At 55.7% G+C, this 140,399-nt stretch overlaps 3 protein-coding genes and 2 long non-coding RNA genes across 6 annotated transcripts in view; 4 read left to right on the top strand and 1 right to left on the bottom strand.

Moving 5' to 3' along the window:
* LOC109260092 (uncharacterized) overlaps positions 1-2,536 on the top strand; it is a 7,156-nt gene extending 4,620 nt beyond the window's left edge. Inside the window, exon 3 of the long non-coding RNA XR_002076859.2 lies at positions 2,407-2,536. This is a non-coding gene — a long non-coding RNA (uncharacterized LOC109260092). The remainder of the gene's footprint in view (positions 1-2,406) is intronic.
* Positions 2,537-19,846: 17,310 nt separating this feature from the next.
* Positions 19,847-27,385, top strand: LOC128776908 (histidine-rich glycoprotein-like). The gene is made up of 3 exons (XM_053901876.1): positions 19,847-20,317; positions 21,667-21,894; positions 23,378-27,385. The coding sequence occupies exon 3, from the start codon at positions 25,158-25,160 to the stop codon at positions 26,118-26,120; it is 963 nt and encodes a 320-aa protein (XP_053757851.1). The 5' UTR covers positions 19,847-20,317; positions 21,667-21,894; positions 23,378-25,157; the 3' UTR covers positions 26,121-27,385.
* Positions 27,386-53,465: 26,080 nt separating this feature from the next.
* Positions 53,466-59,653, bottom strand: LOC109260074 (uncharacterized). Its single transcript, XR_002076830.2, has 3 exons — positions 58,959-59,653; positions 53,971-54,147; positions 53,466-53,875 (listed from the first exon to the last, which is right to left on the bottom strand). It is a non-coding gene; the product is annotated as an uncharacterized LOC109260074 (long non-coding RNA).
* A 3,252-nt stretch (positions 59,654-62,905) lies between these two features.
* On the top strand, positions 62,906-132,407 carry SFSWAP (splicing factor SWAP). 2 transcript variants are annotated; one of them, XM_053901874.1, is made up of 18 exons: positions 62,906-63,271; positions 65,861-66,030; positions 66,610-66,741; positions 71,145-71,230; positions 76,391-76,616; positions 78,050-78,162; positions 78,603-78,735; positions 94,153-94,390; positions 95,556-95,687; positions 96,666-96,759; positions 97,676-97,847; positions 103,989-104,219; positions 105,250-105,440; positions 113,851-114,116; positions 120,635-120,760; positions 130,782-130,946; positions 131,899-131,971; positions 132,115-132,407. In XM_053901874.1, the coding sequence occupies exons 1-18, from the start codon at positions 63,054-63,056 to the stop codon at positions 132,178-132,180; spliced, it is 2,832 nt and encodes a 943-aa protein (XP_053757849.1). In that variant the 5' UTR covers positions 62,906-63,053; the 3' UTR covers positions 132,181-132,407. The 2 variants fall into 2 exon arrangements, with proteins under 2 accessions (XP_053757849.1, XP_053757850.1); XM_053901875.1 differs by lacking the exon at positions 62,906-63,271 and having other exon boundaries at positions 65,536-65,983.
* Positions 132,408-139,956: 7,549 nt separating this feature from the next.
* MMP17 (matrix metallopeptidase 17) overlaps positions 139,957-140,399 on the top strand; it is a 26,102-nt gene continuing 25,659 nt past the window's right edge. The window contains 2 exon segments of the mRNA XM_053901873.1: positions 139,957-140,144; positions 140,146-140,181. Of these exon segments, the coding sequence (XP_053757848.1) occupies positions 140,037-140,144; positions 140,146-140,181 (144 nt within the window). The 5' untranslated portion in view covers positions 139,957-140,036.

Genomic DNA, 140,399 nt, shown 5'->3' with positions numbered 1-140,399 from the left:
CTGACAACGGGCCTGCTTTCAACTCAGCAGTCACCCAACAGGTCTCCAAAGCTTTGGGCATTACTTGGAAACTCCACATACCATACCACCCCCAGTCCTCGGGTAAGGTTGAAAGGGCCAATGGCCTCATAAAAAACCATCTCACTAAACTCCCCATAGAGACTCGGCTTTCTTGGCCTCAACTCCTACCTATAGCACTCACCCGACTCCAAGCCGCTCCCCGAGGACCCACAGGACTCAGCCCATTTGAACTCCTATACAGGTGACCCTTCCTGTTACCCCAACCCCTACCAAAAGATCCTCCTCCTTTGGCTGCCTATCTCCCTTACCTCAGCCTGCTCTGACACCTGATTCGACAGTACGCTGACCTCACTCTACCAGCTCCCATCGATCTCTCCTCTCCCTCACTATCTGTAAACCCAGGAGACTCAGTGCCCCTTCGACTAAGACAAAAACCAACCCTTGCCCCCCGGTGGGAGGGTCCCTACACAGTCATACTCACAACCCCCACGGCTGCTAAATTATTGGGCCACACCCCATGGGTTCACACCTCCGACCTCAAACGGGCCCCCCCTTTACCCCCTATACCAGAAGAGTCGTGGACCTCCCAACCAACCGGCCCCCTCACCCTCAAACTAACCCGACAGGCCCCTTCATGACAGACCCTTCCCCTCGGTTTTCCACCTTCACACTCACAATATTACACGAGCTACAACTCTCCCACTCATCCGACCCCATCACCCTCCCCTTATTTCTCTCCTGGGTCTCTGACTGTTGGCTTCAGGGAACTCTTTCTGATTTCTCCCCCGTCAAAATCTCCTTCTTTACCTTTTTACTAACCATACTTATATATCACGATGATACTTCCCTTGTTACTCCTTGTTAACATCATCCCCCTTATGCCCTCACAACCCTCCTATAGGTGGGTTTTTTTACCTATCCGAAACTTTTAACGGACACACCTCTATCATACCCTCTACCCCTTGCCCCCTTGTTGGGTGCCAAAATCAAGTCACCTTTGAATCCCCCTCTTTCAACACCCTCCAAGCCTCTACGTGGATTACTCCCACCATTTGCTTTTTATATGACCAAACCGACAAAATATGCTCCCAAACCTCCCCCAACCGATATGGAGGATGCCCCTATCACTATTGTAACATACACTGGCTCAACCTATACTGCTTCACAGGACCAAGGACGGGCCGCTTCTGCTTAAATATGGCAACTTTACCCTTACTGTCCCTGATCCATGGGATACCCGCTGGCAAACCAGAATAAAGGGCAAACTGTATCAGAACGGCCATTTCTCTAACCCCATCTCCTCTTTAACCACCTATCGAACCTATGAGTCCTGAATGTCTCCTTCCCTCTCCAACCTTAAAGATGATACCCAAGTAATCACAGACCAAGAAGACCAGCTCAACACACAACTACAGACACCCCCGGCACAACATCCCTTCTCATGGCTTACGTTAATCAGACAAGGAGCGATCCTGCTTAACCACACAGGCTTAACCAACCTGTCACACTGCTTTCTTTGTGCATCCCTCCAGCGGGATCCAGTAATAGCCGTCCCATTACCCACCCCCTTTCCCAACACCACTAACTCCATCAACCACCCCAGAAGTCAAATCTCCCTACAGGTTCCCATCCTCACTGAGACCCCTCAAGGCAACACGTCTCACCCAATATGCTACTCCTCTCAGGCCTCCCCAAATTGCCCCTCCCCCCTGCCTATGCCTAGCCACGACCCTCCCCCAGGGGGATTCTATTGGTGTAATGGCACAGCTTATAAACAAATGCCCAAAAATGCTTTTATCTGTCTCCCAGTCACCATTATCCCCCAACTCACCCTATATGGACAGGAAGAACTCCATCAACTCCTCGAATTCCGTCTCCAAAAACGAGCCGTTTTCCTCCCGCTAATGGTCGGACTATCCCTGGCCACTTCCCTATTGGCCGCCAGGGTTGGGACCGGCTCCCTCGCACACTCCATTACCTCCTCCAGGGACCTGTCAGGCAGGCTCCAAATCACAACAGAAGCCTCAGCAACCTCCCTATCCACCTTACAAAGGCAGATCAACTCCCTAGCACAGGTCACTCTACAAAACCGACGAGCCCTAGATGTCCTGACAGCAGAAAAAGGGGGAACTAGCCTGTTCCTGAGGGAAGAATGTTGCTACTACCTCAATGAGTCAGGCTTAGTTGAAACCAATATAAAACACCTAAAGGAAATCCAAAAAACTCTAACCGCCCGCCCAGGATCCTCACACCCCCTAACCTCCTGGTGGCAATCACCCCTCCTAACTTGGCTCCTCCCCATAGTCACCCCACTAGTTGCTATCTGTGTAATACTTATGCCCTTACCTTGTTTTCTCCGTTTCATACGGAAACGAATTCATGAAGTTTCCCAGGTCGCATTTCATCAGATGGTGGTCCGGCCCTATTCCCGCATTCCAACCTCAGACCCCACATACTATAGCGTCGCCCTTACACCCGCAGGAAGCAGCCAGATCAGATCTGTCGCCCATTATCACCAATAAGAGGCTGGAATGTTAGGATGTCCCTGGAAGGGGACGGCCATCTCGCCAGCGCGCCGGAACGAACTGAAGGTCAACCAATCACCAAGCGACAGCACAACCTGGCACGAAAGGAAGACCCACCCGAACCTAAACCCAGAACTGCTGCAGCTTAAAAACCCTACCCCACCATACCCGGGCGCGACTTCCCTGACTCCTCTCGCTCCCTGAGTCACGGAACCTCACCCAGAACCTTAGTTCTCAATAAAGCCTTAAACTGCAAAAGTTCTTTTTGACTCTAACTCCTATCTTTACCCCGCCCAATGCCTGACACTAACAGAAGGGAGACTGGTTTTATTGTATGTGGGAGGCTTAGTTTATCCGTGTCGTCGTGCTGGAGAGCCGTCACTCAGGGCGTTCTCCCTGGCAGGGCAGCAGCTAGACCTGCTCTCAAAGGCCATTTCTGGCTCAGCCCAGACAGCTCATCAGCCTGAAACCAGGCGCTCTGCACCAGGAGCAGGGGACCCTCTGGGCAGTGGTGGCGGGGAAGATGTAGCTGGAGGGGCACAGGCTGGTGGTCCTCAGGGAGCGCAGTGGGGCTCACCCAGGGGAAGGGGGTGGAAGCAGCTAAGCCAAGTGAGGCTCCCGCTAAGCCGCAGGCCTGGGGTCAGATCCTGTGTCTCCTGTCCTCCTGGGTTAGGGGGCTGGCCGGCAGGCTGTTCTCAGGGCTCACCACAGAGTGCTTTTCTAACTGTGGTGGCATCCCTCTGCAACGGGCCCAAACACATCACGTGGCTGCACCCAATGTCAGGCCCATGCTCGTGGGAGCACGGACAGGGTACTTCTGAACGCTTCCCGAAAGTCCTGTAACGTCCTCCAGAACACAGCGCGTGCGGGCCCGGGGCCTCCAGGCAGCTCTCCCAGCCCAGACCCGCCTGTGTCCTCGGCTGGCTGGGGGGTCCCGGCCCTCACTGCCCCATCACGGGGACTTGATGACGTGGTAGGCTGTGTTGCCGCCCTCCTAGGACGATTGGATAAGCACGAAGATTCTCACCAGGTCCGTACAACCTGCCACAGGCTCTGCGGCCTCGGGGTCCCACATCAGTCCAGCGCTGGCAAGGAGGGTTAGAAGTCTCTTCCCCAGGAACGGGACGACTTCTCACCGTCTGACGCGTTACCAGCTTGATCGTCCACCCACTGGGGAGGGTTTTCGCGGGGGAGGGGGGGGAGTCCTGCGTCTGAACATAAAAGCCCGTTGCGATCCGATCCCCTGCTGTGGATAAACACGCTGCACGTCACCGTCCAGGAGGAGGCTTGGTTGGGGACAGTATTTTTTCCCACTAACTCCTGAGCAAAGATAGATCATTCCCATAATGCAGTCCTAAAACCTTCATAAGCAATAATTACGTGTTTATTACAGGAGGTGTAAATTGCCCGTTAAGCGTCTGGAAAGCAGTGGAGCCCGACAGCGCCTGGTATCCTCACTGATGCGGTAGGGAGGAGGCTCCCCCAACTTTTCCAGAGCTGCTGTCTCGGTGGGGTGAGGGGCCCAGGCACTTGTAGGACCGGGACGCCCACGTACTCCTGGCTGCCCGGACTGGAAGGGGACCCTGTCGGTCAGCTATTGCCACGGGGTACGGCATGACTCTCCCCGAAACAGGCCCTGCAACAGCAGCCGTCTGCCTTCACGGGCCTGCAGACCTGCTGACGTCGGCTAACCCGGGCCTTCCTCGCGGGGGTTTCCAGTGGTCTGGTGGGAGCCACTCACGGGTCAGCAGTGGGGCACCTCTGGCCTGGTCTGAACCCACACCACGTGCCTTGTCTCCCTGGGACCGGCGGGCTAGCCTAGGCCTGTCCTTCTCAGGACAAGAGCAGAGCTGTAAGAGGACCCAGGACACATCCAAGGCGTCTTCAGTCTCAGCGTGGAATCGGCCCCGTCCCATCTGACTCCGTCCATCGGCCAAAGCGAGTCGCGTGTCCAAACCCAAAGTCCGGGACGAGTGAGGACGCGGGAGGGACGAAGACCCGAGAACAGCACACAACTGCCCACGTTCGACCCTAAACCGTCAACCTTCTCCTCAAATGAGCTTGAGTCTCAGTCACAGGGGACGCGGGCAGGACTGAAGGAGAGGAGGCTCAAAGTCCAGACGTGTAAAATCCCGCGCCATTCTGAGCTGTGCCGGCTACCCCACGCTGCTAGCGAGCGTGTGTGCACATGTGCGTGCAAAACGCCCGCAGTCTTCCTGATTTCATCGTACTCTTGAGGAGTGAGTGACTCTCAGGGGTCACTAAGGGAAGGAAAGAGTTTTTGGGTTTTCTGGCCTGCATGTAAGTCATGAGAGCAACATTTTCCCTATAGACGACATCGTCATGTTTACAAAAGTTTATAACATCCCCAGTCTGACACCCAGATTATATTCTAATTTTCCCAAACATTCTCAATAACGGTTTTCTGTGTCCGTGTGTTATAGGCAAGTCCTAGCCAGGACCACCGTTACTTTGTACTGATGATTCCAGAGACGGGACTCAGCCACTCCTGCCTCCCAATGGCTCTGCTTCGCAGGAGGATGGCAGCCACCAGAGGTGGCAAACAGGTATGACCAGATACCACTGTTTCACAGCCCTCAGGGGAGCTGAGTCCCTGACCCCAGAGGGTGTTTCAACTGGGGAGGAACCACCAGGTGAGATGTGGACGGACAGGATACTCACGTGTGCCCATTTTCCCTGACCCTGCGTTTCCTTCTGACAGGGGTTCCCCTCCCCTTCTGCCCAGTCTGTGTCCAAATGGCAGCGGATCCCACGGCAACCTCCAGCCGCCCAGCCTGTCTGGGAAGGTCATTCTGATTCCCTCCTGTGACCGGTGGCCCCAGGCTGCATCTCCAGCCCAGTAGGCTTCCCAGACTCCGTTCGGGTCCCACCTCTTCCCAGCCCTGCCTTCTACTGCACCTGTTTCTCCTCAAAATTGGGTTGGGGATATCGGTATTGTGACCAGGAAGCTCCCACACCTGCTGGATGTGCTGGCCAGAGGCAGGAAGACACTGGGTGCTCAGGTGGGGTTCGGTCAGAGGCCACGCCCGGGCACGACCAAGGCTACTGCACACGCTGGGTCCAAGTGTCCATTCCATTCTAGGCAATAAACACTGACTTTCGTCCTGGACACAAAACGACAGGATATAGGATCAATACCCAAGAGGGGGTGTAGACACCCAAGATGAGGTTTAGAAGGACCCTGCCCAGGTGTTGGCAGGAAATGAGGCGGCCAGAGCTCTGTCACCACCGAGTCAGAGCGGGAAGGAGCAGGTCCATCCTGGGGCTGGCGGAGCGTGGGACACCGAGACTTCACGGTCACACCTGTGAGGGGGCAGGTGGCCTCAGCAGGAACAACGGTAATCGTGGGGCCGTGTCTGTGCCAGACTCCCACCTGAGCCGGCTCCTTCCATCCCAGGAGCCACCGCCGTCTTCTAGCCGAGGAGCCCCGAAAGGGCAAACTCGCCTTCGTAAAATTACAGACCCCCACGCTGGCAGCAGACCGGACTGCAGTCGCTTGTCTGAAGTTGTCTCCCTCGTGAAATTCTGCTTATCAGGCGTCTCCCGAGGCCCAGCAATTTCTAGCACCGAGATCAGCAGCAAATCCACCGAAACCGGCGTGTATGGGATGTGGCAGGTGTGGTTTCCGGGTGCTACTCCCAGGTAAACTGACTCGAGCCCACACAGCAGTCCAGCCTCCTCCAACTGCCGCAGGAAGGCCCCTCTGGCAGAAGCCTCCTTCTCAGCAGGCGCCTCCCCAAGACGCCCCCACTTTCCACCCCACCCCTGCCTGACCTGGAGACACGCACGGCCCCAGAACAGGACCCAAGGACAGACACCGCCCAGGTGTGAATACATTGAGTGCACTGACCTCCAGGAACGAGGGCCCCGCAGGGGAGGGTGGACGGAAACGGGACGGCGCTGGGGCAGAGGGAGCTCCCGCTGGTGACAGAGGCCTCCTTCAGGACCGTGTCCCACGGGAGGAGAAGACGGTTCCTGAGGGACGTGCCTCCTGCCTGACGGGACACCAGGTGTGTCTGCAGCCGAGCGAATGCTACACTGGAGCCCTGGCCCTTTCTGACCTCAGGGAACATTCCAGCAGCCAGTGCCCGATTTCTCCCAGAACTGTAGAGACAGATGAAATCAGAACACTGATGACGGGCATTTGTTTCCTTCCCGTGTCCATGTGAGGCCAGCTCCCCAGCGACGTTCTCCAGGCGGCTCTCCCCACACGCCCGGCTCAGAGGCCCCGAGGGGAGCTGATCGCAGCCAGACTCATTCCCACCGTTAAGCAGGATGAACCTGAGCTCACCGAGCACCCGCTGGGACACGTGGGGACCTTGCAGGTACTTCAGGCTGGAGCCAGGAGGTAAGAGCTGGAGGGACTTTACCGAGAAAGCAACCAGCTCAGAGACCAGGCAAACAGGAGTGACGGGCACAGCCAATGGGCATCCAGCAGTCAACACGTATTTACCGGGGCCCCGTGTGGATGCAGCTCCGCGTGAGAAACAGGACACAAAAATGCCGGATCCACACCCTCATTGGCCCTGCATTATGTCTATAGGGCTAGTTTATGCAACAATAACAAAAACTACCCATATCTCTAGTCTAAAATAACAGAGACTCAGGGCACCTGAGTGGCTCAGTCGGTTAAGTGTCCGACTTCGGCTCAGGCCAGGATCTCACGGTCCATGAGTTTGAGCCCCGTGTCGTTCTCTGTGCTGACAGCTCAGAGCCTATAGCCTGCTTTGGATTCTGTGTCTCTCTCTCTCTAGTCCCATCACTCACCAGTGTGTCCCTTGGAGAAATGAACGAGCACTCTGTGCCTCAGTTTCCTCTTCTGCAAACGGAGAATAAACAATCCCCACCTCTCAGAAGGAGGATCTAGGGGGCTGGTCTTGTACTTAAAGTGCCCACAAGCACGGCCAGCAGTTAGCGTTGTTGACGCTGGTTCCTCCCATCTCCACATTGGCCAGGGGAGACTGAGGGTCCTTCTCCCAGGGCTGGGTCTCAGAGGGGACCACAGCAGGGGTCACCACTTCCCGGGCTGCCCAGGGCAGAGACCCGCTCCCAAGGAGGCTGGCTTTGCTCCTATGGCTGTCAGTGGGAAGCCCAGCTCGGTTTACACGGGCTGTTCTGATTCCATGTCCTAATCTTGCTACAGCAGGAAAACCATGTAAGTTTAGAGAGAGATTAGATTCTCTATAAGATAAAGGTATCTTTAGCAAGGAGATCAGACAGAGAGCTCCCTCTGTTCCCTCAGTTAAGAGGTGTCAGCACAGCCACCTTGTGGGGTAGGACAGGCTCTCTCTGCTTCGATCCCATTCGCTCAAACTCAGAATCTCTCAGCTGGGCACACATCGCATAACTCACATCAGAGCTGTGGGCTCCACAGACTAGCTGGGGCAGTGGACGCATGTCATACCGGAATGACGCCACAGCCACGCACTTTCTGTGGGCGGTGATGTGAGGACGCTTGAGAGACCAGGAATCTCAGGTGGTAAACGCCTCCTCCTTCTCCCCGACCCTGTGCCTTCAGGCCACCATCGGGGCCGCTGCTGGACTAACAACAGGCTGCAGCAGACCTCCTAGAAAGATGCTCAGGGTGCCAGGATGGGTAAGTCTACCCAACTGGAGGACCACCGCCTGGATCCTCAGGACTGTGTTGCAGGTGGCTGTTGTCAGGAGGGGACACAGCAGTGCTGAGAGCTTCTGGGGAGCGACGCTAGGAGGAGCTTCACGGGGAGGTGAACCAGAGGGAGGCGGGAGGACGGGTGCGTTGAGAAAGGCCTGGGGGTATGGGGCGGCATTCTGCAGACAGCCATGGAGGACGACACCCTAGTGATTGGGTGATCGGGACCGGGGCTGTTTGTGCAGATGGGGGGGTGGGGGGAGTGGTGGTGCAGTACGGAGCCGGCAGAGAGCAAGGACTTGGGGCCAGGATGCTGGGTGTGGGTCCAGGTTCTGCAGCTCACCACTTGTGCAACATGAGGGGAGCCTCTTCACCTCTCTGCTCCCCAGTTTCTCCCTTCAAATGGATGATGACAAAGAAATACTAACTACACTGAAAGCCCTTAGAGCCGTGCCCAGGCCGGGGTGAGCACCAGTTCAGTGATGGCTGTGATGGTGCCGGTGACAATACTGACGATGGTGACTGTGATGTTGACAAGGATGGCAATAACGACGACAAAAGCACACTATCCAGGACAAATATCACGTCCTGCCAGAATCACCTTCCAGGACAAACTCTGAGACTCCCAGAGACTCCTAGAAATCCCTGATGGTGCTGCTCACTTCCAAATGCAACATGAGAAAAAAAAAAAAAAAAAAAAAACCACTCTCAATAAATAAGACAAAAGGCCTTTATAAAAACAGCCATCCTCCTAAGAACAGCAGGAAATGTAGTTAAATAGTCAAAATTCAATTTCTTTTGGTCTAGACATAAATAATGAAGTTTTAGAGAATTATAATTCGAAGTACAATATACTATACAATGACTCTCTCTCAAATCTGATTTTCTTCCTTGTAATTGATTTGTGGGATAGACTTAACTGAGAATAATTATTTACCCTTATAAAACAAATAGTATTTCTGATTATGGACACAAGCTAATGTTCCCACTAGCTCTGCGTCAGAACTCCCTGCAGAGGCACAAACAGCACAGCTTTATCACAAACCCAGGGTCAGGACACACGGCAGCCCACCCCGCCCTGAGGACAAGTGTGCCCACTGCGAGCACACTGTGCCCGGGGTTCAGTGCTGGTCGCCACCAGCCCCAGCCAAAAAGCCATTAGCGTTTGATCCTTAGCGACGTGCGGCCAGTGGAGCTGAGCCCAGTGACCCCCCCCCCCTCCCCCCGAGGCAGGAACGAGGACATTCCACCCGGCCTGGGGCGGTGGCCGCTCCTTACGGCACCCTCCCCCCACACCCCGCCCCGTGGCCTTGTGGGTGTCCAACGTCAGTGCGAAGGTCGGACGAGGGGCATGAGGGGCGGAAGTCCGGCAGGCTCGGGTCACTCCTGCAGTTCCAGGGAGGCGGGGGGCCACGTCACCCCAGCCCGTGTCTCTGTAGCTCTGCCCGTGCGTGTAAGTGAATGAATGTTCCTGGACTGGCGCGCGAGTCGTGTACGTGCTCGGGTCTAAGTGTGCAGGGGTGTGGCCCCCGGCGTCCAGCGGCAGGAGGGACACACACAGGGAACACCGGGTCCCCCTCCCCGGCGGGGTCCCGCCTGCGGCTCCTCCGTCATCAGGGTCTTACCTGTAGCGACAGGAGCGCCGACAGCGGGACCAGGCACGGAGCAAGGCAGGTGCTCCCCGAGGTCAAGGCGCACACGCGGCCCCTGCGCCTGGGGGACACGCGGCCTGGGACGCAGGCGGTGCGGGCGGGTCTGAGCCCGCGCATTTCAACTCGCCCCGGGGAGGTGGCCCTGGGCGGCCGCTGGATGTCGGGACGCTCCCGGGCCCGTCGTGGGCAGAGACTCGGGGGCCGCGTGCACGGGCTCCTCCACGGACCCCAGGCTGCCGCTCGGTCCCCGCCCCCCGGGGACACCGTCCCCTCAGGCCACGCGGCCTCACAGACCCCGGCGCCATCTTCCTCCCTGGCTCTCTTCCCGCGCGGAGGCTCACGGGAGGCTTCTGGTTGGTGGGCGCGGGTCACGTGGGGCAGGGCAGCTGCAAGGGCCTTCGGGAGAGCGGCGTGGCTTCCACCCTGGACGTGTCCACGTGGGAAGGGAGTGCCGGGAGGCGCGCGGGCCCGTTCCCGTCCGCGCGGGCTTCTCCTGGAGCCCGAGCTCGGGGACGGGACCTGTGGGCCCCCCTCTGCGCCCACCACGCATGGTCCCCTCCCCGTCCTAGTGCACCAGGCCCGGCCCCACCTGCGTTTCTGGAACTTTCTCCCCACAGCCCCATGCAGGCCTAGCTCCCGTGCCGCCCCCCGCAGAGAGGCTCCCGCACGTCCCCTGCTGGCACCCGCACCCCCGCCATTGCCGGACACCACACCAGGCCCCGAGCGCTGACCACGCTGCACACGGGGTTCACCACGCCCTCCCTCTTCCAACGCAAGATCAAAACGGGACACGTCCTCGCTCTCGCAGGTGTCAGGACCCCAGCAGACGCCCGCCACGGACGCTCCGGGGCAGCTTCCCAACAGACCAAGGCTCCTCCCAGCAGGGGCCTGGGGATACACCGACCCAGTTTGCTCACAGATCTGCGGTGTGGCGGCCCTGAGTGTGCGGCTCCCTCGGCGGGCGTGGCTGAAGTGCCTTTCTCTCAGGGCTGGCCACACTTCTCCTTGACCCCAACCTCACGTGAGCGTCATCGTTAAAGGGCCCGACCTCCGGCCTACACCGACAACGATGATGATGGATGATGGTGGACGCTGAGGAGGTCCAGGGTCAGGCCCTGTCTGTCTGTCGGTCTGTCTCGGGTTAGACACCGAGAATGTGGGCTGGGTTCCGGATGAATGCAGGGAGAGGTCTGCAGGAGGGTGAGGGAAAAGCCATGCTGCATGTCGCCAGCAGGTTGTGTCCCCAGGCTCCTGCCCGGAGCCCAGCTCTGCAGGGAGGCGGGCAGAGCCTGGCCCCTCAGCTGTAGCCTCCCCGTCTACAGAAGGGTACGACGGGCTGAGTCAGCCCAGACCGGTGTGAACCCGTCTTCACCATTGACGCACACTTTCTGAGGCCCACGCTGCCCTCTGCTGAAGCAAACAAGGCAGAAGAGGAAGAAGAGCCATGGGTGGTGATGGCAGCTGGGCTACTGGAGGCCATCACCCTGGCCTCTCAGGACGGTGGAGCCTTCTGGAGTCAGCCAGCAGAGCTAGTGATGCGTCTGCTGGTTTGTCCCCAGGAAGGCCTAGGGCAGGGAGGAGCCCACTCCCTCCCTCCAGTGGGATGAGGGGACAGCAAGGAGAGAGGACGGAAACATGCCTGCACCCCGGGGCACTGGGAACACCTGGGCAGATTGAAACTTTTCACTGAGTTCAGCTACTCGCCTGGAGAGCTCCAGAATGTTCTAATGGTCCCCGTTTCCCTCCTGAGCTCAGGTGCCAACACAGCATCATCCAATTTTTCATCCACTGGAGCCACCTGAGCTGAGCTGCAGTCACCCAAGGAGCTGTAATAAATGCGCTCCTTGTAATAAATGCACCTCTTGGAGGGAGCCGTAGGAAGCCCAAGCACAGTGAGCACTTTGCTATAAATACTAATGCTTTCCACAGACCTTGTTTAGAGGAAGAGATTTACAGCGCGGGGAGGGGGGGGGGGTCTGGGGTCTCCACCAAGAAAATAATAATCTGAATTTACAAAATAAACCTAAGGTGATTATCTACATTGCCATCTGTGAGTGGTTGTGTTTACAGAATGTCTCCTCCACGCAGGTGTATTTAAGTTGTTGGGTTTGGAAACCATGGTGTCACTGTGCACACAGAGGGGTCAGTCAGCAAACTTGGGGGTGCTTGGCCCGGCCCTCAAAACCACTTCACTTGGACTCAACAGGGCCTGAACTTTTTGTAATTTACATGGCTTTCAGGTGGGTCAAGTACTGCCCCCCCCCCCCACCTACTCTCGTACACCTAGCCCTTTCGTAGGTGTACGTGTCCTGTCTGGTCTCAGGGGACGTGCGGGCTCACAACCACTAGTCAAGAGTCCTCAGCCATTCAAACAGGGGAAGCAAAGAGCCCTTGTCTTCAGAACTATGCCCCATCCTGTTAATCACGCAACTGTTAAGACAACTGTTGTAGGGATGCCTGGGTGGCTCAGTTAGTTGAACATCCGCCTCTTGACTCTGGCTCAGGTCATGATCTCATGGTTCATGGGATCAAACCCCACATCAGGCTCTGCACCGACAGCAAGGAGCCTACTTGGGATTCTCTCTCTCAAAAAAAAAATAATAAATAAACTTTAAAAAATGTTGTAGTCCCTTCCTTGTCAGGAGCACATTTATGGCAAAGGGAAAATTCATATTTTTTTTGACTTTGCAATAATTGGGCAGCTTTTTCCTTTGCTCTATTTTTTTTTTATTCAAGTATAATTAACATACAGTGTTACAAGTTTCAGGTGTACATTGATTCAACAATTCTATACATTACTCAGTGTGTACCACAATAAGTGTACTCTTAATCCCCTTCCCCTATTTTCACATTTTAATAAAAGATATTAAGAAGTTCAGTAAGTAATACAGGATGAGACAGAGATGGTTTGTCTACCAGCATCCATCTACCCCTTCCTTCTTGCCATGAGTCGCCCCTCCCAGTAGTGGCACCTCCTTCAGGAGTCCCCCCCCCCCACCCCCCAGCTGCTCCTCGAAGTCCGACATCCCCCTCTTCCACCCTCCAAGGGACTTATGAAGCCATTCGTGCCAAGAAAAGCAGAAATGAGGGGTGGATATTTCCACCTACACTTCATCATCAAAGAAATTCTATTTGCCAACTCAAAGCACAAAACACATGCTATCTTCAGGTACAGTGAGGACTGTGAAAATTAAACCTATCTAGAGAAAGCCAGAAGCAAGTAGCAAGTCTCTAGTGTCTGGTAGATGCCTTATGGTGAACGCAAGGTCTCCGGGTGGCATTACACAGCCCAACCTTCCGGCAGTACACAGAGCCTCACCGGGACTCCTCGGTGTGGACAACAAAGTTAAAGAAACAAATCAAGAGGGGTGCCTGGGTGGCTCAGTCCCTTGAGCATCCGACTTTGGCTCTGGTCATGAGCTCACGGTCTGGTCTTGGGAGTTCGAGCCCCGCATTGGGCTCTGTGCTGACAGCTCATTGGCTGGAGCCTGCTTCAGATTCTGTTTCCCTCTCTCTCTGCCCCTCCCATGCTCACACACACTCTCTCTCTCTCTCATAAACATAAAAAAACAAAACAAAAAACAAGAGGTCTTTGCCATTGTTGTCCAAGGGGACTCTCCTTCCACTCCTACCCTCCCAGGGTGCCAAGAAGGATGAGGATAAAGACGGCCACCTACCCCCTTCTACCCCACCTATCTCTGCCTCCCCCACCTCCCCACTCCTATCCAACCTCCTCCACCTGCTCCTCCTATCTCCACCTCCCCCACCTGCCCCCTATCCCCACCTGCCCCATTCCATCCCCACCTACCCCATCCTATCCCATAATAGTAGAGATGCTTGCTGTCCTCTGAGCCAAAGACCTTGATCACCATGCTGTAGAGATGCAACCCTTCCACCAGCATCCAGGCAAAGGCACTCAGGAAGAAGTAGTGCAGGAGCACGGCCAGCACCTGGCAGGGGACCTGGGAGCGAAGACACACAAGCTGACATCTCCCTGGCGGTTCCTGCGTCCAATTCCGGAACATCTGCTGCTCACGTGCCCTCATTTCCCGGCGAGGCAGAGCGGGGCGGGGTCCTGGCTCCCTTTCTGCCCCCCCCCCCCCCCCCCCCCCCCCGCTTTAGGGTTGGGGCGGGTGACTCCGGCACAGCGATTGGTTCAGGAGAGGGCGGGCGATCAGGCGCGGCCAATCAGCATAAACACGAGAGTGCGCAGCAGGATTGGCTGGAGGCGGACACGTGAGCAGCCCGGCCAATGGGGTGGGCTCTGGGGAATGGGCGGAGCCATCCGGGAGCCGGCGCGCGAGCCTGGGGCTTGTCAGCCACGTGGGCCGCTGGCTGTGAGCAGGTACCCGAGCTGGACCAGCAACCCCGACCGGCTTAGGCCGCAGCGGGGGCGCCCCCATCCCATGCCCGTGTCCACAGAGGCCGGGAAGGGGGCGGAATGATGGGAGGGGGGATATAAATTTATATACTACCTTCAAATAATAAAAATAAGGAGAAAAAAGTAAGAGAATTGAAGACAGAAACGGCATGATTACGTCGGGTGGATTTCAGACACCAGGGGCCCTGGGGTCCCCTCCCGGGGTTATGGGAACCTGGAGCCCCTGCACATCTGCTTCCCCTCCCAGGGGAGGGACAGTTGCACAGGCAGTGCCCGCATCACCCAATGCCTGATCCAAATTTGGAATTCCAGGCCCCTCCCAGAGCTGCTGAACCAAAATCTGTCCTAAGAAAATCCTGTTTGCTGATGCATCCAGAGAATGAGGCTGGCACATACCTGGTCCCTCCACGGTACATGTGGTGCTTTTTAGATGCCCCCCCCCCACACACACACACCCCTAAACCTGCGAGGAAGGACTCTGCAGCACAGGAGGGTAGATCTCTCCCTAGGCAGCAGCCCCAGGACAGGCAGGTGGTGGCCGAGGATCCTGCTGGATCAATGTCACAGGTGTGTGCCCTCACAGATGGAGCCACAGGCAGGCAGAGGAGACACAGCCAGCTGTCCAGAGCTGGGCCAGCTCCCCTGGAGGCCCGTCTCTGTGGGAGATGCTCCCAGACCTCTACCTCCCGGAAATCATGAAGCCTCAGCCCCACCCCCATTAGCCAGGAGCCCAAGCCCTTCCGACCCCCTCTTGCTGGGCACAGCTGGTCTTCCTCTGCTAATTGTGCTCTGAGCAATCCTCCAGAAGGAATGAGGCCATCCCACTGAGTTCCCTACATCTGCAATCCCATTAGTGAGAACATGAGGGCAGATGTGTGGCTGCAGAAATGATCCTTCATTTGTCTTTCAAGTTAACTCCTGAGCCCCTCGCTGAAGGTGATTTCAGGCAGCAGGACATTGCTCTTTTCCGGCTCAATGAATCTACATCAACCAGCAATTCAGCCTTTCTAGAAGCTTCCCTGACTTTCCCATTTAAAGACTTTCAAAACTGGCTCCTATCCTGGCTCTCTGTTCTCTTTGTTTTCCTCCCCCCTCCTTCTGGATTTCCTTTAGGAGAAATGACCATTCTCCCAGGACACCGCCCAGAGGTGCTATCCCTCGTGTCCCTGCCCCAAGCCAAGAGGTGGGCAGTTGACTCAGGCTGTCACTCACTCACATTACTATTCATGAAATGTTCATTTTTAGCATGGATAACTTCAAACCATTTTCAAATCAACCTTTCCTAGCAATGAGTAGTTGTGATTTGCTCCCACAAAGACACCCACAGACTGTCTAAATCTGGTGTCTTCTACATTGAGTGGTGATAGATTTGGGGGAAAAGATATATTTAATCATAAATCCCTCTGTGACTTCGTTTTTTTTTTTTTAAACTGATGTCCTGAGCTGCCTCCCTCCTCCCCTCTCCCACTCACAGACTCAACTACCTGCTGAACATTCACCAGCCTACTCAGGCCCACCACCCAGCCGACCTCCCACGTCAGACAGAGACAGCTTGCACTTAATTATCCACATGAAAGGGACCCCGAGGAGGGAGCCCGGCTCGCAGGCCAGCCAGAGTCCTGGGCACTGTCACACGAGGACATAATGCTACCTGAGTGTTCAGGTGGTAAATGACAGCAGACACGAGGGACCCAGAACATTCTGCAATCACCAGCACTCCAGATGGGTAGCAGGAATGTTCCAGAATAACAGCTGCAGAACCTGAGCTGAAACTCAGTCTCTAGACACTGTGTTGGTGCTGGGTGGTCCCCCACACTCAGACCCGGGGCCAGAACTTCTTGGATGCTTGCACCTCACGAGGGACATGACAGAGAAGCCTCATACCTTTTCTAGAATGAGGCCCCGGAGGCTGGGATCAGGTCACTATCAGAGTGGCCCCCTGTGCAGACTTGCCTGAGCCTTTCCCAGGCCTGGTTCCACCCATCCCCCAACAGCCTGGGAGGACATACCGGTCACAGCGACTCAAGAGCATCTCTCTGATAGGTTCTGGCTGGGGCCTGCGCAGAAGCTCCCCTCAAGTCTGGGAAGGACGTCACTCAGAGGGACGCTCCGCCGCGACTCCTCGTGGGGACGCGGACGCAGAGCATGTGTAGGGGAGGAGAGCTGAGCCCCAGAAAAGCAGAGGACAAGACCCGCTCCCACCATATCCAGGGGCCCACTCTATCCTGTGTCCTGCCCTGCCCTGCCAGTGAGCAAGGAGCCAAGACAGCCCCTCCCTGTGGCCATGGACCACGGCGGGAGCCACGGCCACCCCAGGAACGCTCAGCACAAGTGGGAGATGAGCACCGTTCTGTGTGAGCCTGCGCACGCCTTTCTCCACACAGCCCACGAGGGCCCCGGGACCCCACATTCACCGGGTTACCCTCGTCCAAGGAAAGCCATGGGCAGAGCTCCCCTGCAGGGCCAGACAGGGTGGCACCCCGAGTCTTACTTGGGGTGCACTCATGCCTGTCTTTGCTCACGAATTCCTCCGGCTGCACTCTGGGGGGCCTCCCCCCATGGCCACCGCCGTGCTCAGACAGGGAGACAACTGAAAACAGCAACGACTGGCCTCGGAACCCATGGGCCGTGTGTGTGCATGGGTGCGAGTCGGAGGTGCACTTCAGAGACAGCTGTCCTGCCCCCAGACCGTCAGGAGACCCGCAGTCTCCCCCAGCACAGCCTGGAGGAGTGGAGAGGCAGTGCCATCCTTCCCTGATGGGGTGCCGGGGGACGGCAGCCCCCGGGACAAAGGGGCCCTTGCAGGAGGCACAGTCCGGAGGCTCCCCTCAGCCCTCCAGGGCTGTACGACCCCGGAACACAAGTTTCTCGGTCTTTCCACTGCCCCCTGGGACTCTGGGACCCTCCAGGGGGGTCTGAATTCTCAAGCGCGATCCTCCGTGGCTTCCCACACCCTGTCCCGTTGACCCCCCGACTCCAGAGGAACGGCCTGAGGACCCGGGACCGTGGGGTTCCAGCTCACGGTCCGCCCGTCAGCCGGCTCGGCAGCGGAGGGAAACAGGCACAGGAACTGCTGGGATGTTCGGGGCCAAAACAGGGGAAAAATCTGGGAAGTCACACGGGGTCTGCAATTAGAACAGGCCCCTCAAAACAGCCCGACGTGTTTTCAAGTCACCCCCGCGCCCGGGTGACACCTAGTCCTGAGGTTCTCAGCGGAAAAGGCGCCGACACGGCCAGCCGGCGGAGCAGACCAGAGGGGCCGAGAGGCGGCAGGAGCGAGGAGGGAGGGCGGCTGTGAGTCCATTTTTTGTCTTGGGGCATGAGCTCCCCGGGGACAGCCGCGTCTCTGGATGTGCCCGAAAACCTTTCATGGCAGCCTCGGCCTGCTCCTCCCTCTACCCAAAATAACCCCCTGGACCATCCTGAAGATACGGGACCTGTCCTTTCACGTGCAGTTGGCCACTCTGCCTGCTGCTCCTGGTGGTGCTGGGGTTGCTGGAAGCCAGGGAGAGGGGTGACTCTGAGGTGGCTAGGGGACACGGTGAGGGGACCTGCCAGAAGGAGAGAAACCTTGGGAGTTCTCAGTCGTAATGAGGAATCCTCCCCAAGGACGGACGGGGAGCACTGACCAGGGAGGCCTTACCCACCCTCACCTGGCCCCACCCCATCAAGTGCCCCACCCCCTCTTGTTTGGCCCCGCCTCCTTTCATGGTGGTCTCTCTCCCTGTCAGTGAACCCTGACCCCCCTCCAGTCACATGACTCGACCACTCCAGTCTCTGCTCCTCCTGAAAGCGGTGCCTGTCCCTGCCCTGTCCACAGTCCCCTGTTCATGCTCAGGCCCACTCTGACCTCAGAGCTCCTCTGATGCTCCCACCCCCTCTGGCACCAAAGCCTGACTCCCCAGGAAGTCCCCATCCCAACTCACCATCACCCATGCGGATTTCCATAGGAATTCTAGAATCAGCTCATCTATTTCTGCAAAAAGGCAGTTGGAAGTCTGATTGCCGTTGCATTGAATTTGTAGATTGCTTTGGAGACTGTCGCCGTCTTAACAACAGTAGATTCTGGAATGACACAGCCTTCTCTCTCTGGATGCTAAGAGCAAAAGGAATATTCCAACAGCAGTGAGATGGCCTTCACTTACAATAAAGGATGGGCCTTTGGGGAGGCCCAGGGATTCATTTCCAGGAGAGAGTGCTTCATGCAGATGGCTAGGCATCTGACTCTGAAGAATCTGTGAATTAAGGGAAACTTTGGGATTTAAAATAGACACGGACTCGATCCACCCCACCCCCCATATTCCCCAATCTTTCCTGCACTATTCTCTGCAGAGACAATTGGTCAGGTCTACAGGGTGCTTAAGGGTGCAGAATCCTTGACTAGAAACTAGAAATCAAGGGGGATTGGAGTGCAGAGAGGTGATGGGGGTGGGGAGGATTTCCCAGTTCTCTCTGCGCTAATGAGGTGGCGCCTATGGAGACAGTATCCAGGGGACACTGGACCATGAGCACAGGCCAATCAGGTCACCTCTCAAGAACCCAGCACAGACTGAACAGCGTGTCCAGCTGGGTGTCTGTCCCTGCGCTACAACCTGAGGCCACCCTGTTCATCCCTCCACCCCAGGAAGGTGGGTCAGGAGACAGAGGTATCCGGGGGAGTCCAGATGGAGCTCCCTGCCGCCTGCAGGACTGGATGCCCGCTTTGAGTGAGGCGGGACAGGAGCCCGGGACGTGCTGTGTCTGTGCGGGGGGCTCAGAGGCTGCAGGCCGCCTCAAGCCTTCGAAGCCAGCACCTGTCCTGCTCTGACTGCGGTTTACTCCAGGACTGACTGACAGCACAGCCACAGGAAGCCACGTAGATGTGTCCCGAAGAGCTGACGGTGTAGGTTGGGGGAGTCCCTTTTTAATAGCCATGATTAGTGTTCATTATGTGTCTCCTTGAGGTTTGGGGAAGAACATCATTTTAGTTGCGTATAGTATGGGTTTGCTGGAGACCTGAAGACTGTTTTTAAGGTTAGCCTCTGGGGATAAATGTACAGCCTTGCCTGCTGGCCCCTGGGTATACGGGACTCCTTGTCCGGCTCTGGGTAAAGAAGAGAATGGGGAGAGCCCATGGGGAGCATCCCCCGCGCCCTAAGCTGCACCCAGGCTGCTGAGGGGCTCAGGCCCTGACGCCCGGACAATGCAGCAAGTTGTCAGAGCCCAACCCGACAGGTGGGGTCCCAAGCCTGGCGCTGACACAAGAGCTGTGTGGTCCTGGAAGGGTCCTCGCTGCCAAGGCCGTGGCCTCCTTTTTTGAAAAGCAGGAGAACGGCCCATTCTGGAGGGGTCATATTCAGCCATTCATCCAGCTCCTATAATAGACCCAGGAGGATCCTCCCTCCAGCAGTCTCAGACCACGTGGTCGCGGACTCTCCCCAAGGAGGGGGGGAGGCGGATCACTTGACAAGGTCCCAGCCAATCAGCGCCCTGCCCTCCCCAGGCACGTGACTGGCTCAGACACAGGGGTGTGGCTCCATCAGGGCCAATCAGGTGCCAAGACACTTGGCAGCAGGGTCCTGATCCCTCGGTGCCTCCCGCTCCGTCTGCCTCAGCCTGCTCCCCATCCTTCCCTCCCGCTCCCTTGTCCCTCATCTCAGCGAGGCCACCTCCACAGCATCGGAGCCAGACTGTCCCTGCCCTCCCCTCCTGGCCACCAGCCCTCCCCACAGCCACTCCAGCAATCCCATATCCACTTTGGCACAGTGACCCTCCAATTCGGGGAAGGTCCTGGATCCTTCTCAGCTCCCCTCCGACCCTTCCTGCCCCACTGCCTCCCCCCTTCCGCTGCCACAGCCTGGTTCCTGGTCTTGCACCCCCCCTGCCCATCATGGCCCTTAGGGTTCCCTTTGAATTTCCATCCCAGCGCAGTAAGAACCCGGGGCCCTGACGTTCTGTTCTCTCCTAAGTGGCATTTGGACTCTCCCCATGACCCCGCAAGTGTACGTGCTGACCTGTCTCCACGCACAGGGAGTGTTCCAGACTGTGCTCACCTGGGTCTCCATCAGCTCTTCCCCGCTGCAGCCAGGCTCTGAGCACCTGGGAGATCACCTGAGGGCTGGGAGGGGTAGGCTCTGCTGGGGCCCAGGGGCGGGAGAGGAAAAGGAGCAGACAGAGCTCTGGGAGACCTCACAGATGCCCTGGGATGGATGGGGGAGCCCCTGGGGAGGCCACCTAGGGAGGGGAGTGCCCCCCACTCTAGTCAGGAGATGTGAGTTCCTGCCCCAGGGTCCATAGCACTCTTATTCTGCAGGCAAGGAAACTGAGGCACAGAGAGGCTAAATATCTCTCCTGAGGGCACCCAGCAAATGGGCAGTCAGGATTTGAACCCAGGGTGGTCGCTTCAGGGGTCTCACTCACCGTGTGTGGAGCTCACAGGCTAAGTGGGGGGCTACTCAGAATGGAAGGGGGGCGCCTGGGTGGCTCAGTCGGTTGGGCTTCCACTTTGGCTCAGGTCATGCCCTCAAGGTTTGTGGTTCGAGCCCCGCATCGGGCTCTGTGCTGACAGCTCAGAGCCTGGCACCTGCTTCGGATTCTGTGTCTCCCTCTCTCTGCCCCTCCCCTGCTTCTGCTTTGTCTCTCTCTCAAAAAATAAATAAACATTAAAAAAAAACAATTAAAAAAAAAAAAAAAAAGAATGGGAGAGGGTAGGGTGCGGTCCAGAGGAGCAGGGATGGGGATTCTCTGCAGGAAGGGAGGTGGGAAAGAGGCTGTTACCAGGTAGCTGCACAAGTTCACTTCTGTGTGTAAGGAAGTGTCACTCTTCAGACATTTGCCGCGAGGAAGGGAGCAGTCACATGGAGACACTGAGGCCCGAGAGGTGCAGTGATGTGTTTCATGGACAGGTGGGCAAGTGGCCAAAGGGAGGTGGGGATGGGCAGAAAGATGCCCGGGGCCCCCATCCGTGCTCGGCAACACTGAGCCCTGGTCACTATGGACGATTAAATTGCTTACATCAGGGGCGCCTGGGTGGCTCTGTTGGTTAAGTGTCCGTCTTTGGCTTAAGTCATGATCTCATGGTTCATGAGTTCAAGCCCTGCGTAGGGCTCTCTGCTGTCAGCACGGAGCCTGCTTCAGATCCTTTGTCTCCCTCTCTCTCTACCTGCATTCTCTCTCTCACACAAAAAGAAATAAAAAATAAATATTAAAAAAAAAAATAAATACAGAGGCACCTGACTGGCTGGCCCAGTCGGTTAAGTGTTGGACTTCAGCTGAGGTCATGATCTCACGGTTTGTGAGTTCGGGCCCCACATCAGGCTCTGTGCTGACAGCTCAGAGCCTGGAGCCTGCGTCAGATTCTGTGTCTCCCTCTCTCTGCCCCTCCCCCCTCTCTCTCAAAATTAAACATTAAAAAAAAACTTTTTAATTACCTTGAATGTTCCTCAGTTGCACTGCCACATTTTAATTTCTCAGTAGCACCGTGCCTGTGGCTACATTTGTGGCGGCGTGTGGGACAGCACAGTTACAGAGAGTAGGTGGAGGCCCTGGAGAGTTTGAGCAGGAGGACACTGCATGACATATGCTGGGAAGGGTGCCCCAGGCTGCCACGCGGGGAGCTGCAGGGGTGTGCACAGAAGCGGGAGCTCACCGACCTTGTGCAGGAAGGATCCAAAACAAGGCATCAAGGCATGAGAGAACTCCAAGGTAAGATTATTATCATTTTAATTGGGTGTGATCAAATTTAATTTTTTAAATGTTTATTTACTTTGAGAGAGGGAGAGAGCACGAGCAGGGGAGGGGCAGAGAGAGAGGGAGACAGAGCATCTGAAGCAGGCTCCGCTCTGACAGCACAGGGCCTGTTGTGGGGCTCCAACCCAGACACCGTGAGATCATGACCTGGCCAAAGTCAGAGGCTTAACCGACTGAGCCACCCAGGCGCCCCTAGGGTTTTATTTTAATGATTTGCATTTGAGAATGAAATACTGATCTGTTGAGTCACCCATGACAGTAAACAGACCTCCCTGATGGGAGACCTCCCTGCTGACCTGTGACCACCGGTGACTGATGGGCAGGGCTGGGCGGGATGTCACGACGACAGGCACCCTCTAATGGCAACTCCTTGTAACTAGCTCAGGGCTGAGGCACAGGTAGCTTTGCCCTCTGTGGTGCATACACGCCGTCCCTGTAGGAGGCAGACATGAAGCAGAAAAGCAGGAGCCCGAGAGGCGCAGACACCCATACGGCTGAGCTCTCCAAGCTCCGCCTCCAAGGGCCAAGCCACACCCCTCTGACCAGCCTGGGAGGACTGGGTGATCTTTTTCAATAGTCGGGTCCTCGTAGAGCAGGGATTGTGTCCCCTCAACCTCCCTCTTGTTGAGCTGGGTGGATGCATTCAAGGCTTTTCACTGTTGTTGGAATTATATAAATCTTGGCAGGCTAATGAGCTGGGGCGGGGGGGGGGGTTCTAGGTGGTTTAGTTTTCAAAAGCAGTCAAACAAAATAGGTATATGTTATGCTTGGCCCAAGGCTAACTTTATAATTAAAACAGACTGCAGGTGGAAAAAAAAAAAAAAGCAAATAAATACAGCAACAATTATGCATGTGCACATGTGTTCGGAGAGGAGATGCAGGAGGTAGGATGAGGCCCAGCAGAGTGATTGCCTGCCAGGAAATGAGCTCTGGGCTGAGGGTGCAGGTCCCAGAAGCAATGAGGCTACAGGAAGTGGAGCTGCGTTAATGTTCCTGCCATGGCCCTCAGAAGGGCAGTGAAGAGGGGAGAGATGCCTGGAGTCTTGCAGGAGACAGGTGTTTGTCTCCAGAATTCTCTGCCCTATGTTGGGAGGTAATGTTTCTTCTCCTCTGTCCTTGTCAGGTAAAGATCGCTCAGTGCATATTTAGGTCCCGAAGGGCCTACCTATGAGATGGCCACCAGGGGAGAGGGGCAGTGACCGTGAAATCCGCCCACACACGTGGAAGATCCCTGACCTCAGCCAAGTTGTGCCCTGGGTAATCAGGGATGAGCCCCCCAAAGTGTATGTTACATGAGGTTCCCCAGGTGGTGGCCTCCAGCCACTCCCCCCCACCCCGAGCCCTCTCTGTCCTCCCAGAAGCCCCTCAAAAGTTCCCTCACTCACCTGCCGACTTCACCCCTGTTCCCCTCTCCCCCCCCCCCCCCCCCCCCCCCCAGGTGGAATCGCCCTCAGCAGTTCTGTCCGGGACCAAGTAGCTTTCAGGGCCAGGCCGGCCGTTGGTGCTGTCCAGGGTGCTGAACGCCGCCGGGACACCAGGGTGGGGACAGTACCCCAGCCCACAGGTGGACACGTGTGGGGATCCAATAGCAGAACTGACTACTGTTTTAGTGTTTCCTTCGTGCCCTAAATCCAACCGGTAAGAGCTTGAAAATACAGGATGGAGAGATTTTCTGACTAAAATGATGCTTCTGAGCCGAAGCCTGGGGAGATGGTGCTTTATCCTGAATGTCCTCAGAGACAGTGCAGATTCTGAGACACAGCACATCAGCAGATTCGCTCAGAAGTCTGCAGGCTGAAGATCCGTGGCGGTGGGAACAATGCTGATGTGGTTATCAACCCGCTCAGCAAATGTTTATCCACTCCTCCCGATCACAACACTGTGCTGGGCGGACATTCAGGGGCTCGCAAAGAGACGTAAGGTGGGGTCTGAATCTGGAGGGTTAGAGACAATCGTGAGTCAACATTAAGTACAGAATACTAAAGATGAGGTGACACATACTACAATGCTGTCACCATCTAGCTGGTAAATTTAGGAAGTAACCGGTTTTGCCAGGAACTGGCGTCCTGAGAGCTCGCTGCGGAGTCTGGGGTTGAGAAGTGTTAACAGGACACCTTCATGTTACGCCTAGTTTCCTATCACGATCCCACGTCTCCATGAAGGTTAACCTAAGAGTTATTGTTGTTACTGGAGCTTTGGAAGAGGGTCATCCATGAGCAGTATTAGCCTCAAGGAAAGGAGAAAAATGTGTTAGTACTTAGTTATAGTGTCAGATAGCAACCATGTTTCTCTGCATGTGTGTGTCTCTCTCTCTCGGCCACACGCATGCAATCTTCTGCTTCTTTCTATGTGCAAATGTTGACATTCTGTACCTCACACTGGCTCTCCCCCATGGACCCCAGGCACTGACTTCTGTAGAGATTCACACTTCCAACATAATGCACGAGCACATAATAGGTAATGTCCTTCCCTCTTGGTTCGAGTCTAGAGTTCTCCATTTGGTGCGGTGATGTCAGCAGTCTGGCTCAGGCCAATTACCACAGTGAGGAGAAGGCTCTGTTGAGAGGGTTGCAATTAAGTGGTTGGGAGACGCCTCTTCCGTGGTGTCTGACTGTTCCGGGGACACTGGATGATAAACAGTGGCTGCACGAGTGAGACATTACCGAGCACCTGCACGTGCCCCTGACCCAGCGTTTTTACGAGTGAGATCCCGTTTCGTTCTTAAAACATCATTGCGAAGTGCCTCAATTTTACAAGTGATTGATATTCAGAGAGAAAAAGTTAATTTTCCATGCTGATTCGCCCGCTAGGTGGTGGGACTGAGATTCTCATCCAGCTCTTTCTTTTAGTGCCATCTGCCTCCTATGCGGCCAGTGACAACAAGCACAGTTATTAAACCTCTGCTTTTAATGGTCTTCCTAGGACACTTGCAAGTTGTTCTTTTCCATAATGGCATTTCCAAATTGCACTCACGGGTCTCCTTTGTGATTTTTCATCTGCTTTCTTGTGTACATGGATGGCTTGCTTGAAACCCTTTTACATATTTTCATGGGCTACAGAGGGGTAAACAGTGTCAACCACCTCTATGAACAGCATGTTTCTGTCACAAGGCGAGCCAAAGTGTGTGACCCCTGACCTTTGGGAGGAAAGATGAGCAAACACACACACGCACACTCACACACAAACACACATACGAACACACACCCGTGCACACTCACATGTACACATTCATACACATATGCACACACATACACACAAACACCCATGCACAGGTACACACACTCACACAAACACACTGTGCATGCTCACGCACATACAAACACACATGCACACACAGCACAATACACATACACACACCCATGCACACTCACACATACACATTCATACACATATGCACGCACATACACAAACCACCTGTGCACACACACACAAATATACACATGCACACACACAAACACACATGCACGCACATGCATGTATACACATACAAACACATACCTACCCCTGGGCACACTCACACACACATACACATACAAACACAAATGCACACAAGAACACAAACACATCCACTCACATGTACACTCACGCAAATGCACATGCGCATTCACGTAAACACCCATGCATGCACACTCACACACACACGCACTCTCACACATACACATTCATACACATATGCACGCACATACACACAAACACCCATGCACGTGTACACACACGTTCACACATACACATACAAACACACACCCCTGGGCACACATGCACACTCACGCACACATACACATAAATGCACAAATACAAATGCACACAAGCACACTCACACAAAAACATGCACATTCATAAATACACACTCACACAAACACCCATGCACACACACACATACACACTACATGCACACTCATGCAAATACCCATGCACACACACTCACACACATCCCCGCTCACACAAACACCCATGCATGCACACTTACACACATGCACACACATGCACACTCACACAAGCACACCGTCAACTTCGAGGAGTCACCTCAATATCTTTGGTTCCCCTTCCTTTTGAACATGCGTCTTCCTCTTCCCGTGTCTCAGGCAGCCTGGGCTCGGGCACTGTGTCACGTTTTTCCTGGAGGAAAGGAACCAACACGCTCCTGCACCCTGAGCTGGGCGTGGCTGCATGGTTTATCATAAAACCCAAACAAGTCAACGCTTAGCTCATAAGAATGGCTCTCTAAGGGCTGAAGGCTACTAGATAGAGGAAAACAAGACACTACTGGTCAGGAGCTGGGTCTTCTTCTGCCCAGCACCACCCAAACTGGCGATAACTATGTGCCCTGTCCAGGGCTGGTCCTGCGTACCTGATGACACCTTAAAAGCAGCATGGCACCCATGTACATAATATGAGTGGAGGAAGTTCCAAGTTCTGTCAGGGACCAGATTTTCAGGAGCAGGGGGTGGCCACTGCTGAGTTAGTGCTATGGCACCATCACACCATCCATCCATCCACCCATCCATCCATCCATCCATCCATCTTAATCAAGCTCCCACTGTGTGCAAGGAAATGCTCCGTTCTGCTGTGCAAACAAGAGGAAAAGAACTAAAGCTGTGATGATCAGAAGAGGCCAGATGACTACAGGAATGACAGGTCTGTGGCTTATTCATCGCTCATGAGACATGCCATCAGGGTCACTTGCAGGGAACAGCGCCATGTTGAATGCTGCCAGCTGCTGCGCCAGCAGGAAAGACAGTCCTTGGAGGGGTCTTGCATTGGCAATTAAATGCTCTGATTAGACATGGCACGTGTCATTTCCACTCGCAACTCCTTGACCAGAACCGGTCACTGTCCCCGCCCAACCACAAGGGACCTGGAGCGCAGTCCTTCCATGCAGAAGGTGAGAACCAGGCATACCTGGCCGACGTCACCACGACGTTCCCTGGGGGAAGTGGGCTCTTCCATCACGGCTTCTCCCTTGTGCTTTCCAAGGCTTGTACCTCACTCAGACCTGGAGTCTGGGGGCTGGGGCACCTTTTTCTGCCAACAGTTTGGTCCTAGGAGCCCTCTCTGTGGAGGATGGGGCCTGACATTGGTCCTTCTCTGTATCCACACTCCTGTAAGGACCAGACATGAGTCCATACAGGGCACTCACTGCGACAAAGGCTTTGGCAACTCCCCACCCGCAGTCCTGTGCTGTACAAACTCCCGAGCTGCCCATGAGCAACTTTCTTCCTGGGGCACACGAGTGGTGTCAGGCGACTAGGGTGGACGTATGGAAAGATCTTGCAAGGACCGTGGATTTTCCTGAGGCAGGCAGCCCATCTGCAGTGAGACTTAAATGTGTAAGCCCGAAGACTCTGCAGGCTTCACCTTTAATCTGCGTCCTAACACTTGGTATCATGTTTCTCTGGAACGCTAGATTGAAATGTGTCACTTACTCTTTCACCAAAGAGGAGGCCGGCTTGTGATTGAATATCATGGGACCACCCTTCTGTCCTAATTCTCTCCAATATTTTGGTGGAGGTTCAGTGTGGGGTCTCCTACTGGGGTGGGGGTGGTGGTAAAGGAGCTGCTAAGCCCATTACCTCTAGAAGATGTATGTTTTCTCTCGGCTGCACAGTGCCCTTGGCCGATCTTGTACAGGATTAGGTATGTGAAAAGCGCCAGCCACCTAAGAGAACTCTGTTTAGGGCTAATTATTTTATTTTATTCACAACACCCATTTATTTTCCACGAGTGCCGTCAAACTCACACTATTCACTTCCTTGTACACTGTGTGTGTGGGGGGGGGGCGGGGGGTAGAACCGTGGCCCGGACGGCCGACACCCCATCTCATTTGCCTCGAGCCTTGGCCAAACGTCTCACACCTCTTGAGACTCAGGGACCTCCTCTGCTCAGTGACCTCAAAACACATGGCTCTCGGGGCCGCGATGAGAGTTAGAGACGGTGTGAGCTGATCCATGTTGGGTAGATTTCCATCTGTCTTCCCCGTGGCTCTGGCCGGAGAGTTATGGTGGCTGGGGCAGCTCACGGGTAATCCAGGACATCTCTTCAGTTAACTTTCCCAAGAGATAAGGTCTTCTTCACCTTCTTTACGTGACCAGAATTATGAACATAGGGAGGATGCTTGGGCAACAGCTCTGGTTGACTTCATCCCAATGTCCATGTAATCTGTTCAGGAATTGGATATATCATGTTTAAAACCTTTCAAGGCACTGACCAGGAACACTAGCCAGGGTCTTATAAGCTTGCAACATTCAGACAACTTGTAGAAACTCATTTTCTGTCATATTCATGAGAAGGATCGGAAGCTGTCCCACTGAAGTCAAGAGCCTAGTAAAGGTGGCTGATATCACTGGCATGAACGATATTGCATGGGATTCTGGAACACAAGGACAAGAAAAAATGTGTAAATATTGAGAAAAGAGAGACATGATTATCCCTATTGACAGAGTGTACGATTGTCTACATAGGAAACACAATTAGTCAATACCACAAATCGTTAGGACTTAAAGGAAAATTCAAAATACAAAAATGAAAGCTGTCTTCATGATCAGCCATAACCAATGAGAAGATTCAACAGAAAAAGTAAGTTTCCCTTTCTACTAGCAGCGAGACCTTTAAGGTATGTGAGTCAGCCTGGTGAACAGGTGAGGGTTTACAAAGGTGCCTGTAAAATATCCCTGACAAGAGGAAGCGGACATTTGCTGTTTCTAAGCAGAGAGCCTCAAAATTATATCGTTCAACGTCAACACCGTTTCATGGACATTGACAGATGGATTCCAAGTTCATCTTGAAGAGAAAATCCGAGAACAGTAAAGACAAGAAAGGAAGAAGAGAAAAGAAAGGCGGTGACTCCCTCCCAGTGTCAAATATATAACCAATATGTCATATGTATGATAAGTGCAGTTGAAATAAATAGAGCAGATGTATTAATAGAACATAATGAAAAGTCCAGAAACAGACAGAAGCATGTAAGAAATTAATAGACAAGAAAGGAGGTATTTCCAATCCATAAGGGATTGATGGCAATAAATGGTGTGGAGACACTGGTCTAGCATTGTGGGAAAATAGAATAAAATTAATCTTCAACCTCACATCATTTCCAAAAATAATTTAACATGGATTTAAGACCTACCTATAAAACAAAACTATAAAAAAAATGGGACAAAAATATAAGAAGATGTAACCTGCAGAGACAAAAGATCTTGGACAAGAAAAAAACGCAAAAAGGTAAAATAAAAAACACAGAAGCCTGACTACTGCAAAATTTAACATTTCTATAGGACTAGAGATACAGGCAGGAGATTACTCACAGGCTAGGAGAAAACATTCACACAGCACAGAGCGAAGGGTCCACGTGGACCACGTGAAATCACCCTCCTAGAGTAATCTGAGAAGGATAAGCAACCCAACAGAAATTCAGACAAAGAATTTAAACACACACTTCATGGGAAAGAGATTACAGACAGCCAACAAACATTTTAAATGGTCAGCTCAGCAGGAATGAGGGAAAACAAGTTAAAACAAGGGTTTTTCCCACCTGTTTGATTGGCAAAAATGAGAAATGAGCATTACATGGAGTATTAGCAAAGATGTGTGAACACAGAATTCTTACATTCTGTTGGTGAGCATGTTTAACTTTGAATAGCTTTTGTGGAGAGCAATCTGGGTGTCTCCATTAGAGCAGAAAACACACACGCCCTGTGGTTTACCAATCCTGCTTCTCAGAGTCGACCCTGGAGGAGGGTTCACACGCGGGCGGGGGAGGTGAGAATTAGGATATTCCCAATAATGTTGACGGAAATAGGAACAGCCTGGAGGGCAAAAATGGAATCGAATGTCATGATAGGGTTAAATTACAGCGTTTGGTTAAAGGATGATGAGTCTGCTTAGTTCTGGCTCACCTGCTGGGACCGGACAGCCTGGGCCCCTCTGTGGGTGGAATAGTGTGATCTCGGAGCAGGGGCATGGAGGAAGCTGCCCCACCTCATGGTGGTGCCCCCAGGCTGGATCCGGGTGGGTGAGTCCTTCGAGATGGTTTCTGCCGTGTGGACGGTTGAATCCCGGGAAAGGACTGTGTGTCCTCCCCGGCTCAGCCAGAGCAGCACAGCGGGCAGAATTGGCGCTGAGGGTTCTCCCTCACACTTCGCTGGGGATTAGCTGACGTTTGTGGGGGTGAGTGGAGAAATGCCAGGGGTCCAGCCCGTGGGACATGGCAGCCTTGGCCAATGTGGCCCTGACCCGCCCATGCCATCGGCGCACTGAAGACATACGGTCCTCTGCCCAGAGTGCCACAGGGGTCCTCAGCCCTCACATCGGGGCTCAGTGCCTTCACATGCCCACGCTGGGACTCAGATCCGTTCCCCCCAAAGTCTGAGGCAGAGAGACTGGTGAGGATTATGGGTTCCTGTGTCGGAGCACATTTGAAATTGTAATGAGCAGGCTTGGTGATGCGTTGAATGTGTTTGATATCGACAGGAGAAATTACCCCTTTTCGAAGCCAGCTCTGTGCTTTCATAACACGCGTCAGATCAATGTCTAGAAAACAAATACAGTCACCAGGCGACTCGGCAATGCATCCTCGGGGGGAGCCCACCACAGGAAGTGCTGCACGAATTAGCTGGGGGAACCACGCAGGTCTGTCCTCAGGGGTCAGCCAGAAGGCTTTGCAGAACGGGCCCCAAGCGCTGATGAGCTACAGGACCATATAGGAACCTCCCACGGGCCCCAGCAGGTGGCCCCCACAGGGAAAGAACACAGGGATGTTTGAGCCCCTAAAGCTTTGCTACTCACACCGGGGTCTGTGGACCAGGAGCACCAGCTCACCAGGAACTTAGAAATGAAGACTCAGGCCTCTTCCCTCCACATCTGCCCCTTCGGGGAATTAGAGCCCCTCCTGGGATCAGGGCACGTGATTGACCAGAACAAAGGCTCCATTTCCCAGCCTCCACTGCAGCCTCAGGTGGCCATGTGACCAGGTCCTGGCCAACGCACTGTGAGCAGAGGTCATGGGAGGAACTTCCAGGTCATGCCCTGAAAGGATGGAGGTGAGCCCTTCCTCCCATTCTTCCACTCCCCTAGCCACATGAGGCCAGTCAGCCTGGGGTCACCACTACTCTTCTTGGCCCAGGAGAACCAAACAGATGGGGGATTTTGTAGGGTTTGGAACAATGTAATTGTTTATCGTGTGGTGACCACTTAACTCCCTGTGCCTGGGCTTCTTCAGTCGTGAAACACAGATGATAGTGATGGTGATGGTGATGTTGATGGTGATGTGACAATGATGGTGATGATGGTGATGATGGTGATGATGATGATGATGATGGTGATGATGGTGATGATGATGGTGATGGTGATGATGACGATGGTGGTGATGATGATGATGGTGGTGGTGATGATGATGATGGTGATGGTGATGATGGTGATGATGATGGTGATGGTGATGATGACGATGGTGGTGATGATGATGATGGTGATGGTGATGATGGTAATGATGATGATGGTGATGATGGTGATGAGGGTGATGGTGATGATGGTGATGATAGTGATGGTGATGATGGTGATGGTGATGGTGATGATGGTGATGGTGATGATGACGATGATGGTGATGATGATGATGATGATGGTGATGATGGTGATGATGATGATGGTGGTGATGGTGATGATGGTGATGGTGATGATGATGATAGTGGTGATGATGATGATGATGATGGTGATGATGGTGATGGTGATGATGGTGATGATGGTGATGATGGTGATGATGATGACGGTGATGGTGATGATGATGATGGTGATGATGATGATGGTGGTGATGATGATGATGATGACGATGGTGATGATGATGATGGTGATGATGGTGATGATGACGATGGTGGTGGTGATGATGATGATGATGATGATGGTGATGATGATGATGGTGATGGTGATGATGACGATGGTGGTGATGATGATGATGGTGATGGTGATGATGACGATGGTGGTGATGATGATGATGGTGATGGTGATGATGGTGATGATGGTGATGGTGATGATGGTGATGATGGTGATGGTGATGATGGTGATGATGGTGATGGTGATGATGACGATGGTGGTGATGATGATGGTGATGATGGTGATGATGATGATGGTGGTGATGGTGATGATGGTGATGGTGATGATGATGATAGTGGTGATGATGATGGTGATGATGGTGATGATGGTGATGATGGTGATGATGGCGATGATGATGATGATGATGATGGTGATGACAGAGATGATGATCATGAGGGGGATGATGAGGCCTCCTGCTAGAGAGAGGAGGAGAAGTGATGGAGTTGTGGGAGGATATGGAACATTAGGTGTACCTATTACTATTACCATTATTATTATTAATATCTCACACTCCTAGTGACATGGAGCTTTCCCTCATCCAGCAGCCGTCCCTCTTGTCCTGGACACATCTTTATAAGACAGGAGCTGAGCTCTCTTCCCACCTTCTCCTCAGCAGGAGTCCACCACAGGGGGCATGAACGTCCGCTAGGCAAGGAGGGGACACTGTGGGTCCCCTGACCCTGTACTGCAGGCCCGACTGGTCCAGCATCCTGAGAAGACTCATTAACCACGGACCCAGTTTCCTGCAATAGCCCCAGGACCGGTGGTATTCACACTGCACTTGACTAAGGGCAGTCAGGAATAGACATCAGAGGGCAGGTGCTGAATTGCTTCATTACTGAACCACCGACGTGCCCACCTCCTGGGAAGTTTGTGGCTGCAACTGCAAGGGCGGTGGGGCTGGAGTCCCAAGCTGCTGTCTACACTGCAGGCACCTAAGTGTGGATGGGGAGGGCAGAGAGGGCAGAGCCTGCTGATTATTAAGAAGGCAGGGCACCTTTTCTTGCATTCAGTTGCATTCTGGCATCTTCCACGAGTGCCTGCTAACTACGCCTGCAGACTTTTCCGGCAGGTTCTCCCTGTGCATGGGGTTGGGTGTGGGGGCTCCACAGACAGCTCACGTCCCTCACCTTATCTGGTAAAATGCCAAGCAAGTGTCACTGCTGATCTGCCCATTGCCTTTTCGCTTCTCTGTGCTGTTTCCACGCTTGGTGTGCAGTCCATCCACAGGCTCTGAAACTCGCTTTCTCTCCCGCGTGTCTGCTCTGCTCCCTCCAGCAACCAGTGGAGATTTCTCTACTAAATTGAGCTCGGGACAAAGCTTTGTAAAACCAGAGACTCAGCAGGAGAAAGAAAGTGTAAATAAATTAATGTTCCTGGCAGAATCTCCATTTTAACACATTGCCCAGGATGGAGTCAAGCTGGAGAGATCTGTAACCAGCCTATTGATTTTTGCCCGGAGGTGGGGGGGGGGGCATCGCTGCTGGGGGTGGGGTGAGGCTGCATCGCTGCTGGGGGGGGGTGGGGGCATTGGAGCTCTTTCCAGTGTGCACGAGGGGTGGGGGTAGGGGCTCCGAAGAACCCGCAGGGCACAGTGGGCACTCTGCAGGTCCGAGATGTGGCACTTAGTGGGGGCAGCACAGAGGAAGGTGCTGCCTCTGCTCACCTGCCCCCCCCTCCTGCAGGGGCTCAGCAGGGGGTCCACATCCAGGTCTGGGCGGGGCAGCCCTGCACTAGGGGATCTTCCCTCCCCACCGGCCCGGACCCCTGTCCTGGTCCCAGGACGGCACATTCCTCCAGAGCCGGTGTGACTGAAGGCAGAGCATGTGTCCCGGGCAGTGAGGGGCATTTGCGCCCCACTCGTCCATCAGCCCTGACAGAGCCCCAGGGAGCTGGGCTCCTATCCCTGGTCAGCCCACTCCCGGAGGGCCTGCTCTGCCGGGGCCCCTGTAGGTCGTTGGGGGAAAGCTCTGCGGTTTGGGGCTGATTGGAGCCCCGGGGAGGCGAAGGGGCCTGAGGATGGGGGTGACTGGAGGCTCTTGGAACATGGGGCGGGGACATCCCGGGACACTTCCAGCACCTACTCCTGTGCTGAGGCCTCCGAGGGGCCCCAGGCCTGCCAGCTGTGGACACGGTTCCTGCAGGACGTCAGGGAGGTGGGGGGGAGGCCCTAGGAGTCCCCTGACCAGGCTGCCCCTCCCCTGGCCGAGGGCATCCCCCTTCCCGACAGCCCTTCGAGTCAAGGCAGCGCTGAGCCCAGGTCTGTGGTGACAGGTGAGCAGAGAAGCTGGGAGCCTCTCTGCCCAGGACGGCACCCCCTGCCCCCCCTCTGTCTCGGGGGCCGCTCAGGCACAAGTGGGAATAGTCCCCACGGTTTTCTCGGGAGGGCACCCTCCCCCACTCTCCTACCAATCACACGCTATTTGAAAACAAATTCATGAATTAAAACCTTCAGACAGGCTGGAGTCACGCACGTGGTGCCCGACGAATTAAAACAGAAACGTGAAAAATGTTCCCTTATTTCATCCTGTGTCACAGAAATGAATGTGTTGCTCTCAGGCTCATAAATTTTGGGGAGGAGTTTTTGTGAAAACACTGCAAGCCTCAGAGACGCTCTGTGCCCGCACAGCCGGACACGGAGTCACAGCCGTCCTCAGACTCAGAGACACAGGGACCTTCACCCTGTGCGTCTGAGTGGGGCCCCTGGGGCCGGCACCGGGACACGTGGCATTCGGGAGCCTCCCCGGGACCCCGCATTCACAGAGGAGCTCGTCCCTGCGGGGAGAGGTCTCAGGAGAAATGGAGGAGAACTTGGGGTGTTGGTGGGTGACAGAGGGGTGCCACGCCCTGGAGAAGCCGACCAGAGAGGGTCGTGGTGGGGGGCTTTCCCCACCTCTCTTCATCCTGCCCACCCCTGAGGCACTCAGTCCGTCCCCTGATTGGACGAAGCCCACCCACATCAGGGAGGGCAACCCGCTTTACTGATACTTCACAGCCAGCCTCATCCAGAAACCCCCTCACGGAAACATCGACCCCGGATCTGGGCACCACAGCCCAGCTGGCTCGACACACGAATTCCCCACCACAGACCCTGGCTCAGGTCCTCACTGGCCACCGTGTCCCGTCACTCTGCTGGGGCATCTGTTTCCAATGTAAAGCACGGGACAGGGCCCAAAGGATGCGGGAGGCAGGACTGTCCCTGGCGGAGTCATGTCCTGGGGGCCCCTGGGAGGGGCAGAGGAGAAACCAGGCCCCGGGAGGACGACCTGGCGCCGATGTGGGCTGGGCTCGTGGTGGGGGGCCACGTGGACGTCTGCCCCTCTGCTGGCCCAGCTCAGGGACCCCGTCCAGGGGTCGTTCTCTGGCCCTGCTCTTAGCTCAGGGCGGGCTTGGCCCCCCGTGTCCACTCATGCCCATGTGAGTCAGGTGTGAGCACCGCAGGGGCTCATCCACCACCGAGGACGGCTCCTGGCGTGGGAGGGCACCCATCGGAGCCCATCAGATTCAGGCACCGCCACCCGGGACCCAGGGACCCTGGCGGGCTCCAGTCCCCGCTCGAGACCCTGGGACGATGTGGGCATCGCCTCACCACCTCCAGGATTTTCCAGACCCACGAGTTTAGGACAAGTAAGTTCCATTTTCTTTTCTGAGATGGTAAGTATGAGCTCTTCAGAGCCTGTTCTCAGGCTGGACCAGAGACGATGTCCGTGGGGGGTGACGGTTCAGAAGCTCCTGAAACAAGCAAACAGACAAGCAAGTGTCATCATGATTTAAGCATCATGAGGTCCTGACATCATTGCCCGTTTCCTGCTGCTGCCGTTCATGTTTCAGGGAAGACGCCCCCAAAACTGGCTGCAGGGGGGACCCCTGCAGCCTCCGCCTGAGAATTCACTGTGCCATTTTCACAACTGCTCACACACAATGAGCTGCACGCGGTGTGAGCACGAGAGCCTTTGTGTGCCCTCATTCCAGCGCGGTGTGTTTGCTAAATGTAACGAGCCAGCTCCGCATCGCTCGCTTGGGGGAAATTTTAATAACGTTTATGTCGGCAAAACGAGGGAGGAAATGAGACATCCCGCTTCCCGCCCCCTCCCCCCGTGCTGCCCCAAGCAGCCCCATTCTTCACAATGACGTCAGTAGATCCGGATACACTGAGAATGAAATCCTAACTCCTCCTCGGGACCTGTGACTCAGGACACGCCTCCTGTCCCACCTCCTGCTGTCCTCGTCCCCCCCGGGTCCTGCCATGCTGGCCACTTGGGTCCCTGAGACACCTGTCTCTCTGCCTCAGAGCCTTTGCACCTGCCATTCGCTCTGCCTGGAGCACAATTCCTGCCTGTGGGCAGGTGGCTTCTCTTCACCAGGCAGGTCTCAGTCCCAGGAGCCTCCCAGACGACGCTGGATGGAGACCTCTCCCGGGGGGTCCCTACACAGCGACTTCTTTTCATCTCTTCATAGCCGTGAACACTTTGGATTTGCCTCATGTCTCTGTGTGCTCACTTCTCCACTGTCTCCTGGCTGTCCCAGGACAGGAGCTCTAGCCTGGAACAGCCCCTGCCCAGAGTAGGAGCTGCGGCCAGTGATTATTGAATGAATGAATGAATGAATGAATGAGTGAGTGAATGAACGAATGAACGAACCAGGGAGCTGCAACAAGTGATTGTTGAATGAATGAGTAAGTGAATGAATGAATGAGGGAGCTACAGCCAGTGATTGTTGAATGAATGAATGAGTGAATGAATGAATGAATGAATGAACGAGGGAGCTGCGATGATTATTGAAAGAATAAATGCGTAAATGAATGAACGAACAAATGAGGGAGCTGTGGTGATTGTTGAATGAATGAGTGAATGAATGAATGAACGAGGGAGCTGCGGAGAGTGATTGTTGAATGAATGAATGAATGAGTGAATGAACGAGGGAGCTGAGGTCAGTGATTGTTGAATGAATGAATGAATGATCAAGGGAGCTGCCTGGAGTGATTGTTGAATAAGTGAATGAATGAGTGAATGAATGAAGGAAGGAAGGAAGGAGCCCTGCGGCAAGTGATTGTTGAATGAATGAATGAATGAATGAACGAGGGAGCTGCGATGATTATTGAATGAATAAATGAGTAAATGAATGAACGAACAAATGAGGGAGCTGTGATGATTGTTGAATGAATGAGTGAATGAATGAATGAACGAGGGAGCTGCGGAGAGTGATTGTTGAATGAATGAATGAGTGATGAACGAGGGAGCTGAGGTCAGTGATTGTTGAATGAATGAATGAACGAACGAACGAATGAACGAAGGAGGGAGCTTCTGCGAGTGATTGTTGAATGAATGAATGAGTGAATGAACGAACGAACGAATGAATGAACGAAGGAGGGAGCTTCTGCGAGTGATTGTTGAATGAATGAGTGAATGAATGAACGAACGGACGAACGGACGAGCGGACGAACCGAGGAGGCAGCCAGCGCGTGTGGCCGCCCTTTCAGGCAGCTGTGGGCTGTGGGGGGCCGTGGGGTACACAGCCGGTCACCCCGTGCGGACAGCGGGTTGGCGGAGCCGGGAGCGGGTCCCGGACCCGCCGCTTCCCACCGCGCTCAGGAGGACGGCGTCGCCCAGGGGCCCGGCGCCCCCCACGCTCGGCAGGACGGGCAGGTCCGTCCGAAGTGTGTCCGACTGAACAAAGCCAGAGAAGCAGCCGCCGTGGCCACACGTCCTCCTGAACTGCATTTGCAGGCGGGATCCGGGAGCCAGCGACAGATGAGCTCACGCCACGTCGCGGTGACCCCGCTCTGCTCCCCCCGCCTCCGCGCCCCTTCCCGCAGGGGCTCCGAGTGCGTCGGTACCCGCGCCGCGCACAGGCCGCCGCGGCGCCACGGCCTTCCCGGGACCCAAGTTCCACGCACCCGCGCGTGCTCGGGAACCGGATCCGTGTCCTCCTGGACGCGGCTGTGAAAACCCTACCTGGAGGGCGTGGCCCCGCGCGCCCACCTGCCTCTGCTCCCCTGCGACCCCTTCCCCCCCCCCCCAGGCCCTCCTGTCTCTGATTGGCCCCCGGCTGGTCGGGGTGTGGGGGGGGTCCCCACTGGGGGCTCTGGCTCCAGCCTCAGGCTCCACTCCCCGGGCGGGGAGGGGACATCTTGTCCTCCAGGCACCTTCCAGCCGCCCTCTCCAGGAGAGCTGCCTCCTTCAGATAAACCCCCTGGGCCCGAAACCACCCGGGTCCTCGATTTCCTCAGCAGACGCTTCGAAACCAAGACCCCCTCCGTCCAGAGCAAACGTCCGGGTCAACTGGCGCCGGAGCCCCGAGATGCGACCATCACCAGGGGCAGCACTCGGGGTACAGGGCTGCAGGAGCCCCTGACAGGTGCGCCTGGCTGGCACAGGTGTGTTGGTGTAACCTGAAGGTCACTGCCCTGAGGGGGACGGGCCCTGTCCAGGTCTCCACTGTCCCCGACCTTCCCCGTGACTCACCCCCAGCACCTGCTGTCCCCACGTTCCTGTCTGCGCTAAGAACAGCCGAGTTCATGGCCCATCCTGAGTCTGCGTGGGGGCCGAGACGTGCGGTGCCCTGGTTAGGAGCTGTCTGAGGGGGGCAGAGCTGCCTGGAAGTGACAGTCGCAACTCTGGGTCATCCTGGCGGGACCCCCCTCTTCTCACTGCTGTGAGCCCAGGAGGTGGCCTTGGGCAAATTACAGGTAGGCCCTTCCTCAGACATGTTACTGCCATCTGCTGGGAAACCATCCCTGTGAGGGTGGGACTCTAGGATGACTGATGGGGACTGTACTGCCAGACTTGGGCAGTGCACAACCTCGCCAACCGCACCTGGCAGCCCTGCCTCCTCCTCCTCCTCCGACCCGGAGCTCCAGTCACCAGCTGACACTGTGTTTTCTTAAGTAAAGTTCCCATCCCTTGAATATAACCTCCAGGAGAGATGGGAGTTTGGTGTGTTTTACTCAAGGTTGTGCTTCAGTGTGTGAAACGGGGTGTGGCTCAAGCTAGGGATTCACCAAATATGAGTTGAACAAAGGAATGAATGATTGAAGGGATGATTTCTGCTTCCACCTACCCCTCTCCCCGGTCCCAGTCGCCAGCAGAGCCCGGGGCGGTGTCCCTGGTTTGTGGGCTGCCCCGACCAGACCCAGGGCGCTCGCGCTTGGTCCGGGGGAGACGCTTGGCGGCTTCGTTTCGGCGGCTCCGTGCGTGGGAAGCCGCGTGCGGGCTGAGCTGCCGGGGGCTCGGTCCCACTCGAGCGCAGCCCCGGGAAAACGAGCCCGATGGTCTCATTGAACAACCGCACGGGCTCCGAGGAGTGAAGATTCGAGCTCAGGAAACAGGCCTCTGCAAAATTCAGTGTTTGCCCCGAGCAGTGACTTTCCGAGCAGGCGTGGCCGGTCTGAGGCCAGAGACCGTTTCTCATCAGCCACAGGAGCGCGGGTCCCAGCGGTGGGAGCAGGTCCCGACCCCCGGATTCCCACGGGGCCCTGGGGACTCAGCCTGGGCTGGTGCAGGGAGAGCCGGCCCCACCCTGTCCTCTGGGAGCAAGGCTCTGAGGGGGTGACTGCGGGGCACGGCTCATTCTCCCCAACCAGATGGGAGCTGGGGCGGGAGCCGAGCTTCCAGCACCTTCCAGACCCAGCCTCTCCTGCCCTTCCCCATCGTCCGCCTGGGGAGAGTCACACGGGGCCTCCTGTCCAGGAAGGACCTTGAGCAGTGTCGGGGCCGGTCCTGGGGGAGGGAGCGAGTGGGCCCTGCCCTGGGGGCCGGCCGGGGGGAGGTAGGAGCCTGGCTGTCCCTGGACAGGGATCGGGGACGCAGCAGCTCCCGCATCCCGCGTGGCTGGTGGCTGGCGTGGGGCCGGTGACTCCCCTCCAGAGCCACCTCGGGCTCGGCCGCTGGGCGCCGGGGCCGTGGTGACGGTGCCATAGCAACCCCCACACGTGTCCCCGTGGAGGGAGCAGGAGGCATTAGTGAGTTCAGGCTGATTCAGTAGCAGAACCGCCTGGAGAGTCAGGGTCTAAGGCCACCTCCAACGCTGGGACCTGAGGCTCCCGGACGGGTCACGGTGGGACCGGGAAGGAGCCCGGCCCCGAGCTCCGGCCCCCACCTCCCCCCCCGTGCGGTCACTGCGGCCTCCGTGGCCGTGGGCAGGTGCACGGGACACTCACACGGCCCGGACCTCAGCCTGGCGGGTCGGCAGGGGCCCCTCCCCCACGGAACAGGCTCCCCAGTCTGTGCCCCTGTCCCCCACCCCCGCTTATTCGTGCCCGAGCACCCGGCCTGCGTCCTGGACACACGGTCTGTCGTGGTCGGTGTTTGCGGCTGCGTGAGGTCCCCACCGCCCGGGGCCCTCCTGGGACGTGCCCTCCGTGTCCTGGGCGTCACCTGCGCCCGAGCGCACGAATCACGCGCGTCACACTCACTTCTCCACTGCACACGCTTGTCCGTCTGTCCATCCGCGTGTCCATCTTCTGTCCCTCTGCTGGCACGGCGCCCGGTGAGCAAGAGCCACGTGAGTGTGCGGCTTCATTACTGCTCCCTGCAGGATCGACGGAAGCGCCCCACCCCGCACGTAAGCACACGCTCACGCTCACTCCCACGTGCGCCCCGCACACGGCCGGCCTCCATCCACACAGGGACGGAGGGCACGAGAGTGAGGCCCCGCCTGTGCCGGTGGCTCTGACCTGTGACAGACCCCGCGGGGCCACAGATCCCAGGCCCGTGCGGCCAGGCCCTCTGTGCAGACGCGGGCGCAGGGCTGTGGGGCCTGCTGGGGGGCGGGGAGGGGAGCTGGGCAGAGCCTGCCAGGATGACAGGGAGTTGATCATCTGCTGGCCCGGGTCCCCGGACGTGACAGAGTCACAGGCCCCAAGCTGTGCCCTTCCGGGGCACCCGAGGGCTCGTGGAGACACATGGGCACCCCTCAGCCCACAGGGGCCTCGGGGTGGGTCAAGGACACATGCCCGCCAAGCTGGAGACCGAAGCTGGGTGGTCCCTCAGCCTCTGAAAACCCACGGATGCACACACGCCGCTCCGGGGTGAGGCCAGCCCCCCGCTGTGTCTTCAGACCCTCCGTGGACTCCGGCTCCGGGAGCCGTGGTCCCTGCCCGTCCCCGGTGGGTGCACAGGTGCTGTTGGCACAAAGCTGCAGGGGTGGTCTGCGTGTGAGCCCACATCCCGACGGACAGGTGCCACCGCTCGAGCCGAGTTGGCCACGTGGCACACGGTAGACACGTGTCACGGATGAGCCGCTCGTGTCTCCCAGCCCGGGCTGTGAATGTCCCCAGGCGTGGGACTCTCAGGCCTGATCCGAGCTGACCAGATGACCGGGCCTTCAGGTGTTCTGGATCCAGACTGGAGAAGCCAGTGCAGAGCCCTGAAGCAGGAAGGAGGGGCCCCCGGGAGGAGCAAGACCCTCGAGGTGGGGGTGGGGGGTGAACACCCACCCTAGGGAGCACTCCCAACGTCCGCACTGCTTCCGGAGTTACCCACGGAATCAGCCACGTAAATAGGAGACTGTCAACAACTCAGCACTGCCACCTGAGGACTGTCCCCGGGGGCGCAGGCGGGTAAACCCAGAGCCCCGACTGGTGGCCTCATTGCCCCACGTCACGGGGCCGCCAGCCTCGAGCCTCACCCTTCCCCTCCTCCTGCCCCAGAGACGTCCCCCCCTACCCCGCGTCTCCAGGAGGCCTGGCTTTGGGGGCCTAAGGGGGCTCTCTCCCTCTGCCCCCAGCGCACGGACCCCGTGCAGACTCCTGACGTGGGTGCGGGGTGGCTCTGGGCCGCGAGGGAGGCAGCTCAGCCTGACCCCGGGCGGGACACTGCAGCGGCCACAGCGCAGGAGACAGGGCCTGTCGCGGCCACCGCGCGGGGACCTGGGTCCTGAGTGAGGGACATGTGGAAGCTCCCGCGGGAACCTGGCTTCCGGAGCCGACTCTCCAGCCCCCAAGTCCTCCCGCCCCAAAACCCCCGACGTGTCCCAGGTACAAAGGGGACCGGGGCTCCCACCTCCTCCCACAGGGGCTAATGCTCTTTGGCCGCTGTTCACAGGCTCCGGGCCGGGGCGGGGGGGGCGTATCTGATGGGCCCAGAGACGGTGTGGAGGGGGGGAAGGCCGCCCAGCGGGTCCCTGAACACCCTGCGGCCTTCAGGAAAGCTCATTCTCCACACCTGGCATCTGAGGTTTTCCTTTCCTGCACTCCTGTCCCTTCTAGTGGCACCCCTGTCCCTTCAGTGACACCTGTCCCTTCTAGTGACACCTGTCCCTTCTAGTGGCACTCCTGTCCCTTCTAGTCCCTTTAGTGACAGTTCCTGTCCCTTCTAGTGACACCCCATCCCTTCAGTGACATCCCTGTCCCTTCTAGTGACACCCCATCCCTTCAGTGACATCCCTGTCCCTTCTAGTGACACCCCTGTCCCTTCAGTGACACCTGTCCCTTCTAGTGACACCTGTCCCTTCTAGTGGCATTCCTGTCCCTTCTAGTCCCTTTAGTGACAGTTCCTGTCCCTTCTAGTGACACCTTGTCCCTTCAGTGACACTCCTGTCCCTTCTAGTGACACTCCTGTCCCTTCAGTGATGGCCTTCCATTTGGGGTTGACCCCTCCCTGTCAGTCACCCTAGTCCGTGTAGGGCCCAGGCCTTTTCCCACATGCGAACTGTGTGCCCTGGGTCACGTAATAATGCGCAGCGTCCCCGGCCACAGCGTTGGTTGGGTTTGGGCCTGTGACCTAGTGTGGCCCAGGGTCCTATCAGGGCGACTGCAGGAGCTGTTGGAGAAGTCAGCGTCTTTCCTGAGAGCACGTGAGGTCACGGGTTCCGCGGTACTGCTGAGGTCACAGCCGGAGGGGACCGTGGGCTGTCAGGGACCCCCTGCCTGCAGGGCCGGAGGTCGAGGCCACACGGAGGAGGGCGGAGCTAAGGGCGAGAGAGGGAAAGTGTCCCGATGCCACCTCCAGAGACCCGAATGCCGCCCACCTGGGCCCCTGGCAGATTCCTTCGCCATGTGCGGCCCTGGGGGGCCAGCAGCCCTGCGCCACACTGTCACCACACTAGGAGCCCACCGCTGGCCTCAGGGTGGGGGCGCTCCTGCAGCCGGCTCTGCCTCCCGCCCCCACGAGGCGCCAAGAACACCGACTCCAGCAAATCCCCTCAGAAGTTCCCAAAGTTTACACCTTGCGATTTACAAATCATGGCTTGTGAGTCCCCACACTGGGTACGAACAGCGGGAGCCGGGCCTGCTGCGGCCTGACCCCAGCGAGCGGGTCTGCAGACGCCCTGCCCCCTCCCTGCAGACGCCCTGCCCTCCCCGCAGACGCCCGGCCCCCTCCCTGCAGACGCCCTGCCCCCTCCCCGCAGACGCCCGGCCCCCTCCCTGCAGACGCCCTGCCCTTCCCGCAGACGCCCGGCCCCCTCCCCGCAGACGCCCGGCCCCCTCCCCGCAGACGCCCGGCCCCCTCCCCGCAGACGCCCGGCCCCCTCCCCGCAGACGCCCTGCCCTCCCCGCAGACCCCCGGCCCCCTCCCTGCAGACGCCCTGCCCCTCCCCGCAGACGCCCGGCCCCCTCCCTGCAGACGCCCTGCCCCCTCCCTGCCCACCTGTCGGGGTCAGCAGTGCCAGTGGGCGGAGGGCGGCTCAGCCACACTGTAAGTTCTGGGCGGAGCTGTCGGTGAGAAGTTTCTTCCGTGAAGGGGCGGGTCTTTCCTGGGAGGATCCCGTGCTCTGTCCCGCTGGCACTGGGGAGGTGGCCAGGACAAGAATGTGACCACGGGGGCCGCAGGAGCTGGGGGGGGGGGGGGTTGGCGTGGAGTGACGATGGCAGCACAGCCAGCAGGGGGCTGTGGTCCCAAGCCCTCCCTGCACGTAGAGGCACACCCGCTCTAGTCGGCCCATGCCTGTTTCTGGCGCTTTCCACCGAGGAAGGAAGCCAGCACACCTGGGCTTAATCACCGGGAGAGGAGACTCGCGGCCCCCGAGGGGCTCCCGTGCAGGACGGGTGAGTGGGCCCCAGGGTCGCTGGGGGAGAACACCAAGCAGGCACAGTGAGGTCCTCTGATTTCAATCAAACACAGCGAGCCACATCCCTTGACGAGGGTCACTGAGAAGGGAGTCTCCTCTCTCCCTAGGAAGGAGCACAGAGTCCCCCCCCCCCCCCACGCAGGTCCTTTGCGCACAGTGAGCACAGAAGCCACGTTCACCAACAGTGCACGTCACATAGAGCCTGAAATGTGCCCACCAGGAGAAATATTTATACATGATCAAGGAAATGTCACAGAAAAATCTGTTCGATTGCAGAAAACGGCTCCGTCCTTGGCACTGACCCCAGACGGCAGGAGGTGGACGGGCCCAGAGTCACGAAGCCTTTAGGGTCTCCATCCTGCTCACTGGACATGCGATGCCTCCTTCCCTGCTCTGAAGGCCTGTCCTCAGGGGACACGCTTCCTCCCATCTGGATGGCGTCCCTGCCAAGCAATGGAAGAGAGACCCGGTTTGGGAGATGTGACCCCAATCCTGATGTGCCCCCATCCCGGAAGACGGGCACGTGGGCCCTCGCCTGCCTCGGCAGCCCTGCTGAGGACCGAGCACAGACCGGGCGGGCGTCCTCTGGAGGGACCTGCCAGGTAAGGGCTGGGGGCCATCTGGGGACGGGTGTTTGGGGACAGGAAAAAGACACACCTCTGGGTTTGTCGAGTGATGGAGCCACTCAGGAAGAGGCCGATGTCCTTCCCAAGAAAGCTCCTCCCCGGGGCGTGCTTGTGACACCCAGAGCCGAGATTATGCTGGAATCGTCCACGGCTCATGGTGAGCTGGCCAACTCGATCTCCCCGTGTCCAGAAGCCGTGAGGCAGATGTCACTGGGAGCCCACAGTTAGGGGACACGTAGGGGCACCTTGCAGGAGGGGGGTGCTGCAGGTCTCCCAGGACCACAGCGTGGCCCCTGGGGGCTGACATGGCCAGAGGGGACAGGAGGAGAGTGGGGAGGCAGAGCCTAGACCCCAGGAGGTGACAGGGAATGAGGAAAGCCCGGGAGGGAACTTGTCGGAGGGAGAAGTCCCGCCCCAAATTCGGACTGGGAGGTCTAATGCACATCTGATCGTCTATATCTGATTTGTCTTCCATTTTAGCCCCCACAGCAGGTGGCTCTCAGGGTCCCGGGTCCTCCCTGAATTGCCCTGTGGCCTCACACCCACAAGCCCGCTCACAGGGGATGGAGGGGGCTTGGCCTCGGTCTCTCTGACCCTAAAGTCGGCGAGGGGCCACTTCCCTCCCAGGGCAGGAAGGAGGGACTAGGCTTGTGCGTCTATCGGTCTACGAGGGCCAGCGGCCGGGGCTCCTAGAGAGATGGCTAATTTTGGGGCTGGGGCGGGAAACACAGAAGGTGAGTGCGGAGTATTGGGTGGGGCCTGAGAGTAAGGAAGTGTGAACACACACACACACGTGCACACACTGAGGTACACACGTGCCTGTACATACAGGTGCACACGTGTGCACACACAGGCACACACATGTGGGCACACATGCACACACAGAGATGCGTACACACAGGCACACATGTGCTTGCACACCAATGCACATACACACACTGATGCACACATGCACACATACACCGATGCACACACACGCTTGTACATACAGGTGCACATGTATGCATACACAGGCACACACATGTGGGAACATACACAGACGTGTACACACAGGCATGCATGTGTGTGTACACCAACGCACATGCACACACTGATGCGTGCATGCACACATACAGATGCACACACACGCACACACGCACTTGTACATACCTGTGCACACGTATGCACACACAGGCACACACGTGTGGGCACATGCATGCACACACAGATGTGTACACACAGGCACACATGTGCGTGCACACCGATGCACATGCACACACTGATGTGTGCAGGCACATGTACACACAGATACACACACTGACGCACACACACGGCTATACATACAGGTGCACACACACGCACATCTGCACACACAAGGACAAACAGGCCACCTGAAAGAGCCCCCATGGCCAGAGGGGAACAATTTGAACACCAAAATGAATGAAATCACGTTGCCTTGTAACTCTAAGTGTGAAAGAAACCGCCATGAAGTTGCATGGCATTGAATACCCAGATAAGTGACGGTGGAATCGGTGAGAGGGATCAGAGGGACAAACTTCCACTTGCTGAGTAAGTCAGTCACAGGGACGGGAGGTAAGCACGGGGGACACAGTTAACCATACGGTACCCGTGTTGCATGTGATGCGGTAGGAAGGCACGTCACCTCCGTAAGCCCGTCGCCTGGTCCCATCGTGAGACAACCATCACACGAATCCCAGCTGGGGGCCGTTCTCCAAAACACACCGGCACGCCTCCCACTGTCCGGGTCATGAAGACCCGGGAAAGTCCGAGAAACCGTCACAGCCAAGATAAGCCCGCAGAGACGGGATGCCCAAACATCATGTGGCTCCTGGACGGGATCCTGGGACAGAGAAAGGAAGGGGGGCGGGAATGAGGAGGCGTAACCAAGCATGGACGTCAGTTACTACTGGCTCCTTGACGGGCACAACTGGAAGGCGTTAATAATCTCAGCAGCTGTGTTTGGGGTGCGTGGGGATCTGTACCGTCTCTGCAAAAATTCTGTAAATCCAAATCCATTCTGAAATTAGAAGTTGGTTAAAAATTACGTGAGTGTCAACAGGGTGGCCGTTGGGGTTGTGGAATCAGAAGTGCAAGCCACGACCTTCATCACGACCTTCGTCACCTCCAGCGTGGAGTTGGACCCGGGCCTGGCGGGGCGGCTCACTCCCCAGGCGGTTGAGACGCGCCCACCGCGTTCTTTTCCTATGTCAGGTTATGTTTTGTTCACTTCCGCCCCAGATTAAGTCTCGTGCGATGGCCGGAGAGAGTAAAACACGACACCCAGTGCGGACAGTTTCTCTTCCGTTCCTCTGGCCACAGAGCGTGCTGTCGCCCTCACCAGAGGCGGTCTGGACACGAGCACGTCAGCACCTCTCCACGTGTACCTACGTGGGCACCCACGGTAACACCCTCTACACATTGCATACGCATCTCGAGGGTTCTTCCGCATCGTTACGGCCGCCGCGCCCTCGCCGGGGAGAGACTGCAGGGTCCCCATCGCGCAGATGGCCCACAATGCAGGTGGTTCCTTATCAACAGACGTTTATTTCAGCCTTTTGTTACGACAAATAAGCCTACAATGAATGTCCTTGCACAGACGTCCTTGTGCACATTACAGCGGTATTTTTAATGCATGCTTCGGATGCTCTGAGAATATTGCCCAATAATTTACTTAATGGATCCCTATTTTTAAACGTTTAGATTGTCTCCAATTTTTCCACCATTATAAACAACACTGCTATGATCATAAATCTTGGCACATACCTCTGATTACTTCCCTGGGATTGGATGAATTTCTAGAAGAAAGTGCTGGGTAAATACATTTCAGCCTTAAAGCTGCTTCAAGCCCGTTTTGCAAGGGCTGAGTCAGGGCCGCCCTGCCTGGTAGTGCAGGTTGCACACTGCTCAAGATGCCCAGGAGGGGGCTGGAGGGGGCTGAGGAGGAGCCCATGGTCCACTGGCCAGGTATCTAGGTGTCCCCTGGCGCAGGTGGCTTTTTCTAGTCCTCACGAAAATGCTGTAGGTGCCAGCAGGGCCCGGGCTGGTTGTCAGAGGCCGAGTCTGAAGTCACAGGACCCCCCTGAGAGAAACTAGCCACCTAAGGTTCTGGAGAGCCAGGGGGGCAGGGTCAGCTGCAAGGATGTCCGGTCTCCTTCAGGTGACTCTGCGTCACTCAGGGTGAGAGGCAGCATGATGTCTCTTCTGTCACCACCCCTGGGACTGCCCGCCACCAGCAGGAACGGGGCCCCCACTGGTCACCAGCTGACCCATGTCCATCCAGTCCTGAGGGTTTGCCCCTAAATTAGCCGCCGTGGCCCATCCCTGTTCCGTGGCCTATCCCTGTTCCATGGCCCGGGAGCCTATGGACCCCGGGCAGGAGGGTGGGACCCTGGACAGCCAGCGGGGTGGTGGGGACAGAGGAGAAAGTCCCTGCGCCCTATGAAGCGGGCTGAGGGGACCGGGAAGGTGCTCCCGCAAGCCGGGTCCTGGGGCCGCCACCCTGGTGACACCCAGCACGGGGCGGGACGCAGTCTCAGTGGACGCTGTCCCTCCAACCCTCTGGTCCCCCGGGCCGGGGAGCAGTCCTGTCCCCCAGGGGCCAGGTCCGGGCTTGCGTGGAGAGGCCCCCCTCCCGCCTGGCCCGGCGGCTGCCACATCCTCCCAAGTCCTCACGTTTACGCTTTACCATGAGGCCACGACAGGGCCACAGCAGTGGCTCCCAGTCGTGAAGGTTGAGGTGGCCGCTGACCAACAGAGCAGACCCTGCTGGATGGAGACGGGCTTTGGGCAGTTCCAGGACGGGGCTCCGGACGGAGGGTCAGCCCAACCCGGTGGAAAGGCCCAGATGGAGAGGCCCCGGGGGAGCCGCGAGCCGGGCAGATGGGGCGTCCCAGCCGCCTCACCACGGAGACGGCAGCAGTGGCAGCAGAGAGCGTTCAGCCCCTTTGTCTGGGGAGTGAATGCAGTGACCTGGGGCAGTTTCAAAGCCCCGTTTGGGTAGAAGCGTCTCTTGTGAGATGATGGGCTTTTAATGATCACCTTTGACCCTGTCAGCTCGGTGACTAAATGTATGAGACAGAGAGAGAGAGAGAGACTGGGAGATGGAGAGACAGACAGACACAGAAACAGAGAGAGACAGGGAGAGACAGAGAAAGGGACAGAGACACGGAGACAGACAGAGACAGACGCAGAAGAGAGAGATGGGGTGGAAAAGAGACAGAGATGGAGAGACAGAGACAGACAAGAAAGAGGGGGCAGCACGAGGACTGTCTTCGGGAGGCTCAGGGCACCTGGCAGGACCCCTGCCCTCTGGTCCCGGGAGGTGGGGTCTTGCACGTTAGTATTTCCTTCCTCCGCACAGACAGGGAACCAAGGCGGAGAGAAGGGGGGAGGGAGGGAGGGGAAGGGGCGGGTGTCTGCTCTATGACACGGAGCCCTCGGACCAAGTGAGGGCGTCTGACCCACTGAGGGGCCAGCGTGAGAAGAGCTGGGGGGCTGAGGCCGGGGATGCACTCGGCCACCGCCCCCCCAGCTTCGTCCCAGTGTTTACAGACCTGAAGTGCCTCTAGCAGTTGGTAAGTGGGTGCCCCATAACTGCCCCACATCTGTCACGTGGGAAACAAAGGCAACAGTCTCCTTACAGCCCATGAGTCCGTGAAACAGGCAGAGTGACCTTCTTCTAGGTGATCAGCTGCCTCCGTGATGACACTTTGGTCGGGGCAATCTTAGCCCCGACCCCCCAGGATCCTGTAAAGTCTCCTTTAACATATAAATATTCCTTTGGAAACTTCCTTTATCTCTACTCCCCAAGACATAGGTTGGCAATCATCCTCCAAGCATATGGCACCCCTGATGTACGTGGAAAGGGCCTCATGAGTAAGGTCTTACGAGGCAGTGATAAATGACCTTTCCTAACAGCAACGAGCCCATCAGGATCCTGGAAACCTTGCTTCCAAATTCCTCAGAGGCATCTCGGTGGCTCAGCCGGTTAAGCATCTGACTTTGGCTCAGGTCACGATCTCACAGTTTGTGGGTTCGGGCCCCGCCTCGGGCTCTGTGCTGACAGCTCGGAGCCTGGAGCTGCTTCAGATTCTGGGTCTCCCTCTCTCTCTGCCCCTCTCCTGCTCAAGCTCTGTCTTCTGTCTCTTTCAAAAATAAATAAGCATTTAAAAAACTTTCAAATCCCTTAGAGATTTACATTATGCCTAACCACCCCCAGCCTGAAGGCATGTGATCAGTCACCCCTCACAGCCCCAGTGCCTGCTCATCCTGCCCACGGGTCCTGTCCCCAGGCTTTACTAAAAACCAAAGACGTCTCGGGAATTCTTCCTTGGCCATCGGCTCCGGACTCCCACCACTCCCAAACCGCATCACCTGGATGTCTCCTAAGCCGCCCCCACAGGCCCCTCAGGCCCCGTGTCTAAGGGGTGAAGCCTGGCAAAGCTGAGTGGGGGGAGGGGTGGAATCACCGTGTGCTTCTCGCCAGAACAGCAACTCCATGGCCCAAGGTCCAGACATTCCTTGAGAAGCTTCCAAATGTTTAAACACTGCCTCAGACTAAAACAAAACAAACGCAACAACCCTCTGTGGACTTTGACCCATCCCAGAGTAAATACAAAATTTAGGGAGAGAATTTACAGGTAGATGTCTCTACTCGAAATCCACCTCTGTCCTTGCGTCGGTGGCATAGCGGTGAGTCCACACCCGCAAAGTTCTGCAAACCGACCTCAAAGGTTTCTCAGGACCCGGAATCCACCGTGGGGTACCTGGGTATTCTGGGTGCGCTGCGTGGGGGCCGGGCCTCCGGAGACCGTGACCAGGGAGTTCTCGGGTGGGTTTTGTCCCAGTAAAACCCCACTCGCTCAGATGACCCTAACGCAGGGCTCGCAGGGAGGAGGGCAGAGCCCGGCCAGCCCAGGAGACAAGGTTTACCGAGCACGTAGAGAAAACAGGATCCAGGTGAGGCTTAACTGCGCGTGAACAAAATGCGTCCCCGGGCACCAGAACCACCACCCGCCAGCCATCATTTATATGCTGATCAGTCTCTCACTGCCTGAGAGCCTCAGCCTTGCCAGGATTCCCTCCCTCCAGCCCTTCTGCGTCTGGTGGCAGTACTTGAACTCTGCAAGCCCCAGCTAGTCAGAGGTTCCCGATTCAGCCCACCCCCCACCCTCTGCGAGGCCAGCCTGGCTGGGGGTCACTATCACACACATCTGCCTCTCCGTCCTTGAGGCAGGAGGACAGTGGTTCCCAGAAACCTCCGCCCACGGTGGGGGGGTGGGACTCTCCTCTGTCCCTTCTCGGGGCGCGCCCAGGGACAGTAAGAAGGGCCGAGACTCAGGCCTTCCCTGGGTTCTGAGGCGCCCCAGTGTCTCTCTGCTGGAGCCCCCGCTTTGAAACGTGTTCAAAAACACCACTGAAAAGCTTTCAGCGCTGAAGCTGCAAAGTGCTAGCCTGAGGGAGAACTGCTTTGTTTGGCCCGCTTTCTCTGACTTAAAAAAAGGTGTGTGGGGGAGGGGAGGATCACACAGAAACCAGACTGCCAGCTGCCCCCCCTCCCCCACAAGCCCCTGCGCTGGGGCCCCTGCAGGGCCCGGAAGGTCCTCTTCTAGAGGAAGACACCCTCCAGCCCCAAGGCGTCCCCTTCCAGCACCGAGGGGACCTCCTGTGCATCACGTGCCTGGCCCCTGTAGACACCTGAGTTTAATGCTCCTGACTTAGAGGAAAAGACAATTTGAGGGACCCCTGTAACAATCAGGCTGTTCCAGGAAGATGTAAGGACAGCGAGCCAGTCCACAAAGCGCCTGCTCCTTGTGGAAAGAAATCACTCAGGGGTCGGGCTCTGCTGAAGAAAGCGTTTTACTGTTCTATTTCTGTCCCTGATTTGGAGAAGAGTTTTGGGTGTAGTACAGGCTCGTTTGAGGATGCCCTTGGACAAGGGCAGTTTGAGGCCGCCATTTCGACGCGGTCCTTTTCAGGCTCATTTGACAGACAGGAAAGCCTGTCACTTGGCAACAGAAGGAGCCACTCAAAGCTACCACACCTGCTTCACAAACTGCCGGTGGCCCCCACACACTGAAGCGATCATATGTGCCTCTAAATCGAATTCCCCAGCAACATCCGGGGCCAGATGCTTTCTGCAGTGGTGCTGGCCACAGAGGCGGCACGAACAGGTGTTCACCGACTCATCCCTACACGGACCCTTGGTCCCACCCCATCCCTGGCCCTGGTTTCCAATCTCGACACCCTGCCGGGCTTCCGCAGCGCAAAGATGACGACGTCAGCCGCCCTGATCGGCATCGGGGTCGCCTGGGTATGCCTCCAACACGTCACTGGGGAGATGCCCAGTGACAACGCGGCCTGGGCCAGATTGGCACGCCCCGTGGAACAGCCTGGCAGTATGAACTCGAGCTGAATACCCTGTAACCCACCAATCCCACCCCGAGGCAAATACCAGCGTAAACGTGCAAACAGGCACGCGCAAGCACGGTCACGGCCCCACTCTCCGAAACAGTCCCTAAAGGAAACTACTCGAATGCCCATAAACAGTAGAGTAGGTGAACACACGATGATGTTATCACAACCGGATATTATTCAGCAACGAGAATGAGCGAACTGGACAAGAACACTCCATGTTACGGACGACTTGACTTGCCAACCTGCTGGCGAACGAGCCCCCAGATCCAGAAGAGCACAGACTAGACAGTTCCATTCATCTAAAGTATAAAAAACAGGCATGATAAAAATCGGGGTGATAGTTGATGTTAAGAAGAAAACAAATCAGTATATCATGGTATATGGAAAATACCGTAATTTTTAAAATGCTTGTATTTATTTTTGAGAGAGAAAGAGAGCAAGCAGGGGAGGGGCAGAGAGAGAGAGAGAGAGAAAGAAAGAGAGAGAATTCCACAGGCTCCGTGCTGACAGCAGCAGGCCTGACTCCGGGGCTTGAACTCACAAACTGCGAGATCATCACCTGGGCTGAAATCGAGAGTCAGATGCCCAACCAATTGAGCCATCCAGGCGCCCTGAAAATATCGTAATTTTTAAATGGGCAAAAGATTTTACAGACACTTCACCTGAGAATGTACCTGAACGGCCGGTAAGCACAGGAAAAGCACCTCAGCATTATTAGTCAACAGGGAAACGCAAATCGAAACCAGTCACCCTGCGACCAAGATGCTCTATGCCACGGGCATAATGGCAGAGGCAGGTGGCCAGCCAGTGTCCACAGTGAGCTACACACCCACAAAATGGCTAAACCCAATAGGACTGAGCACACCGTGTCCTGTGGGATGTAAAATGGTACAGCCATTTGGAAAAGTTTGGCAGTTCCCGAGAAAGTTCAATATAATCACCAGACGCATGAATTTCCCAGGGCTGCTGTTAACAAATGACCACCAACTCAGTGGCTTAACGCAACACGAACTTTCTTTCTTGTAGTTCTGGGGATCAGAAGTCCAAAATGAGTCTTTAAAGGGCTAACAGCAGGTGTGGGCGGGGCTGGTTCCATCCGAGCCTCGGGAGGATCCTTTCTTGCCTCCCACTTTCTAGAGGTCACCACGTCACCCAAATCTGCGTTCCTATTCCCACAGTCTTCTCCCCTGACTTGGCCACTCCTGCCTCTCTGTCATAAGGACACTGAGCCCACCCAGATAATCCAGGATGACCTCCTCATCTCTAGACCCTTAATTTAACCACGTCTGCAAAGTCCCTTTGGCCACACGAGGCCACGCTCACGGTGTGTGTGCCGATGCACTGGCACGTTTAACAGGAAAGACGCGGCGGGTGTTCAAGACAACGGAAGATGTGGGCAGCTGTGACCAGGCACGGACGGACCATAACCACGTACCTGCTCCTTAAAGCCCACAGCGCACCTCGGGCCCGGGTGAGGTCTGACCCCCAAATGTATCGCAATGGCTCCACAGATATGATAGTTCACAAATCACTCATTCTCTCTCCAGAGTTCAATTCGAATATAACACCCATCAGTGAGCAAAACGATGCCCGGGAACAATTTGGTAAGGAGTAAAATACAGGGTCTCATATTTTTATTTTTTTAGTTTATTCCCTTATTCTGAGAGCGAGGTGGGGGGAGCAGAGAGAGAATCCCGGGCAGGCTCAGCAATGTCAGCACAGAGCCTGACGTGGGGCTCGAACTCCCAAACTGTGAGATCATGTCCTGAGCTGAAATCGAGTCAGACACTTAATCGATTGAGCCACCCAGGCGCCCCCATAGTCTCATATTTTTAAACAGTGAATCCATACAGTTGGGAAGTGAAGGTGACCGAAGCGTCGGGAATAACACAGCTGAGCCGCACCAGAGCCACGAGCCACCTGCCCAGTCCAGCTACCGGCACAGGAAGGGCCCGTTTCGCGCTTGCAACGACCGGTGGGAAAGAATAGGCTTCCCCATGACAGTTCGGAGCCTCTCACCCGGAAAACTAGATTTCAAAGAAAGGAGAGGTCCTGGGTGAAGGGATATATCACGTATGAAACCAGCCAGAAAAGGGGGGAAATGGGACACTGTGCTGCTTACTCTGGGGTTTTATTTTTGTGGTTGTTTCTGGACCCAGCAAACGGTGCTCGTGGAGAGAAAGGAAAAATAAGATCTGTCGGTTTGGTGTCCGGGGAGTTGGTATTAATTGTCACGTTGAAAGAGTGCTTTTTCTTCCTGAGCTTTCCAAGCTTCTGGAAATAACACAAGGGGAGAAGCCTGGGGAGGAAGACGGAGAACCGATTATTAAGGGCTAAGTGCGTGACAGGTCTTTTGTCTTTACAACAAAACATCACCAGCCGATGCACACGCTACGGTGTTTGGCACAGCCCCATTTCATCTTCAAACCAGGTTGTTACAATACTGGCTTGAAGGGAGCCTGAGCCACACCGCGACCAAGATGCTCTATGCCACGGGCATAACGGCAGAGGCAGGTGGCCAGCTGGTGTCCACGGCTCCGGTTTGAGAAAACATCCTCCTGAGGAAAACATCCCCCTCCCTGTGCAACATTCCAACTGAAGGGGCTTTTTATTTTTTTTTAATGTTTATTTTTGAGGGAGAAAGAGAGACAGAGAAACAGAGAGAGACGGGCACGAGCAGGGGAGGGGCAGAGAGCGAGGAGACAGAATCCAAAGCAGGCTCCAGGCTCTGAGCTGTCCAAACAGAGCCCGACGCAGGGCTCGAACTCACGAACCATGAGATCATGACTTGAACCAAAGTCAGACGCTTAACCGACTGAGCGAACAAGGTGCCCCTTGGACAGGCGTTTTAGACGTCTGTCTCCCAGCATGAGCCTCTCAGAGACAGAGGGGCACAGAGGACATGGGTAGGACAGCTGCCTGGGTGGGGAGAGGCAGAGGCCCCGGGGCAGGCCCCCAGCAATCTGCGGCCTCCGACAGGACGACAGGCTGATGAACATCTCTGTGAGACTTAGTTCAAGTAGCATCTTCTTCAGGAAGAGGCCGTTAGGAAACAAAATTCAGGGTCTATCCACCAAGAAGACCTAACAATTGTAAACATTTATGCTCTAAATGTGAAAGCACACAAATATATAAATCAATTAATCACAAACATAAAGAAACTCCTTGATAATAATACCATACTAGTAGGGGACTTCAACACCCCACTCACAGCAAAGGACAGATCATCTAATCAGAAAATCAACAAGGAAACAATGGCTTTGAATGACACACTGGACCAGATGGACTTCACAGATATATTCAGAACATTTCATCCTAAAGCAGCAGAATATACATTCTTCTCCAGTGCACATGGAACGTTCTCCAGAATAGACCGCATACTGGGACACAAATCAGCCCTAAGTAAGTACAAAAAGATCGAGATCATACCGTGCGTACTTTCAGACCACAATGCTATGAAACTCAAAATCAACCACAAGAAAAAACTGGAAAGGTAACAAATACTTGGAGACTAAAGAACATCCTACTAAAGAATGAATGGGCTAACCAAGAAGTTAAAGAGGAAATTAAAAAGTATATGGAAGTTGGGGCGCCTGGGTGGCGCAGTCGGTTAAGCGTCCGACTTCAGCCAGGTCACGATCTCACGGTCCGTGAGTTCGAGTCCCGCGTCAGGCTCTGGGCTGATGGCTCGGAGCCTGGAGCCTGTTTCCGATTCTGTGTCTCCCTCTCTCTCTGCCCCTCCCCCGTTCGTGCTCTGTCTCTCTCTGTCCCAAAAATAAATTAAAAAACGTTGAAAAAAAATTAAAAAAAAAAAAAAAGTATATGGAAGTCAATGAAAATGATAACACCACAGCCCCAAACCTCTGGGAAACAGCAAAGGTGGTCATGAGAGGAAAGTATATAGCAATCCAGGCCTTCCTAAAGAAGGAAGAAAGGTCTCAGATACACAACCTAACCTTACACTTTAAAAAGATGGGAAAAAAACCAGAAAATAAAACCCCAAACCAGCAGAAGACAGGAAATAATAAAGATTAGAGCAGAAATTAATGCTATTGAAACCAAAAAACAAACAAACAAAAAAAGCCAGTAGAACAGATCAAAGAAACCAGAAGATGGTTTTTTGAAAGAATTAACAAAATTGATAAACCACTAGCTAGTTTGATCAAAAAGAAAAAGGAAATGACCCAAATTAATAAAATCAAGAATGAAAGAGGGGAGATCCCAACCAACACAGAAATAAAACCAATAATAAGAGAATATTATGAGCAATTATATGACAATAAAATGGGCAATCTGGAAACATGGACAAATTCCTAGAAACATATACACTACCAAAACTGAAACAGGAAGAAATAGAAAATTTGATCAGACCCATAACCAGTAAGGAAATAGAATTAGTAATAAAAAATCTCCCAAAACACAAGAGTCCAGGGCCAGATGGCTTTCCAGGGGAATTCTATCAAACATTTAAGGAAGAGTTAACACCTATTCTCTTGAAGCTGTTCCAAAAAACAGAAATGGAAGGAAAACTTCCAAACACTTTCTATGAAGCCAGCATTACCTTGATTCCAAAACCAGACAGAGACCCCACTAAAAAGGAGAACTATAGACCAATTTCCCTGATGAACATGGAGGCAAAAATCCTCAACAAGGTATTAGCCAACCGGCTCCAACAATATATTAAAAAAATTATTCACCACGACCAAGTGGGATTTATACCTGGAATGCAAGGCTGGTTCAATATCCGCAAAACAATGTGATTCATCACATCAGTAAAAGAAAGGACAAGAACCACATGATCCTCTCAATAGATGCAGAGAAAGCATTTGACAAAATACAGCATCCTTTCTTGATAAAAACCCTCAAGAAAGTAGGGATAGAAGGAGCATACCTTGAGATCAAAAAAGCCATATATGAAAGACCTGGTGTTAATATCTTCCTCAATGGGGAAAAACTGACAGCTTTCCCCCTAAAGTCAGGAACAAGACAGAGATGTCCACTCTCGCCACTGTTATTCAACCTAGTATTGGAAGCCTTAGCCTCTGCAATCAGACAACACAAAGAAATAAAAGGCATCCAAATCAGCCAGGAGGAGGTCAAACTTTCACTCTTCGTAGACGACATGGTACTCTATATGGAAAACCCAAAAGATTCCACCAAAAAACTGCTAGGACTGATCCATGAATTCAGCAAAGTGGCAGGATATAAAATCAATGCATCCTATAATCATTGGATGGAAATGATTGCATTCCTATACACCAACAATGAAGCAACAGAAAGAAAAATCAAGGAACCGATCCCATTTACAGTTGCACCAAAAACCATAAAATACCTAGGAATAAATCTAACCAAAGAGGTGAAAAATCTACACACTGAAAACTATAGAAAGCTTATGAAAGAAATTGAAGAAGACACAAAAAAATGGGAAAATATTCCATGCTCCTGGATAGGAAGAACAAATATTGTTAAAATGTCAATACTACCCAAAGAAATCTACATATTCAATGCAATCCCTATCAAAGTAACACCAGCATTCTTCACACAGCTAGAACCAACCTAAAATTTGTACGGAACCAGAAAAGACCCCGAATTAGCCAAAGCAATCTTGAAAAAGAAAACCACAGCAGGAGGCATCACAATCCCAGACTTCAAGCTGTATTACACAACTGTCATCATCAAGACAGTATGGTACTGGCACAAGAAGAGACACTCAGATCAGTGGAACAGAATAGAGGACCCAGAAATGGACCCACAAATGTATGGCCAACTCATCTTTGACAAAATGGGAAAGAATATCCAATGGAATAAAGACAGTCTCTTCAGCAAGTGGTGCTGGGAAAAAGGGACAGCGACACGCACAAGAATGAACCTGGACCACTTTCTTACACCATACACAAAAATAAACTCAAAATGGTTGAAAGACCTCAATGTAAGACAGGAAGCCATCAAAATCCTCAAGGAGAAACCAGGCAAAAACCTCTTTCACCTCTGCCGCAGCAACTTCTTACTCAACACGTCTCTGGAGGAAGATGTGCAAAAGCAAAAGCAAAAATGAACTACTGGGACCTCATCAAGATAAAAAGCTTCTGCACAGGGAAGGAAACAATCAGCAAAACTAAAGGGCAACTGACAGAATGGAAAACATATTTGCAAACGACATACCAGATAAAGGGTTAGTATCCAAAATCTATAAAGAACTTATCAAACTCAACACCCAAAAAACAAATAATCCAGTGAAGAAATGGGCAAAAGACATGAACAGACACTTCTCCAAGGAAGACATCCAGATGGCTGACACATGAAAAAATGCTCAACATCACTCATCATCATGGAAATACAAATCAAAACCACAATGAGGTACCACCTCACATCTGTCAGAATGGCTAACATTAACAACTCAGGCAACAACAGATGTTGGCAAGGATGCAGAGAGGATCTCTTTTGCATCGTTGGTGGGAATGCCAGCTGGTGCAGCCACTCTGGAAAACAGTATGGAGGTTCCTCAAAAAGTTACAAATAGAACTACCCTATGACCCAGCAATTGCACTACTAGGTATTTAAACCAAGGATACAAAAATGCTGACTCGAAGGGGCACATGCACCCCAATGTTGATAGCAGTGCTATCGACAACCACCAAAGTATGGAAAGAGCCCAAATGTCCATCGATGGATGAATGGATAAAGAAGATGTGGTATACAGATACAATGGAGTATTCCTCGGTGATAAAAAAGAATGAAATCTTGCCATTTGCAACTACGTGGATGGAACTGGAGGGTATTATGCTAAGTGAAATTAGTCAGAGAAAGACAAATATCATATGACTTCACTCATGAGGACTTCAAGACACAGAAGTGATGAACATAAGGGAAGGGAAACAAAAATAATATAAAAAACAGGGAGGGGGACAAAACAGAAGAGACTCTTAAATATGGCGAACAAACTGAGGGTTACTGGAAGGGTGGTGGGAGGGGGGATGGGCTAAATGGGTAAAGGGCATTAAGGAATCTGCTCCTGAAATCATTGTCGCACTATATGCTAATTTGGATGTAAATTAAAAAAATAAATTAAAAAATAAAAAAATTTTTAAAAAGAAACAAAATTCAACCAACCACATTTTAAAGATCCTTCTGCCTCTCTTCAATAATTCAGGATCGGTGGCATCCAGCCAGCAGACAGACGGGCTCCGAGGAGCCGTGCGCAGACTCCCGCGGGCAGAAGGGGGCAGGAACAAGGCAGTCACCCGACACGGAAACGCAGGGTGGTCATCGCATCTGTTACTTTCCTTCAGGAGACGGCAGGGTTCCGTCGGTCAGACCATGTAACTAGTGCCCACCGGGCGACTCCTGACTGACTGGTAAGAGTCCATTACTGGGAGACCCAAAACTGTGACTGTCTTGGTCTGGTGACGCCAGGCTTAGCCCGTGACTCTACCTGAGCTTCTACTCTACCTGGCTTCTTTCTCACAGGGCCTCGAGGACGAAGTGGGCAACACGCGTGCTCGGGGGTGCCCGTGTCCCCACACCCATTGTCGCCCTCTGCTCAGGGTCCCAGAAGGCTCCTCCTGCAAGTTGTCTCCGGGCTCGGGGCTGCTGGCTCCCACCTCGGTCCGGCCGGGCACTGGAGGCTGGGAGGAGGGAAGCCCGAGTGTTTCTGTCCTCGGTTTTGGAAGCATCTCCGGCGTCGTCTTCAGCTTCCTCCTGGGGCCAGCTCTCCGAGCCCCTCCTTTGGTCCCAGCCTCCAGCTCCAGCCCCCACCGGGCTGCGATGACGCCACCAGGGACCTGTTCCTCCAGCCCAGAGGGTGGGGGGGGGGGGGGGGGGGGCTCTGGGCTGCCTTGCCTAGCTGTCTGCGGCTCTTCCTAGGCCGTTATTATTTGTTCAGGTGGGAAGCTTCCCTCTGCGGAACCACCTCTGTGTTCCCGATCGAACCGTGACTGATAAAGTGCTCACCGAGGGTGAGCTGTTATTTTTAAACACAGCATTTTCAGGCTCACACATTCTACCCCCCTTTGCAGTAATAACGTGTTTCCAGGTCTTCCCCTACCACCTGATGACACATTCAGTAGGAATGAAGTAAAACGGAGCTGTTGTGGCTGGCTGGGCCACCTAATACCTTCTCTGTTAGTAAGAGGATCTTCAATGCATCCCCCTGAAACCCAGCGCTCTCCCGTCTCTCCTGCTCCTGGAGGACCTCACTCAGTTGTAGAGACGGGAAAACTTTTGTGCACACCGGCAACAGACAAGGGGACACAGCGCTCGCGGGTTCTGCCTTGGAGTAGAGGAGCTCACAGGACGAGGGGAGAGAGATAAAGAACGGAACAAGGGCCAGGAAGAACACGCTAGGATTGAGAAGAAAGTGGGCATCGTTTACAGACCACATGATCGTCTATGTCAGAAATCCAAACCGATCTACAGATAAATCATGGAGAATAATGAAACTGAGCAAGGCAGCCGAACACAAAATCGGCTTTTAAAAACTGTATTCCTAGCAACAAACAATTTGCAAGTGAGGGGCCTAACGGCATCGAGGAGTGAAGTATCCAGGAATAAATCTAATTTTTTTAACATTTATTTATTATTGAGAGACAGAGACAGAGCACAAGCGGGGGAGGGGCAGAGAGGGGGAGACAGAGAACCAGAAGCAGGCTCCAGACTCTTGAGCTGTCAGCACAGAGCCCGACGTGGGGTTTGAACCCATGAACCGTGAGATCATGACCTGAGCTGAAGTCGGACGCTCAACCGACTGAACCACCCAGGCGCCCCAATCTAGGAATAAAGCTAACATGCAGAAGATCTTTGCGGAGAAACCGAGAAAACTTTTGAGACTTTTTGAAAGATTTCTGCCTAGTAAAACCAGAGGAGCAAATACTGCAGAGGCCTCAACTCTCCCCAGCAATCCCAACGTAAACAGACATAGGCTTCTGGGAAGAGCTGGGGAAGCTGATGCGAAGATTCATTTGGAAATGCAAAGAAACAACCTCAAGATCTTCTCTTCATGCGTTCGTGCTGGTTAGGAGCCCCTAAGCCGATTTCACGAGCAGCAGCAGACTGCACTGCAACCCACCGTTCAAAAACCACGGAGCCCGTTCAACACCTGCGCCCCCCCCCCCCCCCCCCCCGCCCCTGGGCACACAGGCTTCACTGCTTTCGTTTGAAAACACACTTGGGGCCGAATGGACATCCTGGAGCATCAGTCCTAAGATCTCCAGCAGTCTTCTGAAGGACAGAGTACTGTCCTGCCCCCATTTTATAGAAAAGAGAGGCTCAGAAAGAGAACAAGACTAACTCCAAATTCCACTGGAACTGAAATTAGAGTTAGGAATGCAACCCAGGCCTTCGAAATCCCATGCCAGGCTGAGAAAGCCATCTGCACAGGGTCGGGAGGTTCTTCCAGAATCCTCTTGAGGTCAAAGGAGGAGTGGAGTTTGGCTAGGAGCACTGGGCCTTACTCTGCTCTCTGAACCTAAGGGAAAGCTCAAAGCAAACCCAGCGTCCCCGAGACCCAGCACTTGCCTGGACCAACCAGGTGGGACTTACCAAATAACTGAGAGCCATGGTAGGCCCCCCTCAGTGGCAGCAGGGCACCCTGTGGAGCCAGATAGAATGATGGCTCGCTCACGTTCATTCTACTGCGTGCGGGTGCTACCCCAGGCCGTGGGGATGCCTAGATGAACCCACAAACCTCAGCTTTCCTGAAGCTAACGGGGGAGGGGGTGGTGCTGCATACAGGAGGTAATGTGGGGTGGTGGCGTGGGCACCCCAAAGGCAGATCGGCAGGACCGAGCAGTGCGAGACACTCTAGCGGGGACACCTACAGCCTGGCTGAGAAAGGGACAGAACTGAGCCCTGGATGGGGAGCCTGCCACATAAAAAGAAAGAAGAGTGACACCCCCAAAGATATCACAAGGGCAAAGGCCCTGAGGTGGGAACTGCTTGTGGCTTAATTTTTAAAACCCTATTAAGGTCTGAATGCGCTATGTCAAGGTTACTAGCAGAAAGACTTGTCACTGGTTTGTGCAGAAGAGATGTGGGTGCGGGAGAAGAACGTCCACGTCACTGCCAGCATCAGACCCAGTGCAGAGAGGGCTCTGGGCCCCAAGGCAACGCTTCTGCACGGCAGCCGCTGACAGTCTAGGGTGCACCAGAAGGAGCCACTCTCCTAATGAAAACACAGGTGGTAAAACCGAGGCCCCGGAGTTGGCTCCTCGGCAGCCACCCCGCATCCAGGTGGCTGGTCTCGAGAAGCGGGCCCCCTCCACCAACCCCGACCACTTTTCTCCCACACGAGTCCACACAAAATCCGGTTACTGCGAGGGGCTTCACGGCCTACTAAGCCCTGTGGTATCCGCTGAGGGCACCTTCCGAAGTAGGCGGGATGAGCGAGGGTCCGGGTCTCCAGGACCGAGAAGTTACCAGACCTCAGAAAGGTGAAGCGATCGCCCTGGACAGGACGTGGCCCGGGCCCTTCTTCAGACTCCCCCTGCCCCCGGACCCCCAGGCCTGGGCCCCGAGCTGCCTGGCGCCCCCAGGCCCTTGACCCCCGAGCTCCCCGCACCGCCCCCCCCCAGGCCCTAGCCCCCAATCCCCCAGGCCCTGGGCCCCGAGCTCCCCGGCTCCCAGCCCTTCGCCTCAAGAGCTCCACAGTCTCAGAATCCCCCGGTTCCCCGGGCCCCGAATCCCCCCGGCTCCCGACCCCCCAGACCCCTGCCCGGGTCGCAGCGGCCGGGAGAGCACAGACGCAGGGAGGGGCCGCCCCGCCGAGCCGCGCACTCGACCTGCGCAGCACCCGCCCTCCTTCCGCCCAGCGCCCGCCGCCCTGATGCAGGTAGCGCGCAATCCGGCGCCGCATTTTCGCCACTGCTCTGGACAATTGTTTGAGAAAACTAACGCTAAACATGCACTGTCCTCTGACCACATCAGCTCCCACCGTGGCGACGCCTCCGAATGCAAAAGGCTAAAGCCAAAATACTTTCTAGCGGTTCAAACGGCTCCGAAGGGTAGCGAATCTGCGGAAGCTGCTCGCCGGAAGTAGGGCTGCCCGTCGCCGGAAGTTGCGCTTCCTCCATTTTGTTGCCCGCTATGGCGGCGGTGTCGAGTTTGGGCCCGGGATGCGGCGCTTTTGACTGAGGGGGTAGGCCAGGCGGAGGCATTGGGGACATCCGCGCGGCGCAGAAGAGGACCAGCCTGGACGCCGGGGACGCTGTCATGTACGGCGCGAGCGGAGGCCGTGCCAAAACGGAGAGGAAAAGCGGCGCGAAGGAGGAGGCCGGACCCGGAGGTGCCGGCGGTGGGGGGAACCGAGTGGAGCTGCTGGTCTTCGGCTATGCCTGCAAGCTGTTCCGGGATGATGAGCGGGCCCTGGCCCAGGAACAGGGACAGCACCTCATCCCCTGGATGGGGGACCACAAGATCCTCATCGACAGGTCGGTTCCTCCCCCCACCCGTCGGTCCTCCCCTTCCCTCGCCCGCTTGATTTCGTCTGATGTTGACTTGATGGCCAGGACTAAAGAGGGTTTTGTGGAGCCAGCGGGGATCCGGGGGACCCCCTCCTCTGTCCTTACATCCCCCTGGTTTTAGAGGGAGGGGGACGGTGAAACCTGCCCTAAGGCACTGGCTGGAGTTGCGTGCCGTGTCTGTCGCCGGAGGGATCTTCTCTGCTCCTGCAGCCCCTCGCGACCCCTCACCCCTGTCACTGGTTCCAGTTGGCCACTCCACGCGGTGGAAGCTGCCGGTGCCTTGGCCTCCCCTGACCCGCGTTGCCTTGGGGTCGTGCGCTGCCTCCCTACGCGCGGCGCTCCCACAGCTCCGTGTGGTGGGAGGACACCCCGAAACGCCGCACACTGAGGCCGCGCGGTTAGAAAACTTCTCGGGCCCCCAGAGTGCGCCTCGAACCTCGTAAGCCCCCGGCGCCCTCCGTGGAGCGCCCGTATTTTGCCGGCGTGACATTTGACTCCGTCAGCCTCCCCCCTCCCCCACCCCGTGATAATCTGACTGGTTTGAGTGATTCAGACCAGGGGGCGAAGTTGCCAATCAGTTGGAAGCCAGTTGACTTCGTGCAGACACTGGCTTTGCTCCTAGAGGTAGTGTTCTTAGGGCTGGTTTCACGGTCTCTTAAACCCGAAGGGCGGAACTGGGATATAGATGTGTTTCTTTTCAAATCAAACCCGCTTTAGGTCATCTCCCCGGAGGGTGTTCAGCCGCTTTGGGCAGAGGGGTACTGGGGTCGGGGCATCTAAAGATGTTTGATTTGAAAAGGATGGCGTTACATGGTGTAGGCCGTTTGCTCCCCTCTCCCCCCCATGTTTTCAGTCCCCCTTTCTTTCCTTCTCCTTCTTGGGGTTTTTGTTGGTTTGGTTTTTTTGTTTTGTTTTGTTTTGTTTTGTTTTTTGCCGGTTTGGCAACTCTGCTTCTGGGGCCCGGACTGAAAAGCTAAGGATGACCAGCCATTTAACTGTGGAATAGTCTCTCCGAGTGAAGGAAGCCCGTCGTTTGATTAAAGCTGGATTCTACAAAGCCCTGGAACGTGACTGTAGGGATGACCTGTGCGCTGGCCAAAAAATGGACACATTAATGACCAAATAGGCCTTTTTCCACCCCTGACATTTCCGTTTGGAGTTAGATCTAGGCAACAGTGACTCTTGAAGGGAGGGCTGCCGGATCGGTCCGGACGGGACGCCTCGCCCTCCTCAAACATGTTGTGCCTTTAAACCGTAGTTTCTATCGAACGAGGTTGCCTGAGCTGTCAGGCGGCTTGCTTTTCCAAAGCGTTACCTGTGCTATTTGTTATGAAAATTTGGTCAACGGTGAAGTCTGAGCTCTTTATGCAGTTTTCCTTATCGTTCTGTACGTGACTGGAGTTAGGCCTTCCGTGAATGGGGAGCAAACGCCACACATGTACATGTGTAATAGTTTCAAATAATGATCTACATTTGTAAGTTAAGGAGGTTTACAGCAAAGTAAAAATAATTTTGCAATTTAATAAAATGCAATAACTTGGCTACTCTGGAATTTTGGCCTTTTTCTTATAAATGTCTTTTTTGTTCTGTTTTTTTAAGTACCTTTTGGTCCTCATGACAAAAGTCAGCGTTAAAAAATTAGGCAGACTTTTGTGTGTGCCTCTGTCTATTTTTTTGCAACTCTAAACCTGAGTGTTTCTGGCTCTCTTACTCTTCGATGTTGCATGTCGACAGCAGCTTCATTGCATTATTATGTTAAAAATACAGCAGAAAGTGCTCTTATTCCTAATTTGGCCCAAGTGCCTCTTGGTCCATGCAAGTAAACACGGATGTGTCTTCACGTACGTTGTTTCCTCGGGGAATAAAGTTCAGAAGCGAATAAGCCACACCTTCTCATAGTTTTGCTCTGTTTCCGGTGAACCTCCTTAAACTGCATGTATATGTCACTGTTCCTATGTATGTGTGTCTCTCTATCACATAACCCAGCACTTATTTCCTCAGCCAAGTGGCTAGGGGGCGAGCCTAGCCAAGATTTTACCTCCAATGGACGCAAGTTTCTTTGGTGAAGATCTCTCCTGAGAGTTCGGGACTAGCAGAAAGAAGCGAGGAAATTTCGACCGTTGGGTTCTTACGGATAGGTATTTATGTATTCGGTTTGTGTGAATGTAAGCTATGATATTTGACTTTCCAGAATTTTTTTTTTTTTTTTTTTTTTTTTTTTTTTTTGGCAAATGGCATTGAATGGTTGACCAAACCATAAACGGTAAGCTCTGCCAGTGCCGTGGGTACCCTTTATGCTGTTAAAGGATCGTTTACCTTAATTGTAAGTTTTATCATATTATACTGAGGAATTTAGACTTTGTTAAGATAACTTGAGTTTAAAAGTAGGTGAGATGTGATTAGCCAAATTAAATATAGACCCGAGAGGATTTTTTATGTTTGTTTCCTTATTTTTATTTCTCTGTTTTAATCGGTAAGTATACATGTGTGAAACGTCGCACACACACCCATCTCGACGTTACCTTCTTTCCGTTGACCAGCTTGTTCATATTACAGATACGATGGGCGCGGTCACCTGCATGACCTTTCTGAGTACGATGCTGAGTACTCCACGTGGAACCGTGACTACCAGCTCTCTGAAGAGGAGGCACGAATAGATGCCGTGTGTGATGAGGAGAGGTATTTAGCCTTGCATACGGACTTGCTTGAGGCGGAGGCGAGGCAAGGTACTGCTCAGGACAAACTTACTTCAAAGCAACACACTTTACAAAATTTTTTAAGTGTTTAAAATTTACTCCCATTCATTTTTTTATACTCACTCTTTCTGATATTATCTTGACAGTACCCAGTGGATTGGAAAAACAGGAGTCTTTGCGTTCTGAGAGGACCTCAGGATAGTTTATATATAGAGCCACAGAGAATTTTCCCAGCTTTTGAGGGCAGACTGGGATTTGAAAAAACAAAAACCAAACTCTTTAATTGTTCTTCTTTAACAGTATCGTATAAACTAAAATTGATGTTCTTGTCTCTGCCTTAATCTTTAATACGGTTCTTACTCCCCAAATTTCTCAGCAGGAAGAAACTTTCCACAAAAGACGCGTATCCTGCTGTCTGTGGTAAACGTGTACTGGCAAAAGTACATATTGATCGATATGAAGTGTGAATTTCTCAAAACGTTTTTGCCTCAAAAAGAGGTTGACAAAAGCGTGTTGTATGCTTTACTGACAGCTGCAACTTTAGAAATGTGTAAACTTTTTCTCCGTAAATTTCCGCCCTTGTTAACAAAACTCTCGTTTTTGTTCAAGAGGAAGAATACAAGCGGTTGAGTGAGGCACTGGCCGAGGACGGGAGCTACAACGCAGTGGGGTTCACTTACGGCAGCGATTACTACGACCCATCGGAACCCACAGAGGAGGAGGAGCCTTCCAAACAGAGAGGTGAGAGGAGAGGGCTGGCCCGGTGGCACGCCGGTGGTGGCGCGTGGCCCGCGGAGCGGTCACGGCCAGGCAGTTGGGCCATCGCTGTGACACCAAGCACCGTGGGGCTCCGTCTTAGGGTGAAACCGAGCGAGGAGCTAGACAGTGAGTGTCCGGGGCGGTGGAAAGTGCGTCCAGACTTGTCCGCACAAGACTTGGGTCTCGTTGCCTTTTTGCTCACTTCTCTCTGACTCGGGTGACTGGCACTTGCTCAGCCTGGATCCTTCGTTTCTGAGCCGGTCACGAGTGCACTGACATTCGTAGGGATTCGTTCTCGGGGCGTTAGAAGGACAGGCGTTCATGACCTTCACGTGAACCTGCTTCACAACCCCCCCCCCCCCCAACCAAAATAATGACAAGTTCCAGTAGAAGGACGCCCGTGGAGTCACTTCCCCCCAAACGTGAAAGAGCACAAGGTAGGCTCGGTAGGACCCGCAATATCCACTTAGGTTGGTGTTTTACAGTAATATTTATGTAAAATTGAAGATTTTAAAATCCTGCTTTTCTGGATTAATGCTGGGAACTTTGAATATAAAAAAAAAAAGTGCTGCTAAACACTCGGGACTCCTGTACTACAGACACAGATGTCCTTTGTCACTTCTGTCGGCCCTGAGTCATTTGGCCTCGTATGGTAATCACCTGTTAATTATCGGTGACAGTAACACTAACCGGGAACTTTGGGGCTTGATCACCGTATTCAGGATATTCTGTTTAGAGGGAAGGAGAACTTTAGGGGGCCCCTGGATGGCTCAGTTGGTACAACATGCGACACTTGATCTTGGGGTTGTGAGTTGGAGCCCCACACTGGGTGTGGAGCCTACTTTAAAAAAAAAATTGATAAAAATATTACAGAGAAGGAGAACTATAACTTTAGAAACCTAATCAGGTGTTTACAGTAATAAACTAGAATCACGTCATACAGGGACTTCGTTTTAGAGTTAACAGTCTATTATTTGTTTCTCTTTTTTTTCCAACTTTTTTTTTTTTTTTTTTTTTTTGGGACAGAGAGAGACAGAGCATGAACGGGGGAGGGGCAGAGAGAGAGGGAGACACAGAATCGGAAACAGGCTCCAGGCTCCGAGCCATCAGCCCAGAGCCCGACGCGGGGCTCGAACTCACGGACCGCGAGATCGTGACCTGGCTGAAGTCGGACGCTTAACCGACTGCGCCACCCAGGCGCCCCTATTATTTGTTTCTCTTTAAGTTACAAACCCCCCAACGAGTATGAAGTGGTTACAGCAGTTTAACGTTGAAACGTGGTCTGCCCTGCGCGCGGTGTGGCTGCGCTGGGTTCTCGCCCCTTCACTGGGGGCGGGGGGTCTCCTTGATGGGACAGCACGATGCAGGGCAGATTCACCCAGATCCACCCTTGTTGACCTTCCCCTTGTCCTGCTCATGACTCTGTGGGCAGCAACACAGTCTCTGTCATAGTGCGACTCTGTTCTACGTGCTTCTGGAGAGACTTTTCCACTGTCATGGAAACTGTGTTGAGTCAAAACTTTGTTAAGGTATTCCATACCTTCAGAAGTTACGGTGCATTGGAAGTGTTCTGGCAGGTCTAAGCGGTGAACACTCTCATTCCTTTATCCGGAACAAGTTACCTATGTCAGGGTTCTGGATGGCTGAGGTTACGTTGTCTTCTTTCTGAACCAAGTATGTAAGTGAAGAATCGAAATTTATGAAGGTCAAATGGCTTTTGCAAGATCAAGTGACAAATCCATAATATTGGAAAAATCCGTAATGGTAATTTCTTAACGCTCTGGATTAGAGATCAGCAGACTACCCCCGTTGGCGGGTTTTTGTAAATGAAGTTTCATTGGCACACAGCTCATTTGTTGATGGTGTCTGTGCGGCCTCAACAGCAGAGTTGAGTAGTTCACCTAGAAACCATCTACAGCCAGAAATGCTTACTGTCTGACATTCAGGAAGTTGCCAGCCCCTGTTACAGGGGTTAGAATATTGTTTCCATGAAATTAAACTTTGTTATAATTACTGAGTTTTAAGACTTTCAACGTGACTTTGTTTCTCTTTGAAGTTTTAGTATGCTTTCTCTTTAACAGAAAGTTCTCTAGCATTATATACTTTTTTTTTCTTATAATCATATTTTCAGGACTTTGCTTTATATGGTGATTAATTTTTTTAAGGAAAGTTGGGCCCGTGTGAAACTTACAGCTTGACTTTCTGAGTTTAACTTATGTTAATACAGATAAAATGCCACGTATATTTTTTTAACATTTATGTATTTTTATCTTTTAAAATTTTTTTTAACGTTTATTTTTGAGAGAGAGAGAGAGACAGACAGAATCTGAAGCAGGCTCCAGGCTCTGAGCTGTCAGCACAGAGCCTGACGTGGGGCTCGAACCCACGAACTGTGAGATCATGACCCGAGCTGAAGTTGGAAGCTTGACCAACTGAGCCATGCAGGCGCCCCAAAATTTATTTATTTTTAGGAGACAGAGCATGAGCCGGGGAGGGGCAGAGAGAGGGAAACAGAGAATCCCAAGCAGGCTCCAGGCTCTGAGCTGTCAGCACAGAGCCCGACGTGGGGCTCGAACCCATGAACTGGGAGATCGTGACCTGAGCTGAAGTCAGTTGCTTAACAACTGAGCCACCCAGACGCCAGTACAATGCCGTATGTATTAAACACACATGCACACAGGCATGTGTACCTGCACGCACGCACACACACACACACACACACATAACACACACACAATAGAACTCAGTTTGTTGCCCAATGCCACTAACAACAAAGTTTCACTTCAGTGTTGCATTATTAAAAAGGGTGTTTTTGTTTCATTTTGTTTTATTTTCGTTTTCCAGCACCCTCAATGTGTCTGAATATTCCTTGATTTTCACAGTTACTCTCGTCCTGGCATTTTTGAACATTTTAGGCTCTGTGCTGCTAACAGGCTTTGTGGTGCCTTTGTGTCAGTGTGTCAGCCCCTCCTCCTTCCGCAGCAAATTGTCTTCGGCCTGGTTCGTGTCCTGCAGATTCTCACAATTTTTTATCATTATTCAGTATCTTTTCTATGAAAAAAGATCATTTGAATCCGAGTATCGCGTTGGTTTTTTATTCTGTGCCGCTAAAGCCGTTTTCTGTGAAGTAAGGTGTGTTCAGACAGAGCTCTGTGTAACCCACCTGTCCCCAACAGCCCTTTTGAGTCCGGTGCCGTTGTTTCGTGTGCGGCATCACACTAAGGAAAGCCTGCTCAAGAGGTGAAATTTCCATCATTCTGTCATTTTAGGCTACAGTACAAATTGCACGTTTATACACGCGCCTTTGGCCCCACGCCCAAAGAGACTGAGATTTAAAGTTGCCTCTCGACATGTTGCAAACCAGTGTCTCTGGGGTCCCCCAGTTGCACTGTCATTTGGTTACTGGACGCTGGGGTTGCTGACCAGAGGAAGTTTCTAGGCCCCAGTGAATCTCCGGTTCTCAGGAGCGAACAGGATACGTAGGCACAAAACAAGTGGACGGCGTTAAATAATTCGTAATGGAATTTATAATCTGCTTACGTTGCATCAGACTTTTTAGGTACAGGGAAACCTGCTTGAAATCCCTCCTTGGCCTTGTAGAAGAATTAGGTTTGGTGGAAAACCTTTGAAATTGTTCATCTTGTCAAGAAGCTTCATTATACATGGTGAAAACACTTGTTTTGGTGAAGATTCGTGTTTATTTAATGTCAGTTTTTGAGAGAAAACCCTAGGTATTGGAGTCCCTTGCAGTGTTGGCTTTTGTAAGTTTTCTACTATGTTTTTGTACACGTCGTTAATCGTCTCGGTGGGTGACGCCCTGAGTGACTAAGGCACGTAGGTACCTTGTTCCGAAAGTTGCAACGTGCGGTGAGCGCCTCGCCTCCCACACGCGGACAGGTGTGCGCGAAACGAGCTGAGTACTTGCGGTAGGAGGTTGTGGGCTTGGGTGGAGAAGCCTTGGCAGCTGCGCTGAAGGCCTGTACGACTCGCTGAAACCATTCGTTCCCGTTGGAATTGAGCACCCGTGCTGTGCCTGCCCCCCTGGGGTCCTACAGAAACCGCTCGGAGGGGGGAGGGGGGAGGGGGGCTCGCTCGCTCGGAGGGGGGCTCGCTCGGAGACAGGGCTCAGCAGCGCCACCTACACACAGATCCCAGAGCTGGGGAGGGGGAGCTGGCGGCGGACCGAGTGCCTCGGTAAGCAGGGCCCCTGGTGGCGGGGGCGCCTGCGGGGGTGGGAGGGTGGACGGGAATGGGTTTCCAGAGGTAATGATAGGAGGGCAGAGAGCCAGGTAACGCCCCTCCCGGCTCTCCCTCCATTGTGTACTGTCTGTGGCTGCCTTCTTCCCGATGGTTGTTCTGAACTTTTACGTTTTCTTCTGACGCAGAAAAAAACGAGGCTGAAAACATAGAGGAAAACGAGGAGCCTTTCGTCGCCCCCGTGGGGTTGAATGTGCCGCCTGACGTGGAGCTGGTATGTTTTCCACTTCACAGCACCGTCCATCGTGATCCCTGTGAGTCAGGAGGCACTGCTTGTGCGAGACCCCGCTCGTGGTCATGACGGCTAGGTTTTAAGGCCTTCAAACTATTTGTGAGTTAATGGAGGAAGCCCCTCCCCCGCCCCATTTTCCTCTAAAGGGAGAGGGAGGAATCCCAGCAGAATGGCTAGACCAGCGCAGCAGGGGCTTGAGGAACTGGGTCAGAGGCCACGGGGTTGAGTGGCACGATTGGCGGTGAGTAGGCTGTTAGCCACATCCAGACATAAAAACAGTCTCGCTCAAGGCGGCCTGGCTTTCAGTGAAGGTGCCTGGTCCCGGGTTTTGCTGGGGTGGCTTTTGTGGGCCCTTGAGTTGTAGGTCTTTACCTTAGGTGTCCTGGGTGCTCTTGCAGCCAGGCTTCCTGTCCCCTGTGATCAGGGCCCTGGGGCACCTCCGGGCTGCCCTGGCAGTCTGCAGCTAGAGCCGGTGGAGTGGAGTCTGATTCACGCTCACCTCGCACAGCAGCTTCAGCTCGAGCCTGTCCAGTTCGGGCTGAGTTGTAACGGGTGTCACTGAGGGTGGCCTGCGGTCCTGGCGTGCTCCGGCTGCTTGATCTGCCGTATCGTGAGGCCGAGGACCCTGAGCGATACCTCCTGTTCCCGTTCCCCTCTCACAGGCGAGGGAGAGGGAAGGACGTGGCCGTGCACATGGCAGGCAGGGACTCACACCCCCGGTCCCCGTGCTCGATGGGATTTTTGTGTGTTCAGTAGGGACGTTGGGAGTATTTCTGCTGTGTGTGCGTGCTCGGGAGGGATATTGGCGCTCAGTGTGGCTTTTCTGTGACGTCTTCCTACTGGGTCACTAGGGCCGCGGATGCAGGTGTTCTGGATTCTTGCTCGTGCCCTGTGTTCTTCTGAGCCTCCGGGTGGACAGCGGGTGCTGAAGCTGCCCGTGAGGGTCTCATCCTCTCCACACTTGGCCTGTGTTTGCTGCCCTGGTCGCTCGTTTCCGGGTGATGGTGGCCCAGGACACAGAGCAGCCCTGCCCCCACCCCATCCGTCCTCTGTGTGCGCTCACCCTGCCTTTTGCTGCCTTCTTTCACGTACGAGCCACGTGCTTTTTTGGGTTTTGCTGAATGCAGTCACTACTTACGTCTGCCTCCCCGTTTCCCGCACTTACCAGTTTGTTGTAGCTAAAGCTGGAAATGTCCTCTGAACATCTGATATCCTAGGACTTGTATTAATACGTTTTCTGTGTATCGTTATGGGTTGTATTCTTGTTCTGGAACATGCTCTTTATTCTACGCGAGAGACCCATTAAAAATGGGTTGCTCCCTTACCTATATTTAATGCTAAAAGCTTTTATTTAAGGTTGACTATGTGGAATTTTGTTTAGTTTTATGTGAAAGATTATTTTTAAACTTTCACGCAGATATAAACACAGAAGCGTGATAGATTTTATCGCGTCGTTCACTTCCTATTAGAGTACGTAACGGCTGTATATCCTGGGCCAGCGTAAGCTTCACTGAGCTGTTTAATGGTCTGCCGGAGCTAAGAATAGTCGCTCCCCACTGGAGAGCAGATAGTCATTTGCTGTGTTCCCCTCAAAGAGTCCTTGTGATATTGTTACGGCGCAGCCCCTGGAGCGGGAGATGGTTGGATTGTGTGGAAGCCGTCGAGTGCCCGTCGGGGCGCTGCAGGCAGCGCTGTCTTCCTTTGTGCTGGTGTCGCTCTTGGGAGCACTTGTGATTTGGGGGCAGTGGCTCGTACACGCTGCACGCCGTGATGTCCCCATTAGCGGGCGAGCGGAGCAGACAGAGGCGCCTGCGTCGGGGATTAATGCCGGGATCGCGGGCTTGTACGCAGAGAGGGGATTGCTGTCTCCGTGGGCGGGGGTTGCCCTCGCTCGGTAAAGAAAGTGGGCGCCCTGGGGGATTCTTGACGTTTAAACCAGGCTTTTGGATTAGAGCCTAATGAGTCCAGGCTCCGCGGGGTTTGTGTGAAGAGTGAGGAGTAGTTAGAAGGCACGGCGCCGGGAGGTGTGTGCTGACCTTTGCTCCAGATGGGCCGCCGCGGGTGCTGGCCACCGGTTCTGTCCTCGGTCAAAGCCCGGCAGCCGTCCTGGCTCCACCTCCTGCTGGGCCTCTAGACCGCCGCCCCCGAGTGACCCCACAGCGTTGTGTTCGCTTCTCCCGGTGGTTGGGCATGTTTTCCCGGGTCGCAGGGGAAGCAAGGACCTGTTTCTCCCCGAGTGTGTAGCCTGGCATCACTTGTCCCAGCGTGTGCTTTCGGCCCCGTGTCCCCTTCTCAGGGACCTGCCTGCCCGTCTCGGTCACCTCCCGAGTCCTGCCCACACCCGGAGCACCACCGGGAAGGCGGAGGGAGTGTCCCCCAGCCCCCAGGACGCTGCGGTGCACAGGGTCACGTGTCACTGTGGTCAGCCGTGGGGGCTGGCGGTGCTGCCCCGTGGGCCCCAGGAGACGCGCTCGTTGGGGCACACTTGGTAAACCAGAGGACAAGCAGGGAAGGATTCGGTGTGCGATTGCCGTCACGTGCGACATTTGCGTCTCTGGGTTAGGGCCAGCGCGTGCTGTACCCGGTGCTTTGCTCGTGTTCTCGCTCCGTCATCGTGGTCCCAGCAGCTCTGAGGCAGGGGCGGCTGTCAGCCCGTTTGCACGGGACAGACGTTGAGGTTTCGAGTGTGAGAGAGTAACTCTGAGCCGCTGAGTCCGGCTGCATCGATGGTTCACATTAGACTGTTATTTTCATCCTAATTCAGGGCCTTTGTCGCCACGGGATGGGAGTTGGAGCAAAAAGCAATGTGATTTATTTCTGCATTCCCGAAGAGTTCTTGCCTTTTTCTTGGGACTGGTAGGGACTTTCCGCGCCGCTGAGCACGTCCGGTGTGTGCCGTGCGCGTGTGCTGCTGACGCCTCTCACAGAATGAACGTATTTATGAAGTCACACGTGTCATTATGTTCCATTGCGACGTCAGCATTTTGAATCTTGTTTTTGGAAGTCCCTTCCCAACCCTAAGATTTTAAAAATATTTTGCTATGTTTGCTACTGTTGTGTCTATCGTTTTGTTTTTACAATTGAAATGTCATCCCATGTGATGTGTATTTCGGGCTGAGTGAAGTGGGTATTTCCTTTTTCCTCCCCTGATCGTAGAGGAGGAGGGGGCCAGCCTAGCTGCTCCCGGGGGCCCTCACCTCTGTTCCGTGAGGTCCCGGCCCCGCACTGCAGCAGCATTTTCCAAAGCTCTTAGGAAACCTTACACTGATGTGGGCTTTCGCACCACGCGTACGATTCCCCCACTGCCCAGTGTCTGCCCGCAGGTGTTAGAGCCGCGTCTGTGTCAGTGTGATTCAGGAGGAGTGAGGACGTGTCAGCCCACCTTCTTGGGCCCAGTCCCTTCCTTCAACCAAAGGTTTCCCCCTTTAAACAGGACAAGCATTTCTCCCTTTATCAGTCTTCATGACACAAGCATTTATATATGTCTTCGAAATCCCAGTTTATAGTGGAGACGATCGTGGTATTAAACGGAACAGGATTTATGTAAAACTTACGCGACAGAGCAAAGAATGTTTCCAAACCAGGTGTTGGGATCTTATCCACTTGCTCTGGTAGCAAGTCTGGAAGTATGTTCGTAATGTGCTTCGTTTTTCTGTAGTAATGACTTTGCTTTGTAAGCGCTGTCTTTTTATTTATCTATTTCTGAGAGAGAGAGAGAGCATGAGCAGGGGAGGGGCAGAGAGAGACAGAATCCCCAGTTGGCGTGTCACTGTCCGCGCAGATCCCAGTGCGGGGCTCCCACTCAGGAGTTGCGAGATCGTGACCTCCGCCGAAATCAAGAGGTGGACGCTTATCCAACTGAGCCACCCAGGCGCCCCTGTGACCGCTATCTTTTTAACTGCCGTGACGTTGTATCATAAATGGGCCTATTTTTAAGAAATCTTAAACCGGCGGGTTAGTTTGGTCAGCAGAGAATACCTCTCCGTGGAGGGGGTGGATCATAGTTTCCTTTAAAGGTCATTATCCTAAAGTCATCATTAATGATTGATGTGTGTGTGGAACACGGTCTCAAAGATTAATCTTCCTGTTAGCCAGAGCCATTGAACATTTGCCTCAGGATCTGTACTTCAGGCACAGTGGGCCTTTGACATGGAATCTGGGTGATTTTGGAATCGGTAAATAACCTTAATTGTAGGTACTTATTCTATTTAAGTGTGAAGGACTTTATTCAGGAATTAATCTGGGAATTAAGGCATTTGTATTTTATGAAGGATGTGGTTCTGAAATTACAACAAGCATCTTGAATACTTCGTGCCCATCTTTAATGAATAGTTTCCCGCTTTATTTGCATGCAATTTCCAAGTGTTAATCTCTTCCTTGTCATTACAAGTATTTTCGGGGTGTGGAGTATGGCTTCCAGCATCTGGTCTGACAGCTCTGGTTGTGGGTGGGGAGTGCCAAGCGCCATGCGGTAGAAGTAACTTAGCGTCAGCGCGGGCAGGAGCAGGAAACCCAGGAGACCGGCGGCAGGGTCTGATCCTGGTAGTAACCCCTCCTGGAGGCAGGAGCACTCGCTCTGTTCTGCTCTGTTCCCCTGGGTGAGAGCCTCCCTGTCGGGGCCGGACCACACCCACGTGGTGAGGAGAGGTCTAGGGTGCGGGAGCAGGTGAGAGCAGGCGGCCTTCCCCGTGTCTTCGAAAAGGCTGCTTCCGAGCCATAAAAACTAGTCCTAGCTAAGAAGGAAAGAGGGGTGATCCCTAGACTCCCGACAAAGTTGGTGAACGGGTCCCCCCTCCCTGGAAAGATGCCTGTGTGCGTAATCTGTATACCACTTCTGAGGGTTCACAGCCCCTGATGATACGGAAGCACGGTGACTTGCTGTGAAAAAAGATTGCCTCGGGTCAGTTCTGCGGCCGCTGGCATGGCCTGCCTTGGCCTGTGAGTCGAGTCTTCTCCCCGTAGAATGCTGCAGAATCCAGAAGCAGACCACGTGTCGTGCAAACGGGGGCCGGGCTCTCCAGCCGCAGTGTTTCTTCTTTCCTATCATCGACGGAAAAACTGGGGTTAGTTCTGTGTTTTAAGTCATGGGGCCAGTGGAAAAGAGGAAAAATTTATAATGTGAATGTGTGTGTTTTTTCATAGCCACCAACAGCCAAAATGCATGCTATCATCGAGCGCACAGCCAATTTTGTGTGCAAACAGGGAGCACAATTTGAGATAATGCTGAAAGCCAAGCAGGCCCGGAACTCTCAGTTTGACTTTCTACGCTTTGATCACTACCTCAACCCCTACTACAAATTCATCCAGAAAGCCATGAAAGAGGGGCGCTACACAGTGCTGGCAGAAAACAGAAACGAGGAGAAAAAGAGTATGTGAGACTCCGTCGTGCGTGGACGCGGGGCCTGTGCGGGGCGGCCTCTGGGAGGGGTAAAACGGCCCTTGTGCGGAGGGGTGGCTGCGGGCTGCACCTCAGCTGCCCAGAGTGTTTGTGCAGCACCCCCCCTCCCCAGCACGGCGTGGTCGTTACACCTGCTCATGCCCCCGGAGGGTGGTGCCCAGCTCTTCTCGACTGAGTCTTGAGAGCGTATTAGATTCTTACCATTCCCGCAGAGAAGTGAACTATAATTAAACATCGATGCTATCAGAACATAATCACCTGGGTTGGAAACGTTCTTTCTCATTTTGCCTGCTTAACATTTCCTGGAGAAAACAGTCTCCTGCTTCTAGAGCGCGTTCTAGCGGTCCACGTGCGCGTGGGGCTTAGGGGCTGAGGTTAGGTTACGCGCACAAAGATGAAAGGTTACTTTGACTGTTACCGTTTTTTTACTCATCTCTACCTCAAGCTGTTGTTTTTATTAACTACCTAAATTTGGGATTCTTACTACAAAGGCCAGTTAACTGTTGCGAATAATATGCGGGACAACAGTGTGTGTGTTAGCCGTTGAATTTTTTTCTCTTCGGCTGGAACATGATTTTCTTTTTTTTTTTTTTTTTTTTAATTTTTTTTTTAACATTTATTTATTTTTGAGACACAGAGAGACAGAGCATGAACGGGGGAGGGTCAGAGAGAGAGGGAGACACAGAATCTGAAACAGGCTCCAGGCTCCGAGCGGTCAGCACAGAGCCCGACGTGGGGCTCGAACTCACAGCCCTCACGGACCTCGAGATCATGACCTGAGCTGAAGTCGGCCGCTCAACCGACTGAGCCACCCAGGCGCCCCTGGAACATGATTTTCAAGAACAGTTGTATGAATCTTGCTTACAGCTCTCATTTTCTCCACGTTTGTTAGTTTTTTTAAGTATTTGTTGCTGTTGTTTTCCCTTTCATCAAGATTCTAGCCTTTTTTCTAGAAAATTAAAATAATTTGGCTCCAGACTCCAGTAAACGCTGGAGGGATGTTGCCAGCTGGGCCGAGGGCGTGCTCCTTTTTTTCTGCCCGGTGTCCTGCTCCAGGGGTACTTATCACAGGTGTTTGGGGGCAGATAACCAAGAAACGATTACGTGTAGCTCTGCCTTTGTCTGCTTCTGAGGGTTGTTTTGTTTTGTGTAATATTTATTTTCGGGGGGGTGCAGAGAGACGGGGGGAGAGAGAGAATCCCAAGCAGGCTCCACGCTCCGTGCAGAGCCCGATGCGAGGCTTGAACTCACAAACCGTGAGATCATGACTTGAGTCGAGGTCAAGAGTTGGACGCCTTACTGACTGAGCCACCCAGGCGCCCCTGCTTCTTAGTCTTCACATCCCTTATTTGTACCTTGTCTCACCGTACAGCAGGATCTTGAAATCTGCTTTTGCTCTGCAGAGTCGGGGGTCAGCTCTGACAACGACGAGGACGAGGACGAGGAAGACGGGAGTTACTTGCACCCGTCTCTCTTTGCTTCCAAGAAGTGCAACCGCCTGGAGGAGCTGATGAAGGTGTCCGTCTTCCGTGTTTTTTATGCCGTAACAAAGCTTGCGCTCGCTTGGTTTTGGGAGCTCGTTAAGCTCGCGTGTCTTTCGTGTCTTACTTTATCCTCGTCGAGGTGCATCTTGCGTTTTCGTGTTTTGCTCGGTGCTCCCACTTGTGCCGCGAGTGGTTTCGCTCTGCCCATCCACCCGCCCTCCTTTCCCGAGTGGTCTTGGGGAGGATCGGAGCGTCTTTCCTTGACCCACCCCCCTGGGACTCACGGCCGGCTACACGGAGGGCTCGGCCCCGGCCCGCCCCTGGTGTGCGCGGGCCGGGGCGTCCTGAAGCCCAGACGCTGTGTTCCGATACGCCGTGTTCTGCGGCTACTTGAGCCCGCTCGGCCTCGGAAGAAGTTCTGTGGGACTCAAAACACGGGAAATGGTGTGATGTGCATCCTCTCTGTCCGCAGCCCTTGAAGGTGGTGGACCCGGATCACCCCCTTGCCGCGCTGGTCCGTAAAGCCCAGGCCGACGGTCCCGCCCCCGCGCCCCCCACGGCAGACGGCGCCGCGCAGCCCTCCCAGGTGGAGTACACCGCTGACTGTGAGTACCTCGCTGGGCGCCTCCGGCCTGCAACCCGCTGCAGAGCTCACCCCGCGGGCGCGAGACGGGGGTGCGGGGCCGGCCCGGGTGCCGTGAGGGGCGCGGGGCCCCGGGCCTGCACGCTCAGCCCTCTTTAGCCCGCGGCCTCATCCCTTTGCCTGTCACCTAATGTTGGCAGGTGGCCGCTCCGCGTCCGGCATCAGCTCTGTATCCGGGAGGGTGAAGGACACGGGCAGGGGCGGAAAGCAGGTGCCCGGTGACTTTGTCCTTCTTCAGAGACCTCCCCGGAAGCCGCGCCCGGCGTCTCCCTTCAGCCCTCACAGACGGGGCGGTCTCGCCCGGCGGCCCCGGCCCGCAGCGGGGGCTGGAGCCTGACCTGTCGCAGCCCCGACCAAAGTCAGAGCTCCGTCAGGAAGCACAGGGCAGTGCATGTTGGGGCCTTGCGGTCCTGTCTGCCGCGGTGGCTTTCCCAGAACAGACACAGCTCGAGACTGTCTGCCGTGCCCCTCAGAGGTAGTTAGTTGCAGCTCCTGCCTCTCCTGGCTGTGTGGTAGCTCTTTGTCTGTTTAATTACCTACAGGTTATTAATGGAGGGCAAATCTTGAGTTTCTATTCGAGGAATTATTTGAAAGTATTTGACCTCGGTCTCATTAACAGATCTTTCTAAGATTTCTGTACCCGGCAGTTAAACCCTGAACGAGAGAAGAGCCCTCAGCTGCAGGGATCTGTCTGCTCGTTCTTTACCTGCAGGTCTGACGTGAGGGGCCGTCCGCAAAGCCTGCCCCGTCAGAGTCTGGAAAATCAGCAGGAGATTAATTCTCTTTCTTTTTTCTTTTTTTTTTTTTTTAATTTTTTTTTTTTTAACGTTTATTTAATTTTGAGACAGAGAGAGACCGAGCATGAACGGGGGAGGGTCAGAGAGAGAGGGAGACACAGAATCGAAAGCAGGCTCCAGGCTCCGAGCCATCAGCCCAGAGCCCGACGCGGGGCTCGAACTCACGGACCGCGAGACCATGACCTGAGCCGAAGTCGGACGCTCAACCGACTGAGCCACCCACGCGCCCCGATTAATTCTCTTTTAAGACGCAGGCTGCTCGCTGTTTAAGCTTCTGTTGGCCAGCAGCCGTGCCCTCCCACACCTCTCTTCTGCTGCGACACGCGGCAGTGTGTGTGGCTGGTGCTCCAGTAACATTGGCGATTCGAGTGAACTTAGTGCATGCGTCCTGGAAAAACCCTTTACGGGACTTGGGATGTGCGGCGCTCACGACGGGGAGTGCTGTGTGCACACACGGCCACACGGGTGAATTCGGAGTCAGGAGTGACCCACGCTCGTTCGCCCAACAGGACGCTTCTCGGCGTCCTTGTGTTCCTTCTTCAGTCCTGTCATTGAATCCCTGTCCGTGTGTGTCCCCTGGACCCTGAAGCTATTAAACGGTCTTGCACAGGAAAGGGATAGAGGCTGGGGGCCGGGGTGACCATCACCTGACCACTGGCTGTGCACATCGCGGTTGTGAGCACGGGTGTGTACCGAGGGCGGCGGTGGCGCGGGACGTCTGCAGACCCCCGGACTGGGCAGGAGGGCCGAGTGGCCGCTCTAGGACTCGTGCTCACTGCGGGGGTCCCAGAGCCCCGTTTCCGCCAGGCCCTCCATCAGGCAGGTGTAACTGCGCTGGCTCCCCGCTTGGACCCATGACCCCTCTCCCCAGGAGGTGCTCCAGCAGGGGGCACCGGTTAGGACCCCTCCTCGGTGAAGTTGTCGTCTTCACATCTCTGGTGCCTCGCAGTGCAAGAGTGACCGGCAAGTTGTGAGACGGTGCATTTGGGGCTCGTGCCTGGCGTTACGTTTGCGTGGGGGGCCGACCTCACAGCTAAACTGTCTAAGCCAGCAGAGACGAAAGAATCCGTGCCGACGGGGCCCCTAGCTGCTTACACGTGGATTGCGGCTGTGCCAGAGGCAGAGGCCGAGTTCCAGATTTTGCAGAGAAGTGAGAAATCCAGAATGTTTATGGGAAATATCTCGATTTACAAATGTCAGCGATGAACTCATATTTTGTAAAAATAGAAGGCAGTCTAAGAAAAAACACAGCAAAGTGGGTGCTGCTTGTAGGCGTCCCCCTGCATCCAGCCTCAGCCGTAGATGTGGAAGGGGTCGTGGGCGTGGGGGTAGTGGAGTGTCACAGAGCTCCTCTGTGGAGACTGCCCTCGGCAGTGGTCAGCGCTTCCTAGAGGCTCGGAAAGGGGGCTGGGAGGTGTCCCGATTTCCTGTAGACCCCTCATTACCGGAAGTGAGAGCAGGCTCACTCTCGTGGAGGACTAGGTGAGGTCAGGTGGGAGGGAGAGGCAGGCCGGGCATGGAAATGTGCTCCTGAGGGAAGACCCCCGAAGTTTGGCTGTGCAGTGGGAGGGCGGGGAGGGGGGCATGCCTGCTGGGGAATGAGCATCCCGTGAGGGCCCCTGGAGAGCATCAGCCCTTAGGGTCACCGCAGCAGCCGTCTGTCCAGGGTCAGGGCCTCGCAGGGTGGGGCAGGAGGCCTGGATGACTGGACAGACTGATCCAATTTCTAGGAAGAGCCTCAGGCTTGAATTTGGCTCCAGACCAGAATAGTGCCCAGCAGAGACACACGTGAGGGGCCTGTGTTCAGGTCCTCAAAGATGTTTTTTTATTCTGTGCGCAGATTCGGGGGCTGTCTAAAAAATAGTGAGCAACAATGTGAAAAAAATTTTTTTTTTTGAAAAATTTGAAAAGGAGGCCCAGTAATGGGAAATGAGCCCCATCAGATAGTCTGTGAGCTGCCAGAAGAGAAGAGCTCTCAAGGCCTGACTAGTTGGTGGTTTAAACCAAGTCTGTTGTAAGAGCAGGTCTGGAAGGGGCACCTACAGACCACGTGAACACAAGGTGTGCTCTGGGCCCTTCGGATGGGGTGTCCCCACCTGCCGCGCCCGCGGTCTGGGCCTTCACGGCTCACGCCCAGCCCCTTGCCCTAGCCTGCAGTCTTGTAAGCACTGGTCTTCCATCCTTTGCATAAATTGTAATTAAAAACTTCGTTACGGCAGTTTACCTGGAAAAAATCACTTCAGACAAGATCTCTGCTGTGAAAGCAAACAGGCCCAGCCTGAGGAAAGAGGAGCCTCCTGACCCTAGTGTGCAGGGAAGCCAGGAGCTACGGGGGGGGGTGGGGCGGGGGGCACCGAGGCAGAGCCAGCCCGGATGGACGCGGGGGGTGCCCCTCAGCCAAGTGGTGGGCAAGGCCCTCTCCGGGAAGAGCCTTGGGAAACGGCCCCGGTAGAGCCTCTTCTTTTCCCGGCAGTGCAGCGGCTTCCAGCCGAGGGGCCTGGTGGGACGGCGTGAGGATGCTTGAACTGATGGCGAGTTATTTCTCTTAAGCCGACAGACAACGTTATGTTCCACTAATAGAAAAAGTAAGATTAGTTAGGAAGCAGAAAAACTGAGAGATCAGCCACTTTTACAGTCAAGTAGGGAAGAAGTCCACACAAGCTGCTGTGTGAATGATTCGGGAAGGTCACAATGGCTACGCGGTCTTTTTAAAGGGTTTCCCCGGGCCGCTCACCCAAATGGCATCGTGTCTGCACGCTTCGGAGCCCGAGCCCTGGAGAGGGAGAGGCCAGCGTGTCACTTAAACCCGCCTGCAGCACCCGGGAAGACGGCGGGACTGAAGGCGGAGAGGCCTGCGCTTGCGGGCACGTGAGAACCCTGGAGAGATCGAGTCTTGGGATAAAATTGAGGTTTCTGGGTTGTTTGAAGTGTTATTTCACGTTACCAAGTTTGAATTCCTTAATTGTCGAGATGAACTAAAGCACAGGTGAAGCCTGCCGGGCGCGCGATTTTGCGACCTGACGGAGAAGCCAAGGGCCCTTCCTGCCGGTATCCGCACCGAGTGCCCCCGGCCACGGGTTTCTAGTCAGTCTCCAAACACAGGGAAGGCGGGAGTTACAGGGGTAGGCCTCACAAGCGAGATTTCTAGTGCCGGTGGAAGACCGAGCCGCCCCACGTGTCCCCGAATAGCCGTCGGCGCGCAGGGGCAGGGCCAGGGGCGGAGGGGCGGGCGCAGGAGGACAGCACTGTGTTGGATTCGGAAGTGGGGGGCAGCATCCCTGACAGGACAGGTGAGAGATGGCCTGCAGGAATAGGGCCCGGGGGGGGGGGGGGGGGGGGGCTCCATCACCGGCCCATCTGTGCCACCTGGACCGTGGAGGAGCGCAGGGCGACGTGACACTTGCTTTGAAACTGCATTAGTGTCCCTAGTGAGTTCTTTGCAGGTCCACGAGAGCACAGTCTCGAGACCGTCACCTCTGGTGTCTCTCCAGGCCCCGGCGGTCCCTGTCGCCGCTCTTCCTGCCAGAGCTCGCCTTCCCCTCCTTCCCGGTGGGGTCACCATGCTCTTCCAGCCCTTTCTATCAGCAAGTGTTTAACAAGCCCCTCAGGGTATGCGCGGCCGGTCCTCGTGACTGACTTCTTGCTGATGAGAGGTTTTCCTGGGTTTAGGCAGCCTTGGAAGAAGAGGGCCTATTTTTATGTTTTTATTATTTTTTTCAAATGATTATTTTTGAGAGAGAGAGGGTGCACAAGCGGGAGAGGAGCAGAGAGAGGGACAGAGGATCTGAAGCAGGCTCTGTGCCGACAGCAGAGAGCCGGATGCGGGGCTCGAGCTCACGAACCGCAAGATCATGAGCTGAGCTGAAGTCCGACGCTCAACCGACTGAGCCGCCCAGGTGCCTCATGCCCGTTTGTCTTCCAGAAGAATTTTTCCTAAAATCTCCTTATACACAGATGTGTGAAACTGACAGGTTTTTTCCATTCGTTAGTCTGACAGTGACTTCCTGTTACTTGGTCATCTCCTGCCCTGTAGCCATAAATCCTTGCTGAAGAGTGTAGTAAATACAGTTATGCAGGAAGCAGTAATATTGAAACACTGCCCGCTGGTATAGCAGGCAGTTTCTTAAAAATAAAATGCCAACCCAGGTTTTTTAAGTGTTTCATTCTGTAAATAACTTAAGTGAATTAAGCCATCTAATGTGGCTAAACTAGACATTCTCTTGCTTCTGCTCTGGTCTTTTTTAAGTGTGATTTTACTGTTGTTCACAGCATTTCTTTTAACTTGCAAAATCATGACCTTGAGGTGCTTTACTTAGTCTCCAAACCCCTTTTTAAAAAAAATGCCTTTGGGGGTACCTGGGTGGCTCAGTCATTTAAGCATCCGACTTCGGCTCAGGTCATGATCTCGTGGTTCGTGAGTTTGAGCCCCGCATTGGGTTCTGTGCTGACAGCTCGGAGCCTGGAGCCTGCTTCGGATTCTTCGTCTCCCTCTCTCTGTCCCTCCCCTGCTCGTGCTCTGTCTCTCTCTCTCTCTCTCTCTCTCTCTCTCAAAAATAAAGATTAAAAAAAATTTTTTTTAATGCTTTTGTTGTAAGTCAAGAGACATAGGAGGAAGAAAGTAAAAATATTATCCAAGATTCCACCACCCAGAAATAAATATTTTTAGCATTAGGTGAGCATCACTGACACAGTGGGCAATACTGAGGTAATTGTAGTGAAGGAGGAGGACAGTGAGAATCTTCTGTCTGAGGACGCACAGGTCATCTTTATGTAAAATATGGATTAGAAATATGGGTGTAGTGGCACCTGGCTGTCTCAGTCACTTAAGCGTCTGACTTCTGCTCAGGTCACGATCTTGTGATGCGTGAGTTTGAGCCCCACATTGGGTTCTGTGCTGACAGCTCAGAGCCGGGCGCCTGCTTCGGATTCTGTGTCTCCCTCTCTCTGCCCCTCCCCTGCTTGCACTCTGTCTCTCAAAACTGAATGAACATAAAAAAAAAAAATTAAAAAAGAAATATTTGTGTTAAAGTAGAAATAAGCTTTTTAATCTTACTCGAATTTAACAGAAGAACCTATAATCAATAAAGCGTAGTCATTGCCGAACTTCAGATAAAAGTTTCCATACTTGAAGAATTCAGTTCTAGGGGCACCCAGGTCGCTCAGTCTGTTAAGTGTCCAACTCTGGATTTCAGCTCAGGTCATGATCTCACAGTTCATGAGTTCAAGGCCCACATTGGGCTCTGTGCTGACAGCTCACATCCTGCTTCCGATTCTCTTTCTGCCTCTCCCCTGGCTCATGCTCTCTCTATGTCAGAATAAATTAATTAAAGGAAAAAAAAAGGAATTCAGTTCTAGTGATTAGGAAATAAAGAGGTTGAAATTGTAGATTCCTTTTAAAGCTCAGTTTTTATCTTAGATGTTATTAACTGTGAAACTAGAGGAAGTTAAAATAGTCCTAAAATCCCTTCCCTTCACCCCTCCTCTGCCTCCTGATTTTTGAGCAGTAGTACTGTTTCTGTTGTAAGAGTAAGATTTACGTTGTTTGTGGACCAAGATGCCACGTGGTCGGCCTCCGTCCTGAGTGTGAGGGTCTTGCCAGGGTGCCTCTGCTCCATCCAGTTCTTCGGTGTTGTGTTGTGTTTTTGTAGTTTATTTTTATTTTGAGAGATAGCAAGCAGAAGAGTGACAGAGAGAGTGAGAGTGAGAGAGGGAGAGGGAGAGAGAGAGAGAGAGAGAGAGAGAGAGAGAGAATCCCAAGCAGGCTCCGAGCCAACATCACAGAGCTCTAACACGAACTGCGAGGTCATGACGCGAGGCAAAATCAAGAGAGAGAGAGAATCCCAAGCAGGCTCCGAGCCAACATCACAGAGCTCTAACACGAACTGCGAGGTCATGACGCGAGGCAAAATCAAGAGTTGGACACTTAACGGGCCACCCAGACACCCCTCTGCTCCATTCTTTGACTCTTCTCTGGCGATTTGAGTCTCGCGGACACACGTCGTGAGGGTCCTGGTCACATGTTCTCGCTCGCTCGAGAAGCACCCCCTCCCACCTTCGTGTAGAAAGGAAAACTTGTCTGGGTATAAAAGTCTTGGGGAGCGTCTTCTGTCTCCGAGCCCTCTGTAAGCTGCCATCTGACGTGGTCTTTCCTACCCTGAGAAGCCTGCGTCGGCCGGCCATCGCCCCCGACCGGTTGCGCGGGTGTGTTAGCTGCTTGGTTTTCACTAATCGCTCCTGGACACCATTCTCTGAGATGTCACTGGCACGCGTCTGTGCCCTTCTCACATAGAGAGCAGCTTGGCGGAGGGTTCCGTGCGCAGCCAGCGGGTCCTGGGCTCGGATGTTGCTGTGGAAACGTAGGGGCCGGCTTCTGACCTGGCCTGTTCTCCAGCCGTCCTGGAGTGATCGGCTTCTCATTTCCAGGGAACTGTGTTCTGTCGCGGCCTCTGGTTCCAGGCGGTGGCACAGGAACAGGCAGCAAGCCCAGCTCCCTCTTCATCTCAGTGGTGGTTTTATTTCCTTTTCTTTGTGCTCCGTGGAACTCTTGTCTCCCCAGATTCATCTGTGGCCCAGAAAATGCAGACACTGTGTGCATTCTCTTTATGTTCAGACTCCTGTCTTCGCCGTTCACGTGCGGTGCTCGGCTCCCGGGGCCTGGCCACGGCGGGCCTGCGCACTTCACCTCTCCCTTGCCGTCTCTCCCACCCACGTTGGCAGCCCTGCCCCGACCTTTGACCCGATGCTGTGGCGCTTCCCCCTGGACACTCGCGTCCCTCCTTCTCTGAGCCCCTTTGTCCTCCTTTCCGAGCGCAGCCTTCTCTGCAAAACCCACTCTCTGCTCTCCTTCGATCCTGACGCTTCCCCAGAGCAGGTGTCCTTCCGCAGTCAGGGACTCCCAGGGCGGAGCCGCCCCCGCAGGCCCTCCCTGCGAGCACCTCCACCCTGCGGCTTGGGCTGCAAGCTTGAACCACTCCCCGTCTTCACCCGGAACTCTCAGGAATCTGTTTTTATGTCACAGGCCTCCAGAACCCGATACGGGATCAAGAACTCAAAACATTTTACGTGGGGGTCATTGATGCCGACTTTAAGCAATGGTTGGAGACAGGCCTTTCGAGGTTTCATCTGCCAGAAAGAGAGCATTGGCTTTTAAACACTGGCCTGACGTTCCTGAGTCACGTGTTCCTGTGTGTAAAATCGATTGGTTCAGGTGCTTCTCCAGCTTTACACACGTCACATTCTTTGTCACTGCACAAGCCGTTCGGGTTTTCCTAATCTACTTTGATGACCAAGAGATAAGTCTCCTGTTGGAATTTTTAACACTGGGTTGTCTGGAGGCCATCAGGGGGTAAATAGAAGACAGCTGGGATGCGTTATGCAGTAATAAGTTTGAAAATAATTCAGACACAATGCAGTGATCCAGATGCTTCCAAGTATTTGGAGAGATGGGAGGGCATAATGTTGTACTTAAACGCTGTCGAGTTATGTTGATCACCATGTTGTACCCCTGAAATTAACGTAACGTTGTGTGTCAGCTCTGCTCAGAAAACGATCGCTCTAACAACACAATTGTGGACTCGGCAATGTTGGGGTTGTTGGTTGGCTTGACTGGTTTTCCTGCCATCCAGACTTGAGTGATGGAGAGCCCACAGGTCAGTGGTCACAGGGCCCTTCAGGACTCGGGGAGGCGGCCCAAGTCTGGGAGGCGAAGCTGGAAGTCTCGGCGTGGGGTCAGCAGGCTGTCGAGCAGGTGAGAGAAACTTGAGATGGCCGGGTCGTCCTTCCGTTTCTCGCACTCTGCTTCTGTCCTCGGCCTTGAAAATGCAGACAGCAGCGATAATAGCAATTACTGAATTGGGTTGTGATGCCAAGTGTTTGAACTCCTGTAACTCGACCTCTCCTGGGGTAAAGGTTTTCAGTGAAGAGAGCATGACTTTTTTTTTTTTTTTAATTTTTTTAACATTTATTTATTTTTGAGACAGAGAGAGTCAGAACATGAACGGGGGAGGGTCAGAGAGAGAGGGAGACACAGAATCCGAAACAGGCTCCAGGCTCTGAGCGGTCAGCACAGAGCCGGATGTGGGGCTTGAACTCACGGACCGCGAGATCATGACCTGAGCTGAAGTCGGACGCTTAACCGACGGAGCCACCCAGGCGCCCCGAGCATAACTTTTTTAATTGTGGGCAGAAGAAAGTTCTCTAATCAAGTAACAGGCTGTGAGATTAATTCTGAGTTCGGGATCTGACTCTTTAGATACCGAAAGAGTGTTTATTAGGGTTTATTTTCAGCAGAAGAGGTAGTCGTGTAGAACTTGATAGTGAAATCATCATGAAAGTTGTTTATCCTGACACTGCTCTGTCAGCTGGGTAAGCACACGAGAGGGCAGGGGAGGGGCGGCTCAGGCGGTGCTGTGTGTGATGCGCAGGTCCCCAGGGCATTGCGCGCATCTGCTGCCTGGTGGCTTCCCCCAAAGTCTAGCTTGAATAGAGATCAAGGAACCTGCCTTGTGATTCGGAAAATTGTCTACAGTATTGTATGTTCTGTGCATAGTGTTACAGGGTGGGGCCTTTCCTGGGTCGCTGTGGACCTAAGTCAGAGATCAGACCCCACGAGTGTTTCGGCACGTGCGTACCATCCTGTGCACAGGGTCCACCCGTGTCTCAGAAATCCCTGAACGTGTGGTCACAGAATGGCAGGGAACACGGCGTACCCAAATAGTGGGAGTAAGGGCAGGCTTTACTCCTGTAACTTTTGTATGTGTTTGAAAATACTTTCAAGGTTGTCAGCCACCGAGGTTGTAAGAGCATTTCTAAACAGCTCTCCAGAAGAGTTTGACTTTTGAAAAACCTAAATTCCAGTTTGTGGAGGGAAGGGAGGTGTTTTAGCTGGAAACTGCCAGGCGTGCGACCCCGTCCGGGTCTAGGTGCACTGCAGGCTGCATGTAGACCCGGCCGCTGCCTGTGTGTGTGACCATGAACCCGGCCAGTGTGTGTGTGTGTGTGTGTGTGTGTGTGTGTGTGTTTGTGTGTGTGTCTGTGAGCTGAGAGCGAGCTTCGCCACACATCTTCACAGCCCGCTGCTGGGAACACTGACTTAGAACCCCAGCTAAGTGAAGTGTCCTCCTTCACGGAAAGAATGTCATTTTTCCCATTTGTAGACCTGTACGACCCCCTAAAAAGCCGCTCAGTTATTTCTATTAAAATTTGAATTTCATCAGTTAAAAACTGTGTGGGAATGTGTTTTTTCTCTTTTTCCAAGTATCTATATACTCAGTGTCACGTAAGTACTCATCTATATACTCTGAGTATCTACTTTTGCCTCTTGGTCCACAAAAGGTAGTATATTTACTGTCTGGCTGTAAGCGTTTGCCAGCCCCTGCTCTATCCCAGAATCAGAGACTGTGCTGGAATATAAATGTTCTCATTTTACGGACTTCTTTTTATCCGATGGCCCTGCAGACTGCAGGTGCCTGCACGACGTGCTCTCTGGTCTGCCGGGGGTCGTGCTGGTGGCCTGCGTTTGGGCGGCGTTGACAGCCGTGTTTCTGGAGCCCTCCGCCCCTGCTCTGGTCTGGAGCGGCCGCTTTCTCGGCCTGCAGCCCTCTGTTCCCTGACTTTTTGTTGCTTTCCTGCGTTAGTGCCTGGGGTTTCCCCTGCTTGATCGGTTGGTTTACTCCCGTGCTTTGTTGCAGCTTGTGCTCTCGTCGGGAACACGGGGACGCACATTCTTTTAGTTCTCGAATGTCTGAACATGCCCTCGTGCTGCTCCCGCGGTGGGACGTAGTCTGGACAGGCACAGAACGGTGGGTTGAGTCCTGTCGCTCGGGCCTTAGGTTTGGGCCCGTCGCCTGGTAGCCCTGGCTGCTGCAGGGTGCCCTCACACCCTCCCAGTCCTCATCCTCCTGCACGTAACTTGGACAGTCGCCGAGCAGGTCGGCACTGTGGTCGTGCCACGCTGGGAATAGCGGTGAGCGAGGTTCCTCGGGTCGTGGGGGATCATGGAGACCACGAGGTCACCGTGCCAGAGGCATGGTCGGGGAGGAAGTCCAGCTGGGGGACGGAGAGGGGAGGGGGGTCGTGGCATGTGACACAGGGGACTTGGCGGGGGGTGGGGGGGCAGCCGTGTCTGGTCCAGGCAGGGCTCCCGGAACTTTTGAGCAGGCGCTGGGAGGAGTCGTGCAGTGTGCCGCCCCACCAGGAGGCACTGCCGCTCCCTGGGGGTGCGGGGGGTGAGGGGGGGGGCAGGCAGGGATCCCAGTCTGTACTCCCTGGTGTGAACCACTCACGAGGTGGCCCGGTGGGGTGTGCAATTAATGTGCAAGTTCCACTCGGAGCTGGAGATGGGAATTCTGGAATCCTCAAACACAAGCAGGTCTTAAAGCCCTTGAACTCACGAGGAGGGTCCCAGGGGTGCACAGCCAGGGCCATCCACAGGCCCAGTGGAGGCAGCCGGGGGGCACGGCTGCTGACCTGGGCCTGGACAGGTGAGGCACTGAGGTGCAGGCCGGGGGGCCCTCCTCACAGCTGCCGTTCACACACCCTGGAGGGTCACGCTCTGGCATCCTGACGTCTTGTGTCTTGTGTGAGTAAAATAGATTGTTGTTGTTTTTTTCTTTTTAAGAATAAACTCTCTTCTCCGTGGCACTCAGGAAAGCCATTTTCATTCTTAACGCGTTCACATGGGGTTTGTCTCCCCTGAACTGGCTCTCACGCGGAAGGGATTGCTCACCGGCCCTGTGTTCGAGAGCCCTTCCAACGCTGGGAGCTAAATCTATATGAGATTAAGGTCACATAAAAGATCAGCAAGGTGGCCCTGGTTTTTGCAGGCCGGTTGAACAGAAGGGCTTTGGAAGGTAGGTAGACGTGTCTGTGTGACCGTGCATCACATAGCTCTGTCCGTTCGTGAGCACGTGCGATTCCAGGAAGGAAGCGCGCCAGAATGCACCTTATGCTTCCTAGCAGCTGGATTTTCTTCACACGGCTATGCCGGCCCTCAGCAAATGTAGGTGCTCCTTGAAACTTCTTGCTTGGGTTCATTCGGAGCAGGCATTTGTGGTTCTCGTGCTAATAATGCCATCGCATTTAACTTTCTGCAAAACCCACTCGCTTCTTGGAAATTCAACCTAGAATCCGGAGAACAGCAAGCCTGATAAGGTGTAACACGAGAGTGTGGTGGGGTCCCTTTGGGAGTCTGGGACGTGACGATGGCTTCAGGGAACATGGTCTTGGGGCACCAGACCTCTGTCCTGTCTGGGGTCCGGTCCAGCAGTGAGAATCTCAGGGGGCGGGGGGAGTCTGTGTACAAAACACACGCGCTCTGATGATCATTTCAAAGGGTCTTTGGCTTTGAGCGCACGTCTCAGAACCTGTGACATAGGGTGAGTCAGTGTGCCCGCATATCTGAGCTCCAGGCTGCCTTAGAAGGCTCGTGGGGCCTGCCGTGTGCTGGGGGTGCACCGTGCGCTGGGAGTGTGCGAGCTCCTGGAAGCCAGCCGTGCCCCGACACTGCTGGTGCAGAGAATTGCCCCTGGGAGCATGGTCCCACGGGAGGGCGGAGCAGGGGCCTCCGAGTCGGCCTGGGGCGGGGGAGGTGCCGGGGGTCGGACCGTGGGGGCTGGGGCAGGGTGCGGGGCGGGGGGGGGGGGGGGGTGTCACGCAGGAGACGCTGCGTGGACGTGCCGGCGTCAGAGGTGAGGGAGGGAGGCGCTGCTCGGCAGTGGGGTCCAGAGGTGCCGTGACGGGCGGGGCGTGGGGATCGGACGGCGGTCCGCCGCTACCATCACACCCCAGCACCACTGTTGGGGGCAGAGGGCAGAAAGGACCCTCCCCTGGAAGCCCTTCACCCCCGACAGCCCTCGAAGCGAGGGTCCAGCCGAAAGGGGAGCCCTTAAACCCAGCGTGGCGCTCGCCGCGCCCCAGTCAGCCACCACACAGCAGCGTCTCGTCGCTGTCGGCGTATCTGTAGATAAATGGAGGTTGTGAGAGTGTTCACTGTGTGCGGTGTGACCGCAGGGGAGCCTCGCCGCGCATGTGTCGGGGTGCGGACGAGGGCTGCCCCTGCGGGTCTGCTGGGGACGCCGGCTCGGCACCTCTCCTCCTCAGTGCGACCCCGTGCTGGGGGCCCCGGCATTCAGGTTCGGGCGTGCCGTTCTGTGTTCGGACCCGGAGGCTCAGCCGTGCACGTGTACTTCCCGCTCTGCCTTCACCGGTGTCTTCTGGGGACGCGCGCCCGAGTGAATGGCCGTCTTGCCAGGAACGCTGTTTTCAACACGTTGCTTCAGGGTAACGTGACGGAGGTTCGGGAAAGCCACGTGCACGGTGAGTCTGCGTGTTCGTACTTTGAGGGACGGTGCTCAGTTCCAAGAACTGTTGATTTTCTCTGTCACGCAAAGGACGTGTTACGTCGACCTCGCGGGACGTGCACCCTTCGCCGAAGCTCGTCAGCTGTTCGGTTCTTACCTGTTCACGTGGCTCACTGCTTGTGGCTGCGGATGAAAACCTGCGGGCGCCTGGGGGGCTCGGTCGGTGGAGCATCTGAAGTTCAGGTCATGATCTCGCAGTTGGCAAGTTCGAGCCCCACTTCAGATCCCGTGTCCCCCGTCTCTGCCCCTCTCTTTCTCTCTTAAAAATAAACAAACGTGGGGCGCCTGGGTGGCGCAGTCGGTTAAGCGTCCGACTTCAGCCAGGTCACGATCTCGCGGTCCGTGAGTTCGAGCCCCGCGTCGGGCTCTGGGCTGATGGCTCGGAGCCTGGAGCCTGTTTCCGATTCTGTGTCTCCCTCTCTCTCTGTCCCTCCCCCGTTCATGCTCTGTCTCTCTCTGTCCCAAAAATAAATAAAAAACGGAAAAAAAAATTTATTTAAAAAAAAAAATAAACGTTAAAATTTTTTAAAATTCTAATTAAAAATAAAACCTACTTCGGCTCGTTTTCAGGCAGGAGGCTGACTGTCCAGGGCAGGAGCGGAGTGTGTTCCTTCCGCTGAGACGTGACTCTTCGCACTAGGGAAGAACAGGAGTCCCTTCCCCGCCCCAGACATTGGGCTGCACGTGGGGCGTTCTCTGAGGGAGGTCGGGGTTATTCTCTGTCCTCGCTGGAGCCACATCATCCCCTCCGCAGGTGGCTCTGGAGGCTGAGAAGAAGGTCCCCGATGGCTGGCTAAAGCAGGAGGGGGGGGGGGTGGCTCCGTTCAGCAGTGGCTCCGTTCCTGCAGGGACGATGTTATATCTGACGGAGGTGCAGGCTGGTTAGGAAAAGCTTCCATCAGAACCGCTGCATCCGTTTGTCTGTCCTGTAAGCGCTTTTCCCGCCGCCGCCCGCCTCGGCCCCTGCCCGCAGTGAGCAGTCTCGGATCGCCCGCCTCCTTGAGACATGACCCCGTGTTCCGTGCGGAGATCACGCGGTCAGGCTATGGGGCCGCGCCTCTTTCTGGGAAAATTCGGAGTGTCCTCGTGCATGTGGAGCGGCGGGTGGTGTGACATCGAGAGGGAGGGACGCGCTGGGAGCCGCGCATGCGTGTTCACGAAGCGCGAGGGTCGTCTGCGGTGGCTGAGCCCACAGCACATGGGGCTGCACGTGACTCCAGCCAGGGACAGGAGGCCGGCTGCTGCAGGGACGCCTCCGGCTGCTGGCCCGAGTGGAGGGGCGCACAGTGCCGGACGCTTGATAAATGTGCTTGGTTTAAAGCGAATTAGTTGAAAATCAAAGTAAAAGTCTGTAGTTGGAAAGATCTTGTCACCATCCTCCAAGGAAAAGGAAATTAAATCTCTGTGTCGTGAGAACCATTCGCTTATCCCAACAGGATTAGAAGTGATTCTTAATTGGATCATTGAATCGTTGTTTTTTAAGTTTACTTAGTTATCTTGAGAGAGAGAGAAAATGCGGGGGAGGAACAGAGAGAGAAGGAGGGAGAATCCTAAGCAGGCTCCACGCTGTCAGTGCAGAGCCGAACTCGTGAACCATGAGAGCATGACTTGAGCCGAAATCAAGAATCGGTCGCTTAACCGACTGAGCCACCCAGGTGCCCCAAGGATCGTTAAATTTTCTGTGATTTCGATAGATTTGAATGTTTTTCAAAAAAAAAAAGATGAATAAACTTACAGGACTTTTCACTATTGAAACCGGTATTTGCTTACATCCCCAACTTGCTAGGAAGCTGTTGTAGGTCACCCGGTGACAGCAGAGCCGGGCACCTGTGTCCCTCGGGCTGTGGTAAATTCACTACAGCGCACCGTGGCGGGGTGGGCGGGGCTGTCTGGCGACCGAGCGCAAGCAGCTTTACAGACGCCCCTCAGCACGAGGGATGCGTGGTGCCCTGAGAATAACCGGGAAAGGAGTGGGTCACTGAGGCCGGCCTCCTGGGGGAGGTCTGCCGGGGGTCCCGCGAGCGGAGGTCGCCAGCTGCTGCAGAGGGGACGTCTCGTGGGCTCGGTCACCGCCCCGTCCCTGTAGTCCCCAGGTGTGTGTCTGCACGTTGCCCGGTCCTTCCAAATCACGTGTCCCGGGGGCGGCCTCTCTTACATCAGAGAGCACAGAAAACGGCGTGGGAGCGGACGAACAGGAGTGACCTTGCACCTGTGTTTTCACAGCGACAGTGGCCGCCATGTATTACAGCTACTATGTGCTGCCGGATGGCACCTACTGCCTGGCTCCTCCCCCGCCCGGGGTCGACGTGGCCACCTACTACGGCGCCCTGCCCGCCGGCGTGGCCGTGCCCAGCTCCGCCGGAGTGACGGCCGCGGCCCCGCCGCCCCCCGGGACCACGCCCCCGCCCCCCCCAACCACCGCAGAGTCGAGCAGCGGGGTGACCTCCACCATCACCACAAGGTACGCTCGCTTCTGCTCCTCGCCTGGCACTTCCGCGTTCGTGGTTTGGGGTTTTTCATCGGGGTTTGTGGAAGATCTCAGGGTCCAGATCCCCGGTTACAGAGTTGATGGCATAACAGAAATTGTCATGTCGTAAACACTGAAAAAATTGATTCCCGGACAGCACCCCGCATCACCCCGACCTTCGTATCCTTAGCGCCCCTCAACCCTCGTAACCCCCCGTCCTCGGCACCCCACGCTGCCCCGGCCCCTGTGTCCGGTCTTTCTGACGTGCTGACATCTCAGCTGGGCGGTACTAGGGAAGGAAGACCAGTGCAAAGCAAAGCTGCGGTTGTCAGCAAGAAACAGGCTTTTGTAAGAGTTAACGCAAGTGACTCCCACAAGCCGTAGGCGGATGGGGTTCTGGCTGTCAGACCATCGAACCGCTGACCTAAAGTGACAGTGGGCAACGGGGCAGCGTCCAGGTGTCTGCGGAGTGAGCAGGTGCTTTGCTGGGGGCACCGGGTGCCTGTGCTGGAAGTCGACAGAAACTTGGATGTTTCTGCAAAATGACCTGCCTTCTGACTGTGCTAGGAAAGGGGGCGTGAAATGAGAATGTGGGGCTGCACTGCCCACGTTCTCTTTTTAGCTTGAAAAAAAGTCAACACGTGATTGACTCTCGGCTGCCTCTAAGAATTAGCTCGTGGGGTGCCTGGGTGGCTCAGTCACTTAAGCATCCGACTCTGCATTTCAGCTCAAGTCGTGATGCCAGGGTCATGGGATGGAGACCCGCATCGGGCTCTGTGCTGAGTGTGGAGCCTGTTGGGATTCTCTGTCCCTCTCTCTCTGCCCCCCCCAACCCCAATAAAATTTTTAAAACAAGAATTAGCTCCTAATTGGAGGGAAATGTTAGGGGTGAACTTGTTTTCATGATTTAAAGTCTTAATTTCCATAAAACCGCCATTTTTACCCACTGGCAATGATATTTTGGTCCCTGTTTTAAACCAGAGGACTTTGGTTAGTTTTTGTGTTTGAGGTCACGCTCAGAGCCGCCCCGTGTGTGTGTCCCTCACTGCATGTGGGTGCGGCCCGGGACGCTGCGAGCCCTGGGCAGCGCTCTGCGCCGGCGCACCTGCCGGCGGTCTCAGGAGGCCCCCGCACCGTGTGACGCGGCTCTTCTCCGCAGTGCACTTGCTCCCGTGGCGGCCATCATCCCCCCGCCCCCCGACATTCAGCCTGTGATCGACAAGCTGGCGGAGTACGTGGCTCGGAACGGCCTTAAGTTCGAGACCAGCGTTCGTGCTAAGAATGACCAAAGGTGAGGGGAGGAGTGGCGTGTGGTGGACGGACACGGGTGCTCGGCACGTCACTTAGCTTGTCGGCAGTCTAGCTGTGTTCTCTCTTCACCGCGGTTAGTCCTACGTGTTTACGTAAATACGTCTTACAACCACCTTGCTGAATTACCTGCAGTTGGGTGGGGGGGGCTCGTTTGTCTTGTTTTGTTCTTTAAGGAGGAATGTCGAAGCACCCGAAACGGAGCCGGCACCCGTGCTTTTCAAAACTCTGCCATTCAGGGCACCCGGGGGCTCAGTCGGTTGAGCGCCCGACTCTTGATCACGATCTCATGGTTCACGGGTTCGAGCCCTACATCGGGCTCTGCGCTTGGCACGGAGGCTGCTTGGGATTCTCTCTCTCCCCCTTTCTATGCCTGTCTCCCGATCACACCCTCGCTCTTTCTCTCTCTAAAACGAAGAATCTGCCACTCCGCGGGGAGGGAGGGTGAGGCGGGTGATGGGGATGAAGGATTGAGCGCCGGGCAACGCACAGAGGTGTTGTCACTACGCTGTGCTCGGGAAACTGCTATGACTCTGCGTGTGAATTAGGTGAAATGAAAATAAAAACTGAAAAAACGTGTGCCGGGTAAAAAAAAAAAAAATACAAGTTAAAAAAAAGGTGTGTGTTTGTAAACCAAAACCGAAGAAGCAGAAAACAAAAGAATCTGCCATGTAATGAAATCCCGTTCCACGCCTCGGGTGTGAACCATCCAGCGTGAGGTGGCGGTCACAACGTTATAGCACGAGTGTAGGCGAGCCCCGCGCCCTCCCTACGCCTCGTCTCCCTTGTCCACGAGTGGGGAGGGTACGGCCATTGCCTCTGCCGAGGCGGTACCTGGCTTGAGTGGGTCGCCGGAGGGTGTCGGGGGCGGCGTCTGCCGTCGGCGAGCAGGCAGGAGGAACCCTGGCGCCGGCCGGGGCGCGTGCCCGCACGAGTGACTCACCACCCTCTCCGCTCCTAGGTTTGAGTTCCTGCAGCCCTGGCACCAGTATAACGCCTATTACGAGTTCAAGAAGCAGTTCTTCCTCCAGAAGGAAGGGGGCGACAGTGCACAGGTGTGTGTCTGCAGGGCAGGGAGGCTCCGGGTTCTGGACGCAGCAGGGATTTTGTGCCTACGGGCGGGATGCAGGAACGGGCTCCTGAGCCCCTGGCGCGGACGGTCGTGCGCAGCACATGCCGTCTCTACCCTTCCCCGCCTCTCAGAGGTGAAACCGGTGTCTGGGGTCCGCAGTCATAGTTCACTGATGAGCCGCGTGTCCTGAACACAGCACCCGCGCTCTCCGAGCGTTTGATGTTCCGGTGGCTGTTACTTGTAACTGCTTTGGGTGGAGGCCACATGCCATATTTGTACAGCGTCTCCTTCCGTGCATAAAACGTAGACGTGTGTGCACGGCTGACGCGGGAGCTGCGTGGTGCACTCCGGGCCGCAGACTTCGTCCTCGGGCGGCCTGCCCCCGGGCCGCGTCCCCACGTGTGACCCTCAGGCCCACCGGACGCTGCTCCTCCTGCCCTTCGAGTGCTGTCCTGTTCCACCCCCCTCGTTACGTGGCGCCCTCACGTTTCGTTCAGACCTGCTTTGGTAGATGGCGTAGGCCTTGCTCGCTGCCCGTGGGTTTCTTCGGACTTCGCGCCTGTGACCGCTCAGACTGAAGCGTATGGCTCACCTGCGGGCGGTGGGCACGTCCCCGAAAGGGTTCTCGGGCATCCGCGTCCAGAGAAAAGGCCGTGAGCATCGGCGCCCGGGCGGTGTTAGAGCTCTAAGACGCGTTCTGTGCTTCCAGAGGGAAAGCCTCACGCATACTCCCCTTTCCGTTCTGCTGTATCAGACAATGGCAGGTCTGAGTTTCCAAGAGTGTGTTCCTTAGTGCTGTGTGAGCGGTAACACGTGGTCCAGCGGAGTCTGTCGGTCTGTCCGTGACCCATCCTGGGCGGTTCCTTACCGAGCAGCTCATGGTCACGTTTATTGTCTAGGCTGTGTCAGCACCAGAAGAGGCCCCGGCAGAATCTGCCCCTGAAAAGCCAAGTGACGCTGGGGAGGACGGTGTGTGCGAGGAGTCGGCCGACGCAGGAGGAAGAGGAGGCCCCGGGGGGAAGAAGGAGGCGTCGTCCAGTAAGACGGTCGCAGACGGGAAGCTGGTGAAAGGTAGGCTGCTGCCCGTCTTGGCCTTGCGGGGTTCCTTCAAGTTCGGAGAAAGGTGCCTCTGGCCGCAGGGCAGGGGAGTCACCGCTGGTGTCAGATGGTCATAACAAAGCTTCCGTGCGCCACGGTGCTCTCCTGATTCGGGCCCGTGTGGACCTGAGCTCACGTGAGGTGTCCCTGTTGTGGCAGTTCAGTGAGAACGTTTAGCGTGTTTCAAACGATGTTTCATATCTCCTTGGACTTCTGACAGCACACTTGGGTGCACACTGTCGTACTAGTGAAATTAGTCGTCTTTATTTGTTCAGTGGCACGTCCCGAGGCCTCTACCAGGCAGGACCGCACTCGCTGCATTTGGTTGCCTTTTGTGTTCTTGGAGTTCTTCATCTAGCAGGACAGATGTGCATGGAAGGAAGCCAGTAGAATAAAAAGCGGGGAAAAGCTGACACAGGCACGTTAGCAAAGAAGTGAGCGGTCAAGTGTGTGACGATGCGTTGATTCCCGCCGTGTGGAGACGAGGAAGCCTGTGGGGAGGAGGGGTGCACGCCGGTGTCGATGGTATAACGGTGGTCCCGAGACCAGGCTGCCGTCCCCGGTGGAGGCTGTGCAGGCGGGGCTTGGAGTGGTGGGTGGGTCCCGGGGAACAGCCTGGAAGGTGTCCGTGGCCAGCTCGTGGGCTCCCAGGGGCCAGATCAGAGGAGCAGCTGCATCCAGTTGGGTAACTTTGTGAGGACACTGGGCACAGGACCGCCTGGGGGTGTTGGTGGGACCGCTGGTCAGTCACAGAGCTGCAGGAAGGGGAGTGGGAGAGGGAGTGGGCTCGTGGGGCAGAGGCGGAGGCCAGGCAGGTGCAGGGTTGGGGAGGGCGGCAGGGCCCGGGGGAAGGCCTGTGCTTTGCGTTGAGGGGCCTCGTGGCACAGGATGGTGATCCAGACTAACCAGACCGGCCCCGATGGGTGACAGCGGGGAAAGTCGCCAGACCGGACACGCACACAAGGGTCTTTGAGCCTCTCGTTCCAGGACTTACCTGAGCACTCGTGCTCAGTCCCTCACCCTTCCCGGCCGCCTTCAGACGCTCGTTGAAGTAACAGAGGAACGTAATGAGTAGAGAATAAAATCTGTTGTTGCTACGGAAGCGGGGGAGGCTCTTGCCGTCCACGTTGCGGGACAAGGCAGCCCGCCCAGAATTCCCACCCAGGGAAGAGAGGGACACTTCAGGACTCGGTGGCAGTGAGCCCCGGGGGAGCGCACTGTCAGGCAGAGAGGGGACAACAGGCGGCCTGCCCTTGAGCCAGGGCCACCTCCACACCCCCACGGTCGTGTGGCACCTGGGGCGGCAATGTCCCGCTTCCCTCCCACCCGCTGCCCCAGGCCGTCGGCTCCAGACGGGCACCACGGCTTTGACGGCCCTGGCTTGAACCTCAGCGCGCAGGCGCCAGCAGCCAGAGTGACTGAGCACCAGGGCCCAGTGCGGCTGGCGGTGTGACCTCCGCGTAGCCCGCTGAGGACCAGCCTCCACGTGGTAAGACAGTGAAAGCCTGAAAGTCAGACCCGATGAGAAGACAGGTTGAAAATTGTTCTGCTGTCCCAGGCAAGAGGACGGAGGTGGCAGCAAAGCATCCACAGAGAAGAACAGGCAGTTGTCCCCTGGGCAGAGAACAGGCCTGTTGGTGCGTCAGACCCACGTCTGCACCGCAAAAGCCAGATAATTAAGGTGTGTCTGAAATTCTGAATGAGCAGTATTCTGGATGCTATTGGGCACAGACTTTTACAAAGTAGTGAGAGAAAGTGAGGACGATGAGAATGTTTCTTCTTGATTTTTTTTTTTTTTTGAAGATTTTCTTTTTAAGTAATCTTTACACCCAGTGCAGGGCTCGAACTCCAACCCAGGATCAAGAGCCACACGCCCCACCGACTGAGCCGGCCGAGTGCCCCAGTGACAATACTTCTTGTCAGGAAATTCTCACACGCGGTGAAAACCTCAAATAAAAACCTCATAACCTGGTGTGCTTATGTGGAGGAACAAAAACCGTAACAAGCCTTCAACTCGACAACCTAGAAAGAAACTGTGAAGTGCATCTAAGGAAAGCAGGAGAAGGGAATCCATAACCATGAAAGTGGGAACCGGTGAGAAACTGGTAAAGACCAGTAAAACGCACCTGCAGGCTTCCTGCAGAGAAAAGCGGAGGAAACGCACGACACGTAGTGCGTGAGAAAACAGTCACAGGCGTGTGCAGTACGTGGCTACCGCGTGTAACTGCATTTGAACAAATCTGGAAATGACTGAAAAAATTCTCTGAGAGAGTGTAAATCGCCAAAATCACCTCAAGAGGCGGCAGCACGACGCATGTGTGGGTCTCAGAGAACTTAGGAAGCGTTCCCCGTTCAGTGGGGACCACGGTGCAAACGGGCAGCTGGCCGGACGGAGTCGAGGCCAAGCTTGTTTCCCACAAGAGGGCGTGAAACCTGCGGGACTAAAGCCACTGCCGCGCGCAGGACAAACTAAGGGGTCCGAGCAGCTTGCTAGCGGCCTGTCGGCCCCTCCCCGAGCAACAGGGACACTAATGCCTCGCCACCCAGCCAACGCAGTCAGCCGTGCGAGCAGGCGAGAGCTGTCCTTTGTCTCCGTCCGTAGGTGCTGAAGAAGCATCAGAGTGTCCTTACGCGTGGCTGGGAGAGCTTCTTTACTGTAATAACTGACTCTGTCTTGGGAAAACATAGGATTCCAGATAAAGTATTAAAATATAAAAATAAGTTCAGTAATCTAAGCGTTGGAAAAGACTTTCTAAGAGTTGAAGCCGTAAATCATAAGGAAAGAATAGTAGGTCTGATGGGGGCAGGACCTGAATAAAGGTAAAGACAAATGTCAAAACGTCGATCGCTAACAGAAGATAGAGGGTTCAAATCCGTACCGTAGAAAGCGCTCATCCATTGACAAGAAGACACTCACTGCAGCAAGAAAACCAGAGACAGAAGATATGAAAAGATGGCTCACAAAAGAAGAAAGAGAGATGGTCAGTAAATATATTTTTAAAGTGTACCTTCACTGGCAAATGCTGCTTTTTGCCTCTCGGGTTGGTGAAGTTGGAAAGTAAAGCTCAGCGAGGGAGAGGCTGCAGGGTAACGGGGACCCGCGTCGGCTCGGTGCAGCATGGGGAAGAGGCCGCCCGGCGCAGGGGCCCCTCTCCGCGCAGATGCCCTCCCCTCGGAGCCGTGGCTCCGCCGGGTATCCAGACCAGGAGTTCATCACTGGGCTTGCCAGCTTTTAGAAATAAAACCTTGGCAATGGTCGTGGGAGACCGTGTACTAAATTGGAACCCCCAGACCAAGAAATAATAGTCCTAATTTTAAAAATGATCTTTATGGGAATAAAGATGTGGGAAGATGCTGCCTGGGGAGCAGAAGCAGGCTGCAACACGGTCCAGCGTGGCCCCGGTTTCGTGTGTGCCCGGGAACCGTGCGGGTGACTTTCTCCCACATCTGCGCTGTGGTGGATCTTCCGCCCCGTCCACCTGTGGTTCCAAAGTTTTCCACAGAGAACGTAATGACTTGTGAAGGCTGACGCCAGCAGCAAAGCTTGTTCCCGTGTCCCCGGAAGTCTGGGAAGGGGTCTCCTCCACGCGCGCTGGCTGAGGACTTGCTGCACCGGCCCGGCTCCCGGCCACTTCGGTGCCCACGACAGCCCCGCAGCCTGCAGCCCGCGTGAGCGGGCCGTGGCCACGACGCAGACGTGCAGAGGTGTGGAGGAGAGAGGCCCGGCAGGCTTCCACCAGCTGAGGCTGGAGGAGAAAGAACGAAGCAGGTGGAAGGAGGCAGAGGCGGGGGAGGGGAGGCTAGCAGTGGGTAGGCCGCACAGATGGAACCCGGGGCCAGAGCCGGGAGGGCCGGGGGTTCGTCCCCACCGCAGGGAGCCATGGGCGGCCGCAGCAGAGTCCTCAGATGCTCAAGTAACCCTTACGCCGAGCAACGGTTTCAGAGCCCTCGCTCTCTGGCTGAGCTAGCACGGGACACTCCTTGGCCTGTTTCGCCTCGGTTTCCTCATCTGTACGTAGGGAGCCCAGGGGCGTCTCTGCCGGGCTTGTGGGTGTGAGGTGAGGCCTGCAGGCTGCCCCACTACTCCGTTTGTCTCAAGTCGGTCGAGAGTCTGTGCCCGGTCACGGGGTCTGGCTGCTCTTTGGCCTTGCAGCTCACATGCGTAAATACCAGACGTCCACAGTAGGCGTCGTGTTAGCACAGAAAGTGTTCCGGAAGCTTTCGTTGTAAAGTCTCGCATTTGTCGATTGCTGACCTTTCGAATTTGGGGTGACAGATGGTTTGAGAATGATCATTGTGAAGTTATTTTGAGGGGCGCCTGGTGGCTCAGTCGGTTAAGCGTCCCACTCTTGACTTCTGCCCAGGTCACGGCCTTGTGGTTCTTGAGGTCGGGGCGAGCCCTGAGTCGGACCGCGCGGATAGCGGATAGCATGGAGCCTGCTTGGCCTTCCCTCTGCCCCTCCCCCGCGCACACACGCGCGCTCTTATTCCCTCTCTCTCTCTCTCTCTCTCTCTCTCTCTCTCTCTCTCAAAATAAACCATAAAGCTGTTTTGAGATGTAGTACTGTAGTCTCAAGTTAACGAGCAATTTTGATTAACATTTAAGTGAATTTTTTTTGCTTTTTAAGTTTTGCCAACTCTGTTTATTAAAGAGATCGTATCCCTGTAGGCGATAGTTAACGCTGTCGCCCTTGTTTCCTCACGGAGAATTTCAAGGTGTATGAGAGCACCCCACCCGCTCCCGCTGCCCAGCCACAGACCAGGCTTGCCCCTGCCGCTCACTGCAGCCCACCCCAGAGCGTTTTCGGAGGGGGTCCCCGGCATCGTGGCCTTTCATCCGTAAATGATTTAATGTATCTCCCGAAGATGGGACTGTCTCCAGCAGAAGCACAGTACCACGGTTAATACTGACTCCCCAGCAGACCGTGTTTGTGACCCCTGTGTGCTCTGTTCTCAGGGGTTGTCGTGCATCGGGGCGCAGCGTGCAGTCAGTCTGAAGCTGTTTTTCATCTGACTTACCAGCTGTGCCTTTCCAAGCGTTTAGGATCTGGGGGTGCTCTCTCCGGGGGCGCTTGTGGACGAAAGGGTTATTGGGGTAGTTACGTGCTTCAAGGCCTGCGTGGTTCTGGAGCCAGAAGTGCAGACGGCGGGACCCTTGGGGGCCAGCTGGGCCACCCCTCCCCACCTGCGGTCACCGCAGACGCATCCCTTCTAGAACCTGCCCTGTTCTCTTGTGGAAAATCCCAAGCACGTGCACACACAGCGTGGGTGATGGAGCACGCCCACCGGATCCTGCTCCCCCTCGGAGTTAGCTGTTTGCGCTGCACTTTAGAATCTCCCTTCCTCGTCGTTCACTTGAATGTCTTTCGTGAGTAATAATTCGTGGTTTTTGAGAGTGAAGTAACACAACGCAACCAATTAGGTGCTAAGAACCAGCGTCTCTGTGTGTCTGGAGGAGGGGGCTCCGTGAGTCAGTGTTGAGTGGGTGGGGGGACGGGGAGGAAGGCCCCTTCCTTTGGGCCTTTGTATTTCTCTTACTGAAGTTCCCAAACGTTCTAGGGGAGGACTTTGAACCACCTAAGCTCTCATTACAGTGGGTCGAAAGTCTTGTTACAGCTGCCGAGTGGTCAGAGGTGACGCCCGGCACAGAGCGGGCGCCCGGTAAACCGAAGAAAGAAATGGATCCCGTCACTCGCTTTGTGAGAAAAGGCTGCCGTGTACGGCTGGGAGTTTTTAGAAATACCTTTTTATAGCGGAGCCACATCATACGTCTGACTGGTACCAACTCAGCCACGTGCTGAGCCCAAACAAGAAGGAAAACCCCAAGAGGAAGTGCCCCTTTACCAGCGCAGCGGCCCTGGATGCCGCTCTGGGCGCGTTCCTCGCGAGACGCGCGTGGCGGGCCAGCCTCTCTGCGCCCAGCGTGCACTTGAGCGGCCCCCTTTGACAACGCAGGCGTTGCCGCCGCCCCCAGAGGCCCCTGGGCGGGAGACGCGGCTGCACCGGGGAGGCCGCCCCGCAGCTGGCGCTCGCGTGGACGGCGGGGCCGTGGGGGCTCTGCTCTGTGCCTCCAGGTACCTAAACGTGCGTCACCATGTTCACTTTTCCCAATAGCTTCATTTGCTCCAATAAGCTTTGCGATCAAGGCCAAAGAAAATGACCTCCTTCCCCTGGAAAAAAACCGTGTTAAGCTAGATGATGACAGTGATGATGATGAAGAAGGCAAAGAAGGCCAAGAGAGTTGTAGCGGCACCGCAAACACGACCCCGGCAGTCGCCCCGCCCTGTGCGGTTGTTGAGGAGAAGCGGCCCCAGCTAACCCAGGAGGAGCTAGAGGCGAAGCAAGGTTTGTCAGCACGTTTTACACCTTCTTGAAAGGCAGGCAGTAGCACAGGACTAGCCTCCTAAGCCCGCAGCGCTGGGACCGAGCCCCCAGCCGGGGCACGGCAGGACCTGGGGGCAGCTGGTGCTTGGTGCACGCAGAGAGTTCTCTGTTAGAGCGGAGGGCACTGCCCTTCCTGAGCTCCGGATGCAGTGCCCCCGGCGGCTCGTTCTAGAGAGTGCGTTACTGGGGGGTGGGGGCCTTGGCGCTCTGGGGGCCGCCTCGGGTCGAATGCTCAGCCCGTGATCCCGGCTCAGCTGATGGACCCAACTAGGAGATACCCTTTCGTGAGGCCTTCTGCCCACAGACAGACCCTTCGAGAGGACGTGGGCCGGAGCTGGTTTCCAGACTGGGGCTCGTCTTCACAGGTCACAGCCTGGCCACCGCCGGCCCCCGACCACCAGCAGTGTGTGGGAGGGCCTCTCACAGCCTCTTACCCCTAAATAGGTTCTGTTTTGCGCTACAGCAGTTAGCAGTTCCTGTCTGTCCTAACTGGTTCCCGGACGTTGCTTTTCCTGCACGTGCACAGACAGGTGACACAACATTTCCAGGTGCCTCCTAAGCAGGCTCGGGCCAGTGCTCCGGGTCCCCTCGTGCACGTACCACTGCGCACGGAACCGTGTGTCGGGACGTGCTCGAACGCAGCGCCCCTTGTCGGGCATGAGCATTAGGGACCCGTGTTCACGAGAGCCTAAGGCTTTCTGAGGGTTTCATGACTCCGACTCTCCCTGGTGTGGAATCCCATCCACCTTCCGACTTTGATTTTGAGGGTGAAATATTTAAAATCCTAATAGTAAGCATTATGAACTAACTGCCTCACAATTCAGCCTGCCTGATTTGTTTACTTATCCTGAAATTTGTGTCATGTTAATCTCTTAGAATAACCACGTTGTATCCCGTGACCCTTTGGCTGCTTGTGAAAACTAAGATAGCGAGGAGTTTATAGAATAGCACTTGTTCTAACCATCACTTTGTTTGTCGTTCGTTTCTTAAGCAAAGCAAAAGCTGGAGGACCGACTGGCGGCCGCTGCCAGGGAGAAGCTGGCCCAGGCGTCCAAGGAATCGAAGGAGAAGCAGCTTCAAGCAGAACGTAAAAGGAAAGCAGCTTTGTTTTTACAAACCTTAAAAAATCCCCTGCCAGAAACAGAAGTCGGAAAAGTTGAGGAAAATCCTTTCGGCGTAGAGGTAAGTGAAAGTCCGCATCAGCATCGCGGGTGAGAGTGGGTGAGTGTGGCGTGCTCTGGCCACTCGGGTCCCCGGCCTGAGAAGGGGCTGTCAGCAGACCCCGCTCTTCTGCGGGGGCCGGCGTGCTTCCGCTGTGAGTTTGGGGAAGACCCCGTTAGGGTACCCTCGGGGGGCGGGGGGAACACATTCCCCTGGGGACAGACTCGTCCAGAGCAAGACCTGTGACGCCTCGGGTCCACATCAGCGTCAGTACTTGAATTAACAAAGAAAACAAGCTGTGGTCGCTCCCGCCTTTTCTGGGGAGGGCCAGCACCTCTGCCAGTGTCGCCCTCCGTTCCCGTGGGCTCGCACGTCCACACACCAGCGTCCCCAAAGCGTCTTTTGTAGTGGCCTTTCCCTGGCACGTAGAAGCAGTCCTGCACTCTTTCCCTTCGGTTCCCTTGACATTTCTGAGAGCCCAAGGCCGTTATTCAAAATAGATCTTGGCCGCATGCAGCCGCTTGGTTTATTTGTTTTGCGTGGAAAACAGCTCACGGAGTTCAGGCCTCCCTCCTCCTGTTGAAGGCCGAGCCCACACTGTCTCCCCTCAGGAATCGGTCCGGAGCCCTCAGGCCTGGCGGGCGGCCTCAGAGCCGGGCTCGGCGAGGAGGGCAGGAGGGGTGGGCTCCTGTGGGCTGTCCTCAGACCGGCCTCGAGTGTGCAGAGGCGTGGGGGTGCCCAGGGGGATGCCGGGACACGGCCACCTCCGCTCCTCTCCCTGCACCCCCGAGGCGGGCCACCGGGTGTGGGCCCAGGTGCCCCCAGTCCTGGGCTTCGGGGAGCCACGGCCCTGCGGTGATGGGCCCGGGGAGGCCCGGGACGTAACAGAAGTTGTGCGTGTGGCAGGGGAGCGGGCGCAGGGGGGCCCTGGGTGCACTGCCAGTTGCCTGCGTTGTCCGTTGTCCCGGTGTCGTTGGTGCGGCGAATAAGAGACTGAGGTAACGGCCACCTGCATGCGTGGACTCAGCCGGTGCCGCTACACGCTCGCGTCTGTTTCCCAGCGACGCTGTGTTGGAATGCAGACTCCGTCCCGGCCAGAATTCCTCGTCGTCAACGCGGTTTTTCCCAGCCTGCCGTGTTGCCTGGTCACGGCCCCCAGAACTCTCTCCCTGTGAGCACGAGACAGGCTTCCGCGTAGGCTTTTCTCCTGTGTCTCTTTCTACGCGGCCTCGCCCACCTGCCGGGTTTCCAGCGTGTTTTACGTCTGCACCACGTACAGATGGGTGTTTACGCTTCCCGTTTGGTCACCGGGTGGATCTTCTTGCGCGTCTAGTGGGACAGATTGTGGGTCCTCAATGATGTGAGCAGGAGCAGATGGTAATAAACGTCTAACTGCTTTGAAACAGAAATACTTTAATCACCTTGGCAGTTGTCATAACCGGGATTCAACTGGACGGTGATCTCAGCTGAAAGCAGCTTCTGGGGCCAGGTTACCCTGCCCGTGTGTCTGTTCTGCGCGTACCCCAGGCTCACAGGCGGCACGCCCGACCCCCGCTGAGCAGGAGTAGGATTGTCTCGTGCTGGGGACCTGAGCTCAGCGGGAGCAGGAGGCACCCCGGGTCTGTGTGAGCGGACGTGTGCGGGACGGCATGAAGACACCGCCCAGAAGGCCCCGGGCCGGAACCCGGCAGGATTTTGCTGTGGCTCATCTGCCCCAGGGTGTAGCAGGGTCTGCTTTCGCTGTTACTAAAGCGGGACACGCACGTGTCCAAAACGTTCAGGTGCGAGGGACAGGTATAAAACGGAGAGGAAGTTTGGTTTCCTTCTTGTGTGCTGTTTCACGATTCCTATGGAAATTTCCACTTCTTACTTTTATTTTAGGTTTTTATTTTGTAAAATAAACATACAGTTTATTATTATAGTTTCTCTTAAAAAAAATTTTTTTAATGTTTATTTTTGAGAGAGAGAGAGAGTGCACAAGCAGGGGAGGGGCAGTGAGAGAGGGAGACACAGAATCCGAAGCAGCTCCAGTCTCCGAGCTGTCAGCACAGAGCCCGACGTGGGGCTCGAACTCACAAGCTGTGAGATCGTGACCTGAGCGGACGCCAGCCGCTCAACTGACTCAGCTCCCCCAGGCACCCCTCGTTTGAGCCCTTTTGAAGCCCCCTGTGCCGTGGCATGAAACACGCTCCTCTCGAGTGCAGCTGTCACTGCCCTCCGTCTCCAGGACTTTTTCATCTTCCCAAACTGATTCCCGGCCCCTGGCGCCCACATCTCTGCTGTCCGTGTCCGTCAGCCTGGCTGGTCCTGGGGCCCTGTGAAGGTGGGAGTCCTACAGTGTCTGTTCCTCAGGGACCGGCTTCTTCGCTTCATGGAACGTCCTTTTTCCAGGTGCATGATGCTGCATCATGTGTGTGCGTGCGCTCCATTTCATTCTTTGTGGGTTCTCACGGGAAAACGGATCTATTTCTGTGTATAGATTTAAATGTCGCAGTAACAGGACCGGACCCTACACGTTATCCCGGTGTTTCCATCCTCGAAGAGCTGTTTCTGTCCACATCGGGGTCGTGCTCGTTGAGGATTTCCTGGATGCGTGACTGTCCGGCCTCTCCCACCTTAGCCCTTAACCTGACCCGGTCAGTGGTGGGCGTGCACACCGTTCCCGGGGCCTCGCTACCGTGACCGTGACCACGGTGCTGCTCTGAGCCTGGGTCCTGTCTTGCACACTCACTTCGGTGCGCGTGTCCGTGGGGCGGACGCCGGACTGTGGAAACGCTTTTAAGTATCTGCTTTCGTGCCCCCGCCAATGCCGCTTATCACCAGCCTTTGATCCTCGTCCATCTGACGGGCGGAAAGACGGCACCTGTGAGGGTTAGCTTGTGCGTGTTCGCTGCGGGGTGCTGAGTGACTTCACAGGCCCGCTGGCATCTTGGGCCCCCGTCCCCGAGAGCCGCCTTCAGAGCCTCCCCTCGTTGCCTCCTGGCTGTCTACCTGTCTCTTTTCTGTCACCAGTGTCACAGACGTTTCTCTTTGTCCACTGGAGTCTGCACCGCTTGGAACTACTTTGGTTTAAGGAGCACGTGGCTGGACACGACACATTCAGCAAATCATTCACTTTGCCACTCATTGCACAGGCCGCCGTGGAGCCCAGCCCAGCTCACACTTGCACGTACCGACCTGCCTGTCAGGAGAGGGCACGTTATGTATCTGGGGGTAACCTGAAATGATGTCCTAAGGCGTGTTGATTGACGGGGACGGAGACTAACAGAACGCTAAGTTTTATTTAAGTTTTGTGAGCCATAAAGATCCACGCAAGTGGTGCTTAGAAATCCCCGTGAACGTCTCACTTTTGGGGCGTGCGTGTGCTCTTAATTCAAAATGAAGGGAAACCGGGGTCTTCAGTTTGAACCCCCCTTGGGTTATGCAGTCATCTGCACAGCGACAGCACATTTCAGGACACCTTCTAGACACCGGCAGTTTGTTCAAGTTAATGATCCTGCCGGGTTTACAGGCTGAACAGGAGTCTGCGAGGAGGTGGGAACAGGAATCAACCGCGCGTGCTGAGCCTCTGTCGTTTCCAAGGCACCGAGGCCCTCCGGAAGGTGACTTAGAAGCCTGTGTCTTACCCAGATGCCCACACAACCCCTTTTGTCCCCCGGGACAGTCTAGCGGGGCACAGAGCAGCCAACACCAGATGAGCCGTGGGTGATGCCTGGGCCCCCGGGAGGCAGAGGGGCGCACGGCCTGCCGAGGGGAGGGGGTGTCTGGGTGGGGCCTTGAGGAACCCTGGTAATGAGAGTTGACAGGTTGGGGGGACCCTCCAGGGCCAGCGGCGCTCAAGTGGCGGCGGTGGGTGCGGCGCGGCGAGGCCCTGACCGGCACCGCGCGGCACGGGGGGCGGTTGCAGGAGCCGCGTGCTGGGACCAGACTGGGACGCGGACGAGCAAGAGCGGCATTTCCGTGGGAAGCCCGCGGCGGCCACAGCGCAAGGGCAGGACACGATGGCAGTCCGGGCAGCCGTGCCCGAGGCGGGGACCGCACAGAGAGTCCTCCGGGAGGGAGCACCGCCGGTCGGATCAGGGCAGCTGGGTGGCTTCAGGAGAGAGGGCGCGCGCTGCGAGAATGACGCACAGCCGAGGTTTCAACGTGCAGTTTTAGAGGACGCGATTCCGAGCCTGACACCTCGAGGCGTGTGTGGAATTGCCCCGTTTTATGGTTACTGTAGTGTCGTTTCACACGTGAGGCTTTATCTGGAGATGCGAGTTCGTCTGGTTTCGAGCAGTTCGTTGTGCCGCGGCAGGACGGGACTGGCTCGCTACTGAGCCGCTTAGCGGGCAGGTGCTTACTTCGCTGTGGTTCAGGGACTGAGCAGGCAGGCAGTCTTGAAATTCTCTCCGTTTCTCACAGACACCACTCAGACCAGCCTGTGGACTGCCTCCCCCGTGGCGGCTTGCCCTCTGGTGCTTTTTGCTGGGGTGTTAATGTTCCACCCCCCACGAGACGGCTCCGCTGGCTTGGTGCTGCCCCGCGCACACCGGTGGGCACCCCTCCCGCAGCCCCATGCGCACCCGTGGGCACCCCTCGGCTGCTCGTTGGCTCATTGATTGCAGTGCGCAGGGCGGCCTGGCCGGGTGCCTTCTGCAAGCAGAGCAGGGAGGTCGGGCCGAGGGGGAGGTGTGGCATCAAGAGGTATGTGAGCCAGGCGGTGGAGACTCTGGTTAACCCAGGAGCGGCAATCGCGTGCGAAGCCGTTACTTTCCAAGACACACGCTGTCCAGTACGGTGCACGGTGGCCACTCGCCATCCGTGGTCATTTAAACGTAACCTAATAGGAACCAAATAAAATTCAAAATTCAGGTCCTTGACCGTGCTAGCCACATTTCAAGTGTTCAGTAGCCACACGTGGCTGACGGCTAACTGCAGGGGACAGTGCAGAGACGGCGTCCCTACCGCTGCAGCGGAGTGCGGACTAAACAGCTAGTTGTTTTATTGCGTGGCTGCTGTGGTTGCCCGTGTCAGAAACCTGCCCTGCTGCCCCCACGTGGCTTCAGCCGCAGCAGCAGGACGTAGTGGGGCTCACATTCTGAGTCGTGAGGGCAGCGATGCCCCGAGGATTCCTCTCCAGGCACAGCCCCCCGCCGACCGGCTGTGTCCTCCTGCTGCGCCACCCACGGCCCGGGACCCCGCTCCACACTCCACGCTCACGTGGACGTTCTGGACGGCTCGACCTGGGTCGTGTGCTTCTCCCTCAACGTGGCACGATGACCAAGGAGATGGAACGTTCTGGTCTGTCTCCTGCTCAAAGTGAGCCTCCCCCGGTATTCGTGATGGAGGGGGGAGGGGGCACAGAGGGCCGGCGCCCCCACAGTGTCTGCACGGCTACGAGAGCGGCTGCCAGGCTGCGGAGGACTGCTCACGTTCTCCTGAAGGGGGTGGCCCGCTCGTCGGGGTCCCTGACACATGCCGACACAGAGCTTGCGCCCAGCACTTGCGCCCTGGGACCCGCTGCTGGGCTGCAGGGACTGTGCGGGTGGTGTTTGTTACCCTTTTAGTCCTTCGTTCTCAACTCTGATTACTGGGTTTCTGAATATTCTCTTGTTGGTACCTGTAAGCTGAGGTCATCACAGTGAATCCTCTCCATTCACTTGGGCAGAGGCCCCCATACTAAGGGTGAAGGATAATCGTTTTATTAGGATAAGTAGATCTCCTGACTTCGGCTCGGGTCACGATCTTGGGGTCTGTGAGTTCAAGCCCCACGACGGGCTCTGTGCCGACAGCTCAGAGCCTGGAGCCTGTTTCGGATTCTGTGTCTTCCTCTCTCTCTGACCTTCCCCCATTCATGCTCTCTCTCTGTCTCAAAAAAATAAAAAAGGTTAAAAAAAAAAAAAAAGAATAAGATCTCCTGAGTCGATTACAAGGAATGTTGAAAATGTTGGCCTGATTACCTGTTGCACCGAAAGGAGCAGTAAACTTCAGGCACAGTGGGGTACCGCGATCACAGAGAAGAAGTAACGATGCTCAGAGGTAGGAGTTCTCGGGTCAGCAGTAGGAATATAAACAGAAACCCCGCCCGTGAGCTGCCGGGCACCCTCCCTGTGTCTTGGCGGCCTGGTGCCTGGTGACCGACAGGGCCACATGCTCCCACCCCTCCTTGGAGGGCAGCGCTGAGTGCTGCAGCTCTGTCCCCTGCGGAGGTCCCCCCAGAGCAGGCTGCTGGCTCAGGCCGGAACGTCTGCGTCCGCTTCCCCGGGAGCCCCCTGCCCAGGCTCAGGAAGGACAGATTCTGGTTGTGGCCCCGCGCCCGCTCGCCTGTCACACGGCCCTGCGTGCCATCCCAGGGTGCCGGCTGCCAGCTCCGTCCCTGGCTTCAGTCTTGCCCTTTGCACAACTTGTGTCCCTAATTTATCGGGAGTCTGAAAACACACCCCAAGCTGGTTTTCCCACTGCACAGCGGCAGAGTTGGCCACCAGCCGGCACACCCGGGGCCTGCCCGCAGCAGGACGCGGGGGCTGGGCAGAATCCCCTCATCCGGCCTCTAGAGCTGCCTGGCGTCCTGCACGGTTTCTTGCGTTCTCGGCTTGCAGTGCCGTTTATTCTGCCCAGCGCCAGAGCGGACGCGGGGGCTCTTAGACATGGAGGTGGTTTCCTGTCGGGTGTTGAGATGGGCTCCCTGAGCCAGCACAGGCCGAGCCTTACAGACATGCGGGCATCGCTGCCGCCTGGAAGGCGGGGAGTGAGGACCAGAGCGGGCAAAGCAAGGTCTGTGCCTTCCTCCCAGCGGCTCCCGGTTCCTGAGTTACTAGACGCGCAAGAACCCGCTTAGGCAGGGCGCTTTGGGAGCAGCGGGGGTCTCAAGCGTCTCGGGTTCTGCTCACCCAAGGCCAGGTGGGAGACAGAGCCGGGAATGGCCGAGGGGTGAGCGCGTCTCTTTGGATGAGTGCCTTGCATTTTCTCTTCAAGCCGAGGAAGCAGGATAGCTTTAGTAGGAAGCGCTGTCCTGGTCAGCCTTGTCCCCGCAGAGCACGGGGACGCAAGGAGAGGAAGGGAGCGGTCGCAGAGTTACACCGACCCTCCCTCCCGTTGGGCTTCAGCACGTGCCTGGCCTTGTTCCCAGAGTCTCCCACCCGGATCCGCAAGGCGCACGGTGACAAATCTCAGGGTGCAGGATTCTGTGCGTGTCTTGAGGTGTAGCGTTTAATGACTGCAGGTAAACGTCATTCAGAGTGAACTGGAGAGTGACCCTGCTCGGGGACCACGGGTGGGCGGCCCCCGAGCGCCAGGACAATGGGAAAGGAAGGTTTCAGGGGTTCCAGTTTTGATGGGTATTTTTTTTTTTTTATAAATTCGTTTCTTCATTTTACAATTTGATGTGGACAAACTAATGTCAGTGGAAGTGGGATTGCCGTCTCGTGTTTAAAGGTTGAGCACTATTCCGCTGTCCAGATGCGCCACATGGAACCAGGACCCTGACGCCCGTTACAGAGTGCCGTGACATGGGGCCTCGGGCGTGCGTCTTGCACACTCGGGTGGATGCTCTTTGGAAGAAATTCCTGGGGATGGCATTACCCTGGGTGAGGCTCACAGCTGACGGATCGCCCACCTCCCGGTCTGTGTGCAGGTGTTCTTTGCAGTGGGGATTCTCTGCGTCGGTTCACTTGGATAAAGGCGTTTGTGGTGAACAGGAGTCTGTCGAGCGTAGTCCTGTGCCAACTCAGCACGTGAGGAGCCTGGCTTGTGCCCGGGGGGTTGGCTGGTTAACGATTGCCGTGTGAACTGTGTTCTCCCCGGGGTCACCGAGCCGTGACAGGCGTGCATCACCACACGTGTGCAAGGTCTCCGGCACGATGACTTCGCTTAGATGCGTTGCAGAACCGTGACCACAGTAGGTGTAGTCAACATCCATCAACTCACACAGATACAGGGTGGAAAGAAGGCGGGGTTTTTTCTTTTGACAGAGTTCTTTGAATCAAAGGGATGTCTTTTCATTCAGATCTTCTTTAAAAATTATTTTCAGACTGGTGTAGAGATTCATAAAAGCCTAACCATAACTGGAGGCTTAAGAATCTCTCTGTTGATGCAAAGTCACAATTATTTATGAAGGAACAAGTGCAGCTCTTTTCTTCGACAGTGTCCTTGGAGCCACGTTCCCTTCATCAGATCCGTCACCGCCGGGTGGGGCCGGTGAACGACCATCTGGGGAGACCGTCGCTCATACGCTTGGTGGTTACAGAGCCACCATTTCCCTGGAGACACTGGGGTGCCGTTTTAGAGCCATAAAAAGGGACGTGGTCTTCTCTAGGAGATGTTAGTACATTATTGGCGTGAATAACGTGTGTGAATAATTTCAAGCCCAAGTTGAAACTTTATACATGTGCATTCACAAGTGTCTTGTTTTCCTTGTTAACATCTGGAGATTTTCTTTTGTTCCCAGGAAACCGGTACTGGGCCCTGTCCTCTACTGACCGGAGGCAGACCTCCGCCAACTTCAGACATCAAGCCCCCCGAAGGGGCCTCCAGCAAAAGTAAAGACCCCCCGAGAGAAGAAGAGAAAGAGAAGAAAAAGAAGAAGCACAAAAAGCGGTCTCGAACGAGATCCCGCTCCCCCAAGCACCACTCATCATCCAGATCCAGGCCTCGGTCCCGCTCAAAGGCCAAGCACTGTCTCCCCAGCGCCTACCGGACGGCGCGGCGCTCCAGGTGGGTGCGCAGGGCGCTCGTGGCACGGGTCTGCCGTGGGCAGTGGGTCCTCCGTCCCCAGAGTGGCAGGCCTGGCAGAGACGAGCGAGCGAGCGCGGACCTCGTGAGTGCTCGCGTGTGGATCAGCCTGCCAGCCCGCGTGACGTCTTTTCAAGATGCCTTTTGTTTAATTTGCACGGCTCATCGACTACTGACGGGTTTTTAAAAAGTGGATTTATTTAAAGGTTAACGGGTCTTAGAGGCGGGCCCGGCACATCGGTTCCGTGTGTCAAAACTCACAGGGGTGGGGTCTTTTGTTTGAACGCGTGGACTCTCCTATGCTAACTCCTGTCGAGTGCATAAATGTAACGGAAGCGATCCGGACCGCCTGGGCTGTGCGCAGCCCCTGCATGTGCGTGCAAGGAGGGAGGCCCGGGCGTGCCCGTCCGCGTCTCAGCTGATTTGTGTCCAGACCTCCCGTCAAGAGGCACTGTTTAGCCAGAAGCCACCTTCACAAGGTGTTCGAGAAAGCATAAGATTTCAAGCCACGATACGAACACGACCCTTAACGAGTCACGGTATTTACTGTTTAGTACGGCCGGGGGTTTTTTTGGTCTTGTTTTGCGTTTTCCGTTTGTTTTTCAAGTGGTTTACAGGAGGTTTGGAAAGCAAACCTCTGGTTTTAAAACCTGCGTCTCACATTGCGATCTGTTGGCAAGTGTTGCTTGGACTTGGCTTGCTGTCTCTGGCCCGACGCTCGGGCTGGCGGGGTCTCGTTTGTCCGCTGTAACTGATGTCGGTTTTCCTTTCCAGGGAAATGATGGCTGCGCTGCTCTTTTGATGCTTAAAACGAAGTACGCTCGTGCACATTTGCCTCTGAATATATCCTAAAAACAACGTGCTTTCCCTATTTTTACTCACACCAGGCCTCAGAGGCTTGACGAGTATTTACACGTACTTATCAACAGTGAAATTGCACTTGCCTCCACGATAAATAATTTTGATCCGTGGTGTCTGCGATTTTAATAGTGCTCTAGAAGTTCCGTCATCATACACACACCCCAGACACGCACATTCACATAGGCACACGCACCACACACGCCCATGCAGATACCCAGACACCCACACACCTTGCCATTTTTCCATAAGACGAACAACTTCGCTGACGTGGTTTCTGTGTGTAGACGCCCCTAGGAATTTGTATGTATACAAAAGACATTTTAAAGTTTCTTTCTCGAGAGAGTTCTTCCTGACGAGCCGCCCTCCAAGCAGGAACGGAACGCGCCCAGTAAACTCCTGGCCGGCTGTCCTTCGCGGCAGGGCTCTGACGGTGGCACGTAACTGACTCCTCATCCCTGGTCTGGGGTCCTGTGTGTGCTCTCGGCGGCTGCGGGCCGTGCGCGGTCCAGGCTTTGCTGGCGCTAGCCTCCAGGGGCCCGAGCGCGCTTGGTGTTCTCGGCAGTGAATTGTTGACGTGTGGAAAATAGTGAAGTTGTAACCGAATATTGACGTTGCTAATGAGACGTCGTGATTTTTCCTTTAACTGTCTATCTTTTCAGGTAGGGTTACCCATTACCCATTACCCATTACCGTAACAGCCCATTACAGACATCACATCTGCGTAGGACCCGCCAGGCTTGCTTCTTAAGGCTGGCACACACTTGAATGGGCTGTTCCGTACAGACTCCTGCCAGCCCCAAGTGCTCTGTGTTCCCACTCGTGGTAGGCTGCTGCGGTTGAAACATTTTCTCTTACGTGTTACGTGACTGAAGTTTTACGTAAGATGTAGAAAGTCAAGGCTACAACGCCCTTTTCTAGCAGAAGTGATCTGTATGTTAACGCAGGGAACGTTTGCGGGCTGGGTCCAGGGACACATTCTGTCCGAGGTATAGGTGATTCTGGGTCCCCAGAGGTGACTCACTCATAGAAGAATCTTCAGTTTTGAAAACCAACACGTTGCTTCTCAGAAGGCACAGTCATTACAACAGCATGGTGTTTAGTGTCTTTTAAATCAACATTGATTAGAGGAGCCTGGGTGGCTCAGTCAGTTAAGAGTCTGACTTCCGCTCAGGTCATGATCTCACAGTTTGTGAGTTCAAGCCCCGTGTCGGGCTCTGTGCTGACAGCTCAGAGCCTGGAGCCTGCTTTGGATTCTGGGTCTCCCTCTCTCTCTGCCCTTTCTCTGCTCGTGCTGTCTCTCAAAAATAAATTAAAAAAAAAATGTTAAATCATAACTTATTAAAGTATAAGATTTTTTTTCTGTTTTTTATTTTTATATCACATTAGTTTCTCTGCCTTAAGTGGAATGAAGAAGTACTCATATGCTTTATTTATTGCCTAAAAATAAGATTCGGCTTTAATAGCTTAGGTATTTTTTTTGTTGGTAATTTTTTTAATTTTTTTTGTTTTGTTTTTTTAATTAATTTTTTCTTTTTAATTTACATCCAGGTTATTTAGCATATAGTGCAATAATGATTTCGGGAGTAGATTCCTTAGGGCCCCTTACCCATTTAGCCCTTCCCCCCCTCCCACAACCCTCCAGCAACCCTCTGCTTGTTCTCCATATTTAAGAGTCTCTTATGTTTTGTCCTCTCCCTGTTTTTATATTATTTTTGCTTCCCTTCCCTTATGTTCATCTGTTTTGTCTCTTAAATTTCTCGTTTGAGTGAAGTCATGTGATATTTGTCTTTCTCTGACTAATTTCACTTAGCATAATACTCTCCATTTCCATCCACGTAGTTGCAAATGGCAAGATTTCATTCTTTTTGATTGCCGAGTAATTCTCCATTGTATATATATACCACATCTTCTTTATCCGTTCATCCGTCGATGGACATTTGGGCTCTTTCCATACTTTGGCGGTTGTCGATAGTGCTGCTATAAACATGGGGAGGCATGTGTCCCTTCGAAACAGCACACCTGTATCCCGTGGATAAATGCCTAGTAGTGCAATTGCTGGGCTGTAGAGTAGTTCTATTTTTAGCTTTTTGAGGAACCTCCATACTGTTTTTCAGAGTGGCTGCACCAGCTTGCATTCCCACCAGCAGTGCAAAAGAGATCCTCTTTCTCCGCATCCTTGCCAACATCGGTTTTTGCCTGAGTTGTTAATGTTAACCATTGTGGCAGGTGTGAGGTGGTACCTCATTGTGGTTTTGATTTGTATTTCCCAGATGATGAGTGACGAGCATTTTTTCATGTGTCGGTTGGCCATCTGGATGTCTCCTTTGGAGAAGTGTCTATTCATGTCTTTTGCCTATTTCTTCACTGAATTATTTGGTTTTTGGGTGTTGTGTTTGATAAGTTCTTTGTAGATTTTGGATACTAACCCTTTATCTGATAACGTCGTTTGCAAACATCTTCTCCCATTCTGTCGGTTGCCTTTTAGTTTTGCTGATTGTTTCCTTGGCTGTGCAGAAGCTTTTTATTTTGATGAGGTCCCAGTAGTTCATTTTTGCTTTTGTTTCCCTTGCCTCCGGAGACGTGTTAAGTAAGAAGTTGCTGCAGCTGAGGTGAAAGAGGTTTTTGCCTGGTTTCTCCTCAAGGATTTTGATGGCTTCCTATTTTACATTTGGGTCTTTCATCCATTCTGAGTTTATTTTTGCGTCTGGTGTAAGTGGTCCAGGTTCATTCTTCTGCATGTCCCTGTCCCGTTTTCCCAGCACCACTTGCTGAAGAGACTATCTTTGTTCCTTTTTTTTTTTTTTTTTTTAATTTTTTTAACGTTTATTTATTTTTGAGACAGAGAGAGACAGAGCATGAACGGGGGAGGGGCAGAGAGAGGGAGACACAGAATCGGAAGCAGGCTCCAGGCTCTGAGTCATCAGCCCAGAGCCCGACGCGGGGCTCGAACTCACGGACCGCGAGATTGTGACCTGAGCCGAAGTCGGACACTTAACCGACTGAGCCACCCAGTTAGCCCAAGACTATCTTTATTCCATTGGATGTTCTTTCCCGCTTTGTCAAAGATTAGTTGGCCATACGTTTGTGGGTCCATTTCTGAGTTCTCTCTTCTGTTCCATTGATTGGAGTGTCTCTTCTTGTGCCAGTACCATACTGTCTTGATGATGACAGCTCTGTAATACAGCTTGAAGTCTGGGATTGTGATGCCTCCTGCTGTGGTTTTCTTTTTCAAGATTGCTTTGGCTAATTCGGGGTCTTTTCTGGTTCCGTACAAATTTTAGGTTGGTTCTAGCTGTGTGAAGAATGCTGGTGTTACTTTGATAGGGATTGCAGGTATTTTTAAACTATAATCTTGTAAGACTGAAATTAAGGTCATCTTTAGAAGTTTTGATAAGATCACCTCTGGTGTTTGTTTTTGGTACGTCAGTCTGTATGCGGCTTCTGAATGGGGGCTCCAGGCAGAGGTCTGTGCCTCGCCATTTCAAGGTATCGGGTGCTGGGTCCACACGGCTGCTCGCAGCCTCAGGGCTTCTGCTTGGGGAGGAGCTGGGGATGAAAACGACATTTTCTAAGTCACATTTAACATTGAAAACCAACTCTAGCCCGCCAAATTGGGGCCAAATTTGTAATTCCTTACCGTGTTCCCCGTGGTAAAGTGCAAAGCAGACCAGCGACGGTAATGAGTTTCACGTCCCGCCCCCGCATAAGGTACCCGTGGCTGACGCTGCGCGAGCTGGTGCCAGCCAGCCGTTGGCCGGCCGCTCTCCTTCCGAGGCACAGACCCAGACCTAGCGGGCGCCCGCAGGCGGGGAGAAGCCCAGGGTGCTGCCCGGCCAGGACCTGCGCTGCCCGGGCCGGTCCGTGCGGGCCCTGGTAGCGGGGCGGGCTGCCGTGGGGAGGAAGCAAGGTTTCGGGAGCAGGGTTTGCTCTGCCTCCGTGTGTGAGGCCCTTGTGATTGCCCCGGACACGGTGCCCGAGCTGCCCACGCGGGGTCTGCCTCCTGCACGTGATGTGGTAGCCACGTGGCCCTCCTGCCGGACAGAATGAAAGCGTCAGCGCTTCTTTAGTTAAAATAAAATCCAAGTGTTATCTGATGGAGTGGACCGCCCCGGTGCCGGACGGACCTCTTTCCCAGGTAACTTCAGGGCTGCCGGTGACGGCCACCAGATCCCAGTGGTCTGCGGTGTGGCCCTGTGTCAGCGCTCCGGGCTTGTGGGCAGTGCGCACTCCCTCGCTCTTCCTGATTTTCGGGTCTGTTCTGGAGCCTTCCCCGGGGCTCTGGTGCCGCCCTGCCCGGCACCCCTCGTTCTGAAGGAGAAGCGTGTCTCCGTGTCGCGGTTCCCCGGCCTCCGTGGACGCGGTGCGCGCGGAGCCCAGGCCCGGGACTCTCGAGGGAAAACCTGGTAAAATGTCAGGGCGTCTGACTGACCTCCCCGTTGTAATTGTCACATACAGATCTTGGGACGGGTCTGCAAAAAAAACCAACACTGTTTCGTGAGCTGGAGGTGAGCCCGAGCCCGTGACCGCTTACCTGGAGCGGGCTCATTCCGTGGCGGGTATTTTACACGCACGGCTCAGGGTTTTCTCTGATGCCGGAGGGTGGGATGTGACGAGGAACTGATCTTTAGAACGACAGCGTGTGTTATTTGGGAGGTTTTAGTGCAATTAAATTGATTCTGTGTGGAATCCTTTATGGCAAAATCAAACCGCTCCTCATATTATTTTTGACTGGGTTGTCATAGAAACAGAACAAAAAGAAACGGGGTTTTTTGGTCCAGGTTTCTGCTCACCATACGTCTCCCTGAAACAGTAATTTCACTGAATGAACAAACACTAAAACAAGACTCCAAAACCCATCATCACGGGACCCCCCTCGGGGGGCCTTGGCCCCCAGCGCGCGAGGGTCTCGTCGAGTGGCGAGCTGTCGCTGCCCGCGGGCCTGGCTGCCGTGTGCGGCCCGCGTCGCTGCACAGACAGAGCGAGCGTCTCTCCAGGCACACAGAGAGGAAGAATAACATATTTTAACAGGTGGTTTTGCATCCGGAGAATCTCATAGACTTAGATCGTCCCACCCGAATCCCCACGAGAGGTTCTGGATTGAGCTGCCACGGCCTGTCCTCGGTTCGCACTGAGGGGCCGGACGGCCGTTGTAGACGGGAGACGCTTCCAGGCTCTAGTTTCGTGGCGCTCTGGCTTCTTCCCATTGCCAGCACTCAGGACACGCAGAAACAACTCGCTTGGATTTCACTGCTTTTTTTACGTTTTTCTGATAGAGATGTCAGTGAGCTGAAAATTGCTGAGGGAGGGAGGATGCACAAAGGCCAGAGGAAGGCCGAGAAGCCGCAGGCCTGAGTCAGCCGTAAATCACCTGGTCCGATCTGGGGTCGGGGAGGATCGGGGCTGCTGACCGTGGGCACCCGCAGCACATACTCTGGCCGCGGGAGTGTTGCACGCTGGTTAAGTTCAGCATCGGTGTGACAGGTGTCCCGGACGGGGGAGCAGAGTCTGACTCCACCTCGGAGTCTGATCCGGTTCCACGTCGGGAGAGGGGTAAGGCCGGGGGAGGGGGGCCCAGAAGGACAGATGGGGTGCTGGCCAGACAGACAGCAGAGCAAAACGCTTTGTCTTCCTCTGCCCAGGTCCCGGTCCCGGTCCCCTCGGAGAAGAGCGCACTCTCCTGAGAGACGGAGGGAAGAGAGGAGCGTCCCCACCGCCTACCGGATGAGTAACAGTCCGGGCGTCAGCCGGAAGCGGACCCGGTCCAGGTGGGGGTCTGTGAGCTCACAGAGTGTGTGCAGGAAGTGTGCAGAGGGGGCCCATGCTCGGAGGCGGCCCGGGGACACCCGGCAGCTGTCCCTCGGACACTGAGCCCTTCCGGTGTTCTCCTTGCTCCGGGACTCCGAGCACAGGCGGCTCCGTCGTGCCGGGTTCCGGTGGCTGCTGGCACGCCCTGCACCGGCCCCCACGTGTAGCCGCTGCGGGCCCCACACGCACCCTGCTGACAGGGAAGGGACTGTGCGGACACTGGACAAGGGAAGTGAGGGAATGCCTGCTGCCGCCCAGGTGGCAGGTGGCCGTGGGCCGGTGCTCCTGAGCGTCGACCCCTCAGCCACCACGCCTGGCCCCGGGGCCTCTGTCCCCACCAGCCAGCGTCCCCAGCTGCCCCTCCTGGGGAGGGACTCCAAGGCCCCACACGGAAAGCCCCTGCGTCCCTTGAAGGGCACGCCCAGGCCATCTGTGCCTCCCGTCCAGCCGGGGTGCTGCCCGCTGACCGCTTTGCGTCACTCAGCCTCTTTGTTTCCGTCCTCCCTGGAAGGGAGCGGCCTCACTGGCGTGTCCCTGTGTGGGAGTCTGCAGCCCCGGCTCCGCCAGCTGGGCGGGGAGCAGCACGCCCGACACGGAGGGGCCCAGAGGGGGCGGGGCAGGTTCCCTAACTGCTGCCGCGGGGGTGTGAGTCCAGACACGCGGGGTCCCGGAACCTCCCCGACCGCAGAGCCGAGTGGCAGGTGTCGAGAGCCCGGCGGTCACCTGCTCCCGCCCTTCTTGACGGCACCTGCAGCGGCCGCGGGTCCGAAACGACGTTTCTACCGGAAACCTGTCCCTGCCACGTGGCGGGTTACGTGACCGCTCCGTTCCCTGGTGAGACGTGATCTCTTGCCCTTCAGGCGGCAGCCAGCCGAGGAGCTGCAGGGCTCGCGGGGTTCGGCAGGCGGGCTCGGGCACGCCCGCTCTGTGCGCTTGCGGCTGCCGCTTCGTCCCGCCGGGAGCACCGGGGCGGCGTGGCGACGGTGGGAGGGCATTTTCGCGGGTGCTCCCTGAACGCACGGAATCCATCGTCCCCCTTGGGGGACGTAAAGGGCAAATAGAGGGTCTCAGGTTAATTCCTCGTAACAAAAGATCTCTCCTGGCAGGTGCTTTCTTGCTCTGCCCTCAAATTAACCTTCACGTTAAATGAGCGATCTCGGGAGAAGGCGCTGGTTTTATCCAGAATCCTGAGACCTCGTGTGCTCACTGCAGCTTTAATGAGTCGTACAGAACAAGTGAGGCTCAGCGCCCGGGCCCGACCCCAGGGGGTGGGAAGCCGTGCCTCGGGCCCCGCAGAGGGCAAGATGTGCCCCGTGCCCCGGACGTGTCAGCGCCACAGCTGGACGGCGTCCCCTCCAGCCTGTGCGCAGAGCAGCTGCGGGGCCGCTGCTGTGCATGGTGGCAGGTGGCTGATTCCCCACCGAGCCGGGGCTGCCTGAATCCCGTCCGGTCAGCCAGGCCCAGGGGGCGGTGCCGCCCCCACAGCTGAAGGGTGGCGGCTACAAGCTGATCGCTGAGTGCCGCTTTCACTGACTCCTGGCTTTAAAATTTTAATTAAATTTTCAATAGGCAGTCTTTTTTTTTTTTTAACTTTATATATTTTTGAGAGGGAGAGAGAGAATCCCAAGCAGGCTCCACACTGTCAGCGCAGAGCCTGATGTGGGGCTCAAACTCAAACTGTGAGATCATGACCTGAGTTGAAACCGAGAGTTGGACGCTTAACTGACTGAGCCACCGAGGCGTCCCGGTTTTTTAATAGATAGTCTTAAACTTCCTCCTTAAAAACCAAACAGCGGGGGCACCTGGGTGGCTCCATTGGTTGAGCATCTGACTCTTGATCTCTGCTCAGGTCATGATCTCCTGGTTTGTGAATTTGAGCCCCATGCAATGACAGGGAGGAGTCTGCTTGGGATTCTCTCTCTTTCCTCTCTCTGTTCCTCTGTCTCAAAACAAATTTTATTAAAAAAAAAAAAAAGAAAGTACAATGAATATCCATATGCATGTAACTGCCAGCTCGATTCAGCAGGGCCCACGTTTTTCTTTTTCTTTTTTTTTTTTTTTTACGGTTTTTATTTTTTCTATTTTTTATTTTATTTTATTTTCAATATATGAAGTTTATTGTCAAATTGGTTTCCATACAACACCCAGTGCTCATCCCAAAAGGTGCCCTCCCCTCCCTCCCACCCCCCATCAACCCTCAGTTTGTTCTCAGTTTTTAACAGTCTCTTATGCTTTGGCTCTCTCCCACTCTAACCTCTTTTTTTTTTTTTTTTCTTCCCCTCCCCCATGGGTTTCTGTTACGTTTCTCAGGATCCACATAAGAGTGAAACCATATGGTATCTGTCTTTCTCTGTATGGCTTATTTCACTTAGCATCACACTCTTCAGTTCCATCCATGTTGCTACAAAGGGCCATATTTCGTTCTTTCTCATTGCCACGTAGTACTCCATTGTGTATATAAACCACAATTTCTTTATCCATTCATCAGTTGATGGACATTTAGGCTCTTTCCATAATTTGGCTATTGTTGAGAGTGCTGCTATAAACATTGGGGTACAAGTGCCCCTATGCATCAGCACTCCTGTATCCCTTGGGTAAATTCCTAGCAGTGCTACTGCTGGGTCATAGGGTAGGTCTATTTTTAATTTTTTGAGGAACCTCCACACTGTTTTCCAGAGCGGCTACACCAGTTTGCATTCCCACCAACAGTGCAAGAGGGTTCCCGTTTCTCCACATCCTCGCCAGCATCTATAGTCTTCTGATTTGTTCATTTTAGCCACTCTGACCAGTGTGAGGTGGTATCTCAGAGTGGCTTTGAGTTGTATTTCCCTGATGAGGAGTGACGTTGAGCATCTTTTCATGTGCCTGTTGGCCATCTGGATGTCTTCTTTAGAGAAGTGTCTATTCGTGTTTTCTGCCCATTTCTTCACTGGGTTATTTGTTTTTCGGGTGTGGAGTTTGGTGAGCTCTTTATAGATTTTGGATACTAGCCCTTTGTCCGACATGTCATTTGCAAATATCTTTTCCCATTCCGTTGGTTGCCTTTTAGTTTTGTTGGTTGTTTCCTTTGCTGTGCAGAAGCTTTTTATAGGGCCCACGTTTTTCTGTGTGGCTGTTCCCCTCCCGCCTCCCCCCTCCTTTGCGTGTATTCTGTGACAACTCCAGGGCCAACCGTACTGTGGAGGGTTGGACTTGTCTTACTGTGTCCTCGTGGCGGGGTCCGTGGTGAACATTTTGGCAAGAGCGCTACACAGGTGGTATGGGACTTCCGTGCGCATCACACCCCGCTGTCACATCCCCAGTGATGGCTGTCGGATGGCTTGGTCGAGGCTGCGTGCCCCACGCAGGGGGTCGTGAGTGGGTAAGGTGGCGGGCCCCTGCAGGCGACCTGGCGGTGGCAGTGTGACAGCACAGACGTCCCACTGATAGCCACTCTCCTCTCACTGGCCTCGGCATCCCCGGTGCGGAGTTGGTTCTGACCTCGGTGATGGCAAAACGCTGGCTTTCAGATTCCGTCTTTCCTTCTCTAAAGAAGGCACACACACCCTTAGTTTCGGTGCCACTGTGGTCTTTGGGGCTCGGGGTTTGCTTTTCCGTCTGTTGTGCACTAATCCGTTGCCAGGACTAATGGCCGGTGACACCATCTCACATTTGGCCCCGCGGTTCTCCAAGCACTTTGTTGCTTTTTGGCACACGGTACTCCGGGCTTAGCTGGTGCTTTCCCTGCCCCAGCACCGGGGTCGGCTGTTCGTCCGAGGAACCCCGGTTCCTGTTACTGAGTGTTTGGACGTTAGGATACGGTTGCGTTGAATTTTTTGAAGAGTACAAATCATGGGAGTATTTGGCCACGTTGTATCACAGAGCTTCTCAGCAGGACGCCCAGTGTTTTGTTACAGCAAATAGTCCGTGATTCGTCGATTTGTCAGGGGTTTTGCCGTTGAACTCCTCGTGCTCAGCACACCCGTGGGTGTCGAGTGGGGGGAGTGGCCCGCCGTTACAGGCTCCAGTGCACCAAGCGTCACCGGTCCACGGCAGACTTTGGCATCGAAGGGTGCGTGTCTTCATTCCCTGGAGCAGCCACCGGAAAGAAAAAGGAGCTAAAACCCAACAGAGGACATAAAACAGGACCTTCAAAAATGACTTGACTGAAAAGAAAGCAGGAAGTGGGCGAGGGCAGGAAAACTGCACGTGGACGGCGGAAACGGGAGGGTCATCGGGTCAGCGTCGCCCTCACGGATGCAGGGCGACTGGACACCAGCTACGAGGCAGAAGCCTTAGGCTCTGCTGGAGACAACGCCTCGTGCTAGGCCGCTGACAGGGGCGCCTTCGGTGTGCACGTAGGTCGGTCACCGAGAGACGGGGAGAGGCACCTGCCGGTCCGGCTGCTGGGGCACACGCCTCTTGATCTCGGGGTGGCGAGCCCCTCGTGGGGTGTAGAGATGTCTTGATGGGGACAGGTGCACGTGCGGCGCTGTGAGCAGAAGGGCCCCGCGGCCGCGCTGACGGCAGGTGCCAGAGGAGCGCCAGGCTCGTGAGGACGTGGCTTCCAACGTGGGCGCTGAGACTGAGCGGAAGCAGAAGCTGAGGCACCCGGGGGCCAAGTAGACAACAGCGTGGATCTAGAAACTGTAAACGGTCACCCGACTGGCTCGTGCAGTGTGCTGTTAGTCCTTGAAGACTCCGACGGCAGAGTGTGTCGTGTGTTTCCTCAGCACGTGGCAGCAAGTGTGGAACTCTTTACAAAGATACGTGGAGGGCGCCTGGGTGGCTCAGTCAGTTAAGCGTCTGACTCTTGATTTTGGCTCGGGTCATGCACTTGTGGTTCTTGGGATCAAGCCCCGTGTTGGGCTCTGTGCTGATGGTGTGGAGCCTGCTAGGGATTCATTCTCTCTCTCTCTCTCTCTCTCTCTCTCTCTCTGTCTCTCTCTCTCTCTGTCTCTCTCTCTCTCTGTCTCCCTGCCCCTGCCCCTCTCCCCACTCGCACACACATGCTCTCAAAATAAACTTAAAAATCTGGAAGATCCCCAAGTATTGGGAAGTTAACACCTTTCTAAATTACCCATAGGTCAAAGACAAAATCACAAGAGAAGGTAGGAAATGTTTTAAAACGAAGGCAGTGAACGTGCAGCCACATCTTTAACGTGCAGGTGTGCGTAGAAGGAAGTCAGTAGCGTTAAATGTTTGTGTCAGAAAAGAAGGAAGGTCTAAAAATAACGATCTAATGTTTTCTAGAAACTAGAAAGCACTAGTTTAGCTAGTGCTAAAAAAGAAAGCACTAGAAAAAGAACGAATTAAACCTAAAGGAGGTGGAAGCAAGGAAGCGATAAAGGGGAGATCAGAAATCAAGAAAATGAAAACTAATAATTTTCAAATTCGTGTGGAACTGTGAAGAGCCTGGATAGCCCAAGCGGGTCCTGAGAAGGAGAAGCAAAGCGGGAGGCCTCAGTCCCAGATGCCAAGTCCCATGAGAGCAGCAGTGATCCAAGCAGAACAGACCAGAAAACCCGGAAATGGACCCACAGTTACAGGGTCAACTCACCTTCAACAAAGCCGGAGAGAGTATCCAGTGGGAAAAAGACGTCTCTTCTGCAAGCGGGGTTGAAGAAAAGGGACAGCAACACGCACAATGAACCCGGACTGCGTTCTTACACTGTGCACGAAAATAAACTCAGAACGTATGGAAGGGGCGCCCGGGGGGGCTCAGTCTGTTAAGCATCTGGCTCTTGATTTCGGCTCAGGTCATGATCTCACGATGGAGCCCCACGTCAGGCTCTGCACTGACAGTGTGGAGCCTGCTAGGGATTGTCTCTCTCCCTACCTCTCTCCCTCCCTCCCTCCTTCCCTCTCTCTCCCCCTTCCTCCCTCCCTCCCTCCCTCCCTCCCTCTCTCTCCCTCTTTCTCTCCACCCCCCCTCTTTCTCTCACTCAAAATAAATTTTAAAAAATGGATGAAAGACATAAATGTGAGACAGGAAGGTATAAAAATCCTAGAAGAGAGGGGCGCCTGGGTGGCTCAGTCAGTTGAGTGTCCGGCTTTGGCTCAGGTCATGATCTCATAGCTCATGAGTTCAAGCCCCAAGTCGGGCTCTGTGCTGACAGCTCAGAGCCTGGAGCCTGCTTCTGCTTCTGTGTCTCCCTCTCTCTCTGCCCCTAACCCACTCGCATTCTGTGTCTGTCTCTCTCAAAAATAAATAAACATTAAAAAAATTTTTTGTTTAAATCCTAGAGGAGAGAATAGATAGAAAACCTCATTGACATCAAGTACAGCCATTTCTTTCTAGACACGTCTCCGGAGGCAAGGGAAACAAAAGCACAAATGAACTACTGGGACCTCATCGATATAAAAAGCTTCTGCACGGCGAAGGAAACAATCAGCAAAACTAAAAGGCAGCCTATGGAATGGGGGAAGATATTTGCAAACGACATAGCGAATAAAGGGTTAGTATCCAAAATCTACAAGGCACTTACCAAACTCAATTCCCCCAAAAACAAATAATCCAATTTAAAAATGGGCAGAAGACACGAACAGACGTTTCTCCAAAGAAGACATGTGGGTGGCCAGCAGACACAAGAAAAGATGTTGGGGCGCCTGGGGAGCTCAGTCAGAGTGTCCGACCCTGCTCGGGTCATGATCTCACGGTTTGTGAGACTGAGCCCTGTGTCGGACTCCTTGCTGGGTGTGGAGCCTGCTTGGGATTCTCTGTCTCTTTCTCTCTCAAAGGAGAAGAAAAAGCAAAACCCACTAATTCAGAGAGATACGTGCACCCTCTGCTCGTAGCAGCAGCAGCAGCAGCAGCAGCAGCCAGGCTGTGGCAGGAGCCCACGTGTCCATCCGTCGGTGAACGAGTAACGTGTGTGCACACAATGGGGTGTCACTCTTCTACGAGAGTAAAATCTTGCCGTTCGCTCGGATGTCCCTCGTGTGGGATGTACAAAACGAGGCAAGTGGGCAGACACACAGACCCTGAATACAGAGAACAGACCAATGGTGGCCGGCCGAGCGGGAGGGGGACAGGCTTCAGGTCGTGGGAGGAGGAGGAGGCGTAGGGAGTACAGCCCGTGGCGGCTCTGTCGGTGACCGACAGCGGCTGCCGTCGTGAGCACCGCGTCACGTGGGTCCCGTCACCGCGGCCTGGAGCCGATGTAGCTGTGCCATCTGTACTTTGGTTTTGTTAAGGAAGAGGCAGGGGGAGAAACGGGGAAAGAGACTGGGGGCAAAACCGAAGAGATGGTTCTTTGACAATGATCAGGAAATTGGTAAAGCTTTAGATTGATCAAGAGTGAAAACCTACGGACAATAAAAGAATAATGAGGAAACATATATTTTTCTAGTTGACTTGACAACGTAGATGAAATGGACAAATTTCTTGAAACATCCAAGCGGCCACCATGACAGCAAAAAGAAATAGAAAATCTAAGTAATTCTGCCAAAGAATTTATTTGTAATTTAAAACCACAGAACTCCAGGCCCAGACGGCTTTCATCATTAAATTCTAACAAACGTTCAGGGAAGAAGAGATATGCCAGTTTAGAGACGGTCTTGGCAACACGGAACGTTTTGCTCACCTCGTGAGGCACCACGGCCGTGGCTCCTGAAGAGGCGTGTGTGTGGTGTATGTGGGCAGGGTCGCATATGCGCAGGGCGAGGGAGGGTGAATGGGGACAGGGACATGTGTGGCAAGGGTGTGTGTGGACAGGGGCGCGGGTGGTAGGCGACATCATTCGCATCTCTTCTCCCCACTGATGGACCCAGTGCGCCCCGTCAGAACTCCACGGACATCTCGCAGGGACTGGCGAGCGACCAGATGCCCGGTCCGTGCGGAAACAGGGGACCCGGAGCGGCCACCACAGTCTCTCAAAAGGACAGGGTTGGAGGGCGTCTGCTGCCCTTTCCAGACCCGCCAGGAGGCCTCCAAGGAAAACCGGGAGCCATAGCCTTACAACGACAGGGGAGCCACGGCAGCCCGTGAGGAGAGGAGAGGCAGCCTGTGCCGGCCCTGAGCACGCGGAGGCCCCCGGAGGCAGGGAGCGGTGAACGTGACCTCCCTGGGGTTAAAAACCTCACTCTCAAGTCGGGGCTGAGGGCGCAAAGAGGCACCCACAGGCCAGGAGACACTCGCACAGCGCCACCCCCGACGAAGGGGGCAGGTGACGTGAAGGACGTTCCATAAACGCAGGCTGAAGCCGCTGCCCCTGGCGTGGCCGCTGCGTGTGGCCCTCCGGACGCTCGCTCGCCATAGACACCTGCCCACGAGAGCAGCTCCACTTGTGATCGCCCAGAGTGGCAACGGCCCGGGTGAGCGTCCACGGGAGAGAGCGGCGGCGTGGCAGTGGGCCCTGCACGGTGCTGCGGCAGCGGCCAGAACAACAGCCAGTCTGTGGGCGGCACGGATTGGGCAGGGGCCCCCGGACTCGGAAGAGCCACGCTGTGATTCCACTGGTGTGTGTTTTCATCGAGGGGATGTAGATCAGAGCAGGGGTCCCCTCTGTGGGAAAGGGGGGACCGGGACAGGGAAAGGGGGCCCGGTGACTGGAGGCAGCAGGGAGGGAACTTTCTAGAACGGTGGCTCCTGATGCCAAGAGGAGTCTGTGCGTCATGACGCCCACACCTTGCGGAACGCCGCCGGCAGCGCTAAGACCGTCGTGTGTCTCTGGATGAAAAGCGCACCTCACGTTTTCTAAAAAGAAGGGATTCGGTCATTCCTCAAGCAGGTGCTCTGGCAGTTTCGTCCGCGACATCACGCTGTTGTCAGACTGAGCCTGACTCACGGGCAGGGATCGCCAGCCTGCCTCTCGTCGGCCCCTGAGCGCGGCCACGGAAACCGATCCGACTGGGGGCTTAAACCATCGTGGGCGACTGCCACATGCTGCCACGTAGGTCATCATCTCTGCTGCTTCCTCTGAGGTCCTAGCGCACGCGTGCGGCCGTAAACACCGCACACAACTTCTGCAAGTTCAGAAAATAGGCGTGCTGGGTGGCTTCGTGTGTGCCTGTCCAGTTGTGGACACCCTCGTCCTTGCTGCCGCGCGAGGCCACCTGCCCGAGGCCCTGACCCACCGGGGACCCCGCCTCCGCAGCCAAGCGTGAGTCACTGCACCTCTGGCTTTTTGCGACGACAGCACCGTGGGGGCCAGGCGGGTGGGCGCATGGGCGGGCCGTGAGGCATCCCCAGGTGGGCAAGGGCCCACGAGCCGCTCTGTGCCCCAGAGCACAGACCTGGGACACCTTACACAGTGAGGACAACGCAGGTTCCACGTTTCCTGAGATCCCTTCATCCGTGAGGCCCAGATGGGCACATGTGACAGTGACCACGCTTTCCATACACGGTTCTCAAGCACGTTCTCCACCACCCGCCAGCCACCCGTCGCTCACGTGTGGCCGGGCAGAGTTTCCAAACAGCCAGCGACCCCCCTTTCTGGAGGAACCAAAGGCAAGAGAGCAGGGACGCTCGGTGCCTGTCCAGACCACAGGCTGCTCTGACCTCCCGCACGTGCTCTCTTCCTCAATGTGTTTTGGGGAGTGGGCGGGAGGCCGGTGGGGGCTGGGGGGGCGGGTGGGGAACAGGACAGTTCGGAGGGGTGGTGGGGACAGGGATGGGCTCTGCCGTCACAGGAAGCTCAGGGCAGAGAGAAGGAGCGCTTTTGTGCGCGCGGTACCCGGCTTAGAGAATCCCCCGTTTCTTGCTAGAAGTTCTCCAGTCGGCGTGACTGGATAAGCAGCGTGAGCGGCACCGGGTCGCTCTCCGTGGGTGTCCTACGTGCCGAGTGCTGGCCTCTGGACACGGGGTGGGGACAGACCGCCTCCGGACAGGGTGGCCTGCGTTCCCTCCTGGGTGGCCTTTGCTGCATCTGTCTGTCGGGAGTCAAACAGAATGCTCAGCGCTTCGAAAAGGAGTTCGCCCGTGTGGACAGGTCCCTTGGAAAACACTCGAAACTCCTCCAGAGCCCCGGGTGTCTTTGTCTGAACCTGCTTTCCCTACAGGAGCCCCCACGAGAAGAAGAAGAAGAGGCACTCGCGGTCACGGACCGAGTCCAAGGCCGGGTCCCAGTCGGCGTCCCCGAGCAAGCAGTCCGCACGCCGGCACACGGCCCACTCGGCCAGCATCTCTCCCGTGGAGAGTCGGGGCTCCAGCCTGGAGCGCTCCAGGTAACCCCACGGACCCCTGCCCGTCGCCCGGACGGCGAGCGGGAGGCGGGCGCGGGAAGCGGTCAGAGCTGGGGCCAGGCCTCGGGAGCACCCGTCCGGGAGTCCCTGAGCGGCCTGCTCCTCCGTGGCTCTCCCCGACGTCACAGACGAGAGTGGGCGTGGGGCGGGCGGGCCACCTTCCTCCGATGTGGAGGACGTCCCACGGTCAGCTCCGCTGGGAAAGCCTGTCTTCGCGTGAGGGCAGCCGTTCTGAAGCCGCCCGACAACGGTGCCCTTGTTCTCACCGGCACCCACTGGGGAGCCCAGCGTGATCGGTGGGGCAGCTGGGCACGGGGGCCCGCGGTGTCCCGGCCCCAAAGGCCACCTGTCGCACCACTCGCTCCAAGCCCCAGAAGTCGGGGGGGGAACCGTCACTCCCGACGGAACAGGCCAGGTGATCTCAGAGGTTGTGGCTGTCACGTGGGTGGCCCCGTCGGCAGCACGGGCGTGGGTGTCCCTGTGGCCGTGGCCGTCGGGAGGCGTTTGCCAGACCTGCCAGCTGCCCGTGCACCCAGCGCCTGGGGAGGGGTCTCTCAGGAGGAGGGTCGCAGGCCCTACGCCGCGGGCCCACAGCCCCCGGGCGGTCACTCAGAACCAAGACGGGAAGGAGCGCTGGCCCGGCCGCCGCCGGCTGTGTGGGAGGTGGCGTCACGCCCCAGCGGCCCCAGCGTGGACCGGCCTTCCGGCGCTCCCGTCCGGCCCTGCCGTTCGCTGCGTGCGCCTCACGGAACGTGCGTGGAAAATGTTTCCTGAGTTAGCTTGCACTTCGTAGAATATTTCAAACGTCTGTAGCCTGAGGCCTAAAAGCAAAGTGTATATTTATGACGATGACGTGTCTTTTAAAGACACTGGTAGCGAATACGGTAAAATGCTTAATTTTGAAGCCTCTGACCTTTCTCTGTGTTCGCATTAGGGGCGTTTCTCAGGAAAAAGACGGCCAGATCTCCTCAGCAATTGTTTCCTCCGTGCAGAGCAAAATAACTCAGGTAAGGGCCGCCGGCTCCCTCCCTCCCTCCCCCTCCCCGTCCCGAGGGGCCCCTGACCCCGCGGCCCTCGGGGAGCCCACTCAAGTCGGCCTCCCAGCCCCGCACGGCAAGCCATCCAGACCCCTGTGTGTCTCCCCGTGCAGGACCTCATGGCCAAAGTGAGGGCGATGCTGGCGGCTTCGAAGAACATGCAGACCAGCGCCTCCTGAGGCCCGGGCTGCGGAGAGCCAGCGAGCGCACAGACCCGTCCGCACGCCGTCCGTGCTCCCCCGGGACGCCCCGGGCCGTCGGCGGTTTTTGTAAATTAATTTTTGATGACATTTTCAGTTTAAGATTTTTGACCAGCAGTCTCTTACCTGTATATTTGTAAATAATATCATGTTTCTGTGAAAATGTATTATCAAATAAAATGGGAGGAAAACACCTTTTCTAGCTAGCGACTGTGGGGCGGTTTCTTCCTTGTTTAGCCTGTGAGTTTGTTTTTACCCTTTGCCACCAGGCTCCCGGTGGGTGGTTCGCGTTGCGGCCCTCGTCTGCGTCCCCGCCCGGGCCCCCCCTTGGCCCGGCCCCTGGGGACCTCTCGACGGTCGACTGGCGTCAGCCTCGGGGATGAGACACGGACCTGCTGCCCTGCCTGGGGTCGCAGGCCAGGTCACACGAGAGAGGCCGTTCCTGGGCCGGGCTTGACTCGCCACACCGAAAGGACTCGCCGCCCGGCCGAGGTCCGAGCTTCAGAGCGGTGCTGCCGTCGCCCTGCCACGGGAATGTTCTGCTCTGCGCGTGCTCTGCCCGCCCTGCCCACGGCCCGGGCCCGGCCGGACGGAGAAGTGGAACTTGTCGGTTTTCCTTCTTCCGAAGTGGGCTCCTTCCCGGCAGCTGCTGCACCAGACGGTGGGGAAGACCTGGCGCGGGGCGGGGGGGGGCGGCTGTGTGCGGGCAGGCGTGGGGGAGGCGGGCGCCGCAGCGGGCTGGACTCCGCCACCGTGTGTCCTTCCTGTGTGGCCAGCTTCATGCCGCGCCCTGTCCTCTGTGGTCCGTGTCGGCCTTTGAGACGCCCCTGCGGCTCCAAGGACCTGCCCGGCCCTGCTGGTCTCCCCCCCACTGGGCCACGTGGGGACTCAGCCTGTGGCCCCCGATGGCGGGCGGGCGGCCGCGTGCGGCACCCTCACGGAGGCGTTACGTCCCTGGCCGTGGAAGGGCGGGTCACGGCTTCGATTTCGACGCGAGCGCCTGCCCGCCATCCAGAAAGCCTCCGCCAAACCATCGAGACCCTCCTGCGCCCTCCCCGGGCAGCGCGACCTCAGATGCCCGTCGCTGCTGCGTCGTTTCTGCGCTTCGGGTGACCTGGAGCGGCCGCTCCGACGTTGGTGCGTCCGTTCGGCCGGCCCCTTGGCCGGCTGTTACCCCCCAAGCGTCTTATCTGTTCGCCGCGCTCCGCACAGTCCCCTCAGCCCTTTGGGCGTGATTCATCTTTAAGTAATTTTCTTCCAATTCGTCCTTATCTTTGGTTCTGGTTTTCACGTGCAAACACGGCTGTTACCTGTGGCCGTTCGCTTCTTCCCGGGGCCTCCGGCAGGGCCCGTGCAAGGCGCCGGGAGGCCCGCCTCGTCCCTCCTCACTTGTTTGCGTCGTTGGCGTGCAGGGTGCCATTTCCACTCGCGGGAGTCAGAAACCAGAGTCACAGCAGGGAGGTGACCCCCGGGGGTGGGGGTAGCCTCACGGCCAGGTGGGCACAGCTTTGCACACCGCGCCCCGGAGAGCCCACCCAGACAGCCACGTGGCGTGGGTTGTGTGCTTGGGGGACCGTCCCACGCGGGGAAGTGGGAGGACCACGCAGCGTGGCTTCCCGTCCCGTGGGCTCCGCCTTGGTCCGGGGAGGCGCGCGCTCGGGCTGCACAGACGGACGGGGACCCGTGCCGAGCTCGCCCACCGCGTGTCCTGCCACAAGTCCTGGGCGACGGGACAGGCTTCGGGGCGAACGCGCGACCCCTGCCGTCCTCAGGAGACACAGCCAATGCGCCGGGCCCAGAGCTTTCCCCCTGCACAGATTCTCCCGCGGCTCCTGGATGCGCCAGTAAGAATGTTCTCCGCAGCGACTTCCCACCTGCTCGCCCACCGGCTCCTGAGCCTCGTGGCGCTCGCTCGGCCGCGCTGGTTCCCCACGTGACCTGCACGCTTCCGGGGCCGACCCCCGGCCGCCCCGCCAGGTTCCCGGGTGAGGGCCCTTCGCCGAACCCGCGGCCCCAGCTGTCAGGTTGCACCTGCCGTTTGGTCACGTGGTTACGTATGCTCTCGTGGGGGCGCCGGGGTGGCTCGGGTGGCTAAGCGTCCAAGCCCTCCACTCAGGTTGCGATTTCACAGGTCGTGATCTCACAGTCGTGGGATTGGGCCCCGTGTCAGCTTCTCCCAACTGTCAGGGTTCGAGCTCCGGCCGCAGCTTTCAGCGGGCACGGCGCACGCGGTCTCCGGGAGGTCGCAGACGGAGCCAGCAGGACAGGCCAGTCCCACAGGACATCAGGTGCCACTGCCCAGAGAAGGTGCGCGGGAGGCCGCCTCCGAGAACAGTTGACCCGCCCCGAGACCGCACACCCGGGGCGGGAGCCGGCGTCCACGCAGCAGGCTGGCCGCCACCCCCCGGACGGCCTTCCCGAGGTCCAGGAAACCGGAAGTTCTCCCGGCTTCTCCGCCTTCCCGGGGCTTGCCGGTCGGACGGCCTGCACCGTCTCTCTGTCATAAACGCCGTCGGGGCCAGTGTGGGGCGTGCTTTGCAGAGAGGGGCCAGGGGGCATCTGTATGGAGATGACATGGGGACAGCGACCTGGGGGAATGAGGCAGGGCAGTGCTCACTGGGCCCTGGGCTGCCATGCAGAGGTCCTGAGGCAGGAGCGTGAGTGAGGGAAGGAGAAGGCGGAGGTGGGGGGCTCATGTTAGAGGAAAGGGTGGGATTGGGGGGTCTGGGCAGGACCTGCAGACCCCGCGAGGAGCTGGAATCATGTCCCCAGTGCAACAGGAGGCCCTGTCAGTATCCACGTGGGGAAGGTGGCCCGCTTCCTACCCACGTGGGGAAGGTGGCCCGGCTGCAACCTAGGGAACAGCCTGTAGGAAGGCAGGGTGTGTGCAGAGGCAGGTGGCAGGCGGGTCACCATGCTGGGCGGCCATCCCAAACCACAGGGGCCCATCCTCGGTGCCGTGTGCCGTGGCCTCGGGGCCGGGGTGGCGCTCTGAGGGAGACCCAGGCTGGTGGCTGCGTGCGGTCCACGCGGACCCGCCAGGACGGTCTCGTCTCAAGAGTACTTAGCTGCCCCGCCTGCAGCAGCCCTCTCCCCAGATGAGCTGCCTCTCGGGTTTGGGTGGACGCGCATCTGGGGGACACCGTTGGCCACACCACAGGGCGCCGGCAGGAAACCCTGAGGCTTGGGTTCCCAGGAGCGCTGGGCTGCCTCCCGGCCGGCCTGGCTCCTCCAGGAACTGGTCGAGGGAGAGCACGTCGCTTTCCCTGGCCCGCGTCGGGGCGCCTCCTGCCCTGCGGGGCAGCCGGGCCCGCACCCTGTGTGGTGTCAATATCCTCCTAGACTTGTGTGACCGTCATCGCCACCCGATTCCAGAACACTCCACCCCAGCCGCCAGATTAGCCGTCTGCGCTGCGTCTCCGGATGTGCCTCTTGTGGAGACTTCCCACGTGGACTCGGGCACCGCCCGGCCCGTGGCTCATCAAAGCGTCACCTCCTGTGCGTCCGTCCGTGGCCCGTGGATGCTGGGTATTCCTGCTCTGTGGCCCTTGTGGGTAGCGCTGTGGTGATGCTCACCGGCAGACGGAAGTTCTCCGCCTGGTTCTCAGTTGGGGGAAGCCGTCGCCCCGTGCAGGGTGGACGCGAGGACCCTCTGAGGAGAGACCGGCGAGGGGCAGGGAGCGGCTGCGGAGCCCCTCGGGGACACAGGGCACGGGGACGTGGCCGGCACAGGGCCCAGCTCGTACTGAGGTGCGGCGTGGGCGTGAGGAGCTGGGACACGATGGGGTAAGGCCTGGGGACCCCAGCTCCCACGACCACGTCACCACGTGTCGGGACCCTGCCCCAGTGACCACTCACCTTCCGTCCAGGCTGAATTGTGTCCCCCAAACCCATCCGGGGGAGCCCTGACCCCCAGCACGGTGGAATGTAGCCGCGTGTGGAGGCGGCGCCCCACAGAGGTGACAGGCTGAAGTGGGGTCACCGGGGCAGACCTGTCCCATACATCTGAGTCCCCACGGGGGGCACAGCAGGACGCAGACACGCACGGGCCTCGACCACTGAGGCCACGGGGAGGAGACAGCATCTGCGGCCCTGGGCCCCTTGCTGGCCATCGAGGACAGTCCCGTCCCAAGATCTTCGACTCAAACACAGCGGCAAAGCCCCTTTCGCCACATAAGGGAACACGCTCTTGGATCCCGGGGGTTAGGACTGGGTGTCTCGGGGCCACTGTCCCACACTTGGGATTCACGATTCATCCCCCGCCCTGGGCGCCAGCCCCGCAAGGGTGGGGATCGGGCGTGCAGCCCGAGCCTCACCGCTCTGAGAGAGCGAAGGCAGGGGCCCCGGTCTAGGGCCACCACCGCCCTCCAGACGCCTGTCTTGGAGAGGGGACCTCATTTGAGTAAGCAACCTTTTGCATCCCGTACACATAGCACACTTCTCCTGTTCTCATTTTTATTGATTTTCAGTTACACAAGCAAACCAGAAACAGCTGCTCCTGGCGGGAATGGAGAACAGGCCGGGAAGCCGAAGGCCTTGACCCGGGGGGCCTCACCGGGTCCCCGTGACAGTGACTAATGAGGAAACCCACCCTGGAGAACCCGCCCTGGCAGTGGGGATGGGAAGGACAGGGGAAGCGAGAGCCGGCGGCCCGGACGGTGCGGGTCACGTGCACGGGCCCGGAGCATCTCCCTCCACTGGTCGTGAGCTTGGGCTGCCCAGGCACGGACGTCCCGCAGCCCGAGGCCCCAGGACGAGGAGCCGCAGGTGCAGGTGGCGGGAGGGAGCGCCTGGGGAGCGTGGGCGGAGCTAAGGCAGCTGCCCCTTGCCCTGCTGCCCGAAGTCATCACCGTGCGCTTCGGTGGGTTCCCTCCAGAACTTTCCCTCTGCTTTCACATGAGCGCAGTGGGCGACGGCGATGAGTGAGTGGCCCAGGCGGCAGTGTCACAAACCCCTGGGCTGACGGGGACAACAGGGGACTTCCTAAAGGAAATTGGAGGTGCTGACGCCACAGAAAGGGAGATGGGTGGCAGGCAAGGCTGGATCAAGGGCTCAGAAAGATGATAGAGACCTAGGTGTTCATGCGTGCACGTGTGGTCGATGTAAATACATAGTTGTCTCGTGGCTTTTTTCTGATTACTGTTCTCTTAAAAACAATTTGTTTTTTCACTCAACAAACGTCTAAGCGGCCAACTGGTGCACCTGGTCCTAACTCCCAGGCAGTGCAACATCTCCCGGGTGTGTCCCAGGGTGGCCAGCCCAGAGCACCGCCCGCTCCCACAGCACCTTGTGGGTCTTACAAGAGGTGCCTGTCTCTCTGGCGGGACACAACACCCCAGGCTGCAGGGACCACAGATGGGCGGGCAGCGCCCTCACCCGCGTCGCGGGCCACAGTGGGCACGACTGACCAGGCCCGCGGCCCTGCTCTAGCCCGTCCGCCCCGCGTGGACGTCCGGGCAGCTTGACGTTAAATCAGTACATCCTGCACCCGTCGTCTCCTGCAAAGACGGGAGCGTTTTTCTAGGGCAGACACCAAGAATGCTGGCCATGGAAAACGTGCTTTTTAAATTTTAATACCTGCTCCCTGCAGTGAGGCTGTACCAGCGGGCCCCCCACCCCCACCCCAGTGGCACCAGAGTCCCCACTTCCCACACCCTTGGCACATGATGACGTATCAGTTTCCCAGCGTCGCCCATCTGATGGTGAAAGCGGCCCCTTCTCGGTGCCTGGACTCCGTCCACATTCGCGCACCAGGATTCCGTGGCAGGCTCCAAGAGAAAGCAGCAGCTGTCGTGTGGTAGTCCCCCGGCATGAAGTGACCCCCGCCCCCCCCCCCCCCCCCCCCCGCAAGCATCCTTGGTGCTCGCTGAGGTCACCAGCCACCATCTGGACCTATCCGAGGAGAACCACAGCCCGCCCACACTCAGGTTTGTGCTCCCGAGGCCACCGTCACAGCCACGCCTCTTTGCCATCCTCTGGAATGCGTCCCCCCACAGCATCCTGCTCCAAACCCTCAAATGCAGGAAGAACTCTTACACAGGGGTCAATTGCTCTGGCACCCCTTCCAGGCCCCTTGATCCAGCCCTGCCTGCCATCCATCTCCCTTCCTCAGACTTCATCACCTCCCGTTTCCTTTGGAAAACCCCTTCCTTCCTACAGTCTGTGCAGGCAGATCAGCTCATTTCCATCCCCCGGACACATGTTTGGCTCAGGGACAGACACATAATCTGCATCATCCGATAAAAGATGGCCGTGGGCCTCTGGCTTCAGAAAGAGTCTGTCTGTGGCTGGGCTTGCTGAGCTGCAAGGACGTTGGCCGGAGCGGCCCTGCGACATCTTTGCTGCCGTTTGGAGAAATCTTGCCTGAGACTGAAGACAACACAACAATGGAGGGAGAAACTGTGCAGCTTGATCCAGCCCTGCCTGACATCGGTGTGCCCTGGGATGTCCCAATCTAGCAAGCCTCTACATTTCCTTTCCTTGACTAGAAGCAGTTTGAGCTGGTTTCTGCCACTGACAACCAGCTTGTCCCCATGCACGTGAGCAAAACATGGGGCTGTGCCTGTGAGAGGTCACTGTGTGCCAGGGTGCCTCACCACATGGGATCTCAACTTGTCAATACAAAGGGCTCCTGAAGCAGGTGCAGAATCTCCTTGCTCCACAGGGGCCACAGCTTGGGGCAGGATGGAGAAGTGGAGGCTTGCCTGGAACCCAGCCCTCACCGCCCCCCCCCCCCCCCCCGCAACAGGGTGCCGTGGATGCAGCCGAAATGATGCCTGGGCCTTGGTTTCCCTTTCCATAGAATGGGCCCTCAATTCTGACAGCACTAGCTGTGACTAACCAGATGGTTGGGCAGACTTGTAGACCCAGCGGGATGAGAACTCTAACAAGGGGTGGGGGTGGGGGGTGCATCTGAGCCCCGCCCAAGCCCTCCCCACCGAAGATCCCACGGGGTACTTAATTTCTCTGGGCCTCAGTTTCCTCCTTTGAAAACTGGGAATAATAGTTTCCCTCTCGTAAGACGTTGTGAGAAGCCAATGAGATTATAAATGAGGCAGGCCCAACCGGTGTCCAGGCGCACACGGGCCCTCGGACAAACGTCAGCATCCGCCTCCCCAGCCCAGAGCCCACAGACTCCCGACCGCGCCCAGACCCCGGGAGACTCGCGCTCCGACGGCGCCCCCGCCCCTCCCACGCTCTCAGCCCCCCACCCCGCCCCCACCCCTTCCTTTCGCGTCTCGAGGGCTCCACCAGGTGTCCGCCGGGCGCGCTGCGGAGGCCGCTTGGGGTGCCCAGCCGTGACCACGAATCTGGGCTCTGGCTCGGGGTCCGCGGGGCGCGCGGACAGGCGGGGAGCCGGGGGCAGCCCCCGGGGCGGGGGGGGGGGGGGGGGGGGGGGGGAGGGGCGGCCCCGACCACCGGACTCGGCGCCCGCCCGCGCACCCCCGCCGCCCCGAGACCGTCGGGGGACGCTCGCAAATCTCCTTCATTTCGGGCACCGCAGCCCCAGTGTCCCGCGCTCGCGCGAGGCGTGGGGTGCGACTGGGGTCCGAGTACCTGCGCAGGGACGCGGGGCCTTTAAGGCGGTGGGCGGGGTGAGCGCGGCCGGAGTCCATTAGCATACATTAGCATGCCCCGCCCCGCCGCCGGGAGGCGGCGCGCGGGGCTCGGCCGGGCCGGGGAGCGGCGCGCAGCAGAGCGGGGGCGCTCAGGCGCAGGGGGTTGCAGGGACGCCAGAGCGGCGGAGCGGGGGCGCGGCGGCGCGGGGAGCCGGACGCAGGGGCGCGGGGAGCGCGGGGGACCCCCACAGCCGCGCCGACCGCCCCGCGAGCGTGATGGGGCGCCGCGCCGCCCCCGGGCCCGGCCCGCCGTCCCCCCGGCCCCGGCTCCCGCCGCTGCCGCTGCTGCTGCTCGCGCTGGCGGCCCGCGGGGGCTGTGGCGCGCCCCGCGCCCCGCGCGGAGGACCTCAGCCTGGGAGTGGTGAGTGCGCGGCCGGCACGCGGGGTCCCGCGGGCCGGGAGGACCCCCGACAGTGCCCCTCGGCGCCTGCGGGAGCGCGGGGAGCCCTGGACCCATTTCCTGGGCGGAAAGCTGAGGCTGGGGCGCAGGCTGAGCGGCGGACGCGCCGCGCACCCGGGTCTGGGGAAAGCGGCGCCCTGTACCTTCCCGGCACCGCGGCGCTCGCTGCGCGCCGCAGC

This window comes from Panthera pardus, unplaced genomic scaffold (assembly GCF_024362965.1).
Source record: "Panthera pardus isolate Hobbes unplaced genomic scaffold, ASM2436296v1 HiC_scaffold_14, whole genome shotgun sequence".
Classification (NCBI taxonomy): Eukaryota; Metazoa; Chordata; class Mammalia; order Carnivora; family Felidae; genus Panthera; species Panthera pardus.
The sequence above is the reverse complement of the archived record's forward strand: the minus strand, read 5'-3'. Positions and strand labels throughout refer to the sequence as shown.

Bases quoted from the DNA above. Each gene is read 5' to 3' on its own strand.
- LOC128776908 (XM_053901876.1), top strand. From the start codon at position 25,158: ATGTACACATTCATACACATATGCACACACATACACACAAACACCCAT.
- SFSWAP (XM_053901874.1), top strand. From the start codon at position 63,054: ATGTACGGCGCGAGCGGAGGCCGTGCCAAAACGGAGAGGAAAAGCGGC. The intron at 71,231-76,390 runs GTATGTTTTCCA...GTTTTTTCATAG, and splicing joins TGCCGCCTGACGTGGAGCTG to CCACCAACAGCCAAAATGCA. The intron at 94,391-95,555 runs GTACGCTCGCTT...TCTTCTCCGCAG, and splicing joins ACCTCCACCATCACCACAAG to TGCACTTGCTCCCGTGGCGG.